At 40.0% G+C, this 129,035-nt stretch overlaps 4 protein-coding genes across 9 annotated transcripts in view; 2 read left to right on the forward strand and 2 right to left on the reverse strand.

The window, feature by feature from the left end:
- Nucleotides 1-2,206, forward strand: part of nyap2b (neuronal tyrosine-phosphorylated phosphoinositide-3-kinase adaptor 2b) — a 20,566-nt gene extending 18,360 nt beyond the window's left edge. For both annotated transcript variants that reach the window (XM_061732225.1, XM_061732226.1), the window contains one exon: nt 1-2,206. This exon is cut by the window's left edge and continues 108 nt beyond it. In XM_061732225.1, the coding sequence (XP_061588209.1) occupies nt 1-180 (180 nt within the window). In that variant the 3' untranslated portion in view covers nt 181-2,206.
- An 8,114-nt stretch (nt 2,207-10,320) lies between these two features.
- LOC133452214 (collagen alpha-4(IV) chain-like) lies at nt 10,321-46,313 on the reverse strand. Its single transcript, XM_061731433.1, has 48 exons — nt 46,299-46,313; nt 43,125-43,251; nt 42,794-42,891; nt 42,111-42,153; nt 38,764-38,835; nt 38,459-38,593; nt 37,833-37,877; nt 37,344-37,460; nt 36,982-37,047; nt 36,806-36,841; nt 36,587-36,649; nt 36,436-36,471; nt 36,292-36,333; nt 36,086-36,169; nt 34,880-34,924; nt 34,720-34,791; nt 34,590-34,634; nt 34,441-34,494; nt 33,091-33,154; nt 32,692-32,790; nt 32,238-32,399; nt 31,854-31,943; nt 31,104-31,255; nt 30,924-30,996; nt 29,989-30,095; nt 29,639-29,822; nt 29,481-29,552; nt 29,271-29,378; nt 26,897-27,115; nt 26,571-26,735; nt 26,310-26,477; nt 25,972-26,115; nt 23,260-23,370; nt 22,939-23,117; nt 22,747-22,810; nt 17,815-17,889; nt 17,491-17,598; nt 17,124-17,231; nt 14,811-14,882; nt 14,434-14,562; nt 14,075-14,182; nt 13,749-13,904; nt 13,548-13,655; nt 12,971-13,108; nt 12,634-12,750; nt 11,728-11,916; nt 11,334-11,617; nt 10,321-11,251 (listed from the first exon to the last, which is right to left on the reverse strand). Exons 3-48 carry the CDS (start codon nt 42,832-42,834, stop codon nt 10,979-10,981), a joined length of 5,022 nt encoding a protein of 1,673 aa, XP_061587417.1. The 5' UTR covers nt 42,835-42,891; nt 43,125-43,251; nt 46,299-46,313; the 3' UTR covers nt 10,321-10,978.
- Nucleotides 43,433-72,451, forward strand: LOC133452686 (collagen alpha-5(IV) chain-like). Its single transcript, XM_061732227.1, has 52 exons — nt 43,433-43,613; nt 45,436-45,489; nt 46,420-46,509; nt 46,710-46,754; nt 46,851-46,895; nt 46,989-47,051; nt 47,193-47,246; nt 47,362-47,388; nt 48,497-48,565; nt 48,734-48,796; nt 48,897-48,932; nt 49,345-49,389; nt 49,494-49,571; nt 50,411-50,464; nt 50,598-50,663; nt 51,367-51,411; nt 51,495-51,548; nt 51,675-51,716; nt 53,606-53,684; nt 53,879-53,914; nt 54,035-54,211; nt 54,924-55,013; nt 55,162-55,245; nt 55,375-55,445; nt 55,583-55,771; nt 55,878-56,049; nt 57,259-57,348; nt 57,475-57,576; nt 57,760-57,854; nt 60,622-60,772; nt 60,935-61,045; nt 61,208-61,372; nt 63,459-63,545; nt 63,718-63,855; nt 64,062-64,160; nt 64,241-64,339; nt 65,567-65,703; nt 65,814-65,937; nt 66,051-66,131; nt 66,235-66,333; nt 66,418-66,465; nt 67,145-67,327; nt 67,715-67,845; nt 68,049-68,121; nt 68,382-68,456; nt 69,354-69,479; nt 69,686-69,781; nt 70,084-70,293; nt 70,558-70,735; nt 70,867-70,981; nt 71,140-71,312; nt 71,522-72,451. The coding sequence occupies exons 1-52, from the start codon at nt 43,542-43,544 to the stop codon at nt 71,637-71,639; spliced, it is 5,004 nt and encodes a 1,667-aa protein (XP_061588211.1). The 5' UTR covers nt 43,433-43,541; the 3' UTR covers nt 71,640-72,451.
- Nucleotides 72,452-89,217: 16,766 nt separating this feature from the next.
- On the reverse strand, nt 89,218-128,599 carry LOC133452695 (fibroblast growth factor 12). 5 transcript variants are annotated; one of them, XM_061732244.1, is made up of 6 exons: nt 111,722-112,850; nt 110,309-110,356; nt 107,483-107,593; nt 103,494-103,597; nt 92,755-92,953; nt 89,218-91,915 (listed from the first exon to the last, which is right to left on the reverse strand). In XM_061732244.1, exons 1-6 carry the CDS (start codon nt 111,915-111,917, stop codon nt 91,800-91,802), a joined length of 774 nt encoding a protein of 257 aa, XP_061588228.1. In that variant the 5' UTR covers nt 111,918-112,850; the 3' UTR covers nt 89,218-91,799. The 5 variants fall into 5 exon arrangements, with proteins under 5 accessions (XP_061588228.1, XP_061588232.1, XP_061588231.1 ...); XM_061732245.1 differs by lacking the exon at nt 89,218-91,915 and adding an exon at nt 91,923-92,075; XM_061732248.1 differs by lacking the exons at nt 110,309-110,356; nt 111,722-112,850 and adding an exon at nt 128,373-128,599.
- Nucleotides 128,600-129,035: the final 436 nt, after the last annotated feature.

Consider the following 129,035-nt stretch of genomic DNA (forward strand, 5'->3'; position numbering starts at 1 on the left):
AGAATTGTGGAGAGACCTCCTCCGCCGGACCGGAATGAGAACAGACACCAAGAGCAAAGCCAGTGCAAGCAGGAAAGCACATCCGTGCTCCCAGGATGGGGGAAAAGTAGCGGGACCAAGAAGATCCGTCCCCCACCCTATCCCACTCAGACGACTGTATTCTGGGACACAGCCATCTGATATTACAAAAACTTAGATCCCCTTGCCATACATCCCTTAACTGTCCCTCCCTCTCTCTGTTATGTTGCACTTATTCGTCCCTGCAACAACAGGACAATCAAGGCAACTGCAAAGAGGACCAGAGGGATGAAACTTGCTGATGTCAAAGGACTATGATGGTTACCACAGCAATATTTCTGCTCATTCAGGTTGTCATGTTTTCTTATCATCACTGGTTATATCTGATATTTTTCTATTTCTTATGACTGGACTCTTGTACTATAATTAGTAGATATTTGATGATGAATAGATATTTTCTAAGCGAAATGATGGGGATCAAGAAGCAGCTTAAATTATGTATAGTAGATGTAGATGCAATCTTATATTTGTTTTTATGTTATTTTTCTTTTGAAAGTATAATCTATCAATACTTGTACTGTAGTAGCATAATTTTCTTATGCCCACCTCTTTTTTTGTGCTCAAAAACATAAACATTAAAATGAATGGACAGCTCAATTCTATATGTATACTTTACATTTTCACTGTTGTATTGTAAGTGGAGGAGTGAACGTTAACGTGCTTTAGATTCCAGAGCTCTCCGTGCCTGGGCCAGTACGTCCTAGAATGTACAACAGTCGGTCCTAGAACGTAAACAGGAAAACTCTGTGCTTCAGTGTGTATATTATGGTAAGAAACTGTGTTGTCACTACGTCAAAGCCTTTTGAAGCAGTTGAATCGTTTTATAATAAAAACTGTTGGCTGGCATGCTTTTAAGAGGGCGGACAAAGTGGGAATTTTTCCTGCTGAATACTCAGATACACTATGAGGTTGTGTAGCCAGGGTAGTAAATTAGAACAAGCATTATTAATGGTTTAACTTTGAAGACCAGTCAGACCCTGTACAAAACGAGAGACTGGTGTGGTTGCACTTTGAATGGTTGGTTATAGGGTCAGTGGCAATAGCTGGTGAGTACCAGCAGCTTTACATTGCCATGCCCTCTGCAAGCTCCATGACAGTGTAAATGCCTGATGCCAACAACCAGCCTGTACAATCAACACCTGAGCTTTTAGAAGACTTCTTAATTTTACTGCAAATTACAATAGCCATATGCACTTGCTTGAGCAGTAACTTTCAAGATTATGCTTATAATTTCTTTTAATTTTTTTTTTAGAAGATGCTAGAAGTTGTGAGTTATGTATGCTTCAGTTTATTGGCTGAAAGGTAAAGCCTCAGGAGACTATCTGTGACATGCAGTCATCTTTATTTGGTGGTCTCTGACATGTTACCAATTCAACTGGCTGGCGATCATTTTAGAGATCAAATCATTTAAGGACCTATCATATAGCAACAGCTCTACCTAATCAAAAGACATGGGGTTGCACAAGGGCCAACAGATATTTAAGGCTTTTTTGAAAGAAATATAAAAAAAAAACTGCACTACCTATCTTTTTCCATCACACTGAATCAGGCTGATATGTCCTCCCTATCTTCTCCCTCTACCTCCAAACCTTTTCTTACATCATCTCAATTGGTTCTCTTTTGCACATTAAAATGCAAAGTCAGCATTGCCAAAATAGGGTGGTTTTGACAAATTAGCTAGCCTTGAGAGCGCAACTGCAGTACCCCTTTTCTGGGGAGGATCAATAACGCAGACATCCCTGTGTTGCAGCTGTACGCGTGCGATGAAGAGAGCGGTGTGTGTTTACGAGTGTGTGCCAAGCTATACTGTATGCAGGGTGCAAATTAAAAATGATTGTTTTTAAGACATTCACTTTTCCCTATCATGACATTGGTGGGTGTAGGCTGGAAATGTAATAATGATGTTGTACAATCTTTTTGTGTGTATAAACGTGCACTGTGAAAAGGTAGAGAGAGCACCACACAGTCAGTCCTCCGTCTTATTGCACTGAGTGTTCTCTTGTTTTGCGTTATAACAAAAGAAAAGAAAAGAAAAAAAAACATTGTTTGAGAAAAAAAAGTACTGTACGATTGTCACTTGGGCTCTGTTGAGAGAAATACATAAATAAATAAATATGAACTTGAAACCTGCTGAAAAATTGTATCCAGTTGGAATTATTTGTTTTCTACAATTTCTGAAAATGTTTCTAAACTTTCTAAGTATATTTTGTGTTCAGGTGAGCTAGCCATCAAATTACCGTATTTTCACACTATAAGGCGCACTTAAAATCCTTAATTCTTCTCAAATATTGGGCCCTATAATCATGTGTGCCTTATGTATGACTTTTGAAGTGCTCGAACCAATTTTATGTGGTTCACTGGGCTCAAAAATATGTCAAAATGTTGTAGTGAGACTTTGGTAAGCGAAGAAGCCGCTCTGCTTGATTGATTATTGGACCATTCCCAGCTGACTCAGGGACGTTGTATTAAAGCCAGTTTGGTTGCATACGGGTCAGACAACATTACATAACTAATTATGTAGTCCATCATCCAACATTCAATTCGTGGAAGACGATTGATTTAAAATGTGAGTGTATTTTTCTGTATTTTTCACAACTGAATGATATTCTGATTTATTGTGGATAAAGTTGAATACATTTCAACTTACCTGACGGTTTTGTTTCGCTTTATATAGGTTTTATCATGCGCCTATAACCCGGTGCACCTTATGTATGAAAATAGACCATTGCGCCTTATAATCCGGTGCGCCTAATGGTCCGCAAATTACAGTACTGTTCTGCAGTGTGAAACTGCAGAAAAAAACAGATTTGCTCCACTATCGATGGCCCAAAGCAGGACTGAAAACCCGTTTAAAAGTAAAAGGCAGCAGGGAAAGCTAAAGGCTGGACCTGAAACTCTGATTGTGGGTGACTCTGCTGTATATGGTCAACGATCTGAATAAGAGAATCCTTAAAATTGCTCATGAATATCCAACTGTGACAAACATCATTCTTCATAGAGGGTCAAACAGTGTCCAAGCAACAATCTGAGGTTCTGAAGCAGGACTTTATTGGCTTATTAAACAGAGTGAGCTCTCTGAATGCAGCTGTATTCATCGGTGGACCTGTACCACCCCTCAGAGGAGGAGAGGAAAGATTCAGCAGGTTGGTGGCACTGAATAAATGTATTTTATAGGCATGTGCTTAGCACTGAGTGCATTTTATTAATAATTCTAACTTTTTTTGGTAACTCAGGCATCTTTTTAAGGGAAATGGATTTAATTTCAACAAGTCAGGGGTGAAACTGTTCACCTCCAACATATTTTATTTCCTACGTCATACATCTGTCAGAAATAGAACAATCTAAAAAAATCTGGTGCCAAGGCTGAGATAAATAAGGAGTTATCTCATAGAGAGAAACGAACAAAGCACAGCAGAAACCTTGAGGAGGAACTCCATCTGCGCCCACCGGGAGAGAGCTTCAAAAAGGAGACAGCAAAGGCAAGAACAGGGGTCCGTATTTGCCCCCAACCCTCTCAACAGCACTAAGGACCAGGGACCAGGAGCTCCCCCACCTTTCCAATCCCCTGTGAGGTCATCGGGCTCCCCCCTCCACCTGAAATTCACTGAAAGATGATGGAGCACTTGGCTCGGTTTCTACCCATGCTAGATCATCTGGAGCCCCCCCCCGCCCCCACACCTCTCCTCATCCCAAATGTATTATGACCGTATAAAACAAAATGACCGTATATCAACATGCCATTTAACTTGACAACTTTTGTGAATAACAACAAATGTACCATAAGTATAGAAGCAGTAGTTTGACTGTATGAGTCAAATAAAATAAGATAAAAATTCAACCTGAAATAAATAAATATTAAATGAACTTCAACCTGAAATAAATAAATATCAAATAAACCTCAACCTGAAATAAATAAGTAAATAAATAAATAAATAAATATTAAAAAAAACTTCCACCTGAAATAATGAAATATTGAATTAAAAATTTGAAATTGCAATAAATAAACAAATCCGAATCACAAATAGCCATTACTTACTCATCAAAAAAAAGTTACTTCCACCAATTCAATCCACCACAAAAAAAACTCAAAGCAGTTTTGCAGGGCTGCTGGAAAAAAGTTCTCCAGTCTAGACAGAGATTCCAATTGAATAAGTGGCAGCTCAGCTGTTTGTGCCACAAAGTTAAATTTCAACAACAGCACCTTCAAGTGAAGCACGAGTTTCCAAGTATTTTGGCTTTTTTTCCCTCTTGCTCGTTCCTGATTCGTGATGTCTTTTGGACGACATGTGGAAATCTCACCTTCTACAGCTCGCTTGGACGCGCACCAGCTCAGATTGGTCAAATGTCAGATGTCTATTTTCTCTCCCCCGCCTCACGCAGTACGTGCACATGCAGCGATTCAAGGTGGTTGGAGATCTGATCAGATAATGACATGCAGAAGATTGGATCAACTTATCTGATCACACATGCTGTTCTGAGATCAGACTGAATCAGATTGAATAAACCACTGTAACCAGAGCATGGCTGACTCCGTGACGCTAGGTGGCGCTGTACCCGAGGTAACCATGGTAACCATTTCAACAAAGAGCCACTTCCGGTTGACCTCCGCTTAACAACAAGGAAAAAGTGCATTCTAAGGGCCAATCCCAATTCTCCTTCACTCGCCCTTCTTTTCTCCACTCGCACTTCTTTTCTTCCCTAACCCCTAAAAAAGAAGGGGGGTATTTTAGGGCACTTGAGATCTAGGACACTTGGCCCAGGTGCCTGTCCCATTTCTCCTACTCCCCCTCGTTTTCATCCCTAACCTGATCAGGAAGCAGAGAGCCAAAAGCTGTTTTAATTTCAGCTGTAGCGCTGTTAATATGGCACTTTATTAAGTTTTAATATTTTTTCAGGTATAAAGGTAACCTTAAGATCCGCAACCGGGGCTCAGTTTATCCAAATAACGCCTGTTAAGAAATTTGACCCGATGTTTTCGGAGATGAGAAGAGCCGCCGCCCCCGGGGAGCAACCTCAGCTCACAGCCCGAGAAGAGACGTGTCCGCCGGGTCAAGCCGCTGCGTCAGCCCCGGGAGAGAAACTCTCTCTGGGACGCTGCTCTGTTGAGAATCACGCCGGCTGAAATAAATCATTTAGGAAGATGTTGGTTTAATAGATGAAATCTAACAGTTGTAGCTACGCCTGTTAAGAAATTTGCTCCTAAATTTAGAGATTTCTGTCTGCTGGCTCCGGAGTTTATGCCGCGTTCCATTTACCTCAGAAATCGGAAGTGGGAACTGGGAATGGCAGCCATCTTGGAATGGTAACTCGGGGGTGGTGAAGACTCTCCCACTTTCCCAGTGGGAAACCCCACTTCGAGGGGCGTTCCAGTTGAAAATTCCGACTGGGGACTGGGAAATCCCCACTTCCGAGGATAAATGGAACGCGGCATTAGGTCCGCGTTAAATAGACGCAGCCTACGGCGTAGGGTACGGCGTATTTTGTTTTTTTTTATGCCACAGTTTGCAGATTGATTGTTGATGCGTGGGCTAACGTGTCTGCTGGGATTATTTTGCGAGCTTTTGCAAAAGCGTGCATTTCCGAGGCACCGCACGGCACGGAACGTGACTCTGACAGCGAGTAATTCGAGAGGGACCTGGCTGCAGGCAAGATGGCCGACAAGGGCGTGGCCATTTTTTCCGTCCATACCGGAATTCCAGACCGGAAGTTGGTCTTCTTCGTGTATATTATTCGTCGCGCTGATCCGGAGGTTTGTCTTTCCTCGTTTTTTTTTTTTGTTTTTTTTTTTGTTTTTTTTTATTGAACATACAATAACACAGTATCATAACATTTTCTCGTAAGGACATTAATACATTTTAAACATGACGTGGAATGTTGTCATCAAGTATAAGCCATGTACAAAAAAAAAATATATATATATATATATATATATATATATATATATATATATATATATATATATATATATATATATATATATATATATATATATATATGTAGAAATGAATCAAAACAAAACAAACAAAACAAACAGGGGTTGTTATTTTAAAATACTAGTAAAACCATTTGCATATATTTTCAAAATCAGGCAAAACAAAAACCATAACAAAATAGGAGCAAGGTCTGAGGCATGAATCACAAAAGCAAAAAACAAGATATGTCGTCACAAATCTTTTTAGCCAATTTGCTGGAATCAATTTTTTTGAGGGACAAAAAGAACAATTTAAATTCATTTAAAAACCAATCAAAGGAGGGTTTACCATTTCTCCATTTACAGCAGTGAATATGATATTTACCCATGATAATAATTATATTTATCATATCAGATATAACAGCCTTCAAATTGTCTACATATAAAAAAATATGAGAAATATCAAAAACTGGTATGTCATCTATTTTAAGTAATAACCAACTTCTCAATTCTTTCCAGAAGTTTCTGGACACAGGACATAAGAAAAACATATGATCTAAAGTTTCATCTGCTGCATTACAGAAAGTACACAGGTCAACTTCAAACTTAAATCTTTTTTTAAGAAATTCTGCAACTGGGTAGACTTTATGCAGTATCTTAAAGTGAGTTTCTTTCATCTTTGGGGAAATAGGCCATTTAATATATTTAGAGTGAGCTTTTTCCAACATAGATACTGTTACTTTCTCAAGCCCTTGGAATTTACGTCCTCTGTTGAAATCGTAAAAAAATATTGATTTCCACGCAGCACTAATCACTTTGTTGTTACATTTTTTTGTCATTTAAGTTGCATTCATTAATCACCAGTCTTGGTAGTGTTGATTCAACACTTGAAAATAACAAAGTATTCTGGATTAAATGCAGAAGTGGAATAGGAATTGCTTTAAGGATCCTGTTATATTCCCTCTGAGTACAATTTATTTTATATTTTCCTAACCATGTCCTGTAGTCCAGAAGACCTCCACCAGAATCCATCATATCCTTAACAAATAAAATGCCTGCCTCATACCAATCTCTTTTAAATAACGATTTTCTATTTACTATTATCACTCTGTTATTCCATAAAACGGATCCATGAGGGGAAAAATTATGAGTGAATAGTGAATATGAGTTATTTTCCTTTTTTTTTTTTTTTAATTTAATTTAAAAAAAAAATAAAAAATTTTCATTTAAAAAATGAAATTGAAACTATGGACCATATTTTCTTCTCTTGTGATGCAATACAAACATTCTGGAATAACCTTCACAAATTTATTAAACGGAAAATTGCATCGTTCCCATCCTCTATTTCTAGAGATAATGTAACTTTTGGTATGATCTTGAAAAACAAAAATGATGAACTCTGTTGCAATGTAATCCTCTGCTTGGCCAAATTTTTTATCCACAAGAATAGGACACTAAAATCATCCCCCAAATTTTGTGTATTTATGAACGAATTTAAAATGTATTTGAAATCTCTAAAACGTATAACAACAATTAAGGCACGAAATTTATATGATCTCTTAAAGAATTTTCCCTACTGAATTGGATAAAATCAGTCTGAATTCCCCCTTATAAATGCTGCTTTTTTTCCTTACTAGTTTTATTACTTTATTAATTTAATTACTTATTTATATAAGTTCCTTTTATTTCATTATGTCTGTTTATTATTTATTTTATTCAGTCTGTTGCACTTTATGTTAAAGCATTTTAAAATATGTCACATTAGGGTCAGTTTTATGTTCCCTTGTTACTCTTTCTGGATTTCTAATGCTGTTTTATTCGTCATGCTCAATTCACTCAGCTGTTATAATCTTTTCTATCAATAACGTCATGCCATTATATGTACTACATTTGTTTAATTGTTGTTCATTATTACTGTTGTAATGGGACATGTACATTACTACCTGCATTGGGAACACCTGAATGTGTTTCACTAATTGTAACGTCTGACCTTTAAATAAAGTTTCTATTAAAAACAAAAAAAAAAAAAGAAGACCAACTTCCGGTCTGGTTCAGCGCGACGAATAATAATATACACGAAGAAGACCAACTTCCGGTCTGGAATTCCGGTATGGACGGAAAAAATGGCCGCGCCCTTGTCGGCCATCTTGCCTGCAGCCAGGTACTCTTGAGTAATTCGGACTGGCACAGCTGATTTAGCGGAGCTCTTTAATGCAGAAACAGAGGATGAGACTTAATGGGTTTGATTAATGTAAAAACTGAAATAAAGTAGCCTACAATCAAACAAAGTTTTGCTCCCGCTGTATTTTTAAATACGCACACTCCTGTGCTTGTGTGTGTGTGTTCTTGTGTGTGCCGTTTCGGTCGGTGCGCCGTGTGTGTTTTAAATACAGAAATATGACACAAGACTGAGGCTATGCCTTTCCACATGGCGCCCGTATGGTCGCGAAAATACAGTATTTATATATGAAATGTCAGAATAGGAAATATTTTGACGACACCCCTGAAGTAGTCACACGACACCCCAGGGAGCTACTACTGAGCAGCGTTGCGTCCTGCGTCGTCTCCTTTCACTTCCAGGTGAATCCCCTCCCCCGGGGGAAAACCCCACCCGGGGGAAATTCTCGAGCATGCGCAGACTGTAATATCCATGTCTCCGTACACATGGCATTAACAAGGCGGTTGCGACTGGCTTATCTAGGTGCTGCAAGCGGGTTGATGAATCCAGTCTGATCAGATTACTTGACTGACTTAAGGTGTTCACATGCAGTTTAAAAGTCAGTACGATGTGTGCAAATGATCTCCAACCAGTTTGAATCGCTGCATGTGCACGTACTGACGGTAGCGCATCCATTGCATTTATGCGCTACCGTGCGAAAGCGTCCCCTCGCACGAAATATGGCCCTCGTTGGAAGATGAGGCCCAAAGCACAACGCGTGTTCCACTTTTTGTTCCCAATAAACCCCCCACGAGAGCAGAAAATGCTACATGCCCAGCCCTGCCTCCTCCTGTCCTTCCACACCTCGACCATGTTCAGTCTGATGTGTGGAGGGTCCGAGCTGCGAGGCAGTTGTGACTTTTCCCAGGACAAGCTGGGACCCTGTTTATTAAAATTCTGTACTTTTAAGTGACAGAAGGAGAAATGTGGCCCAGTCAAAACACAGAAAAAGATGCAACTCTAAAATAGATTTAACATGCCTTGTGGGCCACATGCTGCTCCCAAACACAAGGGGGCAAAGAATACCTCTAAAACATTTAACTTGGCATAACTGCAGGTGGCGCTAATGTGTGATATCACCCAAAAAGAAAAACGGATCACTCTAGTCCAGAGTTCTAATCAGAGGCAGAGCCCTCCGTCATCAGTCAGTCTTCATTTTTGATAGAAGTCTACATGTCAAAATAAAATCATCAACGACCCCTCCCACATACTTCAGACCCCCCCGGACTACTCCATACTCCTGTTACATTGTTTACATTGATTACACTGTTGACACTTTATACCACTACAGTCACTTTATTTTACATTTTTTTTATATTCTTATATTTTATATATTTTTTATATACGATACATGCTTTATTTATCTGCACTTATTCTGTATTTTCAACGTCATGCTGCTTAGTTGTTTTTGCAATTGCCCCTCGGAGATAAATACATTTTTCTGAATCTGAATCTGAATCTGAAATTCTTCGCGGACAAAATCCAAAATAGTAGATAAGCAGTTGGTACGTCAGCAGCAGGTTCAGCATATGTACAGTGTCCAGCGAAAACCGGTTTAAACACTATGACACCACCGGTTCAACCCATTACCAGCAAAGACCTGGGGGACATCTTACGTCGGCTCAACTTCTCTTGCTGTTTAAACATCCTGCCAAAAGGTTTTTTCTAAAAGGTCTCAAAGATTTTGATCGTGAACTTATCCTTAGTGTCAGGTGTGTTTCAAAGCCACTAAAATCAGCTGTAATTAAATCTCTGCTGAATAAGGACAATCTTGACAAGACACAAATTAACAAGTACCCATCTCAAATCTCCCATTTTTAAGTAAGATCATTAAAAAAGCAGCTCAATTACCTTTTAACCCCAAACAACTGCTATGATGGCTTCCAGTCAGGTTTTAGACAGGACCACAGCACTGAGACTGCTCTGACCAAAGTGTTGACATACAGTATGTCTGAATACAGACGGTGGAAATATGGCAGTTTTAGTTTTATTGGATGTCAGTGCTGCATTTGATACAGTTGACCACAATATATTACTCAAATGGCTGGAGAACTGGGCGGGTCCCTCCGGAACTGTACTAAACTGGTTCAAAACATACTTGGAGAACACAAAGTACTTTGTGTCAGTTTTATTTTACTTTACATCTCAGCAGACAAAAATCACATGTGGAGTTCCCCATGGTTCCATCATGGGGCATCTTCTGTTTAACATCCACATTTTCCCACTGGCACAGATTATAAAAAACAAACTAACATAGCTACAGTATGCAGATGACATGCAGATATATATTACAATGTCACCAGGAGGCCGAGGGAATGTACAGGCTCTTGATAAATGCATTGAAAAGATTAATGCGTGGATATGCCACAACTTTCTCCAGCTATACAAAAACAAAACTGAAGTAATTGTCTTTGTAGCCAAAGATAAACGATTACAAGTCAACACAGAGCTTCAATCTATATAACTAAAAACTGCCAACCAGGACAAAAATCTGGGTGCACTGATGGACTCAGACCTAAATTTGGAAAAACACATTAAGGCAATAACAAAGTCCGCCTACTATCACCTTAAGATTATATCAAGGTTCAGCGGGACCTGGAAAAACTAGTCCATGCATTCATCTTTAGTTAGTAAACAGTATAAAATCTTGCTCATATAATATACATATACTTCAAGAATTGTCTTTGAACCTGAGTGGCAGTTTGAGTAAGATATTGAATATATAATGTCTTAAAAGGTATTAAAAACAATTCAAGCTGCAACCAAATTATTTAAAGCGTATTTGTATCTCTTCTGAAGCAGACATTGCACTGGCTGGCCTTGTGTCGCTGCCGTTCAGCTGCTTTGATGGTGCCGGGTTTTGCAGAGATAAACTGCTCTGTTGGATTCACAGTCGTCAGCCAAAAACTGTAGAGGTTTGCAAAGTAGTGACAGGATCCCTGTGCACCTTGGCACTCAATGACGGGGTGTGTTCTGAAATCCTTAAGGCAGCTACCTGAAGAACTTAGTGACTGTCCACCACCCTCGTCGCCTGCCCCTGTGTGCTGAAGACAGAAAGATAGCAAGCTCTAATGATGGGAGTTGACTGGACATATCAGTCACAATCAAACTTTTTGTCAAACTTACCAGAAGGAAGGAATACCCTGTCCACAAACTCCTCCAGCCTGGTGGGCATGGAGGGACCACATTGTCTTGACTGTGAACTGCCACCGCAGGTGATCCTGTCTCGCATACCACACAGCGGCTGATGTGGGTGCTAATTTCAGGCCCAAAGAGTGGCATCATGGGTATGGGAGCAGTGGTGGAGAGCCAATAGGATTTGTCATTGCGACTAGAGTAGTGGCAGGCTCCTTTGTTGCAGTAGGAGAAAGGCATGGTGGAGAAAATGGGGATGCAAGAGCCAGGCTGACCTACAGGAAGCAAAGGTGCAAAAGGTAAAATACAGCCAAAGCACAGGAGTGATTTCAAATGCAGTAATTTTAAGATTCAACGAGGTGAAATCAAATGTTGATACACTTACCTAGATCTTGTGTGTGAGCCTTTTCTTGTCCCTCCAGGTAAACGAGGCTGTATCCCACCCAAAGATGAGTGCTGCCTGTAGGGCACTGTGGCACCAGAACTGACTGGCTGTGGATAACCAAGAGGAAGCCAGACCTAGAGGCTCCTCTATGGCCCGGCCCACCTGGATTACCAGGAGGTCCAGGGATACCTGAAGAAGGGAAGGGTTTAACAATAAACAAAAGTTAAAAGTATGTTAGGATATATGAACTGATGCTCATATTCATTATTGTAAAATGTTAATTTTCAATTTATTTATTTTTTTTCAGATTTTATTTGATGTTATCAGCTGTTTGTAATTATCTTTTGGTACAAAAACAGGGTCCATTAACAGACCTCTAACAGTAAAAATAAACAGAGGATCAAAAGCTTGACGTTCAAATGTACAATAAATGGACCAATGATTAGTTTTGTGAAATGGATTTCTTTGACCAATGACAGGTAAAAAAAACTCCCCTATTGTGGGAGAAAAAACTTAAGCCAAACAGTGGCAAGGAAAAACTCCCCTTTACGAGGGAAGAAACTTTGAACAGGACCTGGCTCATAAAGGTGGAGTCTTCAGGCCCACGTTCAGTCAATATCGTCTCTTTTATAGCTTGTCCTTGTCACCAAAACTCCTCCTTTTATTCAGCAGGAACAAATAACTCTTGTTGTTGTTTATGTATGGAACAAATGGAATGTAATTTGGGAGTTGTGTTTTAAATTTAAACTTAAAGTTTGTCATGAACTCAGAATGTGATCTAAAGACATTGTGACCATTGTTGGTCCAGTGGAGATGATTTTGGACATACTGGCAGTGTAATAAAAAACCCAGCTTGCTTTGGTGAAATTACAGTTGATAGTTAAATTGCTCCATTTAATGATTCACCTTGAGGCCCAGTAAATCCTGTCTCACCAACATTTCCCGGGTCTCCAACTGGACCATTAAGACCAGGGGGACCTGTCCTACCAGGGATGCCCGTAGACCCTTTAGGACCCTTCTCTCCTGGAACATACAATTCAAAAAAACCAACTAACTGGCAGACTCAGCTGAGAAAAACACACACACACACACACACACACATACACACACACACACACACACACACACACACACACACACACACACACACACACACACACACACACACACACACACACACACACAATTCATATTTACACAGGCCACAATAATGTACAATTAAAGAATATATAAACTTTATTGCCTTTTCGTCCTGGAGGGCCAGGTGGGCCTTCGTCACCCACAAATCCAACAGATCCTGGAGGACCATCTGGTCCTTTGGGCCCAGGGAGAGGATTCTTTATACCCCCGGTGAGGATGTCACCACGTGAACCTTTGATCCCTGGAAAAAGGAAAAAACAATGAATGAAAATAGAAAATAATATAATTAATAAATCTATAAATGGGTTTCACTGAAGGATAATTATCTATCTATCTATCTATCTATCTATCTATCTATCTATCTATCTATCTATCTATCTATCTATCTATCTATCTATCTATCTATCTATCTATCTATCTATCTATCTATCTATCTATCTATCTATCTATCTATCTATCTATCTATCTGTCTGTCTGTCTGTCTGTCTGTCTGTCTGTCTGTCTATCTATCTGTCTATCTATCTGTCTGTCTGTCTGTCTGTCTGTCTGTCTGTCTGTCTGTCTGTCTGTCTGTCTGTCTGTTGTGAAATTGTGCAACTGTGAGTATACATTTTAATTTTTTTTTTTTTTTTTTCATTTACCGCTGTATAGCTTAGTCAGTCTGCTACAGTGTCACTTACCCCTATTTCCAGCTGGGCCAGTTTCTCCCTTGCAGCCTTGCGGCCCAGAGCCACCTCTCCGACCTTTGAGTCCATGAAAACCCCTTGGACCAATAAGACCTCTTTCACCTGTCAAAGTATGGTCACAGTTGATGTGTTTTCAAACAAATGGCAACACTGTAAAATGGCATTACTGTAGTTCTGCACTTTGATGTAGAATACCTTTTGGTCCTGTCTGATAAAAGTGGCCCTGAGGCCCAGGAGGTCCTGGAGGGCCCATATAACCCTTGACCCCTGGCAACCCTGGAGGGCCAGCAGGTCCTGGGTCGCCTTTGCAAATAGTGGTTCTGCTTGGTGACCCAGGTAATCCAGGAAAACCTGAAAAATTATTTCAATATTGCAGATAAAGTAAAATACACAGGAGTACACACTTCACCAGAGTTACATGCTTATAATAACATCATACGCCGTCCTTTCTAAAATCAGACAACATAAGGATGGAATAGAGGGATTCATGACGACATAGGCATAAAAAGACACATTCACACCTGGAGGTCCTGGAGGTCCTTCATATCCTTTTTCTCCCAAGGGTCCTTCCAAAGGTGTTTGGCATGCTATGCCAGGATGACCAGGTTCACCTGGCAAGCCTGGATGACCTGAAAAAGACATAAATAACCTCACTCAACCATGTAGACAACATAAAATAGTGTGCAGTAATATGAGTGTCAAAACTTATTACAATGGAAGACCATATTAGGTAAAACTTAACATTACTGATGAAAGAAACTAGTACAACTTTGAAGAGATACATACTTTACCAAACATTCAAAAAGGTAAGTTGTGATTTTAATAATTTTTTTGTCATTTTTAAAAGCAAATCAGTTGACAGTGACGTCAAATTGAGTACCTGTGCTGCCAGGTGGGCCCCTTTGGCCTTTAGGTCCAGGAATTGTGGGTCCTGGAGGGCCTATGTAACCCCTGACACCTTTGGCTCCAGGAAAACCATCGTGTCCAGGAGGGCCAGGGATGTCTTTGCCTTAATTTATGTGAATGGACACGTGCGTTACATTTCTGCCTGCTCTCACATTCACTCATATATGGAGTAGACATAATGGCAGTGACTACAGAAGTGCCTATTGCACTTAACTTGATTTAGCATAAAAATGAGTCAAGTATAGTTAACAGAATTTTTCAGCCTTGCCACTTATAAAGATTGTAAGAGCCATCAACAGACATTAATATTCTCAGAAAGTTGTCATCAGTAGAAAGGTTTATCCAGCTTACCACTTGAACCTTTTATCCCTTTTGGACCTCTTAGCCCATCCAGTCCATCTAGACCTGGTGGTCCAGGGAAGCCTAAAAATAATGCCATTAAAACATGAAAATGGTCTTGCTGCATGCTCTTGCCATTGATACAACCCCCAAACCAAATAGGTTGGGATGCTATATTAAATGCAAACAAAATGCAGTGGTTGCAGATCAACCCCCTGCAAAGCGGCAGGACCAGAGAACATTCCTGGATGAGCCCTCAGAGCCCTCAGAGCATGTGCAATTGAGCGGACAGACATTCTCACCTCTATATTCAACCACTCCTTTAGCCAGATAAGTGTCCCCTCCTGCTTCAAGACCACTAACATCGTCCCCCTCCCCAAGAAGAGCCCTCTCCCATGCCTGAAAGACTACAGGCCAGTAGCGTCCGCTCCAATCATCATGAAGTGCTTAGTGAGAGTGCTGACCCACATTCAGAGCAGCATACCAGACACACTGGACCCCCTAACATACGCCTACCAGCCCAACAGGTCCACCTCCATTGCTGCTGCCCCCGCACACCTCCCTCTCACACCTGGAGCATAGTCTCTTACATTGGGATGCTCTTTATTGACCTCAGCTCTGCGTTCAATACAATCATCCCCCACAAGCTCATCCTCAAACCTTTCTCCCCATATACACCCCATCCTCTGTGACTGGCTCATTTTAAAGGGGACCTATTATGGCATCTAATACCTATTTTAAACAGGCCTTGAATGTCTTAAAAACAAGCTTTTGATTGTTTTTGCTAAATAAATTAGAAATTCAGCCTCTGAGCCATGTATTTATCATGTCATTCTCTAACCTCATTCTCTATGCGGGATTCTGAGTGGGCGGGGCTATGATAATGAGGCTCTGTGCTGATAGGCTGCCTGAATGATGCGATACACCGCTACGAAAAAATGGCGGAAGCTCCGGCCGGCGGAGTTAGTTGTGGGCGTGGTTTCACGCATGTGAGGCCAACCTATGTAAATCGCATTTTCGTTACGTAACGAAAGGGAGCAGAATCTGAAGCCACATCACACTGGATAGCTCATCCAGGTGGCTGTACAGACACTGCAGAATTTGAACTTCTGTGAGTTGGCAGGCTGAGGGGAGACCACTTTATATATGTTAAAGCAAGAGAAAACATGTTTTTCATAATAGGTCCCCTTTAAGGATGCACACAGTTAAGACCAGTCCTGTATCCCATCAGGGTCTATGGAGACATTTTTCACGTAGTTGTGTTATGCTAACATACATCTTCACTTCCATATGATGTGTTTCTTGGCCACCCTAAAATTTCCACCGGCCCCACCCCATTGAATACCGCCTGGCTCCGCCACTGCATCAGCGAGGATTTTACTTGGATACTTAACTCTACACAGCATCTGTACTTTCTGAGGAAGTTTGGCATGTTGCCAAAGATCCTTAGCAACTTCAACAACTGCATTGTTGAGTCCATTCTGACCAGCTGCATCACCCTACGGCAAACACCTGCAGAGAGTGGGAAGTCTCCCCTGCCCTCTCTGCAGAGCATCCACCAGCACAGAGTCCACAGGAGAGCTGGCTCCATCATCAAGGACCCCACCCACCCCCAACATGTGCTGTTCACTCTCCCCCTCAGGCCACAGGAGTGTGAAGTGCAGGACCACCGTCTTTTCCTCTGCCATCAGACTCCTCAAAAGCTGACAGGAGTTAGCACTACAGTCCCACTACACCGACTGTTTATATTTCTCTTTTCTTACTGGCACACTGATATTATTCACTGTTCACTGTTATACACTTTAACATTCAATAATTGCACATGTATAATACTGTTTACCCATGACGGTACATTGTACATTTATGTATATACTTTACTTTACTTATCAATAGTCTATATTTTATTTTATCTTATTTATTTATTTTTCACATGCCGCTTGTAATTTCCTTTTGTTAGACTACTTGATTTATATTTGGTACTCGAACCATTCAGTGTGGACATCAAAGTAAAAATTTCAGTGTACAGGGAAACATGTTTCCTTACTGTACATATGACAATAAATGCTTTGAATCTTGAATCTCTTGGTTTGTAACTCCCACTTCCACCCAAAAAATAAACCCATATTTTTTTCACATTGGGAAGGAAAAAAAAACAACGAATGTAGTCAATGCCATCTTTAAAAAAAAAAGATAATGTTTGCAATGCTTTTGAATATAATATCTGACATATTTGGAATGAGGCTATTCAATACACGTAACAAAGTCTGCACTTCCTGTCTGTATGCTCTGCCTATTTAGTGCTGGGAACCACAATCCACAATATACCTGGATGTCCGTACGGGCCAGGTGGGCCTGGCTCTCCCACTCCTCCTTGACCACCCTGAGGACCTGGAACACCTGGACGACCTGATAGACCACGAGGCCCAGGGAAGCCTGTGGATTCATATACACGAAAGAGGAATGTAAATGTTTGTATATTTTAGCCTGTGTCTTGAGGAGCAAATGACTATAAAACCGGAAGATACAAATTGTTTATATATCTACCAGACTCAAGGAAAACATCCAAACTTCAGGCGTAACAGACTTAAACCTTGATATCATTTTGTGGTGAGGAGTCTCTGCTAACATCAGCGACATTGTGAATCACAACTGCTTTACATAGGTTTTCAATCATATCGTGAACAGAAATCACCTGGTCCTCCTTGTTTTCCTGATGGCCCCGGAATGCCTGGCTGTCCAGGTTGTCCTGGTGCCCCCCTGGGTCCTGGATCACCTGGGTCTCCTGGGCTCTCTCCAGGTTCTGTATACAATTATACAGCACCTGGGTTATATTCATATACAGGTTATATGCATATGCATATTTAACCTGTATATATTTATATACAGGCTATTCTGACCATATTTCACCATATGTACTTAAGACAAATTGCAGCTCTTTTTAGATGGGTATAACAAATACAGGGAAGTCAACATAATTTTGTCAAATTATTTTTATTGTGACCGGTTTTCTACTTACCACAGGGCCTACTGTCCCCTGGGAGTCCCTTTGGACCTGGTGGGCCAGGTTTCCCATAAAACTGTCCTTTATCACCTGGAACAGGTTTACATTTATCAGGATCAGTCCACATGAAACACATTTGCAGAAGTGTAGATTGGACCTTATACATATAAATGTTTTCACATCTAGTCTTTTCAAGAGCGATTGTAATAAGAACTCTCCTGCCAGACATGTGGTCCACTGTGGAGAAGAGAGTCCTGCTCGTCAAACTAACTACCCCTTGTGAGGAGGATATGACTGCAGCCCATGGGAGGAAACAACTGAAGGATTCTGAGCTGGCAGCCAAGAGACTGGCTGGAAAGTGAGAGTTTACCCTGTGGAGGTCCATTGCTGGGGCTTTGTTGGCAAGACAACAGTCCAACTTCTGCAAGGCAGAGGGTGTAAGCTCAAGCCTGAGTGAAATCACAAAGAAGCTGCAAAAGGAAACAGATACAGGGAGCTATTGGTTCTGACTGCAGGAAAGATATTGATTGGGGCAAAACACCTCAATGAAGGCAACAGCAAAAGGGTGGCAGGGAGACATCCTCAGGAATCCTCCGGCTTCTCCTCTGGGAGATGTACCGGTAGATGGAACGGCAGCTTCCTGGACCTGATGGCACCAGTGGAGGTACAACAGGCTGAAAAGCCAAAGCAAAGAACACCATCTCACCTGTTCAATGAAATGTGTTTCACTAAGATGTGGGTGTAAGAGCATATCACTGACTCTAACTTCTCACTGCTCTTTCTACGGACAATATAGGCAGATGTACTTCTTTTTTTTTTTTTTTTTTTTTTTTTTTCTCACCTTGTCTGCACACATATTATTGATTGATACCATGACGGTAGAAACCAAAAGTGTATATATGTGCATTATTACTGTATGTAATATATACATATATATACGCACACATATGCGTACACATACATAAATATGTATATGTATATATGTATGTATATATGTATATATGGGTGACGACATCCACTGCCAATCCAGGAAGCAGGAACACACGGAGACACACGTCAAGCACTGGAAATCTGCAACAAAAAACCACAAACAAAGCACGAAACCGGCACGGAGCCATCCAAAACACGAACAGCAATCGACCTAAATCTTGAGATCTGATCGCAGTCTGAGCTAAGCTATCGCTACCGCTACCTAAACCCAAAAACTAGAGAGCCAGCATGCAGGTGAACAAGCCAGTGTGTATGTCTATGTGTGTGTGTGTGTGTATGTATATGATCATGCATGTGTGTGTGTGTGTGTGTGTGTGTGTGTGTGTGTGTGTGTGTGTGTGTGTGTGTGTGTGTGTGTGTGTGTGTGTGTATGCATGTGACTAAATGACTATATGTGTGTATGTGTGTGTGTGTGTGTGTGTGTGTGTGTGTGTGTGTGTGTGTGTGTGTGTGTGTGTGTGTGTGTGTGTGTGTGTGTGTGTAATAAACCAAACAAAGCTCCACCTGAAGTGTATCTATAGTGGGGGAGGGGGGGGAGCAACCCCGCCACCCGCGAGACCAGAGGCCGACAAGGAAGAGCCCGGAACCCAGGCCACCGGCAACCCCACAGAGGGGAGAAGTAGGAGGGAGGCAACCCACCGCCTGCGAGGCCCCCCCCCCACCCGGCGGCGGCCGAGGGGGCCCGCGGGCGGGGCCCCCACGGCGCGGAAAGAAGCAGCCAGGGATCCCGCGGCGGCGGACCGCAACCCAGGCAATCCCCGGCCACCCGGTCCGGGCCGGACACGCGGCCAGGAGGCCCTCACCCTTCAGGCCAACGACCCCCACCCGGCAGGGGGCCAGCCTGCCCGGAGAGACAGAGCCGCCCCGGCCGCCGACGCGGGCAGGCGCACCCGTCCCCCACGAAAGTGGCCCTCCAAGACCAGAGGGGCGCCCCGCCGTAGAGGCAGCGGGAGGGACCGGAGACGGGCCCGGAGAGAGGGAACCCCCCAACAAGGCGACACCCGCGCAGGCCCGACAACGGAGGGCCCCAGACCCAGGCATCCCATTCATTCATCCATTCACCTATCCGATACCTATACTAATAATAATATAATATACTATACATAATAATAATAATAATAATAATACTAATACTAATAATAATACTAATAATAATAATAATAATAATAATAATAATAATAATAATAATAATAATAATAACCATCTTTGTATAATATAATATTGATAAATTATTAAGTTTTTGATGTCCTGCCAATGGAGGCTCAAATCCTCCATGGCAGGACCCTTCCATACCGCATTCTCACCGACACAGACATACAATCACGCACCGTTTCCCCCTCCCCGGGGGGGTCCAGCACCGCCAGAAGGCACCCCAGGCTGCACGGCGGGCCCCGCCAGGCCCGGGTAACCCGACCCACCCGTCCCAGGCCCAGGCCTGTGAGGGAACGCGGGTGATGTGGGACCCCCTCCCGCCCCTTGTGTTGAGTGCATGTGATTAATGCCATAAAAACAGGGAGGAGGGAGGGCCAAGTATCGATTGACACCGACCCCCCCCCCCTCCCGAACTACGTGTCCTTGTCAAGTGTATTTATAAAATGTTGAATGTGCAGTGTCTATTTTGCTGTTAAAACCGTGAGGCGGGGAGTGCCAGGCCCCGCGGGACAGTGCCCCCCACGACCCGGACCCCCCGCCTTTCGCCTATGTGCGTATGAATCGTGTAGGGGGGGCAAGAGGGGGAGCGGAGGCCGAAGCCAGGAAGCAGGACCAGCAAAGCCGGCCCTGATAAGACACCCGCGTCCCCCCACCGGCCGTCCAGTAGACGGGGGCCGGCCCCCCGAGCCGGGCAAGGGCCCTACCGTACCTCCAAGGGCGCCCCCGGCGCCGCCGGAGCCCCCAGACGGAGGGGGAAACGGTCCAACATCCTCCCATTCATACTGACAACATAAGACATAGATACCTGGGAATGGTGCCACCCCGCCGTCGCGCCCGCCCGTGCACCCCCCGGTCAGGGGAGGCCCGCTCCCCGGACCCGGCCCCACCCCCCCCCGAGGCCACCCCGGCGGACACCCCAAGGGTCCCGGAGTCCCCACATCCGCAGGGGCACTTGGCCCCCGCCCAGCGACGGAGGACCAAGGCAGCAATGCCCCCCCAGGCAGATGTACTTCTTAATAGGAGCGGCAAAGATAAAGACAGTAGAATACCAATGCTTGTCAGCAACAGATGGTGTAATCCAGAACATGCTATTGTGAACCACCATCTCTGCAATTTGGATATTGAACTATTAGCTGTAAGTTTTCATTCATATTATCTGCCAATAACATTATACAACCCACAGTCAACTGGTCAGCTTGTGATGTTATTGGCTCAGTTGTTGCTAAGCCACAGAGACAACACCCCAATGCATTTCTGGCAAAATCTGGAGATCTAAACCACACCACATTTCAACATTTTTTCAACTGCCCAACCAGAGAAAATAAAACCTTGGACTTGTTTTATGCAAATGGCAGAGATGCATAAAGCTCCTCTCCACAACCTGCTGTCGGCAAGTCAGATCATAATCCGGACTTTCTCACCTCCACTTAAAAACCACTTACAAACGAAAAAAAAGTAAAAGAACTGTGAGAAGGTAGTCACAGACAGCTGAAGAAACTCTTCGGGGAGGGTTTAAGGCCACAAACTGAGATGAACTCTGTGACCTGTAAGAAGATTACATAAATGTCATTATTAAGTTTGACAATGACTATCTAAACTTCCAGTGGACACCACCATCCATACCAGAACAATGAGATGCTTTCTCAGTGACAACGATCAGCAGTTACCTGAAGGAACTGCTTAACTAGAAAAAGCGCGTTTTCAGGGAGGCAGACAAGGAATTATTGAAGAGTTTACAAAAAATGCTTAGAGTCAAGATTAAAACAACGAGGAAGTGTACAGGAAAAAGATGAAAAGGAAGCTCCAGCAGAGATGTGTGGTCAGGGATGAAGAAGATCACGGGCTTCAAGCAGAAAGAGGATCTGACCGATCTAAGTTTTGACAGAGCCAATAGGCTGAGCATGTTCTCTTGTACAAGTCCTGGAAAGATCTATATTACCCCACCTGATTAAGCAAACAAGCACCTTCCAGCAACCATCCACGTCAATTTGCACATCATTATGGGTTTTGAAGCTTCAACAATCCCACTATCCTCTAGATAAAGCAGGCAGTACATGAGGATCATGTTCTTCAATTTCTCCAGCACATTTGACACACAATTTGTCTTGTTTTACAACCTAAGAAACTGCAGAAGGCACTGGTGGATGTTTCCACAATGGCCTAGATCAATGACTGCCTGACAAACAGACCACAGTTTGTGAGACTGAAGGGGTTGTGTGTCCGATCACACGGTCACTAGCAGAGAAGCACCAACCTCCCCATTCCTTTTCAGTCTATACAGGGGGGCTGGGGTAACAATCATCTCATCTTGAACTTGAAGCACACAAAGTAGATGACTGTAGATTTCCAACATGGGAGAAGAAGTGGAGGTGGTAAAAAACCTGAACAACGTGATAAAGAAGACGGGACTGTTGGAGCTTCTAGAGCTGATTGTCCAAAGAAGGATGCTTCATAAACAACAGAGTGACTTCAATCAGAGGCTTCTTTTCATATGCTGCACACGGACAGCTACAGCAGATCTTTCTTGCACACAGGCATAACCCTGTGTAATGACTCATTTAAGAAACTTAGATGAGAGTTACAGTACAGCATCTAATTTCCTTATGGGATTGATAAAGTACTATGGAACTGAACTAAATTGAATTTAACTAAACTGAATCCAATCAAATCCATATATTTTTATTGTTTTGGAAACTACATGATTTCAGTGATTCAAGTAGCTGTTGATTTACAATATTTTCACAAAATGAAATATGCTATATATGTGGCACTAAAATAATAAAACACTCAACCTCTATCACTTACCCTTTGCACCAGGAAATCCTAGCAGCCCAGGAATACCAATTGGTCCCTGGGGTCCTGGATCTCCCTGTTTGAAACATGAGGACATAGTTTAGCATTTTCTGCAATACAAAATCATGATTTAAATTATTTAAAAATGTACATGAAAATTATTAAAGTTCAAATATCACTAAAGTGATGAATGATAAGCTGTACCGGATGTCCAGCCTGCCCAGGATATCCCCTTGGACCAGGAAATCCTTTAATTCCAGTATAGCCAGGGAGTCCTGGAATCCCTGGCCGGCCTGGAGCACCAACTACCCCCTTAAGTCCTGGTGGACCAGGCCATCCATGAGGACCTGGTTGTCCTGCCACACCCCTTAAACCCTTCGAGCCTGGAAGTGATGCCACACATTTAAAATTATCTAGACCTACTTGATTCTGAATGAAATAAAACAAGATAAAATCTTTCCTGTATAGAACATTTTAATTGATTATTTTAAATGAGACATTAAATCTTTAATAAAGCTTCATTGCCTTGAAATCCTTGCTGGCCTTGTAGGCCTCTCTGTCCTGGACGTCCCTTTGGGCCTTTGGTAACACCACCCAACCTTGATTGTCCTCTTGGTCCTGGGGGTCCCGGTAAACCTGGAAAGACCACAACATTGATATACAATTCATTTAGTTCTGATTTATGAACTACACAGGAAATTTTATATAAAAAACTCAAAAATGTATCCTTCTTTCTATTTGATTAACTATTACTAAAGCCTTTATTCTGGTGACTGTTTTTAATATTCAGTTTGCAATCTAGTTAAAGTAAATATTATATTGTGGAAATTTTTCCAGAAGTCTATTGGTTTGTTTGGATAAAACTTTACAAACCTAAGCCTGTAGATTTTAACAAAGCCTGACATGATCTTTTTTTCCAGACCCTGAAGTGAATTCCCGAGAATGCCACTGTCACAACTTCAGCATCAATAATCCTTCCACCACGATGTCCAACTCTGGACATCATGTTGATTATTTTATTATGCAGATGCTCTTATATTATTTAGATTTTCACTATCTATCGTATTTGGTTTCAAATGAGAGTGTGCCAATCTGTCTGTAGTGTTTTGATTTTAGATGTGAAATAACAAATTCCATCCATCCATCCATCCATCCATCGTCCGCCGCTTTATCCGTTCCCGGGTCGCAGGGGCAGCAGCCTCAGCAGAGATGCCCAGACTTCCTTCACCCCAGACACTTCCTCCAGCTCCTCCGGGGGGGAGTCCGAGGCGTTCCCAGGCCAGCCGAGAGACATAGTCTCTCCAGCGTGTCCTGGGTCTCCTCCCGGTGGGACATGCCTGGAACACCTCCCTAAGGAGGCGTCCAGGAGGCATCCGGTACAGATGCCCAAGCCACCTCAGCTGACTCCTCTCAATGTGACGGAGCAGCGGCTCGACTCCGAGCTCCTCCCGGGTGACCGAACTCCTCACCCTATCTCTAAGGGAGCGTCCAGCCACCCTGCGGAGGAAACTCATCTCGGCCGCTTGTATCCGCGATCTTGTCCTTTCGGTCACTACCCAAAGTTCATGACCATAGGTGAGGGTAGGTGCGTAGATTGACCGGTAAATCGAGAGCTTCGCCTTTCGACTCAGCTCCTTCTTCACCACGACGGTCCGATACATCGACCGCATAACTGCGGACGCTGCACCGATCCGTTTGTCAATCTCCCGCTCCATCGTTCCCTCGCTCGTGAACAAGATCCCGAGATACTTGAACTCCTCCACCTGAGGCAGGACTTCTCCACCCACCCGGAGAAGGCACGCCACCCTTTCCCGGTGGAGAACCATGGCCTCGGTCTTGGAGGTGCTGATTCTCATTACTGCCGCATCGCACTCGGCCGCAAACCGCCCCAGCACATGCTAAAGGTCCCGGTCCGATGAAGCCAACAGGACAACATCATCTGCAAAAAGCAGAGATGAAATCCTGAGGTTCCCAAACCGGATCCCCTCCGGCCCCTGGCTGCGCCTAGAAATCCTGTCCATAAAAATTATGAACAGGACCGGTGACAAAGGGCAGCCCTGCCGAAGTCCAACATGCACCGGGAACAAGTCTGACTTACTGCCGGCAATGCGAACCAGACTCCTGCTCTGATCATACAGAGACCGGACAGCCCTTAATAGAGGGCCCCGGACTCCATACTCACTGACCCCCCACAGAATGGCATGAGGGACACGGTCAAATGCCTTCTCCAGATCCACAAAGCACATGTAGACTGGTTGGGCAAATTCCCACGAACCCTTGAGCACCCTGCGGAGGGTATAGAGCTGGTCCAGTGTTCCGCAACCGGGACGAAAACCGCTTTGTTCCTCCTGAATCCGAGGTTCAACTATCGGCCGTAATCTCCTCTCCAGTACCCTGGCGTAGACTTTCCCGGGGAGGCTGAGAAGTGTGATCCCCCTATAGTTGGAACACACTCTCCGGTCCCCCTTTTTAAACAGAGGGACCACCACCCCGGTTTGCCACTCCAGCGGTACTGTCCCCTTCCTCCATGCGATGCCGCAGAGGCGTGTCAACCAAGACAGCCCTACGACGTCCATAGACTTGAGGTACTCAGGGCGAATCTCATCCACCCCCGGTGCCCTGCCACTGAGGAGCTTATGAACTACCTCAGTGACTTCGGCTTGGGTGATGGATGAGCACGCATGGAGTCCCCACTCTCTGCTTCCTCAGTGGAAGGCGTGTCAGTCGGGTTGAGGAGATCCTCGAAGTACTCCTTCCACGGTCCGACGATGTCCCCAGTCGAGGTCAACAGCTCCCCACCCGCATCATAAACGGTGCCAGAGTACTGCTTCCCCCTTCTGAGGCGCCGAACGGTCCTCCAGAATTTCCTCGAGGCCGACCGAAAGTCTTCCTCCATGGCCTCCCCGAACTCCTCCCAGACCCGGGTTTTTGCCTCCAGGACCGCCCGAGCCGCGGCTCGCTTGGCCTGCCGGTACCTATCTACTGCGTCCGGAGTCCCACCGGCCAACATAGCCATAGCAATAAAATGCTAATTAATTACTTAAAAATCATACAATGTGATTTTCTGGATTTTTTTTAGATTCCATCACTCACAGTTGAAGAGTACCTATGATAAAAATTACAGACTTCTACATGCTTTTCAAGTGGGAAAACCTGCAAAATCGGCAGTGTATCAAATACTTGTTCTCCCCACTGTATATACTTTTTTAAGAAAAATGTGATTATTCAAAAACGTACCTTTAACACCAGGCAGTCCTGCATCCCCTGGATAACCTGGGCGACCGTCAATACCTCTATCTCCCTGTTTACCTCTTGATCCTGGAGGTCCAGGGTACCCCTGTGTACCTTTATACCCAGCCCTGCCAGGGTAACCCCTTTCACCTGTGTGAGTTGAAGTGAAGTATTGTTTTAAACAGAACAGACAAGTTTGCATTTTAACAAGTTCTGCTCTGTGAATGAGAATGACACTTCAGTGCTGAACCCATTGCGTTTTGAAATGAAAGCTGAAGAATAAGTTAGAGTTATGAGTCAATTATGAAGTAAAAAAAAAAACCATTGGCATGCCACTGGCTTACCTTTCTGTCCAGGCCAACCATCAGCACCTGGATCTCCTGGTAAACCTGCAGATCCTGGAGGTCCAGCTGAGCCTTGAGCACCGGGAGGGCCGGGAATACCTTGTGAACCCCTCTGTCCAGGACCAGGTGGACCTATATCTCCCCTCACACCCTTTTTACCAGGGTAGCCTGGACATCATGAGAATGTGAAAGTGTAAATACACATAGCTTTGGGTACTTCATACATGTTTCTGTAGTACCATTACCAGGTTACATACGCACCTGGTATTCCACTGTGACCAGGGCTTCCTCGAGGTCCTGGAGGACCTGGAATACTTTCCAGATCACACAGAGTACAGGGTGGGCCTTGTGGACCAGTTAATCCAGGGTTTCCATTGACCCCTTGTTCTCCTTTAAGGCCCAGTTGCCCCACATGGCCATGAATGCCTGTTTTAGAGGCATAAGTCATCAAGCAGTCCCTAGCCACAGAAATAACTGGCATTGTGCCATAAATTGAGGATATTTTCCATGTAACACTGCATTAATAAAACACAAGTTGTTGGATGTGTGTTTGTACAGTAGGCTACATGTATTGAAATAAATGTTACCTGGCGACCCAGGATTTCCAGGAATCCCACGGACTCCCTTTAGACCCAAAGCTCCATGAGGACCAGGTGGACCAATATTACCTGGCCTTGTATAAAGGACATCTCCTTGGGCCCCCTTCCTACCAGGGGGTCCCGGCAATCCTGGAAGACCTGCAGGGCCATCGACTCTAGGTCCTTTTGGCCCATGGTCCCCTGGATCCCCATTTATACCCGGAGGTCCTATAACAAAAATAAATAATTATCATCACACAAACATCCATCCTTCCATCCATTTTCTATACCCGCTTTATCCTTTGCAGGGTCATTGGGGTCTGCTGGAGCCTATCCCAGCTCATTACAACCGGGAGGCAGAGGTCGACCCTGGACAGGTCGCCAGTCCATGGCAGGGCCACATATACAGACAAACAACCAGACATACTCACACTCATACCTACGGGCAATTTAGAATCATCAATTAACCTACTATGCATGTTTTTAGACTGTGGAAGGAAGCCGGAGTACCCGGAGGAAACCCACGCAAGCACGGGGAGAACATGCAAACTTCTCGCTGTGAGGCAACAGTGCTAACCACTAAGCCACCGTGCTTTCCTCACAGAAACGTCTACTTTCTATATAAAATGTTTATTCATAATTCTATTAAGTGAGAGTATTATGATTTTCCACATTTCCTGACTAATTAGACCCTCCAGGAATCCGCGATTCCGTGATCGCGGAATTTTTCGCGGATTTCACGGCTGTCCGTGGATTTACAGACCTTCCGTGGATTTCAATGTCTGGTGCAGAAAAATCACTTTTACTGGGGTTAATATTGCATATGTCCGCGCTGAATATGCGAATTATGCGGGGCTCCCTTGATTTCACCGCATCATCGCCGACATTTTCGCATAAAGTTTGGAAAAAGGGGGGAGTGTTGTGAGTGACATGTCGGGACGCCCGGTCGCGACGTGCGGGACCCGCCCGGGGACCTCCGCACCCCTCGCAGAAACCGCCACCCCCCAAACAGCAGCTCTCACCCGCGGGGGTGAGAGGAAAAAGAGATTGGCGTCTCCGTCGAGCCCCCCGCTTGCGCGGGGGGGCGCGGCTGCCGGTGGACTCAGGATCCGCGCTGCCCGCGTACCACTGCGCCTGTGAGGGCCGGCGGAGGCGGACACACGCTCCCATCCACTTGGGGGATAGTGGCGGCGGACGCGTGGGGTGACGGAGCTCTGTCTCGTCCCCTCGCTGTGCCAGTGCGCCCGGCAATCACCCGAGCACCGAGCCGCGGGCTGGAGGGAGAGAGGCAGCCGGCCCCCGGGCCGCCACCGCCCCTCTCCTCTCCACCCGCACTCTCCTTTTTTTTTTCGCCTACGACCCTTAGATCAGATGACCCGCTGAATTTAAGAGGGAAGAGCTCAGCCCCGAATCCGCAACTTCCTGCATATTTCGCATATTTTGCAACTTTCCGCATATTCCGCAACTTCCAGCATATTCCGCAATTTCACCGCATAAAAGCACATAAAAAACCTGCACATTTAATCGCATAATCAATGATTTTAGCCCGCAAAATCAAGGATTTTAGCCCGCGGAATCAAGGATTTTAGCCCGCGGAATCAAGGATTTTAGCCCGCGGAATCAAGGATTTTTGCCCGCGTTTTTCTGGAGGGTCTAACTAATAAACAGTGTTATTGTGATGAATTTGACCAGAGGCTCAACAAACAAGGTTATCTGTTGTAACCCTCCTGGGTACATTTTCAGGATGCTAAAAACACCTTCTCCTGGACAGCCTTTTTTCTAACTTCATTGCTCTCTATGACCTCAAGGAGGACAGATGTCGTTTTCCAGCCCAGTACATGCTATTGTCTCCAAGGACTCTCCAAATAAACATGCGTTTGGTTGTGGGTAAAATTTGGCACAGTTCAGTGACCAAAGCTTCCAACTCTCACACTTTTATACTCCGTCGTTTGACCGTCGCAGGGTTTGTCATTCTTCTGGTCTACTTTCACTGAATCCAATTTGGTTCAGACTTTGATGTCATTTGCAGGAAAAGTTGAAAATGTAGTACTGATAACACTGATATATTTGAAATGTGTGTGTATTTGACCGAAAATAGTGTTGTTCATGAATCATTATGACTTCACACCGGCAAGCTTCTGTAAATGAACCATAGAAAAACACTGGACTTAAATCTTGTTTGTTTTCCGAATGAGCCTTTTTTGTGATTATGTGTCTTTGTTACTCAGAAACAATTACAGAATTTTGAAGCAGGCTACGCAGCTACTATAGAGGATTGAGTGGATTGAAATTAGTTGGCATAGAATTAGTATTATGTAGCCACAAACTAGAAGGTCTTTTTTTTTTTTTTCCTTTTTTTGCTAGCATGTTAGGCTGCAATTACCTGGTATTTCAAACCCTCCAGTTTCCCCGTCATCTCCTCTCATGCCTTTGAGGCCTGGTTCTCCTGGAGTCCCCAGAGACCCATCTGTTCCAGGTTGACCTGGAATTCCTACAAACAAGCAAAATCAACACAAAAATATAGAAAGTGAAATTGCACTACCTAAAACTTGTCAGCTAAGATTACCTTATTCACTGATGAAGCAGGACTTACCTGGTGAACCTGGCTCTCCCTTTGGACCACGTGCCCCAATCTTGCCGTCCAGACAACATATATCAACATCGCCTAGTAACAAAAACATGTTTTTTTTCGATGACATCCTGCTTCACGTAAGAATGGGTAAATAGTATTAGCACCAAGGGAGATCTTACCTGGAGGTCCTGGTCGTCCTGGGAATCCCGGTGCCCCAGGAATTCCCTCGTCTCCCTGAGGTCCAGGGATCCCCACTGGCCCTGAAAAACCAGGACCTGGGGGACCCTGAGGCCCAGGAAATCCTTTCTGTCCAGCAAGACCTGGATAACCTGGGGGACCTGGTAATCCTACAAAGCCACCACCCTGTAAAAAAACATTGCCTCCAACTGTTAAGTAAAACTCAATTTTATGGTAAAGTGGAATATTTTTACATGGTCAATGTAATTAAGCTACAGAAATTGAACTGCAACAACAACATTTATGCTGAAATACTTATCGAATTAAATCATTTCAAACTGTACACACTCACTGGTGTACCAGGATCTCCCACATGGCCAGGGACGCCATCCTGCCCCGGCCTACCCGTTTCTCCAGGAGAGCCAGGATGTCCAGGGTTTCCTTGGTCTCCTTTAGCACCTTCCAACCAGAGAGTATGCATATCAGACTATAAATGTTTAACAGTTAAAAATAGACATTATCTATGGACAGGTGCAGCTTAAAGGAGCTTGAGGCTCCTTTTAAGAAATGAGACTCTCTAGCGCCACCCTTCACCACGACGGCCGTTGGGGGTACTGCAGCCAACAGTGAAGCCGGCACGGGAGAACGGGGAGAACGCACATGCAGCGTCATGTGACGTCACATCCGCAGCCCAGCGCGGGAAATTCGGGACCGAATTGCAGCACATTTTGCAGCACACAGCCTCGTGTGTAAAACATACGTTTTAAGTATTCTAGTAATAATGTCAGATGAAGCGTTCCAAACCCAAAAGAATGAGCCCTCTAGTGTAACTCTCCGTTGCCTTGAACAGGCTGTGTGCTGCAAAATGTGCTGCAATTCGGTCCCGAATTTCCCGCGCTGGGCGGCGGATGTGACGTCACATTACGCTGCATGCACGTTCTCCCCGTTCTCCCGTGCCGGCTTCACTGTTGGCTGCAGTACCCCCAACGGCCATCGTGGTGAAGGGTGGCGCTAGAGAGTCTCATTTCCTAAAAGGAGCCTCAAGCTCCTTTAAGTGTTTTTGGAAATTGTGTTTATCTGGGTTTATTTTCTTCCTGTGGTCACTGAAGACAAGAAACTGAATGATTTAGAATGATTCTATTCAAAATCATTTAGGTTCTTGTGGGTCTACACATCAAAGCTTATAACCCCTACATTAATAATTGACAAATTATAATATAATATAATATAATATAATATAATATAATATAATATAATATAATATAATATAATATAATATTTGTTCACCTTTTACATCAACTGCAAACGAGTCACCTTTCTGACCCTTGGGTCCTTTTATACCTGTAATTCCTTGGAAACCCTTCCAGGAAACAAAAAATTACGAGAGAAGAATGAATAAATTATTTAAATACAATTACAGTTTAATATATTTTCTAATACATAGAATGTAGAATGCGCTGTTCTTACTCGTGGGCCTCTTGAGCCATGATCTCCCGCGAGCCCTTGGTCTCCATGAAGTCCTGGAGTTCCATGTAACCCTGGAGGACCAGGATAACCACGTGGACCTGGGGGTCCGACACTTGGCCAACCAACCTCACATTTACAATCGCCTTCACAACCTTGAGCGGAGAGAAATTGCAATGAGAAATGACTGTGATGCAACACATAATACTAAAATCTTAAATGCAAGTGCTTACAACAATAGCAGCAGATATTTTATTTCAGGGACAAAGAGCGATACCCCCATACTTTAGACAAAAACCTGTTGTTTGATGCTGCTGTAGTCTCAGGCAGCCCGGGGGCATCAAATGAGGCATCAAAAACCTCTCATCCACTCTCGTCTTTTCATTTTCTGTGCATTTATGTACAGGACTGTTGCACCAGGTTTTTTTTTTTACCCTTTTTCTTTGCTTTTGCCACCTTTATTTTTTCCCGTTTTTTCACCAATGCAGCAATGTTTTTATCTGTAGCCATTGACTAAAGCAGCCTCTTTGTTGTCTATTATAAATTGTTGTTTTTTTTAATGCTTTTCTTTTCTCCTCAACAAGCCAAAGCAGACAATATGCTTTCAATGGGACTTATTGGGAGTCACACTACCTTTACCTACATATTTCATCACTGTTGGTCAATGCAAAGGGTGCCGAAGAACATGATCTTTTCTTGAGTCTAAATGTCCATGAATAGAAGCACATACTGTATATTGTAAATAAATATCACCTTTAATTCCTTTAAGCCCTATTTTGCCGGGCAATCCTGTTGGTCCTTTGTCTCCAGGATCCCCAGGATAACCAGGCTCACAATAATAATCTGTGGGAATACCCAGGCAAAGATTATTGATCAATGTAGAGACATCTGCAAGTCATGTAAATAGAGAATTGTGCCTGAATCTTTAAGACCAGAAAACGTCAAAGCATCACCTCCACATCCTGGTTAGTTGCCATATGCCACACCATGTCCACGCACAGGTGCACAAACCACAAGATAAGACACCATTCAGAATAAAAAGTATGAAAGCAAATATTTCTCAAATAATGATGTTATTGTACAAGATAAGTTAACAAACACAGTAAAAATCTGATAATTCAGTGAACACAAACATACCTGGGCGACCTGGGCGCCCTGTGAAACCTTTAGGTCCCAGGTCTCCTTTTACTCCCTTGAGCCCCGTGTACCGAATGAGTTCATATTCATTATACCTCCCTGGCTCTCCCTTGGAGCCCTTTACACCTTGGGGGCCTGGAGGGCCAGGCAGACCTTGTCCTTCTAGAAAGATGTTGGAGATTAAGTAAAACTTAAAATGACGTAAGATCAAGACCCAGAGCTCTCAAGTAGGCTATAACCCAAACCACTGATTTGAAAGTGCTGAAGACTTTTGAATCAGTGTGTACATCTAGATTTATGTACTTACTGCTATAGCACTGCACCACTTTTGAATGGCAGGTTGTACAGTCTTTAATATTTTGAGTGGAAAGTACTATATATAGTCTTTTCATTTATTTAGTAGAACTAGACATAAAAAGTAACTTTTAAAGTTTAGATGAGGCTGAACTGTGACCTGTTAATCCTGGCGGCCCCGGAAGCCCAGGGAAGCCTATGTACCCAGGGTCCCCTGGAAGTCCACGTGCTCCAGGATATCCAGGATCCCCTTTAGCACCTGAAAGATAGAGGCAAAAAAAATACAAAAAATGGTTTGGTTATATGCACCATTGTTGGTCAGTCATACATAAAAAGCAGTTTCATTTTACTACTGATTATATTAAAACATTGCTTTGGTTCAAATATCAAAGCTGACCAGGTGACAACAAAGAAATTGGTCAGAAGAAGACAATTATAACCATCTATCTTTACGCCGAGAGAATGGGATTTTAAAACAAAACAATGGGTAAGAACAATTTTTCAGCCAGCTTGTGGTCCAAGTGAGACAACTGCGATAGACGTGAAAATGTGGTCTCACCTCTTGTGTAACTTTCGTTAGTAAAGAGCGAAGTACCAGGGAGACCAGGATTTCCGGGGTAACCCTGTTGAGGAAACAATAGTTGTGAATAGAAAGTGGGGTCATCACAAGAATCTTATAAGAATAAGGTTTATTCTATTCCATATAAGTTCTTTTGTCAACGTCCCTTAACCTGAACGCTCACCACAGTACAATAAATGAAGAGATATCTTTCAAAATGTCAGTTTTTATGTTTTTAGAGCACTTTTAAAGGTATTCTATTCAACAAATCCCTGATCCCTGATCAGCTAGCAAGATTTGAAAGAGGCACCTCTAAGCCCCCCCCATTCGGTCCGAATGATACGGATTGGTCCAGGTCCAGGAAGGGAAAGAACCAATCAGATGTCTTCATTTTAAACCACGCCCCCCCGCCCTGTCCCATGCGCGCACTCGCTTCCAGCAGCCCGACGTGTTCACTTCCCACGGGTCCTCCTGGGCTCACAGTGTCCCAGTGTAACCCCCTCCCTCCCTTCTGCCACGGACCCCAGTATATAGATATTATGTACCGGTAGTTATTTCCAGAGCGGGTCGGTCCCGCTGTGTGTGACCGGGGACCGGGAGCCGTTAGTCCACTGCTGCTGCTGCTGCTGCTGCTGCTGCTGCTGCTGCTGCTGCTGCTGCTGCTGCTGCTGCAGCAGCGGCAGCAGCAGCAGCAGCGAGCGGGGACACGTGAACAGCCGCAGCCGTGAAAAGCTGCAGCAGCTCCAGCTCGGAAGCTGTATGGGGTCCGTGGGGATGTAGGCGTCTCACGGCGAGAGCGGAGAGCGCCGGTGCACGGCACGGCAGCGCGCTGCGGTGCCGTGCCGTCTCTGTTGCCGCAGCTACGCCGTAGGCTACGGCGTAGACGCCGTACCCTACGGCGTAGCCGTGGCTTTAGAGCCTGCTTTAGAGCCTGCAGCGCACCGCAGCGCTGCCGTGCCGTGCTTTTGGGCATGATGCACGTTTGGGTGGGCACAGCCCCCCCCTGCCCCCCCTAAAACCGGCCTCGCTTACAGGTGAATGAGACATGGGGTAGTTTTGCTGTAAATGTGCTGTCCAAAATATTTAATAATCGTATGCGCGTTCGTGTTTGTGGGGGCGTGGCTTTGGACGGAGCGCTCGTGGGTGGGGGCGGGGGGGGCGGGGCTTAGAGGAAGCGCCACTTTCAAATCTTGCTAGCTCTAGGAAGTTGCATAGAATAACTTTAAGTGTAGAGGAAAAGCTGTAGCAAAGTTCAAGCATCTTCAAGCATGTGACTAAATGGCAGCTCCATATAGGCTATATCAAACTATCAAATCTTTACGATTCATCTGATGTTTAATTAAATCTTACTTTTTCTCCAGTTCTTCCCTTGGGGCCTGGAGGTCCAAAGTCTCCATGCGCACCCTGAAAAAAAATTGCATTTTTGCATTGTAACTTCATTTAAAAAAAGATAAAGAAAAGGTAAATGGAAGAGAAAGTCAATAATATAGTCGGTGTACCTCAGGTCCGGTTGGTCCATCTCTACCAGGAAATCCATGAGCTCCCTAAAAATGACAATAATGAAATGTGTTGAAAGTACATATTTGTATTCATCAAAGGCCAATAGGAATTATGACAGAAGTAATTAACCCTGTCTCCAGGAAATCCCAGGATTCCTTGTTCTCCTTTAATTGTGTGACCGTAGCTGTCTCCTCTACCGCCCTAATAAGGCGACAAAAAATGCAGATTAAAAAATGCTGTCTTCCTCTTGCACACTCTTAATCTAATATACCGTACAAGTACAACTCACGCTTTTGCCTTTTGGTCCACATGGTCCAGGTAGACCTTGGTCTCCCTGAGAAACAAGAAGAATGAAATTATGAAGAAAAGAGGATCAAAGAGAAAGTAACATTTTTGATTATATTTTTTATGTGAAAACAGTAAAGTAGGCATTTTAGAAGAATGATAAAGTCTATTTAGAGATTTGCATGTAAGCGTTTTATATACATTAAACAATGGTCTCTTAAGATATCAAAGTAAAAATTTGAACTTTGTTGTTCTGGATCGTGAAGTTATGTTTAACAGTTTTCCAAACTTTCACTGTTCAATATTCCAAAGTGAGTCTGAACTCAAGTATCCGAACACCCCTCCTCATAATCAGTTAATCTTGCTCCTATCCAACCTTGTTTATACAACCTTGATGTGCTGTGTGAAATGGACAGAGGCAGAATAGCCAAACATTTTTCCTTGTCGCTATTACGCCACTGTTTCATCTTGTAAGGTAGTAACAAGTGAAAAGAGTGCTGTGTGAAATGTCAATGTGGAAATGTATAAACAGGGTACAAGGATAGTTACAAACAAACAATACAGTCATACAGTCAAACATACAGTCAGCAGATTACAGGGACAGTGAGAGATTTCCACTGTCAGAGCGCCTACTCAAAATGTCCCTCAAAGTGACATGCATACTAAAGAGGCTTTGGGAGAAAAATAGCCTCATGTTCACCATAACAATGATCAGAGACAGAGATCAGCTAGACTGGCTGTTTTGAGAACTTTGTGACTTGACTTGGGCTACCGGCCACTCAGCAAACTCAACCAAGAGCAGACCCTAAATGCTGAAGTCTTGCTAATATCCTGCAGCTGCAGGAACACTGTGAATGCCAAGGGTGACCAGGCCAGCAGTGAAAGTTGTCTTTTGTTAGTGTTTATCCAGCGCTGCTTTTTCATTCGGCACTGAACGGACATGATGCATAAGCAAAGGAATGTTCTGAACACCATGCAAGGTTGGCGAGTTCTAATCCTGAGGGCCAATGTCCTGCTTGTACTTGTGCAAATCCTAATGACAAGCTGATGATGTGCTGAAACATCTAAAATGCACAATAGCAGCCTTTGAGGGCAGGAGTTGGCCAACCCTGCATGATGCTTTGCGAAAACGCATATGTCGAGGCAATGCTGAGCCCTTGTGGGAATCTGTATACTACAATATCAGTTTGTGCTAGTGCTTGTCCATCACCTTATAACCCTTTGAAGGAAGAACGCCTGGAGGAAATTCAACAACTTCCTCTGGTCCCGGGGGACCAGGTCGACCCTGTTCACCCTGGAGAATTAAATTAAAGAGGTGAAAGTTGTAAGTTGAATTAATTCAAAAATATCCACCATACAAGTTACAGACACAAACACTTCTGCAGCACAAAACCTCAGGTTAAAAGGATGTCTTACATTGTCCCCTTTGTCCCCTGCTGGTGATCCTCCCGGGTCACCCTGCATAAACACCAAAACATTTTTAAGAATTTGTCGTATCTGTGTTAACATCATTTTGCATGATAACTTGCACTGGTGAAGGTTATGGTGCAGGCTACTCACTCGTGTTCCTCTTGCACCTTTACGGCCGTCCAAACCCTAAGAGGAACCAAACAGATGCACAATGACATATAGGATTATAGGCTTTCAAAGTATTGCTACGTAGAAGTGTTACCATATTTCTTCACAAGTCCTAACATAAGACCTTTAGTACCTGATGTCCAGCAGGGCCAGGTGGGCCGATGTGGCCTTTCAGGCCAATGTTTCCTTGTCTTCCCTGAGTTGACAAAAAATGTTTTTTTTTAATTAAAACATTTATATATAATATTAAACAGTAAGTTGGGTTATCAACAAAAAAACAATGTAGCTATTTACAGGAATAGTATTGGAGAGAAATATTCCTCCAGCATCAAAGCAAGAAAAGACAACTTACAGGCAGACCTTTTTCCCCATCTCTGCCACGATCACCCTGGAAGGTGCAATGAGGCAGTTTAGAAGGGAAGAAAATATTTTTATGAATATGGTGTATTATATAATAATGCAGCTAATGCAGAAATTGATGAAATGAACTCAACCCAATAACAATCTGGTTAGTGTCAGAAAGCTTACAGGAAGACCTGGAAGGACAGCATCATACACTGGTTCTCCTTTCAATCCTTTAGGACCATGTAATCCCTGACAAGAAAACACATGAGACATAAATGCTCACATTAGAAACATTACTCATGATAAAAAGGAGAGGATATTTAATTTATGCATTAGTTTCAAAGGACACAAGTCTGACATAAATTGATATACTACAGTGTGGCAAAATCTTCAAATGCAATCTGTGAGAAGGTTTGTGAACATGATGTTTGGTAGATTTAATTAGTGATACAGTTTTTACACAAACAATAGGTTGTTTCTTCCAATGGCTTTGGAATAGGACAGACGATGAAAAAGGTGAACTTCAGAACAGGAGCTGTACTCACAGGGGGCCCCGAGACGCCATCAAAACCAGGGAAGCCACGGTCTCCCGGTCGACCCCTTGTGCCATTGCAGCCATCCTCTCCTGCCAAACCGGGCTCACCACCTGCTCCAGGGTGACCCTGGGAAACGAAGAGCACTCATACTGAAGTGATAAACTAGCTGCTGTAGGCAATTGCCTTCTTATCTCTGAAGTAGGGTGATGCAGAAATGTTTTAAATGTGTTTTATAACAATTGCAGCATCATTATTTAATAATTAACTAATTCATTTTAAGATAAACATTTTTCTACATACACTCCAATAATAGTTCTGTCATGAGACACTTAAAGTGCAGCCTTACTTACATTTGTCCACTAGAGGGCAGAGCAAGCTCATATTTAAATACATGCTGCACAGTGTACACACACACGCGCACACGCGCACACACACACACACACACATATATATATATATATATATGTGTGTAAATCTACAGCAAGAGCGTTGACTCACCAGTGACCCATCATGTCCAGAAAAACCAGGAACACCCGTCTTGCCCTGAATAGAAAGAAGTAAAGAAGTAAGACATAAGAATGAAAATAAATTAAAAGAAAAAAAATCTATACTCATGGTCAAGACTATCTTTTTTTTTCTAAACTGTCTCTGTGAAATAATGTTAAAGGAAGAGTTCTTTTGAATTCTCCTCAGGCTCACCAATTAGCTGCCTACCCTATTTCACCACACCCAGAAATCTCTTCTTTGTTCTTCCTCTTTTTTTCTGCCTGGCATCTTCATCTCCAGCATCCTTCTGTCCGTGTATTCACTATATCTCCGCTTTATTTCTGCAAACTATCTCAGTCTAGCCTCTCCTGCTCTATCTCCAAGACTTATAACCTTGACTGCTCTTCTGTGCTTAAATCCTATCCATCCTCATCACTCCCAAAGAAAATCTTAACATGTTCAACTTTATTCCTCGTGAAGTTTGAGCATGCATAAGTATCTACATACACTTACCATCTACTTTAAAGAACACATATACAGTTTATAAACTGTACATGCATTTGTTCTTGAGTTCACACTCTCTTTTTGTATTTGAGAAAACACATACAGATGACGTGGACATGCGTATGAATACTAACGCGGTCTCCTTTTGGCCCCTCTGGGCCGTATGAGCCCATGGCCCCCCTCCTGCCTTTCTCTCCAGGTGGCCCTTCTTGTCCTCTTACTCCCATCGGCCCTTGAAGACCTTGTTGTCCTTGCTTCCCTGGATGCCCCTACAAAGAAAAGAAAATTTAAAAAATCATTGCGAGACAACATTTAAGAGAAATCTTCAGGTTTTTAAGTATAGATCTATTAATTATTATTATTAAGCTACTATATAATACAGCAAGAAGAGCTTATCATCTTGTGCCCCGCTATAACAGCATGAGTTAATGGAACATACCCGTGCACCTTTGGCAGGAAGACACTGACACCGAGAGCAGTTTCTGCCGTGACATGGCCCCTCCGTTCCTCCCTACAACCAGAGAGACGGACTTGCTCAGCAGTCATGATATGAGGTTGCAGTTTGGGTTTGGTGCTATTTGAGAAAAAGATGTCCCTTTGAAGATCATTCTTGAGAACTCAAATATTTCCTGTTGTACATTTAAAAGTTTCTGTCCTGACTCAACAACTTCCAACATTTCATTGTTTCCATATAGACTTTGGTAAATAAGAGCACTCTGACCTTGATAAGAGATATTTTGACTCTCGGCACTAAACCCCTTCCAGAGTCCACACCTCCAGATTCCAAGTGTTCCCACTAATGTGTGTGTGTTGTGAGAGTCTTACACTGAAGAAATGCCTGTGTCACAAACATTCACTAATGTTTTCTCAAAGCTTCCCAAATATTTGGAGTAGTTCTTATGGGTGAAATTACTTTCGTTTTTAGTAAAACCCTGTGGGAACTTCTGCATTAGTCGGAAAATAAATGTAAACTGAACCGCATCACACTGAAATTACAAGCAAGACCCTTTTCTTTCAAACAAAAGAAACTAAAAAGCTTACTGAGCTATATGTGTAGAATTAGGTTACAGTACTTTACAATGACAGATGGGTGAGAAATTTGAAGAAAACCCCTTTACTATTGATCCTTCCAGTAGATGTGAGAGTGCAGTGACGTTTGTGCTGTAACAGCATTCTGATAGCTTGATCATTATATGCAGGGGTGCCCACAAGCCGGTACTCAAGGGCCAGTGTATACTGCATGTTTTAGACGTTTCCCTGCTTCAACACACCTGATTCTAATCACTGATCATCATCAGCATGTCATCAAGATCTACACAGCTCTGTTGGTGAAACAGCCATCAGGGTGGCGTTGAAGCAGGGAAACATCTCAAATGTGCAGTCGACTGGCCCTCGAGGACCGGCTTGTGTGCACCACTGATGACATCCTCCTTAACGGAAGACATCACTCTAATCAATATTACATTGCTCAGAGGCATTAAAGTCATCATGCTGATCCTGATGGGTGTTTTTGTAGCAACTCGGTCTAAACAGGCATGTTAGTAAGCAGTCTGCACCACCAAAACGATGGGTGAGGGAATATGTGTTGGGGTAAGGTACTCTTTCATCAGACATGATGGTCTCATCGTTCCATTAGGCCTCTGGAATCAATACTAATGTGCGTTGAATGATAGTGTTTACTGTTAATTTGAGACCCACCTGGAGCTGCTTGTGGTGTATAGAGCAAGTGTAGCTGTAATAAAACCCTGGGTCAGCCGTTTCTGATAATGCGTAGATAATGTAATGTCTGCTTAATTACTGTTCCTGAGCTATGACTTGATTCTCAAGTTAATTTTGTTTTTATAGTTGGTTGTCTGAAGAAATCCAGTGTATTGCTTTTGCAATGACTGTGAATCACCCAGGTACCAGGTTGGTTATGCTCAGTTTGTTTTATGTCGTATAGTGTCACAGTCAAGCATTTGCTATTATATAGTTATTATAGTTAACGACTAAGACTAAAATGGAAACTAACAATGAAAAAATAACCCTGTTAACTGAAATAAAAATAAAAACTAATGATTTCTATAGAAATGAAAACTAAACAAAAACTCAAATTAACAATGCAAAACTAACTGAAATGAAATAAAATTGAAGGTAATCATTGAAGGTATCATTTTTGTTTAACACCTCATTTTAAAAAAATGTTTTGGCACTTCAATTTTGAATTCATTTTTTTCAAATTCTAATTACTGTATATATGGTAAAGAATAACATATTTTGTTGTGTATGACATTGTTGACAGGATTCTTTCATCCTAGATTTTTTATTAATATCTGTAAGTCAGCCCCCCAAATACTAAAACTAAAACAAAACTAAAACAAACCAGTTTTTCAGAATTAAAACTCAAACTTAAACAATTGATGTGCTTGTTAAATAAAGTCAAACTAAACTGAAATTATCAAACAAACTGTAAGAAGAAAATAAAAAATAAAAAATATAAGAAATAAGAAATTCCAAACTATCATAACTCTGGCCCCAGCATGGATTTCAAGTAGTTTGGGACATGGGAGTCACTAGGTGGTGTTTCCGGCGATATTCCCCGTATTAGTATCCAGCGAGTCTCAACACAAATATCAAAGGTTACACAATACAGTTCTCGTCATTTTGAGGTTACAGAATTCCAGAATATATACGTAGATTCCTCTACGTATATATTTAAGTACTATGTTATCATTTTGTGGTGGTTATTGTAAGCTATTCTACGCAGACACAAATCAGGACTGTAGACTATGTAATGAACCAACTTGCTTGTTGTCATTTGCATTTTATGAGTTTAGTTCTACAGTATACACAACATCAAGTGCTTCTCTACATTCTGCAGATTAATGTAATTTCCTGGAACAAATAATGTCAACATATATGATCTTCGTCACTCAGTGTACAGGTGCAAGAACGGCAAGAATTTTTTCTGAGAAAATCTTGTCTTCCAGGAAAAAAAGGAAAGCAAGGGAAAACAGCATTAATTACATCGACCATCTGGCTGCGGTGTTGAGCTCAGGGCAATGAACATGAAAAGATGCAATATTGTATGAAAAAAAAGGTCATTGACTCAACTATGAACAAAATGTTCAGAGCTGTCCCTTGATGGATCGCTGTTTGTGGCATGCAGATCTAAACTTAACATCTGGATACTCTAGCAGTAGCAGTAGCAGTGTTCACAAACAATAAGTCATTAAACTTGACATGATACATTTCAATCAAAAAGTAGTACAAAGAAGATCTGCTGTTGTACTACTGTACTGGGTCACTCCCCATCATATGCTAAACCGTTATGTTATTTTACATCATCTTCCAGTATAGGTTTAAAGCAGGTCTGGAAATGCACAGAAGTATAACAATTTACTTTCAAAACTGCAGCAAATGGTATTTTCCCATAATTGTCACCCTCTTAAAGTAAAATGTTTCAGTTTTCCATAAGGCAAAAACAACTGAACCAAATACCTGGTTTAGTCTTTACTGTTTTCTGAAAAAATTGATACAAAATATGATTTAGATTACGATTATTCTAAGAGTATGACAATATTATAACACACATATTGCATAAAACAATAATAAACCAGATTTTCAGTATTTGATGTCATCTTTATATTATTTTCCTCTAAATATGGTGTGTGTGTGTGTGTGTGTGTGTGTGTGTGTGTGTGTGTGTGTGTGTGTGTGTGTGTGTGTGTGTGTGTGTGTGTGTGTGTGTGTGTGTGTGTGTGTGTGTGTGCGTGTGTATGACGTGAAGGTTTTAGAAATTCTTACTGCATTGAGCTGCTGAACACAGATGACCAGAAGAAGAATCCACCTGTGGATGAAATGGTATTAAATTAGTCAAATCTTTTTTAGCTCATATACTTGATGCCTTAATAACGCCATATAAACGCAAGAATGTGAAACAAATATACTCTGCTTGTGTCCCAATTCTAATCCAATATGCTGACTGCTTATGTCTCACTTGCTCCATAAAAGGAAGAAGAGAAAAATGTACTGAATGAAAGCACATGACTGTATACACCATTTACCACCAACATCTGGGCTCACTAAATCTCTCATTAAGGTACAGCGTGTGAGTTCAAATGTGAGCTTGGCTCACTGTAGAGGAAGTCATTTTCAAAAGCATGCAGATGTTTTGAATAACTGAATAAACAGTCAAGAAGTGTGTTTTTCTTCAGGTAAATACTTGCAAAACATGTAGTGCAACGTGAATGAATGCTGGAGATACCTTCCTGATGAAAGTTTAATTTATCTCCATCATAACTGCTCTCAGATACATGTATTTAGAGTAACTAAAGGTATACTAAGTAAATGTTTATGCGGAGCAAACAAATATTCATATAAACTTCTATTAAAGTACCATCTATATTTTCTAAAAACACAGAATTCAGTCACAAAAAGGACAATTTGGTATCTATATATTCCAAAACAAAAGCATGCATGCAACTCACCAGAGAGGGTACAATTTCAAACAAGAAACAAAGAATCTCATCTTTCATGTCATCAGTCTGCCCAACAGGTGAGTAATTATTGGCCTCAATGCTGCCCTCTTTGGTTGTAGGAAGGAAGTAACACACAGGAAGACAGCAAGAACACCTGTTAGCCAATTGTTGCCTTATATTGCATGATAGTATAACTTTCTCAGGCGTATTTCGAATAAAAAAAAGAAAAGAAATGTGCATATATGCAGCTGTGACATTAAAAAAATTGCTTTCTAAAGGTTTCTGTACCTCATTCGCATTGTTCAATCTGTATGTAACAATCAAAAGCACAAACACTCACCAAAACATAAGCTGGAACTAATTTTCATGAAGGCCTTGGTGCAACCCAAGCAGCATGATGTCCACACAGATTCAAATTAAACTCCTGCATCCATGTCAGCGAAAGCCAAACTGCCACTGTTTCTGAGCTGGTGGTGGGAGATGAGCAGAAGGATGTTGTTTGGGGTTGAGCATATCAGCAAAGTTCAAACCTCCTCCCTCTTCAAGGTCCAACTAAAGAGCCTCTCTTGGTTGTCTTGTCTATATCAGGGTGCTTGAACCCAGATGGAAAACTTTAGTTTCGAGCAATAGTCTACTACGACACTCAGTACTGTACTCGATGGCTGTGATGTGAACGCTGGTTCCAGAAGCAAACGATAAAAAAGGCATTTATCAGTTCTGGAGAGCCTGGGATTATTTGTGACCTGCAGATGCAGACATGGGAAGGCCAGTGATCATACTTCCTCTGATCCTAATTTTTGTGATGCTGATGATGACAGAAGGGAAAAATGTAAGACAATTTTTGCTTTTTCTTATTTTTCTTATTGATACGGCATAGCATTAAGCTTGGATTTAATCTAAACAAACCTGGTAATTGCTATGGTAGCTACTTTTTTCTGTAGTTATTTCCGGTTGTGCACATATTTTATACAGTCATTTGTAGGATCACCAGCAATCACTTTTTGTTTTGTAATACATTACATATAACATAGCACCAGAGGTGTCAAGTAACGAAGTACAAATACTTCGTTACCTTACTTAAGTAGAAATTCTGGTTATCTATACTTCACTGGAGTAATTATTTTTCAGACGACTTTTTACTTTTACTCCTTACATTTTCACGCAATTATCTGTACTTTTTACCCCTTACATTTTAAAACAGTTTTGTTCTTACATCCGTTGCCCTCAGATTCCTGCAACTAAACTTGGATGTACATTCCAATAAAGGTTAGGATAAACGATAACACGCCTCTGAAGTTTGACTTTTTGCACCATTACAATACTTATAGGCAACTTGTCATCATATCTTCTGCTCTCTGAAACACATGTTAATGCTCAATAGTACACATATATGGTTCTTTAATATATTTGCATTATACTAAGATGCATTCATTTTCAATGGTTTTTGTTCTTAATGGCTTTTTTCCCCCTTACATTACTTTTACTTTTATACTTTAAGTAGTTTTGAAACCAGTACTTTTATACTTTTACTTGAGTAAAAAACTTGAGTGGATACTTCAACTTCTACAGGAGTATTTATAAACTCTAGTATCTATACTTCTACCTGAGTAATGAATGTGAATACTTTTGACACCTCTGCATAGCACATATTAGTAATTAAGCTGTACTGATCATGCTTCCTGATCAATACCTCAACTCTCTGCTCTACATAAAAGAACGATATGCTTCCTATGCTTACCTAGAACATCTTATATACTCTAGAGATGTGGGATACTTTTGAAGTTTTCACTGATCCTTTATTGTTTGCAATACTTTTTAATGAACTCAGCCTTTATGCTGTTTACGAAGGTTTGTGGATGAGATGAGAGCGAGGGAAACTACATATTTTTTACAAAGATTACGTTTACATTAAATACACATCTTTTTTAACTGACTGTACTGATAAACCTGCAATAAGATTATTGAACACCATGTATATCCAGTTATTAATATAAATTTGAATTATTATTCACAGAGAAAGTAACTGTGTTAGATTATCATGTACTTTTTAATAATAATACATTTTACTTATAGCCTTTTATGACACTAAAGGGTTAGAAAACCACACAGATTAAAGCAGAATGCATAATACATGCATAATAAAAACAATGAAAAATTATATAGATATAAATAAAAACTATAATAGATAGATAGATAGATAGATAGATAGATAGATAGATAGATAGATAGATAGATAGATAGATAGATAGATAGATAGATAGATAGATAGATAGATAGATAGATAGATAGATAGATAGATAGATAGATAGATAGATAGATAGATAGATAGATAGATAGATAGATAGATAGATAGATAGATAGATAGATAGATAGATAGATAGATAGATAGATAGATAGATAGATGTTGCACCAACAGGACAGCTGTAGGACAGGCGTGATGTGACGGGTCAATGGGCTTCTGGGAATGATTCAACGACCTACAATTTGGTTTACTGTTCTAGTGAATGCCTCATTGAAATTAAAATGTGTTTACAGTGCTTTAGTATGAGAAGTGCAATTTACTTCCAAAAAGAGTTTGGCACAAAAAAGAAAAAAACAAAAGTTTCACAAATGTACGCTTGGTTTTGAAAACTGTAACATTTTACTTGTAGTGTGTGTGCAGTGGAAAATCAAGATGCCACTGTAAGGGAGTAAAAGGCAGTCGGGTAAGTGGATTATTTTATTTTTATTCTAGTTTCATTTTCTATTTTTTTTCCTCTTTCTCTTACTAAAGTCAAATTATCCTACAGTGACAAAAACAAATCACCTGTGGACAATGATTAATATCCCATGTATGCATGTATGTGTGTATAAATGATGGTGTGTAAATTCATATTTATAAAGTCAGTACAGGTTCATTCATTTTTAAATTGGCAGATGAGTATACATCGTATTTCCCTGGTAACATTTATTCTAACATTGTGCTTGTACCACTAAAGTCTAAACAATTTCTAAGACAAATGGCATAATCAAAAGATTAAAAATGGAAAAGAATTTAAAAATAAATGTAAAAGAAATCTAATAGACAAAAAAGTTACCTCACTTTAAATTAAGAAATATATGTGTTATTTCACACATTAGGCATCACGAGGTTACGGGTTTATAAAACACACCACCTGAACATGGATGCTGCTGCTGCCGGTGCAGCTTAATTTAATTTAATTTAATTATATCAAATCATATCAAAACTAATTCAGACAGAATGGACTAAATTAATTTCAACTTAATTTAATTTAATATCAATTCCCAAAGGGAAATTATACTATTGCAGAAGGTTCCCGGTTCGACTCCCTGGCCCGGCGGGGATCTTTCTGTGTGGAGTTTGCATGTTCTCCCCGTGTATATATATATATATATATATATATATATATATATATATATATATATATATATATATATATATATATATATATATATATACATACATATACACAGTATATATAATATAAAAACCAACAGCGACATATTTACTTACCTATTACAGGTAATACTGTAGATTAAAGTATTATCCTGTAAAATGTTAATTTTGAGTTGTTGTGGTCCATTTTCTCCTCTCTTTCTGGCTTACAAACACAACTACATACATCAATACACAGGGAGACCGAGGTTTTCCAGGAGATCAAGGTCCTCCTGGACCAAAGGGCCATCCAGGTTCCATGGGTCATCCTGGGTCAATGGGACCAAAGGTAGAATTACAGCTGAGCTGTCATTTTTCTTTTTTCATTGTGACTCTGCCCTGTGTTTGATCTGAATCCAACTCCACTGGTCTTAAATCACACGGAGACAGTGATAAATTGCTCTGTCTTGTGTACCAAGACACTTTTAGATACACATCTCATTGGATCACAAAGATTAATCATGGGTTGCTTTTTTGTTTTTATGACAGGGCAACACTGGACGTGACGGACCCACTGGACCAAAAGGCGATCCAGTAATATAACTAATATATAACTCCATGTCTATTGGGTTTTCAAACTGAAAGACCAGCATTCATTTAAAAATCTATTGTTATTTTTGCGTCTTACAGGGAACAGAAGGCAAAGAAGGATTTGCTGGGTCTCATGGATTACCGGTGAATGATATTAAGCTTTTTGTATCAAACAAATGTATGTTCCAGTACATGCTCTCATTTACCTCTTGTCTTTCAAATAATATTCTCTTATAGGGTATTCCAGGATTACAGGGTCCTACAGGACTACCAGGGTTCTCAGGCTGCAATGGAACAGACGTAAGAGAGTATTGACGTTTAAGAGTGGTGTCTGCAATTGCTTGTATAGTACATGTCACTCACACGTTTCTTGCATCAGTGCATGAAAAAGTTTATAAATATTAAACCACTGCATATTTTAAGCATATGACTTTCTTACAGGGAGATAAAGGACCTCGCGGTGCTCCCGGTGCCCCTGGTCCTTATGGACAGCCAGTAAGAAACAAACTCAACTGCAGCAGCCTGGCTTCCCGCACTTTTAATTGGCTTGACCATTGTCACAATTAACCATCAATACTTTTCTTCTTTATACTTTGCTCATACTTTACAGGGTCTTCCAGGTTTACCTGGACAAAAGGTAATAAAATATATTGTCTGTGGCCCTAGGGCCCATTATTAAGCTTTTTTTTGTATTCAGGAAAGATGAAACTGCTGAATCACTCAGGAATGATTATCTTTTAAGTGGCTTGGTGGAAAAATCCTGATGAACCATAAACATTTATTTTTTAAAAGCACAATGCTGCACAAACAGTTATCCTCGCTGTTTCCTCAAGGTCCCTCAGCTCATTTTGTCTCTTGCTCCTGTGAGACCAGTAAATTGCACAAATGTTCTTCTTTATTTTTCCTTTCATTTCCAAAGTGAGGCTGTGGATCAATGAGGAGAGTGGTTGTCCTTTAAGCGGAAGGTTGGCGTCTCCACTCCTAACTCTTCCACATGTCACAGTCCCCTTGAGCAGGACGCAGGACGAACGCCCACATTGACCCCAAAATGATCATTGATGTGTTATTGTTGAGACAATGTTCTGCAACCTTTACATAGCAGGCACAGAACCTAGAGTAGCCTACAGTAGGTTTAAAAGATGAAAACAAAAGCCAAGACAAAAGCTACTGAGAGCAATTAATGGTATATCAAAGTATACGGTACTGTATGTATAAAGTGGCGCTCTCTGCAGTAAGTTAGGTTAATTTGGATGTGGTCTTGATCATACTCACAAGCTTTGGTTTTAAATTCTCATCTCTAGGGTCTGTCAAGTCTGTAGATACTCAGTCAGCTCTGTTTAATTTTGTATTTCCCGTGTCTGCTCATGACCATGACTGCCGACACGTCAGAGTGTTAAATGGCTGCAGTTTTCTCCCTTTCCAGTTTTCGCTCCAATACTCTGAGAAATAAGACTTGTTCTCCACCTGCTCAGGAGATTGTGAGCCTGAGGGTTTGAGAGGTTTCGCTCTTGTCCAACCATAACAACCTAAAGCTTCAAATCCGGGTTGGCTTGTCACGGCAGCGAATGCATTTGAGTGTCCTTGTTTTGGAAGGCAAATCAAAAGAACATAACATGCCGAACTACATTTTGAGACCAAACGCAAACCGAAAGTCATTTCCTGTACAGTCCATAGTCCTGAACAGCATTCACAACCAGCAGTTGTACAGTACTGCATTATTACATCCCTCATGCCATATTTTACAGGGTAACTCTTGGGTAGTTCCTCATGCAAAGCCGGGGCCACCTGGGACACCGGGGAAAAGTGGAGATCATGTAAGTTGTTGGAACAACTAGTATTTGTATAGATAAAGAACTTTGTGTACAAAATGTTCTTGTAGCTAATAAAACTTTCATGAAGAAGAGAGTAAAAAAAATGTCTTCAAAGGATTCGTTTCGATTGCGTTTTTTTTTTTTTAATTCAATTTGTTTCTTAAAATTCAGGGACATCCAGGTTCCCCTGGAGAACAAGGGCAAAGCGGTGATCATGGACTAAGAGGACCTAATGTGAGTAAAGTGTTTTTTCTCTGTTTTGTTTTGTTTGTTTTACAATTAATTTAATTTTTAAAATGTTTCCTCTCGCTTGACATAACTGTGTGTATTGCAGGGGTTGCAAGGCCATCTGGGGTCTACAGGATCTAAGGTAGCGCTGAGGAGCCACATGTTTAACATTTTCTATTGTGATAATAGGTGTGGTTTTTCCACTGGGTATCTAGAGTTAAACCACAGCTGTAAGCCTTGTGTTTGGTCTGATTCTGTGGTTATCAGTATTCACACCACATGGGAAATTCTGAAAATGTCTTGTTTCAGTTCCTGCTACTGGTGTGCAACAGTGCTCCTTTTCAGTATTAATGTAGTGTGAACTTTCATGTGCGTTGCCATGTTCCAGCTGCACCGATATAAATGTAGTTTTGATTTATATCAGGGAAGACCTAGCATTTTGTGTCTACTTGTCGTGGCGAAACAAAAGAAGTTAATCATGGGAATTGAGGGGGATCTTCCTAAATCTGATTGTTTATTTAAACAAGATAATCATTTCTGCATCCTTTGTTTAGGGTCAAGAAGGTACAAGTGGTGCTCCAGGACGTCAAGGACAGAAAGTATTGTCTTTTCTGTGCACTATTACAGTGATTTCAATCTAATTGAAGTATATATTAAACAACAGATAGAATACCGTTTTCATGATTTAATTTGTTTAATGTAGGGGAGACAAGGCCCACCTGGCCCACCTGGGCCACCAGGGAGGATTAAAGATTATTTCTCAGGCAGTCTGGTCTTAAAGGTACAGTCGCATTTTTATTTATTTATTTATTTATTTATTTATTTATTTATTTATTTATTTATTTATTTATTTATTTATTCATCATGGAATCAAAATGTATCCACAGGGATGTTTCCTTGATGTATGAAGCAATGAAACATTATGATCACGATAACAAAAGCATATTTGAGATATATTGCAGATGCTCTGGAGGAAACAGATTTCTCATCATGCTTGTAGGTTCACACATCAAAATGAAACACTCAGTGGGATCGCTCTTCCCCACCTGAACGTGTTCCAACTTCACAAAACCTCCAGCTTTAAAACAGTCGTAGCAGAAAAAAAGAAAACAGTGGCAAACAGATTCAAATTGGCAAAAAATGATCTGACATCTAAAGTACAAAGCGGCACAAATTGGCCCTGTCGTGTCATTGATTATATTCTTTTTATATAAGAAAACTCTCACCTCTATGCCAACATGGTGGGATGTTATTACAGAACATGTCTATAGATGGAATTGTCTTTGAGTGTCTAGAATGTGGCTTCTAATAAAGAAAATTCTGAGATACAGTATATTCCCTCCCTCTCTCTTTTTCTCTCTTTTAATTGGAACTCATTAAGGCCTATAAAGATGTAACTTTGTCAAAGACTAAAGACTAAACTAAGAAAACCTAAAATCCAATATAAACGTAGGGATTAAGTATACAATAATCAAAAGGTTTACCATGTCGATTATGTGTAAAACTATGGGGCTTGAGTTTTCTGTGAAATAAGTCAACATGTTCCCTCACCACAGACTGTCAAGTGAGGTTTATTACAGCAACTACGAAGTGATATAATGAGTTCAATGTCTCATTCAGGGTCTGAAAGGAGACAAAGGCAATCCAGGAGTCAAAGGCTGCAAGGGTGACCAAGTACGTGTATCTATAGGATTCACACAAATTATTCTCCCAGATCAGGCCGTAACATTCTTGGAAATGTTTGCAGGGTTTTGAAAGAAACCTATTTCTCTGATTGTTGTTTGTTTTTATGCCGGTCCTGCATCAGGGAGACCCTGGTTATGGCCATCTCACAAAAGGAACAAAGGGAGATCGAGGACCCCCGGGCCCAGAAGTAAGACAAAGCATCACCTTTCTTTGATTAATCCTGGCATTTTAACATTCTCGTTTGGTTGAGCCTATGACATGTGGTGTGCTGAACAAATGTAGTTTTTTTGACTGTTGCACCTAATAAGTCCTTCTTCAGTAAAACATTTTTACTACCTCACTTTGCATGGAAGTTCTGCCAATAATGCCTCAGAGAGGAAGCTCAAGAACAAGGATGATCAGCAGAGGGCAGTGGTGCTGTATCAAGCTGTTTTTTCAGTTCTGCTATAATACAATAATATATAATATAAAACATATGCAAAAGAAGCAGCTATCCAACAACAACTTAACAATGTCATTCCAAATCAAATGACAGTGAAATCACAACTCCCTTGAAACTCCTCTTTTTAAGACCACCAGGAAAAAGCTGTGTCAGAAGGTGCTTTGACGCAATTACATGGAATCCTCAAGCTGGCGTATACAGCATTGCAATGCTGGACAGAGCCCTCTTGGGGACCTCTCGGCCCCTGAATACTCTCATGTCCTAAATTTGAAATACAACACTGCTCATTAATTTGGTTTTACCAAAAACAACTTCTTTTTTTTTCTTTTTTTTTTACAGAAAAATACATTGAGCCACGGTTGCTAAACCATAGACAACATAGGTAGCTTACATACTGTATACTGTACATATTTTAATATTCTTCATGTATACTTCAATGTTTTTATAGGGAAAATTGGGGAAGGACGGCGATGTAGGACATCCTGGTGTTAGGGTAATCTACAACCAATGAGTATAGTTTGAGAATGCATGAACATGCATGTGCAGAACCTTTGAATACAATATAGTTCTTTTTAGGGAAAATCTGGTCCAAGAGGTAGTCCAGGATACCCAGGGACACCAGGAGACTGGGTTAGTCATATGTTTTTCTTTGTCTGTTTGTTTGCTTGTTTGTTTTTTTGTTTCTTTCTTTCTTTCTGGTGTATTTGTATTTGATGGGTTGATAATTGTCAACATTATGTATCCTCCAAACTTTAGGGTGAAAAGGGAGACAGGGGTCGTACTGGCCCACCAGGAGCTGTGAGTTTGTCCTAATATTCTGTGCTATAATCCTTTTCAGGTAAGGGGAACATTTTTCTAAAATAAAAAGAAAGAAGCAGCTATCCAAATCGTTTCGTTGGTCTGTTTCTACATTTTTTTTAATTTTTTTGACACCTGGATTTTTTTTGTGCATTTTTAAAGCTATAGATTAATCTGTCCTTTCATGTTGTTACAAATTATTACCAGTACAAGAAATACAACAAAATATTCTTAAGTAAATACTTCAGGGTGTCAGATTTTACTATTTTTTACTACTTTTGAAAATACTTGTAAATTTTTTGTAAATATTTTCAATTTTTTTGGTGTTTACTATTTTTTTCTCTCTTTTACATACTCTTTTTCTACTTTTTATATTGCTCTTTTTATTATTTAACTATTTATTGGTTATTTCTATTTTAAATTTTTTGTATAAGCGTGTGTGTGTGTTTTGGCTGCTGCACGACTGAATTTCTGCTCTGGGAGATAAATAAAGTCTTCTATTCTATTCTATTCTATTCTATTCTATTCTATTCTATTCTATTCTATTCTATGATCACCTGGTTGAGAGCATACCTAATGTGCAGAGCAGGGGCGAAAATCCCATTTCATAGTTGGGGGGACAATAAACGGTAAAATTTCAGAGAATAATTCCAGGGGGGGACAAGGAATAAAAGTTGTAGCCTGCCTATTATGCAGTATCTTTTACCGCAATTTGACATTGTCATCTCTTTATCTCGCCAACAGGCAGGCAGAAGAGCGTTTTTAGCACTGGCTGAGTCCACCTGCATTGCAATGAATAAACTAATTATCAGGCAATCTCTCTCTCTCATACTTATACTTGTATGAGTCCTTACCCTGCCTGTATATACGTTCTTGTTTATTCACCCAGCAATACAAAACAATGGTATTAGGTGGAAGGTGGCAATAATAGGCTACAGCACATCTGACATAATACCTTTGTTCACTGTTCTAACTTCCACCACAGTATTACATTTTGGAGCTTTTACAAGAGGTAAAAGCTCCAAACAATCCCAAAATGAAAGGAAATACCTTAAAGAATAATCCAACACAAAACAATTTCTAGAATATATATTTATTGTGTTGTCACATGCCACAAAACAGTAGTTATTGTAACTCGTGTAGGTGGCAGGCTCCGTTGCTGAGTATTGGTGTGTGCGTGTGGACTAAACCATTTCTATGAATGGGAGGGGGGGGGGGGGGGTAAATCTTTAAAGATGTGTATAGCACATTATTGCACGATTACAATTAGCACTGCTTACATTGCGCTTTCAATAAATACTACTTCATTGTTAAAAAATTATTAATTCTGTGCCAAATTATTCTAAGGGGGGACAGCTTTACTAATGGGGGGGATATTTCCCCCCTGTCCCCACCGGGATTTTCGCCCCTGGTGCAGAGGCCTCAGTACCCATGCAGTCAAAGAATGGCCACTAGAGACACAATGTGTTAAAAAAATATTCTAATATAATAAACAAAGTAGAAAGGTCAAATCAATATATTCATGATTCTGTGTTTGAGTCCAGTGAGCATAGAGGTTCACATGGAGGCTCTAACTACTCTCAACAACTGTTGCATGAACTCTTTCTTTACATTTCATATGTTAAATACATCCCTTCCAAGCACATACAGTATGATAGAAATATGTCAGAGGAAAAAAACATTTGAAGTTTCAAAAGTCAGAGGACAGGACTATAAATCAAATACAAAATCTGATAGCCACTGAACAAAAGGATGCATTCATTATGAATGCAGAGATTAACATAAAATGTCACCAGAATATTCCATGCAGCCTGAGTAACCATATTTTAATTGTCTATAAATGCTGAATTTCGGGACATGAACCCATGTTTTTTGGGGTTTTTTTACAGGCAATTTCACTTCAGCCACTCAAGGGATACATTGGAGATCCCGGTCTTCCAGGGATCCCTGGGTACCCAGGTCTTCCAGGTAGAGAGGATGATGCTTTATAATGAGCACATTTTTAGATGAAACACAAAAAGGATCAGTACAGTAAATATTAAAGTAATTGTTTACTATGACAGATAATTATGATACGTTCTCTTGTTGCAGTAGTTGTTAGAACACTATAAATAATGATTGTTTTTATGCAGCAAGATTGATTGTAACAATTATTCTCTCAGGTTCTATTGGATTTCCCGGACCACCTGGACCTCCAGGTGAGTAAAGAAGATACTACTTTACATCTGTTAATCTCTTTATGTACCAATCACAGATATATATAATCTACCGCTTTCTCAAGTTATGCTGGTCATAACCTCTCATTTTTCCTTACACAGGTGATTCACATGGGTTTATTGCGCCAGGCCCACCTGGTTCCCCTGGCTTTCCAGGACCAAGAGGAGACCCTGGAGAGTCAGGAGGTGTTTACACAGGCCCTCCAGGCCCAGATGGGGATTCTGGTGACAAAGGGCCTCCAGGAGACCGAGGTCCACCTGGGCCCCCTGAAGACAGAAGTAAGTGAAAATGATGGTGTGTAATGTAACCACTTTTTGTGCTACTTATAACAAGGTAAATATCCTCTTTACAGTAGTTCCAAATGTCTTGCTTACAACAAATAAAGAATTCTTGCATGATTTTTAAATTATGATATTACCATATACAATGGTTTGTAACTACTCTGAGTGTTTGAATCCAACACTGACCAATGTGCAAAGCTAAAGAGCTTTGCACATTGTTCAGTGTTGGTCATTGGTCACCATCATCATTACAACATACCTTAGATATCACTTGCTTCCTTCTTCAGAGGTAATTGGTGTGCAAAACTATGATGGACTATCATTACAAAAAAAAAAATAGCTAAATAAATACACTTCTTTAATGTCTAATACGGTATGGAATAAGATCTGTGATATACAGTGTTGCACATAAAGATGGAATAATTGTAAATGAAAGGAGGAATAAAAAGGAGAATTTTATTATATTAAAACACAAAAGTGTATTCAACAAGATGCCATTTATATATTTGGTGAAGGCTGCATTCAATTTCAAATACACACATGCATTCTGTTCAATCAGTGGGGGTCTTAGTACAGTATTGTAATAAAACAAAAGAAAAAAGAATTAAAAAAACACCTGTTAATAGGTGCTTGTTGGTCATGGTGCAATGTTAGTGAAACTGAAAAAAGGAGTTGAATTAAAATAACTTTGTTGTTGTGTTGCTTGAAGCTAACAGGACTACTAGGGGCCTTCCTGGAATGAAGGGAATGAAAGGTTTTCCAGGACCTTCAGGACATATTGGGTCATTTGGAAAGAAAGGTGGGAATTTTTGTTAGTCAAAATACAATTTCTTTTAAATAGTATTGTCGCTAATATATATTATGTGCCATTTTTGTATTTTTGCAGGGCTCCCATACTCATATAAAATATAACCTAATGTCAAGGGTTATTTTTCTGCTGTTTACAGGAGAGAAGGGGGAGGCTTGTTATGAATGTAACGCATTAGGAACGCCAGGACAACCGGGTTCCCGTGGTCCACCTGGTATTCCCGGTACAACAATTCACTGCGTAAAATTAAACAAATTTTACTTAGCCTTTCATCAACAGACTTCTACTGTCCTATCAGGGAATTTTAAAATATTTTCAACTGAAATGAGGACAACTCTCTTCTGACATGCAGGCACCGTTCAAGGACCAGGTGAGAAAGGTGACCAAGGCTTTCCAGGACCTAAAGGTTTACCTGGACAACCAGTAAGACAGAGTATTTGTAAAAATGTATTGCTTGCTCTTGTTCTTATTCTTCTTGTCCACCTTCTTCTCATTATTATGATTTACACTACTACTACTATTATTATTATTGTTTAATTTTAATTTATTCCTCTTTACAGGGTCCCATTGGTTTCATAGGATTCCCAGGCCCTTCAGGACAAAAGGGAGACTCATATTCCTATGGATCTCCTGGATTAAAAGGGGGAAAAGGAGACCCTGGATACCCCGGCAGACATGGTGAAGGTGGTATCCCTGGGCCTCCCGGATTGCCAGGGAAAAGAGGCAATAAAGGGCTTCCAGGGGATTCGGTGAGAATTTTAGGACAGATAAGTTTTTACAATGCAATCTTTTTCAAACAGGAGATAATTGAATATTGATGGAGTGAAGGCCTGAGTAAGCAAATCTATTTTCTAGTATCATTTTCCTGGTGGAGAGGGAGACCGTGGATTTCCAGGTCAATCAGGACCTATCGGCGAACCTGGACCAGTTGGCTACGATGGCAGAGTTGGAGACGGACCTCCTGGATTCCAAGGGATCAAAGGAGATCCTGGGGTACCTGGCCTGCTAGGAGAGCCTGGACATCCGGGTGAGAGAGCAGGCAGAGAAGTCAAGTCTAGCAAATGACATGAACTCAGAAAGACAGGAAAAGAGGAGCACGGTAGCACAGCTGGTAGTGCAGCCGCCTCAAAGCTAGCCAGCAATTCTGGCTGGGGACGCTGTGGGTGTTGAGGGTGTGTTTGCTTCCTCATGTCCTCAGCACCCATACTCTGGGTAGGATTGGCAAAAGGGCATTTCTGTTTGGAGTTTGCATGTTATCCCCATGTTTCCTTGGTTAGCTAATGCAAGCTAATGGGAGCTACCCTCACAAAAACAAGCAGCAATCCACTGATAACCCAGACACTGGTCAGCCGGTGCGCCCGAGGGAAGGATCCGGCTGGAATAACGTGATCCTTACGTCCGGCCAGGGAAGCCCCCCCTGTTGGGTGGAAAAAAAGGCATGCTCACTCCTCAAGCAAGAAGGAGGCTTGAGATCAGTGCAAGGCCCTCCTAGGGTTGACAGAGGGAGAGCAATGAATGCCCAGGATTGACACTCAGGGGTGGAGCAGTGATTTTAAAAGTGGGGGTGTTCTAGGGGTGGCACATGAGCACCGCTCCTGGCTGCCAAAATATACATTATAGCACCACCCCCTTTATTCCAAGATATGTAGCTACTAATTTTTAACATAAATAATACAATGCTCCCAGACTGTATTCAGCGGCTCTTCCAACACAGAGTCAGTAATTATGAACTGAGAGCAACATGCGTTTTTATGAAAACAAAGACAAGGTGAAATTGGCAATAACACAACAGTTTTCACATTACAAAAATAGTAGTGTCAGAAATAACAAAAGGTGTCATTGCCCCTTAAAAAAACAATTATGGGGTGAAATCTGACAATGAACACAGAACTTTTTTTGTTAACAAAAGAGAAATAGAGAGAAATAATCCTGTGACTCGTCAGATTTGTTTTGGATGATTCATGGTTCCGCGTTAAAACGACGCAGAGCCTACGCAGAGCCTGAGGTGCGCTCCATTTGGGTATGCTGATGCATCGCGAGGGTGGGCACTGAAAAATGGTTTTACCTTGGGAAAAAGTGGAGGGGATGAAATCATCTTTTTGTAAAAGTGGGGGTGTCTGCAACACCCCCGTCCCCCACGGGTGCGACGCCCATGTTGACACTTATGTAGGAGCACTGGGTGATGAAAAAATTGGGAAAAATGTCCGCATTTCCTATCAATTTCCTTCTTTTGTAGGCCAAAAAGGGGAATCTTGTTGTCTAAACCCCAAAGGACCTGCAGGACCACCTGGATTTATAGGTGTGCCTGGTTTACCAGGAAGCCCAGGTAAGCACAGTTGGTTCACTGGCCAAAAAAGTACATAATAGACTGAAAAATGTACAGATGGATGGATGGAATACCATATGACCGAGAACTGAATCTTCTTTCATACATACAACTACAAATATCTAGGGCACCAGGGGGTACCAGGCATCCCAGGAAAACCAGGTTTTCAAGGAGAAAAAGGAGAAAAAGGGGTGCATCCAGGAAGGACAGGTCTCCGAGGAGAAAAGGGTAATAACTTAAGGTTCTTCAAATCATTACATAAATGATTGTTTCTCCAAAGATGATAAATGTTTAAACATGAAATAAACATAAATGATATCAATAAAACTTCAAACATGAAAACATGATTTGTTTTGTTTCGTTTTCTTTTAAATTATCATCAAAGTTTCATCCACTTTGTGTATTGTTCAGGAGATAAGGGGCAACCAGGTCTTCCAGGTGCTCCAGGTAGAGGTTTTCATGGGAAATCAGGTCCACAAGGCCCGCCTGGTCCTCCAGGAGAAAAGGTAAGAAACATAAACCAAACTTTATTAGGTCGAATTAGTTATAACAGATCCAGATTAATGGCTGAATTTACAGTGGTAAACATATATTTTATGTAAAACTTATGTAAAACTACTTCTTTGTTCTAGATGATTAAACAGTTGAATATTTACCTGAAAAAAAGGAAAGATTCTTCTGCTATTGTGTGAAGAAACAAATTAGATGATTAATTCCACTGTCTCTGCAAAATACTTATCCTTAGTCACCAGAATTGACTTATACATTTTAAATTTGGAAACAGCAAGATTCTCCATTCAGAGAGAATGCAGTTTGACAAATAACACTGAAGTTCACAAACAGAAGTCAGTGACTACGTTTACATGCAGTCAAAATTCGGGTTATTACTAATATTCCGGTTACTGAAACATTCGGAATATTCCGTTTACATGCGTGAGCAAACAGTTTTATCCCTGTATACATGGTAAGTAATCATTCGGGATATCCCGATCAAACCAGCGACGCGCGGAGAACGTGATGACGCAATTAGTGTAATTTCCGCTTCCTCTTCCTGTATCCAAATTCAAAACAAATGCTGCTTCGCGCAACTTTTCGCTCACCTTCTTGTAAATCTTGCTCAGCATTTTTTTTGAATTTGGATACAGGAAGAGGAAGCGGAAATTACGCTAATTGCGTCATCACGTTCTCCGCGCGTCGCTGGTTTGATCGGGATATCCCGAATGATTAATTACCATGTATACAGGGATAAAACTGTTTGCTCACGCATGTAAACGGAATATTCCGAATATTTCAGTAACAGGAATATTAGTAATAACCCGAATTTTGACTGCATGTAAACGTAGTGAGTGTGTTTACATGGCCAATGACATGCACAGAATTTTTATTCAGAACACTGAATGTGAGTCAGATATGAGAAATATGATTATTGATATGCCCAAGAATAAGTTATTATGGCATCCAAATATTTATTTCAACTATGTCAAAAAAAATAAATTCTAAAAGTGTATTCTGTACCAAGAAATAAAACTCAAAAACCTGGAGAACAGGTTAAACCACATGGAGGACCAAAACTGACATAATTCAAAATAAAAGCTGAAATTTGCTTGTAATGCTTGTAACAATATATATTATAAAGACGACCATGACAACAACGATAATAAATACTAGAAAATTTCAGGAAATTTTGATATGGGCATGCCCTACCGCCCATTCGTCCCCTCTTGCTGCTTTGGTTTGGGGCTGCAGTGGTTGTGTTTAGGGTGGTTCTATGTCAGTTTGAGGTGTTTTTACGCTTGTATTTCATTCATTCCTGTGCTCCCAATAGTTATTAATGGCGCGCGCTTTTTGGTGTCTAGCGTTGCCACGGTAACGCTTTTGACTGAGAATAGTAATGCCCATCGAGGCAAGATGGAGACGCATCTAACGATGTATGCCGTGCATGGGTGCATGTTCCGGTTCAGGCTACGTTAACGGATAGGTTTTTTTTTTTCACCATGGTACAAAACCCCATCCGAATGAATGGGGCCATTTGGCCTGGATTTTGACATAACATTTCCTTAAATCCCAGCTTCATGAAATTTGAGTATGCCGAGTCAGGGGACATTTGTACGATGTCTCTACGATAACCTGTTGCCTAGCAACAAGCGTCCAAATTCAAACAGAAATTAAAAAAAAAATTAAAGGTCAATATCACGAAAACTGTAATAATTAGCATAATGAGGTTGTAGGGTCCGTTAGTGCCAATCGGGCCGAGTGTTTGAAAGTTTCAACTATGTCTCTACGATAAAGTTCGGCCGAGCAATAAGCGTCCGAATTTTCGCCTTTTTTTTTTGCTTTTTGGCATCTAGCGTTGCCACGGTAACACTTTTTACTGAGAAAAGTAATGCCCATCGAGGAACAATGGAGACGCATCCAACGATGTATGCCATGTATGGGTGCATGTTCCGGTTCAGGCTATGTTAACGGATAGGTTTTTTTTTCACCATGGTAAAAACCTCCATCCGAATGAATGGGGCCATGTGGCCTGGATTTTGACATAAAATTTCCTTAAATCCCAGCTTCATGAAATTTGAGTATGTTGAAGTCCACAGCGTGCCGAGTCGGGAAACATTTGTACGATGTCTCTACGATAACCTGTTGCCTAGCAACAAGCGTCCAAAGTCAAACGGGAAAAAAAAAAAAAATGAAAGGTCAATATCACAAAAACTGTAATACTTGGCATAATAAGGTTGTACGGTCGGTTAGGGACAATCGGGCTGAGTGTTTGAAAGTTTGAACGATGTCTCTACGATAAAGTTCGGCCGAGCAATAAGCGTGGGAATTTTCACCTTTTTTTTTGCTTTTTGGCAACTAGCGTTGCCACGGTAACCCCTATTACGGAGAAAAGTAATGCCCATCGAGGCATGATGGAGACGCATCCAACGATGTATGCCATGCATGGGTGCACGTTCCGGTTCGGGCCGCATTAACGGACGAAAAAAAGTGCGGAATAATAAGAAAAGGGAAACCTTTTCTAGATACTAATATATCGCCTTCATTTTCATGTTTTTCCTCGTTTTTCCGGCCGTGTTTTAGTTTTTGGGGATTTTTTTTTTCCACATCCGAGCGGGGTCATGCTGTACACCCGCTGGTGCGCAGTGGGACTTTTGCGACTTTAGCTTGTTAGCAAAATGCTAGCAACATTGCCCTTTGGGCCATTCTGGACGATTGCAATATGGTCATGCCACTACTTGGCATGCCCATAATTATCATTTTATGTTTAATTTTTATTAGGGTGATAGCGGAGTTGGAATCCCTGGCCTTCCAGGCCCACCAGGGCCCTCAGGTGAAGTTGGAGCTCCAGGACCAGCAGGTGATCCTGGGATTCCTGGTTTCCCTGGAAATCCAGGACGAAGTGGAAAACCTGGCTTTCCAGGAGAAAAGGGTACTACAAAACAGAACATTAGAAATGCAACCTGTGCAGACAGTTACAGTCACAGTTCTAAAAAAAAAAAATATATATATATATATATATATATATATTTTTTTTTTTTTTTTAAAGGCATGTATGTTTATCATGTTCCACATTATGTTTTGTTTTATGAAGGAAGAATGGGTTCTGTAGGCCCTCCAGGATTGCCTGGTACCAAAGATTCATGTGTAGGATTGCCAGGACCAGAAGGACTGCCAGGGCCAGATGGCTCTCCAGGACATCCAGGTCAGTGTGAACTAAAGTCATAAGATCAAAGTCAGCTTCTGAAAGACCACCTGTGTGGAGGGTAAGTCACAAATAAGAATGCAGTTGTCATCATCCCTACAACTAAATATTTTATTTCAATTCCAATATTTATTTTTATTTTTTTATGCTTTTCTCTCAAAGGAGACAATGGGGCACCTGGTCAAAAGGGAGACCCTGGTGTGCCCGGGTATGGTCATCCAGGTCCTCCTGGTGAACCAGGTTTCCCTGGTTTATCAATCCCTGGTTCACCAGGGCATCCTGGACAAAAAGGTGCAGAGGGACAAAATGGCCTGCCTGGTCGGCCAGGTATGTTATTGTTCTCTTACTTTATTTTATTTTATTAATTATTTTATTATTTTCCCTTCCCTGTCAGTGTAAATTATATATACTGTCTAAACAGAATGTGTGCAATTTATAATGTTTTGCTTGGTTCCATGAGAACCCCGAGCTGATAAAATCCTGTGAGTTTCATTCAGATTGGTCAAACGGTACAAGTACGGTGACATTTTTTAATTATTTTTTACGACAAGTTATATTTTAGTCAGTGTCACCAAACTTTTTAGAAATATAGCTGTATATCTCAGAATGATTTATGATTTTCTTCAGAATTGTTCAGAGAAAGGTTGAATTTTAATGAATCTTTGCATACAAGGATTTGCTGTTTACAATCAGTCGAGCGAAGCGAATATGAGCATTTTTGGGGCCCAGACTGTCAATGGCTGTAAATCAGCCATACACTGTTTAATCTGGCCCATATTTAGTGCATATGTTTGCAGTCCAACTTTGAACTCTGTCATGTAATATTCAATACAACTCGCAGCACTGTCGGCAACAAAAAAACTGCTTTGTATTAATTTTTTCAATGTTCAATGTGTGTGATCAGATTTAAAACTACCTGAAGATATCCACATAAAAATATTTTTTTCATGCTCATAGCGCTACCTATTTGTGAAAGGAAGAATCTACAGTACTTATTGCATATGCCCTACTTTTCAAAATGATCAGACATGTAAAACTCTGAGAAAATACTTAAACAGTTCATGAAGCCTCACATGCAAAGCACCATGAAAGCATGGAGCTACCAGACAGAAGACACATGCAGTTGTGGAGCAGTACAGACAATGTCCCACCTACTGGACTGTTACGATGCCCCCCAGTGCAGCCCCCCAGGACCTGGCAGAACCCACCCCAACAGTTGTGACCTATTCCAGATTCTGGCAGAACGACATCTGAGATTGCAACGGACTTGAAAAGAAGAAGAAGATTAAATTTATTTTAAATTACTGAGGTTTTTTTTATATTATTAATAGAAATGTGAGGTAGGAATGTGATGTATTTAAAAAAGTACTTCAATGTGGTGTCCTTTCACGAATTTCTGCATTCACTTAAATTAGCGGAGCAGCATGAGGGACATGCCAAAATTAGGTATACCGAATGACAGAAAATGATATAAATTGGTGGAAATCCATGGAAATCCAGATCATTTATACTGGAACATAAAACGTTTTATTATTTCTTATGTTCATGATGAATGGGTGATTTTGATGGGAACACCAAAGGTACTTTATAGTGATATTGACCAAGAATGTGGTGGCACCTAGGGGAGCGGGAGCCATAGTTGCAGGGGCCTGACCAACGCTGCTTGCAGCTTTGATTTGTACTATTTTCTATAAAAATGCTTACATTATCTAAACTATTAACCAGAATCATGAGATACTCACCTGGAACACTTTTTAAACAATCGTTAAGGAGTCACATGTTGTACTTGATGCTTTTCATTTCAACATAAACCATATCTACTGAGATGGTTTGGGTGCAGTGATTGTGATGACCTGGTCATCTGACTCAAGACTCTTCTCTGATTCTTCCTCTTCTCTGCAGAATTGTTTATATGTAACCTGGAGATATCCTTTGGGTTATCATTCTCTTTTAAAACAAATGATGGTCCCATTAAACATCAACTACATGGAATGGGATGTGCAATGCATAATGATACTGGTTTTAAATGTACAGTGTACATGTAATGTAATGTAACAGTGTATTCATCCATACACAGACAAAATCAAAAAATGTCACACTGTGAAATGGACGTAATGTAATGTAAACATTTATTTATTTCTCAAACTTAGGAATAAGTATACAGAATTGTTTTATCTAAAGAGCCACTAGAGAGAAAAAGTCAGTTATTATTCAATCTTTCAGGAGACAACATTTGAAGAATAATAATTAGGTTTTTCATATTGTCCTACAGAGCAGAAAAGAGCTAAACGAATGCCAAATTATACATGAACAAGCATGCTCACACATTTAATGGCTCTGTATATATGTATATATATATATATATATATATATATACCGTACATAATCAAAGTTTGACTGTGGGTTTTGTCAGGAACCAGAGGAGACCCTGGTCACGATGGATTACCAGGATCTGGATCTGAGGGATTGCCTGGAGCTGTAGGGCCACCTGGCCCAAGAGGTAACACACAGATAAGCAAAAACCCACCTTCAATGGGTTGCCTTAATAACTAAACATTAACAGTCAAAGTTAAAACGTTTAATCTCAGACCTGCTTCTCTGCTGGTCACAATTCTAACAAGATGCATATGTCAGAACAGAGGATGACTTTAAGCCCTCATTACTGCTTTCAGGGGATCCTGGCCCAGACGGCAGCAAAGGTGTCCAAGGTTTTCCAGGTTTCAAAGGGGACCCAGGCCCCAGCGGTCCTGTAGGGCCCCCATCCCCACCACTAAACGTAACAGGGCTACCAGGGGACCCTGGAGAGCCAGGTGCAATTAATAGTGAAATCTTCTGGTGAATACATTAGTTCAGAGCCACTAACTGTTAGTTGGAGATGTTACATACATTAGAAATTAGGTGTTTATTTTTATTTTTTTATGATAATAAAATTAGGACCAAATGCATCATGAGACTTAGCTTCTTCTATAACGGGCCATACAATTAAGTAATAAATAATGTGTTCCAATTGCATAAGGTCAACCTGGTCTGCCTGGTGTATATGGTGATCCTGGAAGCGATGGACTAAAGGGGCAAGACGGAAGACTAGGACCACCAGGGAGTCCTGGACAAAGAGGTTCAAAAGTCATAGTAGTTAGTGTGAGAGTGGTTCTCAGTGGTTTGAAAAGAGTAACTGTCCTATGTATCTGTTCTCAGGCCCCCCCGGTGATCCAGGTGTTGAGGTAACTGTACCTTCACCAGGAATTCGTGGGCCACCTGGAGCACCAGGGGCCGCAGGACCCTGGGGCCATCCAGGTACAGTAAGACCTCATATTTTATGTCAAGCCTTAAACCAGGGATATTCAATTGGCGGCCCGCGGGCCACATGCGGCCCGCCAGGAGCTTTTATGTGGCCCCTGGTCATATTTCAAAAAAGGGGGTGTTTGATTAAAAAAAAAATATATATATATATATTTTTTTTTTTTTTTTTTTGTGTCATAAGGAGCTTATGGTTAATATTTTGGTTGATTATTTATAACATCAAACTGGCTACTATGGACTGAAATGCTTGTGCTCAATGCTTAATATAATATTCAAATAAGTAAATCTTGGTGGAAAGTGGTGCTTTGTCATTATGGCGTGTTTTATTAAAAGTAGGTCAATATCAATTTCATTAAGTTTGCACAATGCATGGTTTTAAATTGAACTTGCATTTAAAATAATATTTTTTTATCTGAATATTATATTTAACATTCACAATTACTAAATCTGGAGACAATTAATACATAATTCATATGTAAACTAGATATATTCAAATGTATAATACAAATGTATTATGTTTACATAAGTCTTCGTCTTTGAGTGCAAAATACATTTTGAAAACCCCCAAATGTTCAAATTGTGCGGCCCTCTCCATACAGTCCTTTTGCAGATGTGGCCCCCGGCCGAATCTAGTTGAATACCCCTGCCTTACACCCTTTAGACAAATTCAGCCCTAGTGTCACATGTTTAAGCCCTCTGAAAAAAAAACTATTTAGAGTATTAATTCATTTATATAACAGATATAGCTTTTGAAATTAAGAATAAATATACTGTAATTAACTGGAGTTTATATACATTGATTTTCCCTTTTAATTTGATTGATATTTTGAAAATGAGTTGCCTAACACCAAAAAGGTCCAAATATAAATCCTGGCTGGGGCTTTCTGGCTGGGTGGAGTTTTTTCCACGTGTCTATGTGGCTCTTCTCTGGTTACGCTCACTTCTTCTCATTGTCGAAAGACATCCATGTTGGATTGATTGGTGATTCTAAATTGACATGTGGTGTTAGTGAACGTGTATTTGGTTGCTTTTCCTATTTGACTGTGTTTGAGCCTATGCTAGACTGCCAAGGTGTAGCCAGTGACAATGGGATAAGCTCCAGCAGCTCTTTAACCTAATCAACAAACCAATCAACCAATCAATCAATCAATCAAACCGCATAGGAAAAACTGAAATATGTACAGTAACCCTATTTTTTAAGTAACATTTTACTCACCCCAGGGCTCAAAGGTATAAAAGGAGATCCAGGGATCCCTGGAAGTCCAGGACCAGCTGGTGTTCCTGGTTCAACTGGTTACAAAGGAGTTGTAGGAGAACCAATCTATGGATATGGACCACCTGGCCCAATGGGACAAAAGGTAGTGAAGTTAATTAGTGATTGTTAGTTGCACATTGTACGTCACAAAATACGTATTTAATGAAAATGATGATTTAGTTTTTCTTTCTCTATTCCTCTTCCTGTCTTTAGGGTGAACCAGGACCCAGACTTGGATTCCTAAAAGGTCAGAAGGGAGCACCTGGTATTGAGGGTCTTGTTGGCCTACCAGGAATCCGCGGAACCAGTGGAGATCCAGGACTCCCTGGAAGAAATGGTTAATAATATTGGTCTTTGAAATCAAGCAGTTTATGCAAGATTTTATTGTTGTTTTATTCTTTACAATCATTAATTTCTCCATCAGTTCATGCCAGTATCCTCCTTTTCTAGGTTCACCAGGCTATCAAGGCCCAACAGGTGCAAATGGCCCTCCAGGAGGGAAAGGATACCCAGGACCTAATGGACTCAAAGGCAAAGTCCCATTTTTATCTATTCCATATGGGGATCTCAAGGATGTTTCAGTTCAGTTAAAATAAATAAATATATATAAAAAATACATATTTCTTTGTGACAGGTAGCCCAGGCCCCACAGGTAATAGGGGTGTACCTGGTCAAAAAGGAAACCAGGGCCAAGATGGATTCCCTGGGCCACCAGGGCAGAAAGGGGACACCGGTAAGCTAAATTCTGGTTTAAAAAGTGTTATTTTCTTTTTTGGCATTATTCACATCTTCAGTTCACTGTATCTCTCCTCTGCAGTCATAGTTGCCGGAACACCAGGAAAGCAGGGTGAGCCAGGACCGCCAGGTGAGTCACAATTGTCAATTACATTATTCTTTATGTTTGTTTGCTTGGTTGTTTTTATATATATATATATATATATATATATATATATATATATATATATATATATATATATATATATATATATATATATATATATATATATATATATATATATATATATATATATATATATATATGTATGTATATATTTTAGGGAAACCTAGTGTTGCCCTTGCCTTCTAAACCTCATCCTATTAGCAAAAATATTTCCAAAATTTGAGTAGTTCAGCCAAGCACCACTGGAAAACCAATGTGAAATGGGCGTGTGCAACATTGTTTAAATCTGGAAAAACAAAGGCCAGTATAAAATATAAAGGGGGTAAGTGAGTAAAGGCTCACTTCACATGTGAAAATGATTCAAGAACTGTTTCCTTCAAGTGATCTATACTAACAGTTATATTAGCACAGACCATTTGCAAGAACTCATAGTTGCGTGTACTTTCTTTTTCATTTGCAGTGCAGCTTCTTTTATTTCCGAAGTGTTGCATACCATGGCATAATGAAAACACGTCTTATCAGGCCTTAAAATTTGGTTAAAAAGAAGAGGAAAAAAAACGTAGATGCACAGCAAAACATGTATAGGGTCTTTTTATTTATTTTTCTTTTTTTACATGACTTTACTGTTCACTCTGTATTGTAGGTCCTCCTGGAAGCATTGGTGCCCCGGGTTTATCTGTCCCAGGATATCCTGGAGCAGGAGGGGAAAGAGGATCCCCAGGTCTACCTGGCATCTTTGGTTCAAAAGGACAACCAGGAAGACACGGAGCATGTATTCCCGGCCCCAAAGGAGATCCTGGATTCTCAGGAAATACTGGAAGCAGAGGTAAGTATGCTACCCTGGAAGGCTTTTATGTTTTGACCTGATGTGTTTTCTTTGACAGTGAATTGATAGAAGTTTACAATATGAAAACTAGTACGTGCTGCATATTTGATGACATATGATAAGCTTGTATATTTTGGATTGTGATCTTGACCTAATGCTGTGAATTCTTTGTGAACTTTATCATTATGTTATAACCTTCATAACTTGCCACTGTTTGTCTTAAGGGTTTTCTCCCACTAGGGGTGTTTTTACTTGCCATTGTTTATGTAATAATTGCTTGGGAGTCATGTCCTGGGTCTCTGGAAAGCGCCAGGAGACAATTTCTATTGTAATAGATGTAATATGAATACAATTGAACTGAATTGAATATATCTAATTTCATTGCAGGCTATCCTGGTCCACCTGGCCTTCCAGGTCCCACTGTACCAGGGTCCAAAGGAGAGACAGGTGGCCCAGGTCCTTCAGGAAGCCCAGGTAACCGTGGCACCCCAGGAGATCCAGGCCCCCAAGGACCACCTGTAAGTGATATCAACACTTTTTCTCTGTTATGAGAAAAAATCTCAAATATACTGTACTGCATGTTTATGGTTTCCTTCAACATAGTCTTGCTGATCTAACTTAACCTCCTTTGGTCACAGATTTGTGAATGGCCACATTTTCAAACTCAATGCATCACTGAAGTCTAATCTTTGACCTCCCATTGTTCTATTTGCCTCTCCAGGGTCCCACAGGCATAACAGGAGGCCCAGGACCAAGAGGAGATCCTGGCCCTCCTGGAGAACATGGCTTCCCTGGTAATCTATCATTTCAGTTTTAGCCTTATTAGACTAAAATGAAATCCAACCGCAGAAAAAGTGTGATTTATCATCAGAGAAGAGCCATAGTCCCAGAATGATTTATGCTCCCACAACACAGAACCAAGAGTAAAATAGACAAAGGAAAATAAGATTTACAGGGATTCATTTGACTTTTCTTTCCGGAATAAGTGATGATTTGGAATTTATTCAATGAGATGTCACTTTGACGCAAAGTGATTACATGTCCTGTGTTTTAGGTGACGTGGGAGACCCTGGATACATCCCAGGTCCATGTGGTCCACCTGGGACCAAGGGATTTCCTGGACCTCCAGGTGTGGCAAAAGTCTGCCTTAGTGGGGGCAACAAATAATGTTTTTTTTTTTTGTTTTTTTTTTTTTTATTTATTTATTTGCACTTACAAACATACAAGCATCGAAAAAAGAACAGAAAAAAAACAAAGATAAAATGTGCAGGAAAGATCATGAAGCCCGACGGGCTTATAAGCGATCCTCCCCTCTTAAACATACAAATAATTATAATCAACACTTTACACCCCCCCTCCCCACCCAATACCCCCTTCCTCATACGCACATACACACATGTGCATATTTACAACTCATACGAAGATATATATTATCAGAAACAAACAAAAAGGTCAGCAAACAATTTTATCATTTGAATATAATGAAACCAGAAATTGTTTTAAATTTGTTTTAAATATTGACAAAGATGGAGAGATGTTTACCACGTGTTGATGACTATTCCACAGCTCTGCACCACGATACTTCAGCAGAAACTGACCCCTTGTGGTGAGATTCTTAGGCAGATGGATATAATTGGCTAGCCTGGTACTATATTGATGAACATCAGAATTCAGAGTGAAAAAATTATCAAAACACTCAGGCAAAAGATCTCTCCTAAATCTGGTTTTATAGACAAAAGTACAAATTTGAATTGTGTTTATGTCATAAATTTTTAAGAGCTTAAGCTTATGAAATATTGGCAAAGACTGAACAAATGCATTTGAAAACGTGACACTTCTGACAAATCTTTTTTGTAACAGGTAGATCTTCTTAAGACTAGTGTAATAGTTAGAACCCCATACAATGTTATTCACTTTTGTCAGCTGATCCTACTGGCACGTAGCACAGTGTATGTGGCAGTGTAGCATTGGTAAAATATATTTTGGGAAATAGCTTTCTAAATCCTCTCCTGCTGTCTACCTAAAGGCCTCAAAGGTGATCCAGCATTTGTTGGACGGACATATCTACCAGGATCCCCTGGTTTACCTGGTCCCCCTGGCAACCGAGGACCTCCAGGACCTCCTGGGCTATCAGGACGACCTGGCCCTCCAGGTTAAGAATATTTAATTCACTTCAGCCTGTGATAAGCAATTTTAAGATGTGTTTGCATGTTTTGAACGTTATTCTTCAAAGCTATAAATACCAGGGCACTGACAAATGAACATCAACTTCATGTGTCTAAACATCCTTCATTTTTTCACATACCAAACCAAGCTTTTGTTTGCATTGCCACTGCGCACTGAAACTTTCTATCTCAGGTCAGCCAGGTGTCAAAGGAAGCCCCGGAATCAGCCCCCTCGGCCCACCTGGATTTACTGGTCACAAAGGAGACAAGGGAACAACAGGAATCCCAGGTGTGTTCGAGCGTGCACACTCAAGGGCATACAAGCTTTCTCAGGTCTCAAGTTAGGCTATCAGTTTTCTTGCCAGGACACTCCTTAGCCAGCTGTAAACATTAACAGTAACAAAAAGTGTAAAATATCCCCCTGAGAGCCAGCAATGCATTTTTGTCCTCTGTCATAACCAAGAGCTTTACTTCAGGGACAAAAGCAGGTAATGATAAACAAAAATGCATTGCTGTGTCTCAGGCAGATATCTCCTGCCAAAACAAAAGCTATCCATATCATATCTCTCAGTACTACATTGCATTTTCCAGGTCCAGAAGGCAGACATGGGAACCCAGGGCACAAAGGCCGGCCAGGTTTGCCTGGTAAAGCAGTTCCAGGTTATGTTGACAGTTTTCTGATAGCCAGGCACAGTCAGACCATCCGTGTCCCTGGCTGCCCCAGTGGCTCAAGTCTTATCTACTCCGGTTATTCCCTCCTCTTCATCAATGGAAATGAGAGAGTTCATGGTCAGGATCTCGGTAAGAAGATGAAAACCACCACATCCAGAAATAATGTGTATATAACAGATGCAGACATTTTAAAAGAACAGCTGCTTCATTCATGGGACATTAACGTTCCATGAATGAAGATTTGGCTGGAAGATGAGTGGACTTCGGCTGGGAGAGGGAATTCTAATTGGATGCATCTGTATGCAATATTCAGTTGTATAAACGATGTGCATTTTCCTCCATCGTCACAAGAGTATTTCAGTTTCACACTGTCATTTTCACACTGCCTCTCAGGCACCATGGGGAGCTGTCTGCCTCGTTTCTCCACCATGCCCTTCCTATTCTGCGACACAGAAAGAACATGTCGCTATGCTTCACGTAATGACTACTCATACTGGCTTTCAACGGACAAACCAATGCCGACCAACATGGTTGCCATCACAGCGGACAACCTGGCCCCTTACATTAGCAGGTGTGACCAGAGCATGCGTGCACACACTCACAGATTTATTTATCACAGAAGACCTTTAATAATTGTTAAAAGTACCAAAATTATATTTTTTCAGAGTAATTTCATTAAAATACATATATTTATGGTTTTAGGTGTTCAGTGTGCGAAATCCCCTCCAATGTCATCGCCATCCACAGCCAGACAACTAAGGTACCTGAATGTCCTAGAGGCTGGGAATCCCTTTGGTCTGGGTACTCATTTGTCATGGTAAGGGCACATGCATCTAACTTTCTGAATCCCTGGATTTAATCAACAATTTCTATATACATTATAATTACCTTTCAAGTAAATTATCAATGATTACAGTAATAAGAATTCAATTCAATTCAATTCACTTCTCCTTTTTCAATCTTCATCTGTTCCAGCAAACGGGTGCCGGGGCAGAAGGATCCTCCCAGCCCCTTATATCTCCTGGCTCATGTTTGGAACATTTCCGTCAAGTGCCCTTTATTGAGTGTCATGGCAGAGGGACTTGTAACTACTACCCTGATTCCTACAGCTACTGGCTGGCCTCTCTTGACCCAAACAACATGTTCAGGTGAACCAGTCTCTCCTCTGTGTCTTTAGTAGCAGATTTTGTTGCTCAGCAGTTTGAACGATAATCTCACTTTTGTTCCAGAGGCATTTACTCCCTTTCTTTCTTTCTTTCTTTCTTTCTTTCTTTCTTTCTTTCTTTCTTTCTTTCTTTCTTTCTTTCTTTATACATTTCTAACAATCTACATGTCTGTGCTTTATTTTCTCCAACAGTAAGCCAGCTCCTCAGACAGTAAAGGGACTTTCTTCGCAGAGTATCATCAGCCGTTGTCAAGTTTGCAGAAAAACATTACAAAGTGCTGAAAGTGACAAACGTGGAGACAGTTTTTGAAAGTATAAAAAATGGGAAATGTGACATACAGTAGTGTTAATATTGTCTATCAATGCCTTTAATATTTTTTTTTTGTTTTTTAAGTTGTTTAATGTTGATAATCTGCTTTTTGCCTTCATTTTTATGGCCATTTCAAGATTTCTCATGATTATGTACATTATTCAAAGCCATTATGACTTACAGTTATAATGTTCTACAAGTGCTAATTCCTCATGCTTTTAGTTCATATATTTCTTGTACAAACTTATTTCACTCTTTTCTCAGATTACTCTCATATTAGTCAGTCAAAGAACATGTTGAATAACAAAACAGCTAACTCTACCTCCCAATTCAAATGACCATATAACGAAAACATTGAAATTGTCTAAATGTCTTTTTTTGATGGAAACAACAGCCAGACTACTGAGGAATGATAACCCATCAGGGCACCGATCAGTCATGCCTCATTGCGAGTGGCCTGACTGTTCCAGTGAAGTCCAGTCAATGAATGACGTCAAAAGCACTGGATCACCACAAACAAGAAGATGTTGTAAATGTGATGTGCTGGCTTCTGAATTTCTATGTTGTTGTGTTTTTGTACACAAACATAGTGTAATGTATCCCATTGCTCTTACAGCACTTCTTTGAACTTAAGCCTGTTAAATGAAGCATGAAAAGATTTAACTTTATGACTCACACTGCCTGCAACCCTTTCCAATCTCTGTCAAATGTACTGTTATGAGCAAACGTTGTAATCAAAATAGAGGTGTCTCTGTGCAAGAACAAAAGTTCTTATTAGGATCTGAAGAAATAGAGAAATACTTTTTTTTAAACTCTGGTTCTTTATTTCCACTTTAAATTTGAGATAAAATGATGTACATACAATCAGTACTCGAGTTGTAAAAAAAAAAATCAGGGGGGATGGTGGATTTTATCATATGGGGACAGATAATTTGTGCTGATTACAAATAATATAATATATTACAAATAATAGCACTGACCAAAACACCTGCACAAATACTGCAGGAATGACATAGCAGCAGTTAAATGCAGCCTTCTGTAAGCTTTAAATATCCACTGGGCTTACATCTAATACATCAAAACACAAAAATAAAAACAGTTTTCTGAACTTATCAATATGACTCTGTCCTTCACAGGATAAGTCAAATGGATCACTGCAAAAACTCAATATCTTAACAAGAATATTTGTCTTATTTCTAGTTAAAATGTCTCATTTTAGTAAAAAAAATCTCATTACACTTAAAACAAGACTCATCACTGGAAAAAAGAACCATTTTTCACCTGTTTCAAGTAGATTTTCACTTGAAATAAGTAGAAAAATCTGCCAGTGGAACAAGCTTGTTGCTTGTAATAAGAAGATAAATCTTGTCCCACTGGCAGATTTTCCTACTTATTTCAAGTGAAAATTTACTTGAAACAGGTGAAAATTGTAAAATAAGTTATTTTTCTGGTGTTATTTTTCTGGTGATGACTCTAAATGTTGAAATAATACCACATTCATTGATGAAATGACATAAGGGATGGAAAGTGGGGAGGATTTTGACCATTTTTATTTCAGGGGGGATGCCATCCCCCCTCATACCCTCTCAACTCGAGTACTGCATACAATGTAACTAAAGGGAGATTATATATGTGATAATCTTGTTTATTACCCATTTTGAGCCATGAAAAAAAAAGGTTTTAGAAGATCAATAAAGTACACAATGTTCCACTCCACTCATCCACGCTTTTGTGTCATGTTTCTCTAATACTCTCAGAAAACCATAACTAGAGTACCATATGTCCCTCAAGAACAGTTGTTGAAGTTCATTTATTCATTATTTCATCATGATGGAAAATCTTGGATGCAAATTTGTGCAATTATCTCCTTAAACTACAATGTTCAAGTAATAAAAAAGGAGTTACGGTTATATAACAAACCAAGCGAGCCCAAGAGGAATCCCAGAGAGAGCTGAACCTCTTGAGTGGATTAAGAACTTATAATGAACCATCACATGTACACACATTTATTATCTAATCAAGTCTTGACACTGTGGAGCAAATTAGAACTTATTAAAACTTATTCCATCACATGTGAAAGTCCTGCTAAGTCAAGCAAACATTCTGCCACCTTGAATTATCCGAGCCTTACATGGCCTGGTGAGACAGTTGTCAGCATGGTTGGGAACAGTCTTGCTGTGGAGGGCTCTTCTTAACAGGATTATTGTGCTCCCAACAGAGCACTTACTAATTGGTTAGGCAGCATGTATCTGGCTTCTACACATTTGCAATTTAGTTAGAACGACAATTTGTTGAAAGGTTGATGCACTTCAAGGTTGTCTTCCATTTGAAGGACACATCCTGTTACCTTCTGTCACATGCTTTCCTAGAGCAGGATAGTCCGATTACGGTTCCCGAGGGCCAGTGTCCTGCATGTTGTTTAAATCAGAGTTGGGCATCGGCACATTTTACACAAGTTAGGTTTTTTTACAAAAAAAAAAAGTGAAAAGTAAATTCTTATAGTATTGTTTAAAAAGAATATACAAGAAAATGTTTCCTTGTGGTAATCATCAAACAGAGTTTATAGTTCATAATTTTGGAAAAAAAATTGACCCTTTGTCTTCACATCAGACTTCATCTAAACTGTGACTGTCTGATAAAAACTAAATAACATTAGAATAAACGTGCAGTTCAATATACTGTAGTCTCAGGTGGGAATATGAAAAAGTGACATTTGTTCAGGGCACAGAATATTTCCAATTTTTAACAAAGGCTCAAAAATTATATAAATAGCTAGCTACACATAGAGTTTGATAGGAAGAAACACTTGGTTGACGACATCATTTAACAACAGCAGGCAGAGTAATAAAACTTTACTGTCTTACAAATTATGTGTAATCTATAATCACTTTCATGTTTTAGCCACGTGGACAAGCGTCATAATTCTCCACTTTATGTGTGATCGGGTCAGTCTATGTCTTGTAGATGCATGTTTGAATCATGTACCATTGCAAAATAATTGCAGCGTCTGAAAAATACACCTTTACTCAAATGTGTGACACTTGTAAAGTTAAGCAGAGCAGAAATGCCATTAAAGAGATCCCGGGAATAAGCTCACTCGACTGCAACTAATGGTAAATTGACCTTTATGGCCTTGGGATGTCCAAATAATTCTGCGCTGTCATTGATTGAACTTTATGGTCCAGCAGGGTTAGTAAAATTATTGCTTCCACCATGTTATTGTCAGTAAAGTTTTATTTTACCTGATGGCACATTCCACTTGGTTTACAGGGATTTAGTGTAAACTGGCTCCCTCCAACGAGGAGGCATTCACTCGTTGTGTCGATGTAGGATTCAGGATGGCGTTCACTCATGCAGCAGTGCTAAACCGAGCTTGTGTACACTGTGACGCAGAGGAAGACCATGATGGAAAAAATGTTCTTATTTGGAACTTTTGTCTCACAGATAATGACTGCTGTAAATGACAGAGTTCATGCTTCAGTGCACCGGTGGGAACAAACAATATACTGAAGATGTTCTTGACACAGATTACCTGCACACTCCTCCTTCTTCGCCCCAGAATGCTACTTATAAGACAGATTTCTCACTGTGTTTTTATATGTCAGCTTTGCACTGTCCTACGGAAGAAAAACCTTTACCAAGAAGAACACGTACGGTTTCCTGACAAGGATGGCTCGTATCTTGTGCATTTTGGGACTTCTGTGTCTCATATTCTGTATCGTGGAAAATACAGAGATTGAGGAAGCATCTGAAAACCTGCACCTTCAGCAAGATCCATTGTCATCACTTGAAAAATTACTTGACAGTCTGGTAAGGTCTATGTTTATGCTGCACTTGTTATTCTTCTTCATGTTGCTTTGTAATGTAGGTTCCTAATGTTTAACTTGGAAAACACAGAGCGGTTGAAACCAGACCCTGGCCTCCACTCATAGTAACATTCTACCAGTTTAATTTCCATACCAAGTTTTTAATTTCACAGCGTTGCCTCTGCCTATACGTATGAGCAGCAAATATATGTACAGTACATATGCAGAGATGTACCGGTAAGAGTTCACATTGTTTTTTTTTTTAATTGAGATGATGTTTTCTTCCATAGGAATCAGCAGAGAAACAAACCCTGGCAGATCTGTTTTATACACGCTCCAAGACTAAAAATGCAAATATCCCCGAAGAGACCAAAGACTCGGGAAAACAAGAGAAGAATCGTCGTGGAGCTGAAACTGCTAGGCCCTGCAGAGTCTTCTTCTGGAAATCCCGGACTTCTTGCTAACTTCATTCCACTCACGAGGGAGACATCTGAAAAAGGAAATCCCAGGGTTCTTTCATTGTATACTGGTCTTTTCTGGCATAGTGTAATTTTTATTCTTTCTGGGGTTTAACCCCAGGAGGAAACATTTACTCAAGAAAATGTATTACTGTTTTTTCATCATAAAGAGAGCCTTCAAATAATGCATTGGCATAATAAAATCAATACAACTATGACTGAACATTTGTAATAATCTTAATGTTAGAGAATTCTTACTAAACAGACATGAATTTTTTGAATATTTTTAGAGATATGTTTGGGTTTTTTTTTTTTATAGACTCAAACAAGAGCAGTATCTCGATATCTGGATTAATCTTGGACCAACAATGTCCATGCTGCCCTACAGCTGCAAAAATGACTCATAAGATTTACTTAAAAATATATCTTAAGTATTTGCACGCAAATGATTTAAGTAAAATGTAATGCTGCAATATTAAGTAACATTCAGTTGCTAATATCAAGTGAATTTTACTTTCCATAAAACATACCAGTTATTAAGATATTAAGTAACATTTACTTAATTACATCCAAGTTGTAATTTATATTTAAACAAAATAAGTAAAGTCTACTTGTTTTTCATGGGCAAGACCATAGTTTTACTCAAAATTTTAAGTAAATGTTATACTCCTGTAGTATTTGCTGTTATGAAGTAATTAAGTAGATATTCATTGTTTTCTTGTGCTTGACATATTAATTTACTTTGTTGCATTATGTTACATTACTCTCTAAAATTAGGTAATCATTGCCAGTTTTCTTTTGATAAATCTTACCAAATTGAACCAATACTGCATTTAATATATATCAAACAGTTTATTTTTCATTTTAAAAAGTTTCACAAACAAGTAAATCCACTACTATTGTGTACTGAATTGCCCAATCATTTATGGCGCAGCCATACATTTGACATTCTGACTGGAACAGTGCTTTTCAAATATCCAGTGAAAAACGTACAACTCAATATTCCTTACAGAAATATCATACTCGGATTTTCAAGATAAGATTGTTTAAGTTACACAAACATGCTCAAAACAACTTCAGGGGGATTGAAGATTATGTATAAATCTATTTAAATAAAGGAAAAAAGCATGTACAAGTAGAGCATTAATAGTAAAGTACATTATATTGTACTGCATTAGAATTTGTAAAATCCGTACATTAAAGATGTATCTCCAGCAAATCTGAAAAAAGGATACAGGTGGCATGACTGGTAAACAACAGATTACATATTATACACCACAATCCAACATACGGTAGATCTGGTAACATAGTCACTTCTCAAATATGCAATAAAAATCTTGCAAACCTACACTGAAACAGTGCAATTTCAACATTTAAACCAGTCTTCCAGACTACTGCACTTTTAAGAATGCAATTAAAACAGTAATGAAACAAAATCAGCACAATCAAAAATAAAAAAATGAACAGCTCAAGGTGTCTAACCATTCTAGATGAAGAAGAAAATATCTACTGTAATTAACAGGTCCACTGGCTCCTCCAAAGGGCCACCCTGAACATGAAGAGACACAATTTGTGGTATTAAAACAATGGTCTAAAGTATTCAGCCACAGTTTTAATATTATGTTATGATGGATGAATAAAAGGAAAATAACAAAACAATATTAGATCATGCATATTATTTTCCACTTGTAGGAATAATGAGAATAAGGTTCTGTTCTGATTTGCTTCCTGTTGATAAATAGAAAACTATTCAATAAGACACTGCCATGCAGTGTGCAGTACTGGCAGTCACTTGAATACAGCTGCACGTCTGCACACGGACAGCCTTATTTACAGTATGTAAACAGCTTCAGCCTCAGTTTGGAAGCCGGAAACCGGAAAATAGATCCTAGAACTAGTGAAATTACTATCTACTGTGACAAAAACAGTTGTTAACCCAAATTGGTGCAGACTGGTGAAAATATATTCAATTTATTGAGTATTGGTGGTACAGTGAGTATCACTCACAGTTCGACTCCCGCTCAGGGAGTCTGTGTGGAGTTTGCATGTTCTCTGCATGTCTGCGTGGGTTTCCTGCGTGGACCACAGTCCAAATACATGCAGGTTAGGTTCATTGGTCTTTAAATTGCCCCTAGGTGTGAGTGAATGGTTGGTTGTAGGGTGTACCCTGCCTATGGCCGTGGGAAGTGGGGGCGCCCCCTGCTGGATTAGTGTCATAGCACCGCCACCAGTTGACAAAAAAAACAGTAAATGCAATAATGAACGTCTTTTCAAAAATGAATTTTGACAATATGTAGATGGTTTAATACAGTTTTCAAATCGTGTTTGGTTACGCTGTGCATTGTGGTTTTCAGACATCAAATGAAGTAGCCTCTGACCGCCAACATCAGCCGCCTTATCGCAGCGCGAGTAGATTAAAAACACGGATACGGTCCATTATGACACAAAAGAGACACAACTTTAATTGATGAATGTCCACAATGACATCCTGCAGCTATAAACACGAATGCTCTCATGAAAGATTTGATAACCCATGACACGAGTCACCCGTGTTTGGAGTTCTGCAGGAGACTGAACTAACTGCAGCTCCTGCCGAGCTCCTGCTCGGTTCATTATCAGCTGCACCGAGCAGTGTTTTAACAACAGTTAAAAGTTAGTTCCACGCTTCTGTTTTTGTTCTACAAATAAAAGCTGTTGTTTATGTCAGCAGCCCCCCTAACAACAAAAAACAAACACATAACAGAGAGAAAAGTTTGATAATGTGTTTAAGGGTATGATTATTTATTTGTATGCTAAACATTTTTAATATTTTTTTTATTGTTCTACATCAAGCAAACGCTTTAATGCTATGAATGCTCTTGTTTGTTGTTGTAAATTTCAAAATCAATGTGTATGAAGCAGAATTTTCAAGTGCACCATTTTTGGGGGAAGAAACTAAGCTGTTGCTCTGATGAACTCTCAACACTCAAAGAGTCTCAGAGTAATCAATCACTGTGCAATAATAACAACAATAATAATATTAATAATAATAATAATAATAATAATAATAATAATAATAATAATAACAAACACAATCATATGCCGTAAGAATGAACCTTTCAATAACCAGTAAGCTGAACTTGATCCTTTGTACATGTTTTCAGTAGTCTGCGGTTATATTTCCAGTGATCACTAAAATGGTCTCATTGAAATTCTGTTTCAAAGTCTTATTTTTCCTTATTGAAGAGACATTGTTAACTGAATCCCTGCAGAGAGCTAAAACACTCAGCATGGTTCATTGGCCTGCTAAGCTCCACAGATCTGAAGTCATAAATGCTGTTTAAATGTTCATCTGTTGTATGGAAAATGAACCAAAACTGGGTTACTTTAATTTATTCATCAAACGACTACTTTCCACAGTGCTATAGCATCTTTGGTTTACTCTAACTTTACTTTCAATAACCACAATCATATGCTGTAACAATGCACCTTTCTATAACCATGTCTACCTCAGACTGCTGAACCTTTCACTTTTTTAATTGTCTATATGTTAATAAGAGCCATTTGTCTATTTTCTGTTTGCAACTATTTAAATCTGGGTAGAGTGAGCGAAATAACAAGTCAAATTCCCTGTCTGGCATGTTCAAACTTGGCCAATAAAGCTGATTCTGATTCTGATTCTAAGGTATGATGTGCCTGACTACAATATCTTATATGATATATCGCTGTCTTTTATTTACTTGGAAACCTCTCTTCCGCAGCCCCAACTCAAATCATCTTCCCACGGCCATGACCCTGCCCTCACCCGAGACAGCTGGGATAGGCTCCAGCAGACCCCTGCAACCCCTAATTTGGGATTAATTTGGGATAAAGAAAATAGATGGATGGATAGATGGATGGACTAGCTTCTTGTTAAAACAAAGAAGAAAGAATTCACTTACTTCCATGTTGCTACCAAAGGTTTCACAGAGAACAAAACCATGTTCCACGTCAGTTGAATAACTTATGAACAGTGACATATCTTGTGTAAAACTACATGCAGACTTATTACGGTAATTATAACAAATTTAAAACAGAGTGATAATAACTGTCATAGGTGCAACACCTTGCTCTGTGGTCCTGTAACGTCCAGACTGAAGCAGAGCCAGAAACGCTTGCGTCGTGCATGCGTTTCAAAACGCTACATTTTCATAGTAACGTTTGTGTATTTGTAGGTTTATGTAATACAGCTATTAAACATTTAAATAGTATAAGGAATCCTAAGTAAAATGTACTTCTCCACCGTAATTCATGTATTACGTGAAAAAAGGTTTTAATTTTACTTCAGAAACTAGTTTACAAAATCTTAAAAATACAAAGTAGAAATTATGACAACTACTCTAATAGAGTTTACTGCACCAAAAAGTCACTTTTTTTAGTGTATGTAAGTGACACTGTTGCAATTTTCAAATACATTTAAAACACATACCTTTGCTCAAAAATTGAGTTCCATTCATAAGCTGGGTGAGTTGTGCCACAGTCTAACTTTGACCAAAAGTTTGTGTTAGCAAGCTTCAGAGCTATATTGCTGTAACTAATATCTTTGAGTGCCATAGTTTAGTCTTGTTATATAACATGTTTGTTAGCTTTGGTTATGTAGGCTCTGTCTTTTGGTTATGAATTGAGATGGCAGCATGATGCTGCAGTAATAGTCACTGTTGCTTTACAACAGGAAGATTCCTGGTTTGAATCCCAGTTGGGGCCTTTCTGTGAGGAGTTTGCAGTCCAGAAGCATGCTTGTTAGGTTAATTGGTGATGCTAAAATCTCAGTACACTGTAAAAATTAATTTCTCAGAAAATAAAACAAAGGGGCAGCATGGTGGCTTGGTGGTTAGCACTGTTGCGTCACAGCAAGAAGGTTCCCGGTTCGACTCCCTGGCCTGGCGGGGTCTTTCTGTGTGGAGTTTGCATGTTCTCCCTGCATGTTCTTGCGTGGGTTCCCTCCGGGTGCTCCGGCTTTCTCCCATAGTCCAAAAACATGCATACTAGGTTAATTGGTGATTCTAAATTGCCCCGTAGGTGTGAGTATGTCTGTTTTTTTTGTATGTATGTGGCCCTGCGATGGACTGGCAACCTGTCCAGAGTGTAACCCCTGCCTCTTGCCTGTAATGAGCTGGGGCAGGCTCCAGCAGACCCCTGTTACCCTGCAAAGGATAAAGCAGGTAGACTATAGATAATGGATGGATGGATGGATGGATGAAATGTTTCTTACCTCATTGGCAAAGATACTTTTGATTTAAAATTAAACAATAAATGTATTGTTAGGTCAAAAGTTGTTTGATTAATATCCTGTGTGTGAATAAAAGACCAATAAAGATATTATTAAAAAAAAAACAATAAACGTATGGAACAATAGGTTTATTTCTTCTGTTTTTGCAATGTAGGACTGAATGTGACAATAAATGCTTGTTTCTTTCGATGTGGACATGTTGGGCTGTCCAGGGTGAACCAATGACAGCTGAGATAAACTCATCCACAGTTATCCTATGGAAACTGTTTGTGGCTATGACTGAAAACTACTCATAGCCTCAGTCAGTGGAGCTTATATCATCCTTTAAAGTGAACTCTACAAAGTGCAATGTTTTTAAGATGTAAAACCATCTTCCAAAACTAACTTCAGACACTTCTTATGCTTTTAAATGATTTAAAAGCAGCTGCACTTGATCCTTTGTACATTAAATGTTTTAAGTAGTCTGCTCTTATATTTCCAGTGATCACTAAAATGGTCTCATTGAAATTCTGTTTCAAAGTCTTATTTTTCCTTATTGAAGAGACATTGTTAACTGAATCCCTGCAGAGAGCTTAAACACTCAGCATGGTTCATTGGCCTGCTAAGCTCCACTGATCTGAAGTCATAAATGCTGTTTAAATGTTCATCTGTTGTATGGAAAATGAACCAAAACTGGGTTACTTTAATTTATTCATCAAACGACTACTTTCCACAGTGCTATAGCATCTTTGGTTTGCTCTAACATTTTGTTTTCATTCCAGCAGGGGAAGCCATCTCTCTTTGTGAGATATTGCAGTCTTTAACTACAATGAATGTATGCAGGGTGCTTGATGTTTATTTTTCTGAACGACCAGCAATGCAAAAATGTAAGATACAAATGAATTAATAAAATAAAACAGATGCTTTACAGATGTCCTTCTAATTTCGCTTCATCATTCGGGCCACTGACCTACACTGATGTACAGCAGTGACTGTAAGATAACACAATGTACCATTGATCGAAGCACATACTTAACATCATGAGCTTCATGGTATTTTAGCTTTGTCAAGCAATCTAAAATAAGACAAACAGTCTCATGTATGCATTGCATCTGTGTATGAATCTGCATGAATGTGCAACTGACATATTTTAACCCTCCCAAGTGTGCTTATATTGAAAAACAGCATGTTATTTATGACTGCACTGGGATCATTTTTTTTTAGATATGTCAGCACAAAACTATACCCTAAGAGCTCCTCATTAAAAGAATCCATTGATCGGCACAGTATCTGAATTGTGCATGTCAAACTGAGACAAATATGCAGAATCTTACATAAACCTTTTGAGCAGAACCAGGTAAAATGCCAGTAAAACACAAAGAAAAGACAGAAATAGAATAGATGCAGCATACTGAAAAAGGCTAGATTGGGGCAATGTATCAAATGGGATAGAAGGGTGGTCAGGGAATAAAGATTAACAGTGAGGAAGTGGAGGAAGGGAGGGAATCAGAGGCTTAAAAAGGATGAGCAAGAAGATGAGAGGAAATTAAAGTAACAGTGTCAGAGCATAACTGCAGTCAAAGCTTGGCTTAGCATCTTTTCTGTCCCTGGGCTACAAGGATTCAACAGGACAGTTCTCCTCTTGCAGGAACCTCTGCCAGAACATTAACATGCACATGCTGCAGAGTCCCTTCAATAAATTAACAGTGCATGAGTGTAAGAAGTACAAGGTGTATGTGGGGGAAGCTCTGTGACTAGGTTTGCACTCTGTACGGGTGCACACGCAAAATGTGCATTAACTTTTACACGGTCTTTCACATTATCTCATTATCATGGCTACATTGCTGCAGCAGAGACCTGGCCTTAACTGTCAGAACTGATTTCATTCAAACTTTTCTCACTCTCAAGGCAGTCAGGTTTAAAAAATAAATAAATACAGAGCCAGTTACATCAAAGGAGCATCGCTGAGTCTTAATTGAACACAGGCTAATTATTTTTAATGAGCAGCACACAATATTGTACTTCTAAGGAGTTCCCTCATTCACTTCTTGGGAGAATGTGGGAAAAAGGGAGACAAACAGAGTCCCCAAGGCATAAGCACATTTCAAAAGAAAGCAAAACAGGCAAGACAGAGATGGAAGGATGTTTTTCTTCTTCTTTTTTTTTTCCTGCATGCTCATGAGCCTGGAAGAGAGAAACATATACAGTCCAGAATAGATAGCATAACAGTGATTGAAGTCTATAAAAGCAATATCTATTTATTTCTGCAGCCAGTGTTTCAGAAAAACCAATAAGTATTTAAGTATAACCAACAAGTATTTCTGCGGGTGGCATTGGATGAACCCAATAAAATGTCTTAAATGACAAAGATGAACCCAATTTTGAATTATGTGTTTAGAATCGAAGGGCAATATTTCAGGACCTAAATGTTGATATAAATTCCTTTGATTTCATGACATTTGAACACGTGGAGCCTCGGCCATCTTTAAATTTGCGCTTATCCATTACTATGTAGTTCTCATGACTGTGATTAATAAAATAATCAAGTAACTAAGCTGATAAATCTTGACATTGTTTGTTCAAAAGGGCATTTTTCTACAGTAAGAAAGAGATCATGCATCCAGTGTGCATTGGAAGACCTGGTGTGTTGGTATGTCACTCTTTCAGATGCTATGAGGATCATATGTCTGTCACATTTCTCATATATATTGCAAATATTGCAAAACTGATTCTGCATGATCACATGACCTGGTTAGTACAATCCCTAACAACTGCTTTGCCTTATTTTGATCATGTAATGAAATATGAAATATTTAATTCCTAACCCTGACTATCTTGTGGCCATGTTTTAAAGTATTTAGGGCCAGAGCACGAGAGTGAAAGGACCCCACTGTTTATAATTATTTATTATTATTTTATTTATTTATTTTATTTTTTCTATTTTTTTATTTTTTTGCCTACTTTCATGAAAATTGGTAGTTTTATGTACTGTATATGGGCGACCCGCATGTAAAAGTCTCAAGGACCCATCTTCTTAAATGTACAGGAAGTCCGCTATTTTTAATTGAATTTGTGATTTTGGGCAGATTTTGGGCTGATTTTTGTGATTCGCAGACCTCGTAACTGAACGAACTCCTCCTAGGTTTCATTGGATCAACTTCATATTTGTCGTGTTTCATCTAAGGGTTTTGCTGAATTAAATTAGAGAGCTTATGAGTTTTTGTCCAGGGACTCGCCCATGACATTGCGGCCAAATTTGACGTTTCGCCATCAAAATTCAACTTGCTCTCACTCAGTCCCACATTGTCCCAGAGGCCCCAGATGTTCTGTGTATGATCAGAGTCGTACTTAGTCACACTCATAGTGCCTCCTAGTGGCAATGGGAAGTCACTCGCTCCATGTTTCAATGTGGCTGTTCTAACATGATGGTCAAAGAGATGTCCAACCTGGTCAAATCCATGCTTAAGAAGTAGATAAAGCAAATAATGAGATAAAATTTAGTTTTCATGCTTCGCCATGAGTGGAAAACTTATTCTAACTTGCCCATGTGCAGTCCAATCTGAACCTAAATTCATACATTTGATGAAGCTTCTATCCTGAACAAGTGGATACGAAGATCTTGGATGAACTCCATAGCGCCACCTGCTGATGGAAGTGAAATGGGGTTTTTTTTGCCACTTTATATCCTGTAATTACGCTTTGCTTCATCAGATCAGCCTGAGAGTTGTACTGAATGTATCCAAAATTGTCTTTACACAACACATAGATCATCAAAAATTACCCGTTTGTTTTTTTAGAAGGGAGATTCAGGGATCAGATCCCTTTCACAAAGGCCACATTTTCATACACTGCAACATCGGGTCTAATAAAAACATAATCACTATATATTTTTGAAAATATGAAATCATAACCGACGAGGATATTTCCGCCATACTTTGTCCAAGCAACTGCAAACTCACCACAAACACTGTCGACCATAATCTGATTAAATCCTGTGAGTTTCATTCAAATTGCTCAAATGGTAAAAGTGCAGTGATATTTGTAAATGTTGGACACTAAACATATATTTTATATGACAAGTTTTATTTTAGTCAGTGTCACCAAATGTTGTAGAAATATTGCTATATATTTCAATATCATTCATGATTTCTTTCATTATTTTTCAATTTATAGATGATTTTTGATTAATTGTTTTAACCATGGGTAGCATGGTGGCTTGGTGGTTAGCACTGTTGCCTCACAGCGAGAAGGTTCCTGGTTCAACTCCCTGGCCCGGCAGGGTCTTTCTGTGTGGAGTTTGCATGTTCTCCCTGCATGTTCTTGCGTGGGTTCCCTCCGGGTACTCCGACTTCCTCCCACAGTCTAAAAACATGCATAATAGGTTAATTGATGATTCTAAATTGCCTGTAGGTGTGAGTGTGTCTGGTTGTTTGTCTCTCAAGGGCTCTGCGATGGACTGGCAACCTGTCCAGGGTGAACCCCTGCCTCTCGCCTGAAATGACTGGTATAGGCTCCAGCAGACCCCTGTGACCCTGCAAACGATAAAGGGGATATAGAAAATAGATGGATGGATGTTTTAACCATTATAGAAGGATTTGCTGTTTGCAGTCAATTGAGAGAACATAGCATTCTTGGGGTCCAGACTGTCAATGATTGTAACTCAGCCATGCATTGTTTAATCTGGCCCAAATTTGGTGCATATGTTTTCAGTCCAACTCTGAAAACACCAGCAGTGTAATATTTAGGAAAAACTTGTAGCGCCACCTGTTGGCAACAAGAAACATGCTTTGTATTACACGTTGCATTGTCTGAGACCTCAGATTTTCTGTATGTATTCAGAGTTGCCCCCTACCCGAGGAGATCCAAATGCTCATATTTGATCATGCTCATAGCGCCACTTTGTTGTGAAAGGAAGCATTTACCGTAATTATTACATGTGCCCCTACTACCCAAAATGATCAGACATGTAACTCATGTAAAGCCTCACAGAACAAGGGTGAGTGTACATTTAATGGGAAAAGCTAACAAAGTGGGTCAATATTGAAGGTAACTATACACTGTTGATTAAATATATTTTAAATTACTGAGGTTTTTTTATATTATTAATATGTCATCATGGGAGTGTGGAGACCTTAAGTGTGAACACATCAGAATATAAAAAAATATGACGAAAGTTAAGAAATATAAAGTCGGAATTTGATGTACTTGCAGCTGTTCGCAACTCTTAGGAAAGACCAAATGGTGTTGATGATGTTACTAATTACATCAGTTGATCTGCGAAATGGTCAATTACCCCATAACTAGGCTACATGGTAGACGGCAGTTTCAGGGACACTGACAAAATGTTTAAAATTATTAAAAAAATTAAATAAAGTTGATCAAAGTTACTAGTTTTATTGAAGAACATGTGAAGAAAAATGATGAAATATAAAAAGTATTTTAATGTTGTGTCTTTTAACCACTTTTTTCATGTCTGTCTCAGAAAATTAGAATATTGTGTCCTTTATTTTCTGTAATGCAATTAAAAAAAACAAAAATGTCATACATTCTGGATTCATTACAAATCAACTGAAATATTGAAAGCCTTTTATTATTTTAATATAGCTGATTATGGCTTACAGTTTACGATTAAGATTCCCAGATTATTCAAATTTTTTGAGATAGGATATTTGAGTTTTCTTAAACTGTAAGCCATGCTCAGCAATATTAAAATAATAAAAGGTTTGCAATATTTCAGTTGATTTTAAATGAATCCAGAATGTATGACATTTTTGCATTACAGAAAATAAAGGACTTTATCACAATATTCTAATTTTCTGAGACAGTCATTATTATATTGTTATATATTATAGTATGGTGATATCATTTTGTTATATGTTATATTATAAAAATTATGATGTTATATTAGGATATTACTATATTATTATGCTATATTTATATTATATCGTGCTACACTACTCTATATGATAATTATTTATTTGCTTACTTATTTATTCTCAAAACACGCACACACACACACGCGCACACACACACACACACACACACACACACACACACACACACACACACACACACACACACACACACACACCTAGATACATATCATTGTAACTGATGTCGTCTTTTGTCGCTGTTTGCACTGTATGTTAATACATTTTTTTTTAAAGGATGGGAACACCAAATCTACTTTATAGTGATATTGATCAAGAAAAATTGACTTTTTAAACAGGAACTATTATTAGAAAATATAAAAATTCCAAACACTAAGAGGTAATCGCCAAACACCTTGACATCTCTGTTTCAGCAGTTTTTAATGTTTTCAAGAATGATAACAGTCATAAAACTTCTTAGATGCATTCAAGTACTGGTGTTAAGAGAAAGAAAAATCAATATCAGAATTCCACAAAGGCTAGTGGAAACTGTGAAGGAAAAAGAAAAAGAATATATCAAATATCTGCTTTGCCAGAGACTGATCTAGGGCAGTTCTGAGTAGCGATTTTCAGCTTAGCCACCTAATCCTTGTGCTCCATAATTGGAACAATAGCACATAATTTTTGTAAGAAATGTTATAGATAAATCTCTCTAGAATAATGTTCCATGGATAGGTGAAACCAAAGCAAAGTTCTTTGGGACTGCGGCACTCTATCAGAAGATTAACAAGGCACATTAGTGACATATGGAACATGTTAATGAAGGTCTCTTCCAGATAAAAGCAGCTCTCCTCTCGCTTGCCACCCACTTCCCTGTGTGCTCCAGAAATGCCACTGAAAATAGGGGAAGATTCAATGTCATTTTTGTAGCTGTCTTTGGCAGGGATGCTTTCTATGATTTAGGATTGTAAGATTATAAATACAGTTGAAAGGAATTTGACTTGATTGGATGTTTAGGGCTCCATTAAAATAAAGGTATGTTGAACTTAAAATGACTTCTGAGTTTAATCACCCACTGTCCTGAAGCCACATTGGAAGTGAAGGTAAAGGACAACAAACTGAAGCATGCGTCATCCGACAACACAAAGGGTTGTTGAAAAGGACAGGACCAATAATTTGAAACTGTATAAATCTTCCAAAAGGAACTCCCTCGGCCTCAGAAGAGCTTGAGTGCCAGCAGGCAGATGTGTGCCAGAAGCTTGTAGAGGCTCTGAGACACATTCGGTGTCTGTCATTGTTTCCAACAGTTCCCTAACCAATTATTGGCAACATCTGCCAATAACAGTCTGCAGTAAATTGTGTCTTTGCAATTTCTTTATTATGCAAGTTGTCATCTCTTTTGTTTTGTGACCTTGGGTATTTTTAGATATCATATACATGTGCACATACATGTGCATTTAATTCTGAAGATCTAAATGATATACTTCACGAGGGATTTCAGGTAATTTTCAACTGGATTGCAAATTAAAGTCTCGACTGACATGACAATAACTGCATTAGAAGACTTTCAGTACTTGGCACATGAGTGTGCAAATTTTAGTATAATTTGATTTAAAAAAATAACATTTGGCAATTTTAAAATTGTGAACGTATCAGCATGCACTTTGTCTTCGTTGTTCTTGTTTTATTCACATTGCATCTTTCTCTTTTCAAGTAGACATTGTCTCCCAGGTTGCAGGGCCTCTGCATTGTTTACTGTGACTGAAGAAAACACCAAAATAGAAGAGGGCAAAAACTTCCCCTCACAGCCTGCTGTTCTGTGCTGCATGAGATGCAGCATGCCAGAGAGAATAAAAGCCACGTCCTTAAAGTCAGAGGAGCCTTCATCTCCCTCCTCCCCTTCCTCCTCCTCATTCTCCTTGCAGAAGGCACTGGAGGTCTGTTTCCATGACAACAGGAGAATGAAGGGGGAAAGAGCACCATCCCAAAATGACATATTGGATTTCAGGGCATGTGAGAAAATAAATCACGGCTGGTGAATGACTGATGGAGCGGATTGGATTTACTTAATCTGAAAAACACTTTTAACCCCACAATGAACAATTTACTTTGTATCCTCAATGTTTTCTTTTTCTTATTGTTGAAATCTGCCTTGACCAAAAACAAACACTGAATCAATCACTACAAACTTGGAAATTTTTGATAAGATAGTCTTTATTCTTAAACAATCACTAACGTCATTCTGAATTTTATAATCAATGCATTTTTTTTAATGTCATCTCACAATTCATTATGCATATATGAGTGTGTTCCAATGCAGTGGAATCCTCTGCAAACACAAAAATATGAAATTATATTCAATATCTCATCCAACCAAAAGCCTTTGCTCACTCTATCATACATCAATAAACCCACGGAAAAGTGCTTTGCGTTGCTGTTTTCTCCCATCAGCTTTCACCTCCTTTATTCCTTCTCTTATTTTCAAATCCTTTCATTCATCAGTCAGATGACAACATTCATATTCAGTTTCATGCATTACTTTAAGTCCATATGTATCTCATTTGCACCAATATAAACCTCTGTAAAAAGATAATTATTTGCTGGTCTTGCCTGTTGACTTTCAGTGTCTCATCTATTATGTATGAATCACTTTAATGCAGTAGGTGGTGTGGAAGTTGAACTAATCTACCATTAGCTCTTGCAGGTAACTTGCATCAGCTGAGGACCTGGAATCCAGGTGGAAGACCCTCCCGGATCCAAGTTGATATATCATTATTTGTTCTGTACAACTGAATGTGTGCTATTAACTGTACATATCACCAACATAGCAAATGATTTCCAACCAGATATACAGTAGGAGAGATATATAAACTCTCACTAAAATACTGATCAAATTGTTGCATACAAAAGTTTTGGACCTAACACCCCCAAATTCAAAGAAAAATCAACTTTTACAGTCATGCGATGATCATGCTTTGTCTCACATATTTCCCTACCTTTTCAAGTTAGCAGTATTGCATCACACCTAGACCTCAAATATCGTTGTGCAACAAGTGCTTGACAATGAGAGGCAATCCTTCACTCCTGACCCCATTTACTGAACGACTTTAGGACTTCCTGAGTTAGAAAAACTAATTTGGGATTAGGAATGAGCTCAGCATCGTGCACAGTTTAAGAGGTGCACCAGTCAAGTCACCTTGTTTAAACAGCCCCGTCAGTATGTTGATCTATTAAAGAGAAGCTCCTCTCCACAGTGCAGCAAATGGCTCATATTATCGGTCACGAAGCCAGGGGGAAGGAGACTTTAAGTGTTACCGTTTTAGAAAGAAAACAGACCTCAAATCCTCCTTGAACTTGGCTAAATGCCTTTCTGATGGGAGGGTTGTGATAATCGTGTTGATAATGTCAGCATGTCAGGCCAGTAATTTAATTAAATAATTGTATTAAACAGTCGGGCACCCTGTCCACCAGTGCTGAAAACCATCTAATGATTGAACAAAAACAGTAACACAAATGGTGTAGCTTGAAAATTCACCAACACAACCCTTCAGTACCAAGCCTTCAAAAACAATTTCAGTTACTTTCTCAGCCTAAGAAAAAACTTCTGTCAAATTCAATCAGACCGTTTCCCCGTTTATCCATGTAGTTTTTTCTTCATGAGCATGAATACAATATATTTACATTTTAACAGTCGCTGTAACAACAGAAAAAAAAAACAGGATCCGTGTTTCTTGAGGTGCAAATCTACAGTGACTCTTTTGGCCATGGCTCATAGTGCTGATGCTGGTTATGATCTTCCCCTCAGCTCGAGAGCTACACTTTCTTTATTTGAACAAGTTTGCGCATCTCTTCATTTGTAATCTAATCATACTTGCAATGTTAAGATCATATTGAAACTACATTGAAACAGGTTTCCTTTTATTCTGGCATTGACCTACTTATACAACTTACTTCACCAGTCTTTTCCTCAAACACACCAAAACACTCCAGCAGTCCTATTTTTCAGTTTGCTATTAGTACTATTTAGAAACATACAAGATTGCCCTCTGTTATATTGCTTGTATTAGTTCTGTCCTGCTACTGTAGGACAACATGAGGGAGTTTGTTTCCTATAAGTCGCATTCTTCTGATGTACAGTACACACCTGAGTAAAATGACATCCCACCCTATGCCCTCGAAAACAATGAACGAAAAAGCATGAGCAACTAAAAATAAAATCAGTGTCAATGCAAAATAGAGCCAGAATTAACATGACAGGAACTGGGATGACACTCAACATATTAATAATGATGATATGATATAATATAATGACAATGGTATCATTATTATTGAAAAAAATAAAACAATAAAACATACATGAGTGCAGAAGCATTTAAGAAAAAATGATAACGTAAGAAAATTTAACATGTATTAAAGCTTTTTTCACAGCATAAATTGGAAATGACAAATATTTGTGTCTGTGTGAAGGGAGACCACCATTTCTTTGTATGTTTATCACAGCTTTTTCTTTTTCTTTTTTCCCTTTTTTGCATAAAATATTAGTCACATCTTCATATATATATATATGAATTCATCTAAAAGGTTTTCACAGGCAAGAGTTCTCGTTGTTGTCTCAGCTGAACAGTAGTAGCTCCTTGTTGCTGTTGCAACACCCTCTTTTTATTAAAAGGGTATGGTGGCGTGTATCTTTGAAGGAGGGTGTGGGACGGGGGGGTGCGAAGTATTCCCATGGCCCCTTCCCGTGGGTCAGGACGAGGCCACTCCTCCCCCCGCCCCGCTGAAAGCCCGTCTCCCCGGTGCTATGTGGAGTCCTGATTGACAGCTTTCCCTCCATTCATGGTGGGAGTCCCTGAGCTCTTCCTGGAGCGGTGCTTGTCTTCTATCTCATGCAGTGATGGCTCCCTGTACATACAAACTGTGGCATGGATGTAAAGAGCGGGAAAGAGATGCAAAGGAAAAAGAGGGTAGGACAAAGATAGGAGGTGCTCAGAGAGGGGACAATGGAGAGCAGATTGAAGAGATGGGTGTACAGACATAGACAAGGTCAGGTGTGAGGCTGGGACAATTATACCAGGCTGAGAGGGATAAGACAAGGAAGTCAGGGCTATGTAAGCACTTTTTTTTTTAAATCACATTGGTTTATACGTTTTTATGATGACAGTTCTCATCAGAAACACAAACAAGTTATACCGAACAAAAACATGTACCCGAATGACAAATTACTTTTTTTTAATTGAACCAAAAATATTTGTAGGGATGAACTGATGTTGTGGATATAATGCTTGATACAAATTTCAGTCTGCTGAAATACTAGAAATCATGGTCAGTTTTTAAAGAGGCATTTCTGAGGTGCAATGATATTTGAAAAAAAGATACAGCTTTCTTTCAAATCCTTAAAAATACAGACAACACTAATGCAAAATGAAACAAAAGATACGTACTTAGTATATACATATTCTTATGTATGAAGAAAAATCTGCCACAGCTCCCAGTCTACTTTGTACTTATGGTCAATGTATGTAAAAATGTCTATCTATCTATCTATCTATCGCTACACTTGTAGAATGTGTACATCTCATAAAGTTAGGTTGCGTTTATGCAGAAATATAGAAAACAAACCAGAAAAAACCTTCAAGCACCATTTTAACATTGTATTTTCATAATGCAAACAAGACATGCATTTCAAGGAAAATATTAAAAAGCTCTCTTTTATTTACTTTCAAAAACATTTTTTTTTAATAAATCTTTTCATACCTTCAATGGGTCTGGGCACAAAGTGTGACGAGGGCTTGGTCTTCTTGACCCTGTTGCCCTTCATGACTTGCCCCTCCTTGGTGAGGCCGAGGAACCACGCGCGGCCAGACTCTTGCTGCCGGTACACAGTGGACGAGTAGATGACATAGTAGTTCTCAAAAACCGACTCCTTGAACTTACACTCCGGCGTGAACATCTCCTGCAAAAGGATTGAGTAAGTGACACAAACGCAGAAATGAGGAAATGCACACAGAAGAGATACATGTGTAACAGTTCACCTCAGGAAAAACAAATATATACTGTATGTATTAAAGCCACATGTAAAAAATACAGGAAGTAGCAATACAAGAGACGGAAGGCTTTCAACAATAAACCTGTGTTTGTTTTACTCTGCCAGTATTTGCTCTCATCACCTGCATGTGGACATCGCCAAGGTCAGAAAACATACTTTATTTGTGTGCAGCACTCCAACACACACAAAATGGAGGTAATGAGAATGAACGTGTTATTAGAATAGCAGTGAATGCTGGAAGATTTTTATCTCGTAGCGTTATCAAAGCAGTAAGTCAAGGAGGAAGTACAGAGGGCACACAGGAGGAGAGGGCAGGCGAAACCGAAGTAACCTGATACTGGGCAAAGTGTCTGAGCATGGGGCCAGATTACGGCCGTAGCAGTGAAAGAGAAGATCACAAATCTAAGATGCAGCGATTTTGGTCATTTATAAGATTTTAATAAGGGAAATGGAGGCAGTGTAATTAAAAGGGCCGGCAAGTTTTTTCTGTCTTTACTCTACCTAAACAAAATCTATACTTATTGAGCCAACTGTGCTGATTAACGTGCTGACAAGGTAGATGCCAAGCTCATCACCCTGACTCCTTGTCCCAGCTCACCTTCTCATCTCCATGCTCCCTGAGCAAACCGGGCTAAGCTAAAATCAAACTTTAGATAGATTTAAGGGAGTTGATGTTGTGTATGTCCAGAACAGATGCAAGTGATGCACAACAGCTGGCTGGTAGGATGTCGGACTGGTTCAGTTTTGGCAGACTCTGTGTGTGTGTGTGTGTGTGTGTGTGTGTGTGTGTGTGTGTGTGTGTGTGTGTGTGTGTGTGTGTGTGTGTACTGGTGTTGTATTTCATTCATTAATACCTCCTCCAGGGCTCAGTGCCCTTTTAAGGTTGTCTATTTGACTGACAGCCCAATTCCACTTCCTGCTGGAGGTGACTGCCTGTGTGTAAATGTGTGTGCAAGTATTGCTCATGTTATGAGGACCTAAATGTGTTCACATTAGGGTTTGTAAATGTAATTCCCCACAAATCATTTAACTGACAAGTTATCTTAAGGAAAAAATGCTAAAAAAGATGTTGGCTTATCCAATAAATGGAATATTTATCTTTTTTTATTATTATTCATGGATGTCACTGTTATATTTAAAATAGAGAAAGAATACTGGGTGACAAAGATGTTAAAGGGTTGCTGTGATCTTTCCAGGGGGTTTCTTGAAATCTGTGGATAATCTAAATTAAATCTACCCTAACACTGACACATTTTGTTTTCAGAGGAAAAAGGAACTCTGAGTGGACAAAGTTCTTAATCCTATTTCAAAAGTAATCTTTTTTCATTCCAGCTTATCACTGGGTGTGTATGTGTCAGTGTAAACGGGAAACTGATGAAAGGGTTCTTAGTCAAAGAAAATACTTTGAAAGAAGAGCAGCAATGAATAAAACAGTAGGATCACAAGATCTGCATCTGTAGAAAGTATCATTTGACCAAAGGAGTTGTCACAGTAGTATAAAAACTAGATTTGCCACAGAAACATATTGATTCATTAGACCAAACCAGAAAGCAATGGAGGTTACCTAAAATGCTCTTTCTAGAGGTCTCCATTTCTGCATGTTCATACTGAAATTCAATCTAAAACTGGGTCAGCAGATTTTCCAAAATTACAAATATCTTACAATGCTGGAATATAGTGGATAGTAGATGTAAGAGTGGCAAAAGCTATCAGCTTTAAAGCAAAAATGTGGGAAAATGAATATGCATGTACAATTTCATTTGAAATGACTGAAATGAGAAGCACAAAAAGCCTTACAACAAATCAATAAGATGATTCATCATAACTTTAAACTATGTATACTGTACAGAAAGTTGATGCAATCTTATCAGATGCAGAAGATAAGATACATTTAACGCATAAAGTAGCTATGAAAGTGGCCATATGTCCTACATCACAGCCTGAGCAAAATATCAGATCTTTTGACTCTGAAATGACCGAACAGATTGACATCATAAAAAAGTATGTCAAAACAATGAAGTAGGAAAGGGTGACAGGACCTGCAGAGCCCAGACATCATTTTCTGTGGGTCTAAACTTCAGCATCAGTGTAAAGAGTTTCTGCTTTCATCGCACCTAACACTTTAGCAAATTGAGTCACATTGTGTGTCTGCTCATTTACGAGACACAGCAGTGCTTAGCAGGCTGTGTAAAGGACTTTGGGAAGGTGAGGTCACACAGTGAGCAGTGGGCGAATGTCTAGCTGGTCAGCAGGAGGGAGGACAAGCCGTGTGGATGACTGGTGTGTGTTTATCTGGGCCTGCTGATACACTGTCAAACAGCAGACATCTCGCTCGCAGTTGGGGCACTGGGGGTCACGTCGTGCCTGTCTGGCTGCGTGTGCGTTGGTCTGTGAACAGATGTGTTGGGAGTGGGCGGGAGTCGAACAGTGATACATCACAGACCAGCAGGATTTGTCCCTTACAGTTGTGTTCGGAGCTGAAATCAGCCCGAGCATAAACACGTTCACTCTCATTAGTACTATTGTAGCTTTGCTGACACACTGTAAAATCCCCCCAAACATTTCTACACAAGGACAAAGCTTTTGACTGTCTATGAAAAGGCTTGGAGCAGTTCAGAGAGAGCACTGTAACTGTGGCTTGGGAATGATAAGGGTGGAACATAAGTGACTTTGAAGTCTTTGACAAAGTATCTTGCTTGTGTGGATGACTGAATAGAAATATGTGGTGAAGAGACAGGGCCCTAGTCGCTTGTGATTAATGAGATCTCTTTTATGGACATGAACCACAGAACCACACAGACAAGGAAATGCACATAAAAACACAATGGTGGACATACACATGTGTACACATTTCACACAAGGTCACACATGAAATTGCACACCGATAAGTTTGCCCTATCACTCTCTCTTCCAAGGTTATATCATCAATCAATAAACTGCCTCAAAATTGGTAACTATTTTAAGAAGTGACACATTTTCAAGCCTGTTTGACTGCAAACTGCCAGTAATTACATTCCGTGGATAAAACAAAGACTTGCTCAGGAAATTCAACATTTGACACTAATCAAATGACAGCATGAAAATAGATTAAATTAACTAGTCCTGCCAGCTATATCCATTCACTTTGTGAAAATGCTCCCTCGTAAAATGGGTCTATTACAACGCCCATTCGTAGCCATTTCCACTGGTACAGAATGTACCAATCAATTGCAACAGAGCAAGGGAGGGCTTTATGTGATGAAGAGTCTAAGAGATACCATTCAAAACTATCAAGATGGCTGCAGAATTGCTAATAATCCCCCGGATCAACATGTTTTAACAGCAAAATTGACAGCAGTCATTCAACAGCTAGAGATGCACTATTCCAATATTCGGATCCAATATCGGGCCCCATATTGACCAAATATGTATAACATACACTGACTGTGTTTCTATGTATAATCACTTTCAGCTGCCAAATTTAATGTGATCTATTTAAGTATAATTCTTTTTTCTTTGGAATTTGAATGTGCACAAATATGTATTGCTGCTGGTGAAGAATTGTTTAATTTTTGAAACAAATAAATACCTATGTTTATATCTGTTTTTGTGTGTTTTTTTTTTTACATTTTGCCATATGGAGTTCTTTCATTTGGAAAAAATGTTGAAATCAAGCCTGATGTTTTTACTCTTAATCACATGGTGAAAGATCCACCTTTAATTCAATAATAATATGAAATCAGTACCGGGTATAGACCAATAAACAAACTTCGGATGTTGATATTGGTGTTGAGACCCAAAAAATAACGTCACACGTCACATCTCTATCAACGACACTCTTACTACACTGCATGCCATTTTGGATGTCTTTTGTTGATCTTTCTTTCTCTAACTAAGTCTTTTCTCAATTCTAGTCCTCATTCCCCCCTGTCAGCATATTTTAGATACTACCTTGCTAATAAGGATGTTTAATAAGAATCAGGTGTGTTGATGCAAGGCCACATCTAAAACACCCAGGGCAGGGGGTAATGAGCCCATGTGCCTATCCAAATGCACTGAGAGGCAGTTTCTTCTGTGTGTTGGTATTTCCACCCGAACATCAGTTGAATTCAGAGGAATCAGATACTTTTTTTTATTCAAGAGGAAAAACAATTGTGACTTCCATGTTGCTTACATTCCACACCTATCATTCCCATTCAGCTGGCACATACCTTCAATTAAAAAAAGATATAGCTAAGTTGTTTTTCTTTTTTATCATTTCACTTTCAGCATCTATAGCCCGTGTATAGAGCGTTTGCAGCACTTATTTTAAAAGAAAAAAGTTACAAAGGCTAAAATATATACATTTAAAGCTATTATTCTCTAATAATGATGCTCCTGAATTCCCATTTCTCTACCTGAGGAAATCACGGTGAAACACATTCTACAAATACAGATGTGGACAAATCTGTTAGTACCCTTCATTTAAAGGCAGAAAAATCCACAATGGTAATTGAAATAACTTGAAACTGACAAAAGTAATAATTAATTTCCTAAAAAAAAAGCTTCAAATTATTATTTTGTTGCACAACCTTTTGAGGAAATCATTGCAATCAAGCCATTTCTGTTACTCTGAATGAAACTTCTTCACCTGTAAATAAGCATTTTGGTCCAAGTCTCATGAGAAAACTGCGCCAGCTGTCTCGGGGTTGAAGGGTTTCCTTTCCAGACTGAATGTTTCACATATTTTTAATAGGATTTAGATCAGGGCTTTGAAAGCTACTTCAAAATAGTCCAATGTGTTTTTTCTTAGCAATTCCAAGTCTGTTTTCAGTCATGATCCCACTGGAGGGCTCATGGTATGCAACTGTGACCAAGCTTTCACTCCAGAATGTCTTGACAGGCTTGAGATTTCATTGTATCCATCACAGAGTCACAATGTACCAGACACAACAAAGCAGCCCAAAACATAAGCAAGCCTCCTCTATGTTTCAAAAGAAGCTAATATTTTATTTTATGTTATTTTGTGTCTGCAAGCAAAGAGGTGATGTGAATTGCTAAAAAGTTCCAGTTTTGTCTCATCTGTCCAAAGGACAGTCTTCCGGAAGACATTCTCCTCCAAAAAGCTTACAGCACATAGCTTTCAGAGTCTAGACTACAACTTTGTCAAATTCTAATTATTGAAAGTCAATTTGAGCCAGGAAGGGACAAACAACAACAGATTTCATGGGTGAAAAACTGACTTTACCTTAAAGATTTCACAGGAAAACTACTGTAAGGCTGGTCTAGTCATTGCCACATCGGATGTGATTCTGTCCTATATATATAATAGACTTGTTGTCAGTCATAACAAGACAACAAAAAAAAACCTGCTAATTTTACATTTTACACACACACACACACACACACACACACACACACACACACACACACACACACACACACACACACACACACACACACACACACACACACACACACATATATATATAGATAGACAGAAAGACATACATATATATATAGATAGACAGAAAGACATACATACATACATACATACATACATACATACATACATACATACATACATACATACATACATACATACATACATACATACATACATACATACATACATACATACATACATACATACATACATACATACATACATACATACATACATACATACATACATACATACATACATACATACATACATACATACATACATACGATGTAATAAATATTGAAGTGGGTTGCCAGAAGAAGCTGAATGCAAACGGAATCTAAATCAGCTTGTGTCTCAATAAAGAAGGAACCAACTCTTCAGCTCTGCATGAAGGAGCCTTTGTCAAAATGTGACCTCTGACCTTGGATATAGATGTGGAGGATTTGGAGAGGACCTCAATTTGAATACAGGCTTAAGGCACTTATTCATCTAAGAGATTTTTCCTCTTTGACAATCTCGGGCATGCCTTGGAAGTCCTGAAGAGCTTATTATTACTCTGGACAAGATTCAGACACGGTTCAAATTACATGGGAGCTAAGGGCAGCTTGTCTCCCCTTATAAGGACAAGGTGTATTTATTTGCTCATATATGTCAAATTTTCTGAACATCTTTTTCCCCAATTAACACAATCCCCCCATGTCTGTACTCTTTATCATGAGTTGACATCATATTTGAACGGACTAGTCTGATGAAAGTTGTTTATGGAAGAAAAGGAAGGTATAAAAATTGTATTCAATATTTTTAGGATTTGGATAACATAATATCAAGGTAGAAATAAACATAACGGTTTCACCAAAAAACAAAGAGTGATGGACCACCGACTGAAGTTAGACTTAAACCAAGTGATGACACATAACTTAACTGTAAAACGAGAGGAACCTGATTTAACATCAGAATTAAGGAATTAACTGAGGTGGGCTTTTATGAGAAGTGACTCAATAGTCCTCTTTAACAGTGGTACATTTTCATGATTCTAGTAATGAGTTAAGCCTGTTTCTGAACTAAGATGCAGCAGCGAAATTCTGTTTTGATAAGACTGAGTTAATATAGGAGCTGTTGTTTCAGTCCCATGGACAGCATTGTTTGTTTAATACGGGCTGCCTGAGTGAAGACTCTATTCTGTTTATTAGCCAGCTCGTATTGTTTGGGGTTGTAAACAGAACTTCCAGTTCATATTCAGTTTTCCATGTTGCTTTTGAAATGGTGTGTAAGAAGTTGAAAGGCGTTAGCCTACTGTGTCCCTCTGCAAAGCCTCTTTGAGGATTTGCTTTTTTTTCTTTAATCACTTTTGAACTTCTTGTGGTGTTGTTGTAGTGCTTATATGAATTGTAATTGATAATATTAGCTGCCTGCAGTTGTAAGTGTAAAATGTTTGTCAGTGTAAGACGTTTTTTAACCACGCTGTTGCAGATTTCTGTCCATGGATGCATGGACGTGAGTGCGTATAATGGCCCCCCCAAAAAACTGCTTTGTAAAACCTGGATTTAAGTTGATGATTGTCTATAAATTACTTAAAATAAAACAATCTCTCAATCACGTTATATTCCTGCCTTCCCCTCCATATTTTTTTATTTCTCACTCTAAAGGTTAATCACTGGAAGAAGGTTTTCTTCTTTCAAATAGTACAGTTTGGTCAGTGGATAAGTTAAATCTCAAACACCTTATGACAATCCAGTGGTCAAAAAAAATGATAATCCTCTTTTTTCTTCCCATTCTTAATTGCTTTTTTCCATTACCTTGATGACTCGTCAGCTCAGTCATCATTCAAACATGGTAAACAGATAAATTAATTTACTAACAGCGTATGGACAATAACATAGCTGCCAACTGACTGATTATCAGTGGAGCAAAGATTACTTATTGAACCATTTATCAAGCAATACTATCTAGCACTGAATGCCGTGTCAAATGCAATTTGAAGAATTATAAATTGACTTGTTTTCTGTCAATTTGAAGACTAAAACATTGAACATATGAATATCTTCAAGACAGAGAAATATCAAAGCACTAAAAAGTGCAGCTTCCTATCAAACATTCGTCATAGTATGTGACACCAATAACATCTAACTTTTAACACCACAGTCTCTGATTTCTCAGGACAGCTAATAACAGTTTTATTGAAATATATTTAATTATATTTCAGTAAATAAGAAAAGTATTTTGTCAGTAACTGAAAGTCATGATTCTTTACACTTGCCGAAACACAAGCATAGATAGATAGATAGATAGATAGATAGATAGATAGATAGATAGATAGATAGATAGATAGATAGATAGATAGATAGATAGATAGATAGATAGATAGATAGATAGATAGATAGATAGTCAGTCAGTGCAGCAGAGGCAGAGAACAGTGGTTACTGCTGTGCAGTAATGTAGGTCATATTTTGTGTTATAAATAATGGAGGGAAACTCTTCATTGTAGATGCTGAGCTCCCACGCACTTCATCACTAAACACTCCACATAAGCATTATCACCCAGCTCGCCCTCAGCTCCCAACCAGCGACAACTTCAACGGTGAGCTCTGTACTCTGAGCAAGAAAAGCCAACCATCAACCTGCGTATACTGTTTGTAACCACTTAACTGATCAACAGCAAAGTAAATCTACTTCTCAAAATTGACCATGCACCTGTCACGTCCATAAAAGAATGAGAGACCAGCTGCTCAAAGCTGCGACACCACTTCTCATATTCCTCTCAAACGCAGGGAACATAAAGCTTGTCACATTCCATCACTTACAAGTCAGTGCAAAGAAGCAGGGAAAGGGAAGAAGTAGGGAGGGACGGTTAGAGATATAAGAGGATATCCCACAATAATGATCTCCCAGGGGGATGAAGAACTACATATTTGCTCTCAAATGGAACAAACATGAAAAAAGCGAATAAAAAGAAACAAGCAGTGAGAAAGTTTATGGAGAGCCAAGAGAGTAAAGAGAACCTTATAGTGCAGAAAGCAGGACAAAATAGAAAAGTATGAGTTGAGGGGTAAGAACAGTAAAGATGTAAATAAATATCAATTAAACAATAAAGCTGTGAACAAAAAACAATAAAAGTGTGAAAGGATGAAAAATGACACTTGGGCAGCAGCTGTGCCATAAGAGCTCTTATAAAGAGCATTAAAATACTTTCCCAACTATCATCTTTAAGCACTTTCAAGAGATTTCCAAAACTACAACTACCGGTACAACAAATGAACCTAGTGTCAAATGAAAAGTATATAAAAAATAGAGGCCTCTGGTATTTTCATAAATTTGGTTAGCATTTTTAATTTAGTCTGTTATGAGCATTCTGTGCCTCCCCGTGGTTTACAAGTCTGTCAGTGGTCCAGCCTAGCATGCACATTCAGCTTCCCCACGCTAATTTCCCAAGCGCCACATTTGACACACCTCCTGCGTACGGCCAGAGTGCATTCACTTTGTGGCCTAAATTAAAATGAACTTTCAAGTGTTACTGCAGAAATATCTTCCCCCTCTTCAAAGGTCAGAAATGTTGGTCTTCCACCCATAAAAATTACAGTTAGAATGATACGCTAAAAGCTGCCGTTTGACACTGAGGTACTCTATCACTGGATATTAATAATAATCTTGCAGCCTGACACAAACGATGAGCGGGAGGGCTCATACAGCATCCCTAACTCAGAATCAATTTGACAAATGAAAAGACCTATGCCTGGGTGTAATTAAATTTTGATTAGACATGGATTGCTGGGTGGGGGTTTATTAAAGGCCTCATAGTAGGGATATGAATTGTACACATGTTAATGAACCATTCCTTATGAACACTGAATTAACATGATTTAGTAATTAATGAAATGTGCATTTTTATTTAAAGAAAACTTCTAAAGGATCATCATTCATCTGACCTGATTTAAGCTGCTTCCTCTCTGACTCATTCATCAATTAATGCAGGAGGCAACCAAACAGAGAATAGGTTCACTGTGTCCTCCAAGTATTTACGAGCAGAAAAGTCTGAATGACAGTTTGTGAGATCCAGCTATATGCCAGAACATTCATCATGGCAAACTTGTAGTCAAACAGCCATCACCAAGTCCTGCAGCAGAGCTTTGTGGGTAATGCAGCCCTCCTGTCCTCTCTCTTCAATAACACTTACCTTCAACTGGATTAAGAACCATAAAGGTCTATATAAAACGTGCCAGCTAGAATATATCTCTGCCTCTATAGCTTTGTTTATGCCCCCATCCATTTTCTCTCTCCCGCTTTCCTTTGCTCATTTCAACCAGACATGGCTAAAAAAACAAAAAAGATCTTCATTCTCAATGCAAGCGATACAAATTTTCCTCAGCTGACGCACAAATGTGCACACCTTAAACACACTGACAGATTTGCCTGTGACATCCTATTGTAAATAAAATGTCCCTCTTTACAACGTGTACTCCTGAGTCTTTAAATCCAAGGAGAATTTCTGCTAATGTGGTGAGATAAATCTCTATCTATGGCAGGTTTATTACAGTCATGCGGCACTGTTGACTAAAGGTAAAATGTGCATGCTTTCAATAGCACACATTGTAGTTATTCTGGTCCATGTACAACAGAAATCCTGCACAGGGGAAGGTTTAACAAAGCAAGTGAATTAAAAGACAATACAATGCATATCAATATCTGTTTATAGCTCCCACACAGCACTTTCTATAGGTAGCCAGTAAAAGAGGGAATAGCCATTTTAAAATGGGCAGAGCTCAAACTTGACGTGAAATTAAATGTATAATGTGTGCTTTGCTGCTTCAAAGGTGGGGAGTGGGGGGGGGGGGGGGGGGGGTTACTGCAGAGCAACACAAAAGCAAATCTGAAGAGCTCTTCAACTGAGCAGAGATGAAAGACTTTGCAATGGATGAGTCTTTACTGCAATGGGATATTAAAACAGAAAACAAGCAGAACAAAATAAAACACGTGTAAATGAATAATTATGCATGGTGTTGGCACAGAGACTTACAGCGACCTAACGGTGTGATTAGAGCTTACCGAGCTGTAGAGCATGCCTTCGCCATTCATGCCTATGTAGAGGCCACTCTTCACCCCCTGGATGGCCACCACTCTCAGACCCACGGGAATAAGATTAAACAGAGCTGCAGAGCAGGGAGGAGGGAGGCAGAGAGGTTTACAAACAGGCAGAGACAAAAGCAAGATATCAGGGGGAAAGGACAAAACAGGACAATTGTGTTTTCCCTAAACTCTTATGGACACAATGGGTTAGGAGCTCTGTTGTTTGACTATCTGTCAGTAGTGAGGCAAACAGTTTAGGACATGACAATGAGAAAGCCGATGCACCTCAAAGTGAGATCTTACCGCTAAAGCAATCATTAAAAACTTTCTGACGACAGCTAACGTGCAGGTGGTCAAAATGGCAAAGCTCATGGGTATCTTTGCACGGCTTGATAATTTTATATCTGGTGAGTGCATTGAAGCAACTTTGCCAACAAAGTTAAATGTATTGACTTTTTCAGTCGATTTGAGCATTGTTATTCAGATACTGCAAGCCAGTATAACAAATGTGAAGTTATGTTCAAGAGTGGCGAAAGGATCCCTTTTAAAGCATTTCAAAACTGGTTTAGTTTTAGAAAATCTGTATTAGGACTTGAAGTCAGCTAATCTCCCACATTATGGATGAAATTGTCCTCTTTATCTAAGAAAAAAAAAACACTGCTGTTTCCATGTTTTGCTGCAGGGACGCATAATAAAACAGATGGTCATGTCTAACAGAACCAGCCACAGAAAAAAGTGCTTTTATGATGATGATGATGATCCTCACACCCCTTCCTCGCTAAATCTAAGATCTATGACTTTGTGCTGTGATGGGGGTGTGGGGACAGTCTTTACCAGCTTCTTGTATTGCTGGAATGACTGTCCTGCAAGTGTCAAGGGGGAGTATCAGATAAAGCTAGCAGGGAAAAGCTGAGAGGTGCCAAAATGGATCTCTCCTCCGAGATGATTCAATTTCACTCACGGAATATCGACGTGCTGCCAGTGGTTTAAACCTGCCCTCGGGCCACTGGAGCAGGTGATACACACTGACCACTCTCCACTCTCAGATATATCCTTGAAAGCTGCACAGTAGCCGGTCAACACCTTAAATTATGTTTTTTGAGGCTCTCAGATCTCTTCTATGTTTTACTTTCTCTTCTATTCCTTTCACCTTCTTGCTCCACTTTCCATTGGCATTTCACGGCTGTTTTATGTGTCTCTCTGATGACCGGCAGCGACTGTCACAGCCACCAACCTCGGATCACCCTGGCTTGTGAAGTGGAGGGAAAAAAGATGTAAAATATGGCATTTCACTGCACTGTTTTGGTAGTATTATAATCTCCTGTTCAATGTCCAATTTCCTTGCCCCCAAAAAAAGACAGCAACTCACATTTGACTGCCATCTAAATGTCAAGGTTTTCTATTTTCAGTTCAAGCAGGTGATAGATTTTCATATTACTGCAGCAATGAGTGCTGTTAGAATATCTGATGAGTGTCCCGGTGGAAATTCCTCTTCCTTAATAACCTAAACTGCTAAAGGAGAGGGGCTGGACTGCAGCACAGGGTGTTACGGGATTTCTGCAGATCATCTACTGTCAAAATGACAGACAAAATAGGTTCAAATACAGCAATAAAGCTAAATCCTTGAAACAGCAAGTCTTCCAGTTGAGCAGTAATCGGCTTGAGGAAAGTCCTGCAGGTATTGACAACGGGATGTGCATTTCATGTGAAGACTAGTGGCTCAGCAGGAGCCCTGCTGGAAAGTTTCAAAAACATACTGAGCCAAATATGAAATGCATAAGGCACATCTCTAAATCCAGGGAGGAACTGAAATCTAAAGATATCTGGTTAAGGATTTACAGTGCAGCAGGTAAAACATGTTTACTCATGTCTTCATTTAATTTCTTCAGCTACACTTCACACCCCAGAGCATCAGAGATGGAACGAGAGGGAATGCCTGATACTGCAGGCATGTCATTACCAGCAGTATCACTCCGGAGCGTCTGCGTTTGAAGGTAATTACCTGAAAACTCTGAGGCTCTAGAATGGCACATGAATAGCTGATGATAATGAAATTACGAACTGTTCAAATTTGAACATGGTGTTAATTAAATGACTGGTGTTTAACAGCTACTGCGGTTAGTTAACTGTAGCTTTGTCAGTAGGTTATGCTTCCCTTTCAAGTAATTTCACTTTCTACTGTAGAGGCAGAAAGTAACTTTCTTTGAGCTGAATCCCATCCTTAACATTTTTACAAAACAGAGGCTATTATGTGTTTGATTGTTTACTTTCCTCAGCACTTTAATATAGACATATGGCAAATAATCAAAAACAAAATTGCGTGTGTGACGAGTTTAGATTGCAAATATGCAGGCGGCATCATGCTCCCCAGTGCAGTCAGTCCCGCTGATCCACCCTCTGATGATAAATGTCTGCTTTCCATCTGCCACTGCTGAGGATGCTGCAGGTCAGAGGGTGAAATGGTTCAAGGGTGGGGGTAATCTATTATTCTAATATTAATCCATGCAGGCAATCAATAGTTCAGTACAAGACCTGCATACCAAATATTGCTTCTCCATTTCCATCTCTTATAATCATGCTCCCATTTTCTTTTGCTTTCTTTGTCTTTTCTGCCTCTGCGTCTTCCACTCAAAACAATTCAGATATCTTTCACAGCTCTTCTTGCTTTCTACTGCTCCCTCTGTTTCGTCCTTCGGACTTTCTCTGAGCTGGAAGCATCTCATATAGCGAATTATTCATTTAGTACAAACGGAGAAGGTGGTATTTTTAGTTTGCTATGGCTGAATTATTCACTGCATTCAACCATCCCTCAGCAAGCAGGACTGCTAACCTAAAAGCTTACTTAGAGATATAGGAAACCCTTACAGAACAAAAACGATCACCTATAACCTTAATAACACAAGAAAGGCACCTAAAAATAAGAAATGTTCTCAAGTACCACGGATGAAATGCATTATGCGGATGCTGAATCCCCCTTATGGCATAATCCCCTTTGCCCTGAAACCCTTTGCTTCATGCTTTAAGTCGTTCTAACTGAAGAGCTGGTTCATCGTTAAGTATTAAGTGACATGTGACAGAGAAAAGGCTGTTCTTTTCATTGCAGCTCTGGCTACAGTTTCCTTACAAACTGACATAATGTTATAGAGAATCAAGATCACAATTGGCTTCCTGCCTGGCTTCACTCCAAACTAGGAGTGTCATCATTATCACTTTGATGACAATTTTTCACCCACATGTATATTGTCTTTGATGTTTCACGGGAAACTCTTGTAAAAAGCCTCACTTTTAATGTACAACACTTTCAACAGACCAAACTTATTTTCCCCTTTTTTTCTGTTCTCCTGGATGTATGGTAACGGAGAGCTCGAGGGGGACTGTACCCTGGAGACAATGTATACCCTGCTATACCGCTATGGAGAATTGTTTGGTGGTTAAGTCTTGTAAAAAAAAGGGTCGGGCGGGGGGGTGTACAGTCGTTTCCAAGAAGAAATTCTGCTGTGATCATCACATAAGCCTTGAAGCTCTATAAATCGACACAAACTGACACTTACAACTATGCAGTGTGCAGAGAACATGTTTACTTAAGTGGTTCTCGGTTAGGACGCTAGAATCAATTTCCCTTTAAGAAAATGCAAAAATGTACATTGTTGCAAGCAGGAACTGAGAAGCATTTGAGAAGCCATTTGGTGCATTTATATCCCTGAGATTGCATAACCGGATGCAGAAAAGAGGGCATCCTTGCAGAGTTGGCTGAACAGTTCCCTTTAGAACTGTGGATTTCAGTGAAGAAAATCCATTTTAGAAAGACTTTTCTTAGACTTATTTTGGAGGCCCCAAATGTCATCTGTTATATAAGAATTAAAAATCATGAAGTATCTAAGATGTTTTAGAATGTTACATAACCAACTGACTCACTGACATTAAATGTTTTAAGATGGAAGCTGTAGCATCCAGGATGCTCCACTCACTGTTGTCGCTGTTCTCGTCCTTGCTGCCGTCGATGGTTCCATCCGGCTGCATCTGCAGGTAGAAGCCCTGCTGGCTGAACAGTCGTGTCACGATGCCTTTCAGCTGTGGCTCTGAAAAACACGCACAAACACCCACCACACGCACACACAAACACACACAGACACAAACACACCCATCGGCCCCATTCCCACCAAGAATATGTTAGAACAACAGCCTCTTGAAAATGTTAACATTCAGTTTTACCTATGAATCACAGATGTTTCACTCAAGCTGCATTCAGGGCTGAAATTGCCACAAAGACGTTTATCATAAACACAATAAAATGTAGTTGCGCTTTATTCATACCAGTTGTTGCATGTAAATAATACGAAGGTAGGAGACTTGTCAGAAATGATCTGTTGCACCACATACTATCATAATAGGGTTTGGCTTGTGAGCTTTTACAATAAGTAAACCATAACAGAAAATCAATACCAATGTTGTTAGTTTCTCATGAGACTTATTGAATCTAATACAGATAAGTGACTGCCTTGGCATCATTTGAAAACCCTTTCAAAATTACATGATATGTCATTGGTTTGTCTTTTTTTTCTTGTTTGTACAAAGTTCCAAAAAAAGTTTTAGAAATAATGTGACTGGCGGTCAATAAAATTGCTGGGACAGACACATTTTCTCAGGTTACTTATTTACTGAGGGGTTCCAAAGGTATTTCTCACCCTTAAGAAAATTGACCCAAATTTTTTCTGTCCTTTTTATTTTTCTTCTCCATTAGGACAACCCAAAAACCGACCTCCAACTTTGAAGGGTAGCACTTTTGGCACCTGGCCAGAGTGCAGCTCAGAGAGCTCCACACTTCAAGGGGAGCAGGTGGAAATGAGAATTAGCTCGGGGCGAAGACAGTCTCTCAGCTCCGGGCAATGCCGGGGAAAAACGGATGAGAAGAAAACGATCTTTATCTGGGGGGAAATGTGAACTGAGTCTCCACGGTCTATCTGGTGTCCAGCAGGTCTTTTGATTTCATGTTAGCAGACAGAACACGGTGTCAGATGGCATCATTAGTGTAAAGCAGACTTGGTTTGTGGCTTTTCACAGGGCAGTGGTGTAGGTGAAACGGTTAGTGTTTGCCAAATCTTGAAAACAACTTTGCGAATGATCAAAACCACTTTCTGTCCTCCAAAAAAATAGGGAAAAAAAGTTGGGCAAAGTATACAGTCATATCTTTCATAAGGCTCACTGTGAATAATGAAAGTATAATGTTGTATTTTTTCTACTCAATTATCTGAAAAGGGGAACAAATTCTGCATATTGCCACAATTTGGTGGCGCTTAGTGTCATTTTACAGCACTATACAGTATAAACTGTAAATGGCTGCTTTGCAGGTATTTGTGCTGTGATAAATGGTGTATGTGATTGGAAGAAAGGAATATGAAGGAGTCGGACCGTCCTCCAAGGTCAAAACAAGGCTCAGAGGAGACATAATTCATTTTAGTCCAGCCAGGAACAAAGAATCCCAAATGATTTATCAAAAAGAAACATTTTCAAACTAGCTGTATAAGAGAGATTTGGAGAACACAAGGTTTTACCAGGTCTGAAGTTGAGGAAAACAACAGATGTTATATAATTGCTTAAAAGAGGATCACTTCATAATTATAACTACAAGAAAAAGATTTCTCAAAGGACAGGGAAGAGACATCTTACAGAGAGACTAGGCTAAATAACTGACCACAGCAAGAGTGGGTTCACATCTGTTCAACATCATCCTGACCATCAGTTCCCAACTCACCTACCCCTTGGTTAGAGCCATCAATTCCTGGGACAGGCCCTTCATCATCCATCATGGGCAGGTTGAGGAGATTGTGAGCATGTGTGTATGTGTGTGTGTGTGTTCATGTGTGTGTGAAAGCACATGGGAGTGTACATATCAGTAAATCACATGCGATAACTACACTTCCATAAATTACTGCCACACCAACTGCACCCCCGGGCAAAAGCTGACAGCCCGTCAGTTCTAGTCATTTAGTAGGAAGTATGTGCACTGTAAGCTTTTGTGTGGTGTGTGTGTGTGCGTGTGCGTGTGCGTGTGTGTGTGTGTGTGTGTGTGCGTGTGCGTATGTGTGTGTGTGTGTGTGTGTGTGTCTGTGTGTGTGTGTGTAGGGTCAAACAGACTTCTAGTGGCATGTTTGTGTGTAAAAGATGTCTTTCAATAACAAAAAAAAACTTAAGATCACGCTGCGGGCGAACAGACCATAAGAACAACAATAGATTTACTTCATACCAATACAGATGGACAAAAACATTCACTTATGTTGAGATGGCATCATGACCATGGAATGACGGATGACCACCTGTTCTGATATAGTGTTTGACAAAGAGGGGAACATCATATCGATGCACATCAATAAAAACTGCAACAACGGGGTCTGCTATCAACACACATGTACAGACACAGAACGAGGAGCAGGGGGAAAAAAAACGTACAGACAAAGAGAATGAGACTGAAACCAAATGAGAAGAGATAGCAACAGACGACTGGTTGTTAGGAGAGTCTCGGCTGGTAAAGGAGATACAAATTAAGCTTTGGAAAGTCGAAGAAATAAAAAACCACAAAGAAGGAGGAATGAAAGAAGGAAATCAGCAAGGGAGAGGGTGGTCGGCTGTCGGACAGGTATTGAAGCCCCAAGGCCCTCCCCACCCTCTTGTCCCCGACCCCACCCACCCCTCCCCACCCCACTCCCTGGCCGAGGGGGGTTGTCGACATGGGCGCGAGAGATGGGGTGGACACGAGGAGAAACACAGCACACACAAATGGAGGCTGAGCTACTGACCTAGCCTGCAGCCCTTATGGGACACCTGTGGAGATTTCGAGGGTGCATCTTACGAGGTGTGGGAGTGGGGGTGGGGGGAGGATAAAAGCAAAAACAACAGTCTTTTAAACAGGCAGAATTCATAAATTTTCCAGTGTATCGGCTGTTTATAAGCAAATATATGGCAAGGCATCAGTGGAAATGTAATCAGATAGAGGACATACAGCAACTGCTTATATTTCCTTTATGCCTGTGGGGATTACCTACCTGCTAAACAGTGTCTTCAAGACTGACAGCTTTTCTTTTTTTTTTTGTCTCTCTGTCTACTTAATTTCAAGTAATTTGTGACACTTCTGGCTCAGAGACTGTCTGATGGGGCTGATAGGGGTTTTAGTCTGTCTGTCTGTCTGTCTGGCTGGCTGGGAGACCGTCTCTGTTGTCGTCCCGCTCTGCAATAAACACCGCCGTCGGTCTGCCTCGTTCCTCGTCAGTCTGTCTGTGGCATTCTGTCATTAATCACAACGATAGAACTATCTGGCCTATCTGGATGGGGGGAAGGAGGGTGACTTGCACCATCGGGTTGTTGTCTGTGCACCATGACAGACTCACTGGGGAGCCTGTGCCATATGGGGATAGACCCTGCATGTATATAAATTAGTTCTTAATGGCAAAGGCTATACCTCCCTTCACTGCAGTAAAGCTTCTTCTCTGCAAAAAAAAAAAAAAAAAAAAATCTACCATTAAAACATTTAATCTCGAAAGAGCTGCAGTGCAATGCAGAAGCAACTTAACTCCCCTTTCTATTTCCCAATCTGCATTAATACTGAATAAGGCAATTCAAAAGCAGCTTTAATTATCCAAGTTGCCTGTGCATTTCTGTTTAGAGTTGGATGGGGGGTGGGGGGCTTAGATAAAGGCTGTTTACATATAAGTGGAAAAATTTGCCGACGCTTCCATTCACAAACTGTGGCAGCAGATTTGTTTCAGGGTAAATGATTGCCCCCGTGAGGGCTCTGGCACCGTGAATACCTCCGGGACTATAACGTCACAGCTTTATACATCATTGTCCATATACAGTCAGACAGCTGCAGCTGATCGGTATGTAGAGGAGGGCTCTGTCGTGCAGCGGATGGACAGACAACAAGGAGAGAGAGACCTGCAATAAATGAAACAGGTGGATTTTTCTCTTGCACCGCGGAGGAAAAAAAATGGACCTTCTTCTCCCCCCTGGTTCCGACTGAAGCCCTTGACTGCAGTATAATGCATCTGCTGCTCCAAAGAGGGGCGGGGTGCGGCGTGCGTGTGTGCGTGTGTGTGTGTGTGTGGGGAGGGGGGTTCGGAGGATGGGGGGCGGGGAAGGGGGTTGCTTTCCCTAGACACATATAACATACGTCGGGTTTAAAAAAGGGAAAAAAAAAAATCTACCTCACTGACCTGGTCGCCGCCGAACGGGTCTTTTCTTGCCGCTGCAGAAGCGGACTTTGCTGAAGACCCCCAGAAAATGCCTCTCGCACAGAGAGCGGGGGTCTTTGCTGGGGCTGGGGCGCCGCTTGGACGTGGACACCCGGTCGCTGTTGGACTCCCTCGCCTGGCGTTTCTGCCGGATCAGGGAGCTGGCGATCGCAGCCATCTCCCCGAACCGAGTCTAAAAAAAACCGAGAGTCTATAGTTCGGCGGAGCGGAGGTCGGATCTTGATGCAGCTTTTTGATGATATAAAAAAAAAAAAAAAAAAAAAACAAAGGGGGGGAAACAAAGGAAAGAAAGAAACAAAAAAAAAGAAGAAGCGCGGAGACTGTGCTTAACCAAATGTCATCCTTGGTCAGGAAATCCTCCGAGTCCCGTGCATTATTTAGAGTCGGGCATCCTCTTGAGGAGACAGGCGCATGGAGCCTCCCACTGCTGCTGCTGCTGCTGCTTCGGGGGGTTAAATGCACTCAGGACTTGAAATCAGCGGCGATTGCGTTTATAAATGACATAAATCATCGGGAAAGGCCGCAGGGGCCGGAATATCAGTGGCGAAAAACATGCAACAGTGCTTCTAAGTTCATGCAGCAGCGTCGTCATTGGAGAGCTTTAGGTATTCCAGGTGAACAGCTCCGCGCTGAGCACGATCCCTCATCTGCACGCCACATTCGTGATTCCTGCCTTTTAATAAGGCTCCTCGCATCAGCCTTTATAAGCGCCGAAAAACAGGCGTTCAGGCACGCAGGGGGGAAACAAACTTTTTTTTTCCCCCTTGTAGTTTCAGATCATTTATTCCATGATGAATGAGACCTTCGGATGCTGATCCAGAAGCCCGGTCCTCGGTTCCTAAATGCAGTCTTGTGAAAGAGCCGCGGAGGCAACTCTGCAAGGATGCTGCAGAGCTGGAACTGAAGCCAGCGGGGAGCGATTCGCGTTTGAAAAGCAACAATTAGTTGATGCAAACGTGAGCTACGCCAGAGTGCGTGTCGTTCAAGCGCACAAATGTTTAAGTATCCTTATTTCCAGCGCGTCCCGAATGAATGGATGCTGTCAGAGTCTCACATCTTCGACACTGAGAGTGGATGTTCGCGGTCCACACCTCCCCACTCCGTCTCTTTCTCTTTCTCTCTCCCACCTCTCTCCCTCTCCAACTCTTTTCACGCAATCATACGTGATTGAGGTTCGTATTAGGAATTCTCAGGGCCTGTATAGGGAAAGACCAATCACCTGAGCGATGAAAAGTTGTGAATGTTACACATAATAATACAATGGGGAGGAAGAAGATGCGGGATGTGTGTTTTGCAGAGTGATGTATGTGCACTTTTGCCTTTATATCTATTGCCAGCATTATTTACCCGGTTATGATATGGTTACAGCTTATGTATACTTTGTCCCTTCAAACCAAAATAAATTATTGTAAATCTCTACTTCTTTAGATCTAAATCTTCATGTGTGCCACTTTTGGTCATTAAATAGATCATTTAAACTGTTGTAAAATCCTTCTAAAAAATATATATGTCTTTATCCGCTTAGGTAGATAAATAAAACATATTGTGCCATCAAAATTTCCTGAAGTCCTACAGGAATGTCTGTGACATGAAAATACCACAGGGATATGAAACAAAGGCATCCTGTTCAACCATGTATTTCCAGCTCTTTTCACAGCAGCTGGTTTGAGGGGTGGCGTTAGCATCTTAACTCCACTCCCTCTGCAGCATGCGGTTTGTTTGAAATGTGTGTTAAAATGATGCACTACCCACTTAAGCAATACAGCCAATACAGAAAGATGTGAAGATGTAAAATGATCTGAAGCTAGTGGAGTTAAATATGAGGAATCTGAATAACTGTGAACTGAGTCTGTGATGCCACAGGGTCCATACAATCTGAGCTATTCCCTAAATGACATATTTTGAGACCTAGTTGATAACTTAAAAAAGCTACAAGGTTTATTTGTTTGCTTTTTTGCCCACAACAAGTCCACTTTAAATCCTGCAGTGTACCATTATTGTAAAAGCGGATATTTACTGGACATGAGTGTGCAGTTTATTTCATGAAAGCCCCTGGCTACACATACCAAAAAGACATATTTATTCTGACAAACTGCAACAGGTTTCAGCACACAGAAAACACAGCAAACTGAGGACTGAGACAGAAACACAACATATGAATTTTGATTTGAGGCTTATCTAAAGAACAAGCTTGTTAAACAATGCCATCAAGAAACACTGCAATGATAAAACTATACGCAACAGTCCTTTTTAAGCACCACTTTGCTAATGTGTATCCACATGTCTTTGCTTATGGGGCCAAATGAAAACCAGTTAATTATTTCCACTGCAGCTGCTTTCAGCACACTAACAAATGTCCTTTTTTATTTTAATCAAGTGGACTATTTGCATGATCAGTTAAATTAAAGTTAAATAATCCTGTAAAATCCGTTTGCATGTTACACTTCAGAACATATACTGAATGGACCATCATGAGTTTGTGATAACATCCCTCTGGTTTCATGTCCATCTTTTCACACAGACACACTCTGGGAGGAAGAAACACGAGCAGCATAGCAAACCTCTCTCCCCATGATGAAACCGAATGAAATATTTAAAGGCTTTCTCTATGACTCAGTTTGACATTCTCTGTCTAAACTGAACCCATAGAGACAACAAGAGGGGAGAAGATTTTCTGTTGACTTCCACCCTATGTCCTCACCCCCTTATGTAAGATCTGGATATAGTGGATGAGGGGACTAAAGACAGGAGCAAAAGAGCTGGTACCCTGGTTAGCTCTTTGCACACTCAGCGATGTGTTTGTGTGTGCATGAGGGAAAGACAAGTTGGTAGACACGGAAGGAGAAAGACGAAGGGCAGATATAATAATTTTTATCCCCAGAGTGAGATAAACAATCTAAAAATACCAAGTTAGAAACTATGGATTGGAATCTGTTAGACTCCTAAACCAAACTGCTCATATGCCTGTATATAGTCGTTGTTAGTGAATCGTTGAAATAAATATCGTACTGTAGTATGAAAAAAATCAGTAATAATTTCAGTATGACATACATTTTCCTAACTATAAGCAGGAGGACTGTCGACTTGACCAAGGTGTACCCCACGTCTGGTCCAGATATTTTCCAGCCCCCATGACCCCCAATAGGATTAGACAGAGATGGATGGATGGATGGATGGATGGATGGATGGATGGATGGATGGATGGATGGATGGATGGATGGATGGATGGATGGATGGATGGATGGATGGATGGATGGATGGATGGATGGATGGATGGATGGATGGATTTCCAGTATGCTTCTTTGAAAAAAAGTCAGAAGAAAAAATGTAATTACAGATTTTTTTTACGTGTGTGTGTGTATATATATATATATATATATATATATATATGTTTTTGCTCCTGAATGCGGTGTGTGTGTCACTTTCAAAAACTATGAATGTTAAATGATGAAGGAATGCAGTTTTTTCACAGTAAGTGATGTATACTGACATCCAGTGGTCACGTTGCACATAGCAAATGATGTTCACTCTGCCTTGCAGCAAACCACATCTAGATGTTGGTAGGCTAAATTACCAGATTAAGAGAAAAGGAGGAGAAAAAATGCAACCTTGGCACTATTTCACTTTTCACCTCTGCTCTTCACTGTCAATTTTCATTTGGCAAATGCAACATCGATGCTTATTCTTGTTTTATGCCTATCCCACATTTGCTTGCCCTCTTCATGTTTTCACTACTTTGACCTAAATGGCCAACAGTCAATTCATGTGCTGTTATCTGTTTTTAATTGTGCTATTGTTTATGTTCTAAACATGAACTTAATTTATTAAATGTACACTCTGGAACTTGTCACAAACACAAATTCCTACACTGACAAACTATTGTCCTCTGTGTGTGTTTTTCTACAGTGATAATGCTGCTCTTGTGTGTAGAAGGACCTGTTGAACAGACAGATATTAATGGTTCATTGTGAGATGATAAACACACATTCAGCAAGGTGACATGATTGAAGCATTGTTTTTTGTTAATATAGTACTTCTGACATGGTATTTTTTATAAAATATAACTTGAAATGTGCTGAGTACTCATTTTTTTCTACTTTATTTTATCAGCTAATCAGTCATGCCAGATTGTCATGTTAAATTTATAAAATGCATACATTACATAACAATTAAATAAATTGATTTAAACCAAAGCTTCAATGTCCTTGTGGTTCTGCCATAGGTACATTACAGGAGACACTTAACAACGTATGTATGTGTGCTGCCATCTTGTGGTGGATAAACAAACCACTGGTGAGCTGAAAGAAACTAGCAGATGTTCTTAGTCTGAAGTTTGTCACTTCAGTGTCCTTGAAATACTTCACAGATTTGTTGACTCATAATAGCTCGAACTAAATTTCATAGTGTATGCTTCCTCAACTTTCTTACCATGTATGGAGGAGGTGCTGTGCTAAAATGTTAGCGATAAGAATCATTCTGTGGCTCATAATACCCATCAAAATATTTCTATCAACACAGATTGTCATATAAATGTGATATGTCTATGTTCTCAAAGCATTCAGAGTAAGTTGTATAGATCACACGAACAAAGCTGTTCCATTTAAATTACTTCCAGTGTCACAAAACAAGAAGCAATATTGAAACATGGGCATTCCAAGCAAGTGTGAGGGTAAAATACCCCAAAACCAGCATTAATTGCATGTGTTAGAAAGTACAAGTTATCCAAAAGTGACAACTCATGTTACATTGATATAAGTCACTGATAAACTGTCCAAAGAAATATACAGCATTAAAATAAAGGGAAACAAGACTTGTGAGAGTTCCAATTTTGTAAAATACAGCCTGAGACCAACTGAAGTACATGTAGGTTGGGCCACCAGTCTAGCAGAAGTATACTGAATCAGCAAATAAAGCAGTAAGATTTTGGGGGAGAATGCAGGTTTACACCCCGTCCTCCAAAGAATTGAAGCATAATCATCCACTCTTTTTTAGGAGTAGTTGGTAAATCAAAGAACAAATATTGAAAAGACTTGACAAGTTTGTAAAGGCAAATAAAATAAATACAGCTTCAGTAAAAGTCTTTAACTGAAAAAAATCAATCTTAGACAGCTAACTGAAATTGTGCATTCACACTTTGCATACATTTCTATGAGCACCATGAGCTGACTCATAAAGTTTTGATTGAGGTCATAAGGTTCATCAAACAGTGAGCAGAGATCCGGGATAGGGACTGATAGTACTTTATATCCGAGTCCTAGGATCCCAATGTGCAAGCTGCTTTTGGTCCAACTACCTCAGAGGAATCAACTGTGCTTAATGGAGTTTCTAATTGTCTGCCCTGAATTTGAGAGCTCAGATACTCCAAGTGATGGAAGGAAGTAAGAGAAGGTAGTCCATCTCTCTCCCAGCAAATAATACAATTGTTTTGCTTTGTTTTGATTTTTCTTTTTTAGTTTTTGAAGGTACTAGAGTTGTATCATGAATGAACAACTGTAGCAATGCAGTCAACTGCCTGGGAGATGACTAGAGGACATGCCAGGGACCTTAGGCTTGTTGCCAAACACTGGTAAGTGGTGGTGATTCGGGCCTTTGAGAGCATGTGTGTAAGTTTTTACATTTTCAGAAGAAGAATATTTTTGTCTACAAATAAAGAAGGCTATGATTAAAGGGAATGTTGATTTCCCAGCTAACTAAAAAAATCTGACCTTATAAGCACTGTTCAACAATATGTATTAAGTAGACAGAGCCGAAGTGAAGCTTACTGACTTTTTTGGGAGCTAGTGAGCTAATTTCACTCTTGCTTAAGAAGTAAACAAAACACAAAATGTTTCACTTAAACTCAAAAGAAGAGTCCCCATTATACAGTTAGTTAATTTTAAGTTAAGTTCCTAGTTTTTACTATTAAAAAGGATTCCTGACTATAAATGTTATCAATTTGTCAAGTTTGATTCTATGAAAAGTTGGAGTGTATCTGCCATGGCGCTGTCCATGGTGCTGAACCGCGCTGCCTGTTTGGGGCCCTCAAGGATCGCTGACTGTTTTGGCCCTGAACTTTAATGACTTGATGGCTGCATTGTCTGCATTTTGGCATATCTCAGATGCAGCACCTGAACACATATATACCTCGGCCGGGTTAAGCTTTTTTTGGAGCCCCTGCCTTCTTCTAAGGAGTATGATCACAGCTCCGCGGTGGCTGCCAGCAGCTCTCCGCGGCGCATGCAGCTCGGGACGGATGCGAGGAGCACAAGGAGAGGCTCGGAAGATGTCCCTCACACACCCGGGTGTTGCATGAAACCACTCACCCCTTGTCATCGTTCCGTATATATATATATACATCATCATTTCTGTTATAAAGCTCTATAGTGAGAAAGCATGCAAAAGCAAAGGCAGCGTTGAAGCTATATATGTTTGTCTCTCACCGTCGGTGATAGTGGTCGACTTCGATCGTTGTCCACAGAAACACTGCAGCATATGCGCTCCTTTCTGAAGGAATGGCCTCAGAATCCTCATTGATTTGGGTTGATGGGAGCCTTCCTCAATCCAAACAATCGGACAGCGCTATCACAACACAGCAGGGTCAGGCAGCATAGCCAGCACAGCCAGCCTCTCTGTAGGCTCACAAACAGCCCTCACAACGCCGGAAGGGCACAGTCTGCAGGACAAATCACGCTAAAACGAGGCATCTTGAGTGATCCCCCCCTTTCCCTCTTCCTCTAACCCTATCTCTCTGTCTTTCCTCTTCTCCTCCACCGACGGTCATCCGCGTTCACGGAGCACACTCCTCTTCCGCCACAGCAAGACAACGCAAGGACGTTACAATGTGCTCTTAATTGTACATCCCCCTGCCTCCGCGTCTTCACCGGCAGCAGACGTAATAGCAGGGACGGATTGGAGAAAGGAGAGATCATGGAGGAGGGAGGGAGGGAAGGGAGCATGCACGCTGAAGTTAAACTGCAGGGGTAAGTGGCAGGACCGGCCCTGGGAGAGGTAATGCGGAGCTGATGGTTAAAGTCGACGAAGGGCTCAGTGGCGTCAATTCAGTGGAAGCTAAGGTATGGCAAGGTTACGAGTCACAGAACTGAACTAGAGAATCAATCAACACGTCCAGCAAATACTCATCACAGAAGTCTGCTATGGAGCTTATCTGTGTGGTCAAGAAAATGTGAACTTTTTCAAATGCAGTCTCGCTCACTGCAAAAACTCAAAATCTTATTATATTTGTCTTATTTCTAGTTAAAATGTCTAATTTTTAGTCAAAAAATCTCATTACACTTAAAACAAGAGTCATTACCAGAAAAATAACTTGCTATTTGACCATTTTCATCTGTTTCAAGTAAATTTTCACTTGAAATAAGTAGAAAAATCTGCCAGTGGAACAAGATTTATCTTCTCATTACAAGCAAAACATCTTGTTCCATTGGCAGATTTTTCTACTTATTTTAAGTGAAAATCTACTTGAAACAGGTTAAAATGGTTGTTTTTGAGTCTTGTCTTAAATGTAATGAGATTTTTTTTTTAAAAGAGACTAAAAATTAGACATTTTAACTAGAAATAAGACAAATATTCTTGTTAAGATTTTGAATTTTTGCAGTGTATAATAACTAGTGAAATCGATCGTGTTGTTCTTATTTGCATTTGTAGTTATTCCATAAATGTATTTAAAAAAACAAACATTTACATTTAACCCTTGAAGCAAAGGTGTGGCGGCTGCCATACCTTGCCATACCCAATTGACGCCCCTGCAGGGCTGCACAGATTTTGGAGAGCAGAAACCAGCACTTTGACACTTTTTTTCCCTTCCACAAATCCATGGGGAACAAGCGGACAACGCAACGCAGAGAGGCTACGTCAGCTGCAGCCCATCGCTTTAAAAGTCATCGATGATCCCACAGCTAGATACTACCAGAAAGTTTGCGGCTCAAGCCTGAATTATGGTTCCGCGTTAAATCGACGCAGAGCCTACGCCGTAGCCTACGGCGTAGGGACGCGTCGGTGCTTCAGTCACTGCGTTATGAAACAGGCATAAGTGGAAACCTTCAGTGTCATTCTAGACTGCGAGCTGCGTCACCATCAATATTTCAGTGTTGTAGATGGTCGAAATAGAGATGATTTGTGTTAATACCACATGGCTGAGTTTGATAATCGGGCAATGGATATTAAAGCACATTTAAATGTTTTGAATGCGCCGTTTGTTACGCATGCGCTGTAGACACCACGAAGCAACTTCAGTCCGTTTTAAATCAATTAATTTCTATTTTATAATTTAAAAATTGAATATCAGAGCAAAGGATCATTAAAAACACAAAAATGCACTATGAAAAACCAGGCAAAAATAGCATGTAATTAAAACGTAAATATCTCTTTATTCCACAAACCAGCATTTAAACTCAAGAGTGATCGCAGGAAGATTGTGTGCATGCTTATTCCGTGAAAAAGACTAAAGTAATCATCATCACATAACACAGCAATCACGCGGTGCTTAAATGAATAAGACATTTGCAAATGGTGCAGTCACTGAACTTCAACTCAATGGCTGGAATTCTGAATGACCGTACATAGTAGGAACTGAAATCAAGTAAACTTAAAAGGTTTAAATGTCCTATTTTCAATTGTGAGCCATGTTCCAAAAGTAACAGTTGGTTGCCTTGCAAAACAGGATGATTAGGCTCTATTCTGAGCCGCAATCATGTTGCAAAAGGGCTACGATAGGCGGGACAATGTGCTGTCTTGACCACTAGAGGGAACTATGTCATAAATAACTGGGAGTCAGCCAGAGGCGAAATCTATGACCATGTGGTCGATAGAGAAAATAGACACTTGAACCAAGATCGACTTAAGATAGAAAAGAAAAGGTTTGGCATGCAAAGTAACTGCAACTTTTCGACGTTGGCAAGTAACGGGGGTCTTTTAGGCAGCATTCCTCTGTCTAGTCTTCATGCAACTTTGCATCACAAGGACATCAAATTATTTAGCACCTAATCCCCTCGCTGTGATCAATGTATGATACAGATAAAAGAACACATCGTGTCAGCAAAATGCTTCAACAATAAAAGCCATGCAAATGAGAGAGGAATGAAGACAGGAGAGAGTGAGGGAGCTGGCACCCAACCCAGTCACAGATATGGTGATGGTGCTATATAAGGTTATCAATATACTGTCCTGCTGCAGAGACACCCCCCACCTGCAGACACAGCCGTTGGGGGAAAGAAAAGAAGGGGGAAAGTATAGTATACAGGTTATAGTATAAGGGGAAATAATGTGCTATTAGCCCTATACCAGAGATATTATCTTTGATAAATTCATTTGACACCTTGGTACCACCCCCATAATCACAAAATTATATACTAACCGGAAAATGTTTCTTAAAAAATTAAACAAAGTACATATAAAAATAATAAACTTACCCAGTGTATTCATAATGATTAGAAAAATAATTGTTTAAATCATGTTTAAAGACAAAATTGGAACTGTTTTTTATTTCAATATAGAATAAACACTTCCATTTTTTTATAATTTTTTTTCTGTGCTATTTCAGTCATTAAAGGGTTGAATAGCAAAATTCTGAATCACTTATGTATTTAATCATTTTCTGTTAATGGTTAACAGGTTAACAAAATGATTTAATTGTGAAATTAACTTAACAATCCATGCTCGCATCCATCCATCAATTATCTAAACCTGCTTATTCCAGTTCATGGTCCCAGAGTTCTGCAGGAGCCTATCCCAGCTCTCACTCGGGTGAAATGCAGGTTTACACTCTAGACAGGTCGCCAGTCCATGCAATGAACTTAACCAGATTTTAAAAAAAGCTTGCACTTGGTTTATGTCAATAAAATTAAATAAATAAAATTGTACACTGCATGGTGGCCAGAAGAGCTAGCAGTACAAATGTGAGTACAAATGAGTTAGTTACATGAAGGGTATGTGGGATGGCAGTCCTTTTCTTGGTTCCCTGCTCCTAAGCTGGAGTTGGAGTCCATAAGATCTGTGAAAGCAGGTGTATAAGCAAGTGCAGACATGTATAGAGAAATGGAGTGAGCAGAGCAAATCAGAGAGCAAATGGGGACTATAAATGCCATACTTCTAAAGACCAATATCCCAATATCAGAATCTCAAAAAAAGAAATACTGCCCAACAACAGATGATTCACAAAAGATACAAATGAAATTCGGAAACTTCATAATCGAGGACTGAATCGCTGTAAAATCCACAGATTCATCAGCTTTATTTGGTTTGGTGTGGACAGTCTCATGAAAAGGGAGCAGTAATCTCTTCCCCTCCAATCATGGTTCTCCATTACCTGTCCACCCCAGCCCTCTCCAACACTAGTTGTAACTGTATCCTGTCTGTACCCAGATGTGTCTGTAATGGCATTGTGGAAAGATGCTAGACAAGCCATCTCTCATTTCACCTTCCTCAAAATACCAACAGCAGGGAGGTTAAAATGTTCACCTTGTAAGGCGATAGCAGCTTTATTTGTGAACAAAATGTATCATGTATTGCACTTTTACAAAATGTCAACGCTCCCCTCAATATGGAATGCGGCCAAACCACTGACACTCAGTAATATCTCAAAATTGAAAATGTGTTCCTTCATAATTAGGGGAAATTGTGATTCTTTTCCACAAACTTGTTGTGAACTACAGAACCATGCAGCTGACAGCTCTCAAAGTCACCTCTGTGAGTTGGGCGGCTTTTTATTTTATGTTTGTGAGATACTTAAAAACTTTTGTTTAAAGACATAACCTGCAATTTCATAGCACTCTATAACCTAATTTCAACAAAAGTTAAAAAAAAAAAAGAAACAAAATTACCGCATTTCAACACCGATTAACCTTAAACTAAATCAATGATGGAAACATAAAAATTATCTTACACATAAACTAAAGCACATATTTAAAATGGTATTTTCATTCAATATTAATTTTAGTGGATTTTCAAAACACTAAGGTAAAATCTTTTATCAAGTGTCTAGCGCATGATTCTCCAAATCATTATTTAAATATGTTTGGACCACAATTCATTTACAGCCTTAAAATATAAATTCCAAAATGTATTAATATATAGCATTGCATTTGAGTGAATAAAATGCACTAATAATAATTAAAAGATGAGACAACCCATAGTCAAGAAAGACCCTTAATTAATGTCATTACATTGATAACTGCTAGCAAACTTATTAAAAGGTGACACATGAATGCAAAAACATCATTATTAATCTTTACTTGAAAGCATATGGTGCTAACTATCTGTTAAAACTGATCAATGTGTAAATTACGATGAGGATGACTCAGTTGTTTGCATTTGGAACAGAGTGGGGCATACTGGACGAGAAAAATAAAATCACTATGTGAAAGGTATCTGGTCATGAAAGTCATATACTACAGAGTATTGTCACCAAAGAGATTTGGTCCTTTATTTTGTAATAAATGTGTACACTATCATTAAGTTGTATAATGTAGTTTTGTATAGAATGACGGTGATGTTACAGTTTTTCTCAATCACTTTGGTACATTTCTCACATCAGAATTGAAATTCTCAAAAGTTCTTGTTCAGTTTTCACATCATCATGTCATTTGTGCAGATGAAAAAGGCAGTTTCTCATTGCATTGAACAAATTGCAAATGCTTTTGTCCATCCATGCAAATGATTGTGTACAATTCTCAGTTTTTTCGTACATTATCAATTGCTTTTGTCATGCTAATCAAAATGCTTTGTTATAGGAATCTATCAAATAGTCTCTTTCCCCAAAACATTTAGGCTATAGTTCATCATATAAGTCTTCACATGCAAAATGATTTACCAAGCCATCATAACATGTCAAGCATATATACATTTCCATAAGACATTTGTCTGTAAATATGATCTAAATTTGTAAATTCCTCCCAGGTGAATCTAGACTTTCTCTAATGAAAAGAGTTGATCAACCAATGATCGACAGTTTTCTGAATGAGCTCAAGGGAGCATCTCATGAACAATCTACTGGGGAGTATATAGGTAACCAGAGCACAATAGAAACTTACAATGTCTGACAATGGAAGGACAACAGCCAAGAAGAAGGAGAGGAAGAGGGGTGAGGCTGCGTGGTGGAGGAGTAGGAAGAGGAAGAGGAAGAGGCAGAAGAGGCGGACACATGCGTGTTCCTGATGAAATCAGAGCAACACTTGTAGACCATGTTTTGAATCATGGGCTGACTATGCCAATGAAGAAGTCATTCTGTAAATGTGAATCTTGTCTTTTCCAATCAATCTTACACGTATACATTATATGAGGTCAAATGTACAACACTTGTCATCACACCTAAACCACATTTTACATCAACATGTCCCTTCAAAGTGCCTTCAATTGCCAACATGACTAATGAATTTGACTGTCTTATCTGTACACAATGACACAATGATTAAACATTCTGATGGCACTGACAAGTATATTGACACAAAAACTTGCTTTTGAGGGATGGACTAAGGATTTTGAGCAAGAGACTGGCTTTTGCAGGTGATCCACAGTGTTTTGCTATTTGTTCAAACTGTTTTGAGAAATGCACTTGATCTTCTGCAAATTGCAAGAATGATTGGAAAAATGTACCAAAGTGATTGAGAAAAACTGTAATATTCGTGCTTCAATTTGTTTTGTTTTTTCTGTGGTGCATGTCATAATTTAATTTCAGCTCTTTCCCATACAAAAAAACCCTTTGTGTAGTGATTCTGAAAATATATCAAAGGCATCAGTTTAATCCTTTTCTCTAAGTATTTTGAGTGTGTCTAGTTTTCTCAGCATAAAAATGTGCCTCTTCAGTCACTTACTGACTGATAGCTTTGCACCTGGTTCAACCTCACATTTTTTTATTTCCATCATGTGTTGTCCACGTTGACTCTGCTGAGGACACAACAGTGTTGAAACATTAGTCTATTGGTCTCGTCACATATTTACAGGCTATGAATGAATCGGTGTGCTCACCTCTTCTTTTGGGATCTGGATGTTTGTTGTCAGCACAGCAGCTGCATTTTGCTGCAGTGTTTTTGCATTTTTAGTGTTAATGCAGTGCAGACTGTACATAGCAATCTTTGCATGCGACTTCCATCACTTTCCAATATTTAATCTCCAATATTTCCAAATAAATATAACCTAATTGTATCAGATGTACACACATTATAAAAGTGCAGCGATAGATAGATAGATAGATAGATAGATAGATAGATAGATAGATAGATAGATAGATAGATAGATAGATAGATAGATAGATAGATAGATAGATAGATAGATAGATAGATAGATAGATAGATAGATAGATAGATAGATAGATAGATAGATAGATAGATAGATAGATAGATAGATAGATAGATAGATAGATAGATAGATAGATAGATAGATAGATAGATAGATAGATAGATAGATAGATAGATAGATAGATAGATAGATAGATAGATAGATAGATAGATAGATAGATAGATAGATAGATAGATAGATAGATAGATAGATAGATAGATAGATAGATGGATAGATAGATGGAGGGCCCAAGGTCCGTATGGACAACTACATCACATCAACCACATCCACCAGTACAAAAACACACCATACCAATCTACATAGTTCAGGGCTGGGCTTTTGCTAGGACTTGGGTGTGTCCAAAAGCCACTGATCACACAGGAAAAAATGGCTGCGAAACTCTACCAACATCCACATTTTTGATCAAAAAGTATACCACTTTGGATGACTTTTGTTAATACTAGTGTAATTGGCACTCTGCCTACATTGCTTGGTTTCCTGACTGGTTGTATCCCTATCTAATGGTATCCATGGGATGTTTCTGTGTCTGGTGGTAATGCAGCCCGGAGATCAAAGTCTTATCCAGATGAACCAGAATTTGTATAAACAAGGAAAATAATTAGGATGGCTGGCCACGATAACACACACTAACAAGTGGAAAACCTGAATAGAGTCCCATCACAACCACCACTATTGTTTTAAAGCATCTTTACTGTGAAATGTAATTTTTGGATTCAGGTGCTGTTTCATTGTAACTTCAAATGCTGTTTTTCTCTCACAGCTTTACACATTAAAATCTACATAGAGAAATGTGTCTTCTCTTTGGTCCCCGTACTGAGTTGCTGTTAGTCTTGCACCAATCAGAATTCCTCCCCGAGTCTCCAAACTGAAATCGCTGATTCGGCTGTCTACTTCAGGCGAGACACTAACTACTCATAAATACTTTACACACAAAAATGAAATCATAAAAAATATAGCCTACTGTCATAATATATCACTTCAAAATCTCCCTGGGTTATTAGTTGATGTATAACTACCTCTCTACTGAACAAACAAAACATGTTGGACAAGCACAAGAAGAAAAGAAAAATTAAATTAATTAGTATGAATACAAAGTTGTTTTTATTTTATTCAGTGACAAACATTTAGTGTTTTACGACGAGACAAGGCTGTTTTTGTTGACACCATGCTGAGACAATCTTTTTAGACAATGGGGTAAAGATGAACAGAACACTAAGATTAGAAACTCTAGAAGAGTCAAATATACATACTGTGATGTACAACAGCACTGATGCATTCACTGAAATGTCCAAAAGCCATTTCATACTCTGCAAAGCTGTAGAAAGGCAGATTTTCTAAAACCAGCAACCATTCAAAACTGCCAATACTTGCATGCACCAATGCTGCAAATAAATGTCTGCAAATTGATATGTTTCAAAGGGTTAGGGGTCAAGTGTGTGTACAACAAACAAACCGATGACAGAGCACCCCAAAATATGTAACTTTTTGGCCATTTTTCTATTAGTGTCTGAAGCAGCAATTTAACTTGAATCAATCCTTGCAAAACCTCTTTTAAATTACAAAAGACTTGCACTGCAGGTAACACTTGGGAATTGAAGGTCAACATTGTGGTTAGAAGCATGATAAGTACATTTAAAAGATAAGGAGAGCAAGAGTATGGAAGATGTATAAAAAAGAAAAGAACAGCAGTACCACTCAGGTCTCTGTATATGTGCTTGTATAACCTTGTCCTCTCATGTCCAGTGAGAAATATCAACAACACAGCACACAGAGCCGGAAATGAGTTCAATGTTGAGTTGGTCAATACAGTGTGATGATGTTTGTTCAAATAACGAAACATTACTGGAACTCATGACAATAACAAACCCTTTTGGCCCTTTTTATGAAAGCTGATATTGTCATTTGGATTAGAAGACTATTAATCATCAGGGAAATGTTTGATCAACCATGCATGTAGAAAAATTGTCTTTTCACTGTGGATATCTCACTGAAACAACACATCTAACTTATTTGTATTGTCACATCCAGCTTTTTATTTCAACATCTCAACTAACACAAGTAACACAAGTTAAACAGAGATGAGTAGTTCCCACAATGTCTTGACACAGTTGTACACTGTCTTACATAAAATACAGTGCAAAGATGCAAATGCTGTGAGGCATTTTTGTATTTGAAGGAACAAAAGCTTAATCTTCTTGGGCAAATGAGGTAATTAACTCTACAGATCTCCAGTTGAGTTTAAGAAGGCCAAAGGTCTCAAGTTTATAACTTCATGTGGTGTCAGATTAGTGTGATGTGTACACTAGAGACACTCGGCTTAGGTACATTATTTCCTCATTACTTTTATATTGTGCTAGAGTGTGACTTTAGGTAAATGCTTGCTGATCTTATATAAGAGAAGGTTAACCCAGTTAAACAAGGCCAGCCAGTGCCTTTATCCAAAAATGTGCTGTGCAGGTAATGTGCGTGATGCTTCAGCCCCATGCATCTTTTAAAAGCTCTACACAATATCACACGCAAGGCATGGGGTAAGGGGAGAAATGTAAATGGTGCTGTGTATGACTGGTTACAAGCATTTAACCTTTAGACTGCACCAGTATAGTCTTTGTAGAGTATGCTTTACTGGTATATTAGTTGAAAAGCTTTGTCAACAGCATGCATGCTGATGGCTGAGGCCACACAGCCACCGCTGCACGAGGAACAGCAGCACACTCACATCTAGATGCTGAAAGTGGAGAGGCAGCAGTTTTTTTTTTTTTTTTGCCCAAATCAGCTGACAGCACTTGCAGAGTGAAGGAACGCAGGGAGCAGTGCAACTCAATCGTTTGCCATGCGCAACCCCTCAAGGATAAAATAGGAGTATTCTCACAGGAGTTGCATTTTGTGTGCAGTCAAACGTCTTCCGGTATGATGTGGAAGAATGCCTGCACCCTAAGGTTTTATAATTCTGCCCCTGGGAGGGCGAGGGGAGCACAAAACTACTCAGAAAGGTGGACTAAGCCATGTGTAACAGGGGCACAGCAGCATCGCTGCAGCACTGAATGCTGTGCAGGACGGTCATCCTCCACCTCCAGCGCAGGATCTATTCAGTTTTCTAAAAGTGCATCCGTTTTTTTTTTTGTTTTTTTTTTTATTCATTTGCAGTTTTTATTGGTAATGCATTAGATAACTAAGTCAAAGATGCTTCTTTTTGTTGTTGTTTGTGCTATAGCTACGCTATGTATAAAAATAACCCGCAAGAGGCAAATTTCTGCGCCTTAAATAATAATCGAATGCCACAATAAAATAAACTTACAAGTCATTCAAACATGCGGAAGTTTCTTACCGGCGTTTTTATCACTCATGTCCCCCTGTCGTGCAGAAGTTAAACGCAGCCAGTTGAGGTAATAATGCGTTTTCCTGGAGCGCGCTCCCTTCACACAGGACAGCCCAGCACACAGAGGCAAGTTGCTTGTTTCGTGCAAAATCTGTCGTAATTAGATCCTTCTAGGACCTCTGTTTATCTCACGGCAGCGACACTAGAGAATAAAGATGCAGAGCCCTCCGCGGTGTCCGAGCGAGTTTCCGAGAGTTTCTGAGTTACCGAGGGCTCAGGTGAAGGAGGCGGCTTTTATGTGTGCTTGCAGGGCTGTGTGGAGGTGGGGGAGTGAGGGGGCAATGTCGAGATGCAGAAATGGTGGACTAGTGACAGATCAAGCTTCATTGTGACGATGATGCTGATAGGAAGTGCTGAGTTGTGAGATGATGCATCATTTCTATCAACTTTTCCATAACTTTAGGTTTTAGACACCAGCATGGGGGTCCATGAGACTCAGTTCGCCACTCTATCACAGGGCCTCACATGTAGACAAACAACCACACACTCTCTTTCATTCTCTGATAAATAAACAGCATTAAAATGTAACTTTACAACAAAAGTCCTTGTATCGTGCACATTTTGTGCTCCGTGTTCATTCATTGACAGCAAAATCATATGATATTTTGCTGA

Source organism: Cololabis saira, chromosome 10 (genome assembly GCF_033807715.1).
Source record: "Cololabis saira isolate AMF1-May2022 chromosome 10, fColSai1.1, whole genome shotgun sequence".
Taxonomy (NCBI): Eukaryota; Metazoa; Chordata; class Actinopteri; order Beloniformes; family Belonidae; genus Cololabis; species Cololabis saira.

Bases quoted from the DNA above. Each gene is read 5' to 3' on its own strand.
- LOC133452214 (XM_061731433.1), bottom strand. From the start codon at position 42,834: ATGAGATTCTTTGTTTCTTGTTTGAAATTGTACCCTCTCTG. The intron at 34,495-34,589 runs GTACACCGACTA...ATTTTTTTTCAG, and splicing joins ATGGACCAACCGGACCTGAG to GGTGCGCATGGAGACTTTGG. The intron at 27,116-29,270 runs GTAATTGCAGCC...TTTTTGTTATAG, and splicing joins TGGAGGGTTTGAAATACCAG to GACCTCCGGGTATAAATGGG.
- LOC133452686 (XM_061732227.1), top strand. From the start codon at position 43,542: ATGGGAAGGCCAGTGATCATACTTCCTCTGATCCTAATTTTTGTGATG. The intron at 50,465-50,597 runs GTACGTGTATCT...GTCCTGCATCAG, and splicing joins AAGGCTGCAAGGGTGACCAA to GGAGACCCTGGTTATGGCCA. The intron at 55,772-55,877 runs GTGAGAATTTTA...TCTATTTTCTAG, and splicing joins AAGGGCTTCCAGGGGATTCG to TATCATTTTCCTGGTGGAGA.
- LOC133452695 (XM_061732244.1), bottom strand. From the start codon at position 111,917: ATGGCTGCGATCGCCAGCTCCCTGATCCGGCAGAAACGCCAGGCGAGG. The intron at 107,594-110,308 runs GTCAGTAGCTCA...CGTGTTTTTCAG, and splicing joins CCATAAGGGCTGCAGGCTAG to AGCCACAGCTGAAAGGCATC. The intron at 92,954-103,493 runs GTAAGCTCTAAT...ATCCTTTTGCAG, and splicing joins AAGGCATGCTCTACAGCTCG to GAGATGTTCACGCCGGAGTG.